The following is a 144,179-nucleotide window of genomic DNA, read 5'->3' on the forward strand; positions in this document are numbered from 1 at the left end:
GAGGAGGAAGGAAGGAGGAAAGGAGGGAGGGACGGAGGGAGGGAAGGAGGGAGAGAGGGAGGGAGAGAGAGATAGAGACAGAGAGAGAGTTCATAGAGAGACAGTGTGAGAGACAGAGAGGGAGAGAAAGTGGTAGCTTGGGGGTGGGGTGGGGGTGGGGGAGGGAAACAGGGGACTGGCGAAGAAATGGGTGTTGAAACATTGTGTGAATGAAATCCAGCCATGAACAGCTTTGTAGCTGTGCCTCTCGCAGTGATTCAATAAAAAATAAAATCAAATCAAAAAAAAGAAAACACTCTGGATGGTAAGATAGAAGTTGAAGTTACGAAACCAAAGCAACAGAACATTATAGCCCTTCCTATGATTGTAACTAGCACGCGACAGGAACAAATGGAGATGTTCGAGCTCTTCGAGTAAATAGAAGATCAGCGGGATGACAAGTGACAAGTGATACAAGTGATGATCATAAGTAATTTCAAAAAGTAATTTCTTAACCAAGACTGGTTGATAGGAAAGGGCTTACTGTGGTCAGGCTTTCTAGTGGACATGGGAAAACCTGGCCATTCACTTACACTGGATCTGGGAATAGAAATGTTTAAAGGAAAAAAGGAATAGAGATTTATGATCTCTTAAGGAACGGACCCATCTGTCCCTGGAAGTGGGTCAGGGTGCCCTGATGCCCAGCAGAGGCATGAGCCCACCCAGCACTTTGGTCTCTTTCTCCCTCGCCCTGTGGGCTGCCTCTGAGCTCCACACCTGTGATCAGTGGGAGCAGCTTTAGGTGAAGAGGTGGGTACTTAGCTCTCAGGCCTGGCATAGTCCCTAGTTTTTCTTAAAAAGAAGCTTTGGGTCCTCAGTGGATTTGCAGGAGTAGATTGATCCATCCTGGGTTGGAGTCTCCTCAATGCTTGGTGTGGGTGAAACTGACTTTATCCCGGAAACATGAACCCAGCTAGAAATGCCATTAAGTTTCACAGCCGCGGGGATGCTCAGGATTGACTTGCCTTTTGTAGAAATCAGATTCTAGTTCTACAGGACAGAGTAAATGCATTTAAAGTGAATGCACAATTTAAAAGGTCTCGTTATGGGTCCCGGTCACGGTCCTCCCGTAGTTCATCAATTTGTTGAGCAGGCCCAGTAACGTCTCCATCATGAGACTTGTTGTTACGGTGTTTGGCATAACGAATATGTCATGGGGAGCTTGCCAGGCTTTGCGGTGTGGACGAGACACTCTCGGTAGCTTGCCGGGCTCTCCGAGAGGGGCAGAGGAATCGAACTCGGGTTGGCCATGTTGGCTGTGTGCAAGGCAAACGCCCTGCTGCTGTGCTATGGCTCCAGCCCCTTGTTATGGGTAATCCCGATAAACCGGGTCTGTTTACCGTAGGTAGCAGCTTGGTCTGTGAAGGCCTCAAGGCTGCCCCGGCTGTCACTGGCTGAGCGGGGCTGTAGCAGAGGGCTGCCGGGGAGAGCGCAGCTGAAGAGGCAGGGCATCTGTTCCTGAGCCTGCTGACCATCTGAGGGGTTCTGAGCAAACCTCGAAACTGGCTCTAAATATCCACTCTCGGTTGTACGTGCACATAGAATCATTTGACGAGAACAAGGGTTTTTAACAGCTAAAATGGTCCAATCAAGCCTGGAACTATTGGAGCAGGCACCCGTGAAAGGGCAGTTACCTGCCATGGGGCGGCCCTTTGAACCACAGACACTTACTGGCTCAAAGTTCAGCAGTAGCCGAGTATGCTGCTAATCTCGGATGAGGGGAGCAGGCATCTTCGGAATCTGGGCATGCTGTTTTCCCCGTCCAAATAAGGAATTACCTCCAAACAAAATCCGGCCTGCTATCTGGGTCTTATTAAAAACCTGGATGTCTGGATCCCCCTTCAGATCACTGCTGCCTGAGCCGATGGACCTTACCAAGTTATCTCTTAAATTTTTTAAATTAAATACTATGGTTCCATAATTAATAGAGTTATTCACAGTCGAACTTCAGAAGTGCAGTGTTCCAACAACACCGATTTCGCATGACGATGATTTCCCTCCACCAGTGTCCCTAGGTTCCCTCCCACCCCCAAGCCGGCCTCCTCCAAAGCGTGTTTTGAAGTTGGTTGTTGTAATTTGGATCTCGTGCTTGCAGTGTTATTGGTTCTGTAGTTTATATGAGTATATACATGTACCACATATGTGCATGTGTAGAGTACACTCCACACCACCGAGGTGCTCAAGGCCCCTGTTCCCTACTACTCTGTCACCTCTCATTTGTCTCCTCACCCCATCCCCCTTTGTTTTCCTTCCCTGGTCTTTTCATTTCTATTACCAGGGGCCAAGGGTAATCTTGGTATCTCCCCATTTGCTACTATGAATTCCCACCTTCTGATATTTTTCCACGTACAAGTAGGGTATGGTCGATAGCACAGCGGGTAGGGCGTTCGCCTTACACGCGGCCAACATGGCCGACCCGAGTTCGATTCCTCCGCCCCTCTCGGAGAGCCCGGCAAGCTACCGAGAGTATTCGATATGCCAGACACAGTAACAACAAAGTCTCCAATGGAGACGTTACTGGGCCCGCTCGAGCAAATCGACGATCAATGGGAGGGCCTTTTCCTTTACCTTTACCTTTACAAGTAAAGATGGTGCTACTTTTGGCTCAATTCAATCAACACGATAATCTCTGGTTCCATCCAGGTTGCAGAGAATTGCAGGATTCCATCCTTCCTTGCAGCTGCGTAGTATTCCATTGTGTGCATGTGTCACACCCTCATTATCCAGTGATCTGTGTTGGACTCCTACGTTGATTCTATAGCTTAGTACTGTGCTGAGTGCTGCATGGATAGTGCTGTGCACAGGTCATTCTGAATGAGTGCTTTCGTGTTGGTTGGACTTCTTTTCAACCCCCATTTTTTAGTCCATTACTCTTTGGATCAAATACTCATGCATTTCTATTCTGGGCCTGGGATCGAATTGGGAAAAGGATAGGGAAGAAGAGAAACTGAGTGAAGAAGCCAGGAGGGAGGTAACAGAGACAGGGATCGGGGTTGTAGAGGTGTGGTGTGTATGTCTGTAGCCACAGAGCCAACAACACTGTAAGCATGGACCCAAAGCACAGCACGCAACTTAAGAACGTGCTGGTTAAGGAGAGAGGGGGGAGTGATGGGACACTTGTGGAGGAAACTGACACTGGTGGTAGGATTGGTGATGGAACAGTGGATGCTTGAGACTCTTATGAACAACTGTGTAAATCATGGTGGCTCGATTAAAAAAATTATGGTGGAAACGTGAGAAATCTCACATGTGGTGAACGGTGACATTCACGAGACACTAGGGTGAGAAAGTTTGACTGTGAGAGTTCTGTTGAGTGCATGTCATTAGAATATTATTTGGTGTTGAAAGTCAGGGTTTCCAGAGATATAATTGGAATTTCCCACATATATAATTGAAATCACTTCCTTCTCTTTATTTACTGGTGTATGGTGGTTGGGAGAGAAAGATCAACTTTGATTCCCCAAGGGACTGAATGGACTGAATGAAGGACATATGTCACACACTGGGAATTCAGGGACAGGATCCTCCATAATTCACGTGTCTACACCCTTTTGTGTGCCTATAACTTTGCGATTCTGAGAATAAGAGGTTGTTTGCCAAAGTAAGAGGGAGCAAACTCAAGGACCCCGACTGCCAGTCCATCGAGGCCACTGTGATTTTCTACACTGAGGCGTCCCATTCACACAGTCTCTCTAGATCCGCCCTGCCCCTCCTCCCGAGACAGGGCAGGGGGTGTCCACACACAGCCTTCAGTGCCGGCCTCTTCTTCCTGCCCAGTGTGAGAAGAGGCAGGAACATCGCCGTGGCCTTGAGGAAAAGTCACAAAAGGCTGTTTGGAGTTGGAGACATTTGCTGCCAATTAAGTTCAGGTTATTGCTTAAACTCCATATGGCCGCGTGGCAGAATCTTTCAGGGGAGCAGCCAGTCAACAGGTGGGACTATGAGTTCAGAAGTGAAATGACCGGGCTGGAGGGGTGGTACAGGGTGGAGCACTTGCCCTGTGTGCGGCTGGCCTGAGTTTGAGTCCCAGCACTGCGAATGGTCCCGAGGGCTGGATCCTGAGTGCAGACCCAGGAGTGAGCACCAAGCTCAGCCAGGAGTGAGGGTAAGCTCCACGCAAAGAATAAAAATAAGCAAAATGGGCTACACATGAGGCCCGGCCCCTGGGCATCCCTGGGCCAGTGGAAAGGAGGTTACAGCCGGGGATAAACGCTCATTGAATAAATTCATCATTGCAAAGTGCTGCACGATTCATTAGCTGAGTCTTCTCAGCAGAGCTATAATATCGGTAGTATGGTGCAGTGAAAAGAATAGAGCATGGACAGTAAAATATAATAAAGACTAATGTAGTATGGCACAGCATAGAAAAACACAATCAAGTAGCAGTACCAAAAGTGTAGAAAGACATGTGATAATATAATGTAGCAAAGTATAATATAGAACAGTTAGTAAAATACATATCCTATTTTATGTATTTTGAGCTATAGGCTGGAGCGATAGCACAGCGGGTAGGGCGTTTGCCTTGCATGTGGCCCACACGGCCGACCCGAGTTTGATTCCTCCGCCCCTCTCGGAGAGCCCGGCAAGCTACCGAGAGTATCTCGCCCGCACGGCAGAGCCTGGCAAGCTACCCGTGATGTATTCGATATGCCAAACACAGAAACAAGTCTCACAATGTTACTGGGCCCACTTGAACAAATCGATGAACAATGGGAGGACAGTGACAGTGATAATAAACTCAAGATCACGATCAGGATCACGATCATCCTGTTGTTCGTCTATTGCCTCAAGCAGGCCCCAGTAACGTCTCCTTCGTCCTAGCCCTGAGATTTTAAAAAGTGCCATATTCAAGGCTCTTTCAGGGCAAGGAGAATGAGACCCATCATTGTTACTGGTATTTGGCATATTGGGTACGCCACGGGGAGTTTGCCAGACTCTGCCGTGTGGGCAGGTTACATTCGGTAGCCTGCCAGGCTGTCCAAAGTAAGAATGAGATAATAAGATGATAATAAACTACAGTACAATATAGTGTTACACAGCCCATCATGTTATAAAATAGATGAGTAAGTATAGTGGTGAAGTTTAATAAGTTATGGTGCTTACAGTATAGAATAGTATATGTAGTTTAATACAGGATAATGCCTCCCTAACAGCATAAATAACACAACACAAATGACCATGGTATGCAATGTATGCCATCTATACATGATCTAGTAAGTACTGTATGGTCTTATAGAGTGCAGTGTACTTCAGTCAGTACAGTAAACACAGCACAGTAAACCTGGTACAGTAACTGGTGTGTAATAAACATGACAACTAAATGAAGAAGTCTCGTGTAAGAGAGGATATGTACTCCAGTGCAGTATTGTGTAGTGTATTATGCCACAGCACATCACTGTGTAGTATGGCATTGTATAGTAAGCTCAACACAGTCGGATAGCATAGCCCAATACAACAAGTATATTGTAGCGTAGCAAGTGTGGTACCGTAAGGTAAAGGTAAAGGTAAAGGCCTTCCCGTTGTTCATCGATTTGCTCGAGTGGGCCCAGTAACGTCCCCATTGGAGACTTTGTTGTTACTGTGTCTGGCATATCGAATACATCACGGGTGGCTTGCCAGGCTCTGCCATGCGGGTGAGATACTCTCGGTAGCTTGCCGGGCTCTCTGAGAGGGGCGGAGGAATCGAACTCGGGTCGGCCATGTTGGCTGCGTGCAAGGCAAATGCCCTACCGCTGTGCTATCGCTCCTCAGTGTAGTATAATAGTGCACGATAACTAAGTATGGCACATGCATACATTACGCAGTAAGTATACTTAGCACAGTATAGTAAGTGCAGTATATGTACATAGCACTTAATCACTTAATCACTTAACTTCCCGTTAGTCGTCGATTTGCTCGAGCGGGCGCCAGTAACGTCTCCATTTGTCCCTGTCGCGTGCTAGTGTAGCCCAATGGCATCTGTTCGCTCCGGGAACATGAAGGGCCTCAAACCGATCGTTCATGATCTTGACGAAGAAGTCTGACCATCTGGTAGGTGGGCGGCCATGCGGTCTTTTGACATCCCGTGGGGTCCAGTCGGTAACAGCTCTAGTCCAGCGGTTGTCTTTAAATCTCATTACGTGACCAGCCCATCTGATTTTCGACACCTTGGCAAATGAGACAGCGTCCCTGATCCTTGATCGTCGACGGATGTCAGAACTCCGGATTCTTTCTCTCATTTGAGTGAAACGTGATATTCCAAGCATAGCTCTTTCTATTCTTCTTTGGGAGACCTGAATGGCGTTCTCATCTTGTTTGCGTAGGGCCCAGGTCTCTGAGGCATATGTTAATGCAGGAAGAACAGTGGAATCAAAGTACCTAGGTCGAGAGGTACATAGCACATATGCATAGAAATACATGTTCATGAATACACAGCAATAAGTCCAGCATTGGTAGTGTAACAAAATGATATAGCATGCTATATATGCAGTAAAGAACAATATAGCATATTTCGTGATTTTTATAGGTCTTCACTATGACATGATTTGGATGTACTGTCATTTATATGTTACATAGACTATAGTTTGCTTTACTATATGCGTTTTACTCTACTGTGCTATCTTATCCTTCACTATACTACTTTGCATAACGCTAGGCTATACTTTATGCATTATTACCGTATTATGTTGTTCTGTGCTATACTTCATGCCATTTTCCCACAGTTAAACTCATAGATTGTTTCTGGCTCTTTGTTTAAATCGGCGATGCTTCCTTGAACATCACTGTGCGTATGTGTCCTTGGCCATGTGTGCGATTAGCCCCCGGTAACTCTTATTCTCTGAGCGAGAATCAGGAGTGAGGACGGAAGGGCCTTGCCGAGATCTCTTCGGGCCTGTCTTGGGATGGCGTGTGGTCAGACGCCTGAAGCCGGGCGTGGCCAGGCAGGACTGGAATCCGAGGAGCCAGGCTTCAGCTGGTCAGTCTCAGACACTTCCTAGCGGCCCGTGGTGAGCCTGGAGCTCTGGCCCTGCCGACGGGCTGGAGGCTGGCCTGACCGCTGCGGGGATGGCCTGGCTTACAGTGCTCCACAGATCTGCAGTATCAGCAACTCTTCATCAATCTGCAGAGACCAAAGCCAACTCTCAAAGCAAACATTTTCCTCATGAACAATGTGTTTGTTATATTTCCCTCATTTGTTTATGATGGCTGTGTCAGCCACACTGATTTACATAAACAGTGCCAATCTTGGGATGTTATATTCTTAACAAAAGTGGCCGAGTACAAACTGCATTCCTCAGTTTTAATTCATATTGTCTAAACAGAGCAGATGTGTTGATACAATGAGCCAATGAGAAAATGCAACAAAGGACCCTATTTCAAGGGGGGATTTTGATGAAAATGCGTTCCAGATTGACAAAAATGTTACTATATTAATGGAACGGATCATTTAAATGTCATATTTGGCTCCTATGTAACCACAACGCAAGGCAGACTCAATTTTTTTTTTGTAGTTTCCAAACTGTAAATGCACAGGATGGCTGTATCTGCATCTATAATTGAGCCGTTTCTTTTGGAATTGCTTATTTTTGAACTAAGTGCTTTGCTGTTGTACTTTGTAGTCTCAATTCTGAACACGCTGGAGACACATAACCCTTCCAGAAGATTCCCATTGTCCTTATGGGTCACGTGGGAATATAGGTTTGCTCCCATGAATCAAATGGTAAACTGAGGGAATCAGATTTTTTTGAAAAAATGGAAGTATTATAATTTACAATTATATTATAGTTGTTGTTTTATAATTTTAGAATATACTTACACTTATACTTCCACCATTATTTCAATGCCCACCTTTAGGGAATCAGGTTTTGTATATATCAAGGGGTATGATTGCAAATAAGGACACAACAGAGGGCAAAGAATTGACCTGTTTCTTACACTTTTTTATTGGCTGCCAGAAAGTAACTTTCCTGGGATATTGACATTCTTGCCATTGAGTCATTAAAATCAGAGAAACCCTTCCACAATAAGGGATGACATTGAGTTTAAATGTGCACATGGAGGCTTTGTTTATGATGTGTCATGGAAAGAAATAAAATGGAGTGTTTTACCTTTGCTTTTAAATAAATGCATATTTAAAGACCCCCTTATCTGCTGAAAGGCATAATAATCTTTCAGTACCTATATTATATCTTTGGGCTGGAGCGATGGCACCGCGGTAGGGCATTTGCCTTGCGTGCAGCCAGCCTGGCGGAGCCGGGTTCGACTCCTCCGCCCCTCTCGGAGAGCCTGGCAAACTACCGAGAGTATCTTGCCCACACGGCAGAGCCTGGCAAGCCACCCGTGATGTATTCGATATGCCAAACACAGTAACAACAAGTCTCACAATGGAGACGTTACTGGGCCGCTTGAGCAAGTTGATGAACAACGGGAGGACGGTGCTACAATGCTACCTGTATTGCAGATTCCTCATGAGGACCATGATGCCTCAAAGGGCAGGGGAGAGAGAGAGAGAGAGAGAGAGAGAGAGAGAGAGAGAGAGAGAGACAGAGACAGAGACAGAGACACAGAGAGAGACGGGGACAGAGAGACAGAGACAGAGAGAGAATCTGCCATAGAGGCAGGCTGGGAGAGGGAGCAGGAGGGAAGATGGGGATATTGGTGTTGGGAAACATGCACTGGTGAAGGGGTGGGTGTTGGAACATTGTATGACCGAAAGTCAATCATGAACAACTTTTTAACTGTGTATCGCACAGGGGTTCAATTAAAAAAATAAAGGCCCCTTAGAGTTAATAGTTGTTATTGGACCCATAGGGACTCTACGCTGGTGAATTTTGATGGGTGGGGCACCTCCCACCCCAGAGATATTTGGTGTGTCCCTGGCTGCCACGGAATCCCAAGGATTTGTCAGTCTGCGAGTTATCTTTGATGGCCTAGACCCTGAGATCAGAGAGCATGCTTAGAGGGAGCTCTACTTGCCTGTGTGAAATCCGAGGGAGGAAAAGTCTCTGCCTCCTGCGGCTGGCATGTTCACGCTCCCTGTGGGGCCTTGACCTCCCAGCCCCAGTAAGAGCCTGCTTGGGGGTTTCATATCATTCTGAAATGGAGATATTAACTGGCACGCTCTGCACTGAATTGCTTTCAAAGGCTGAACTCTGTAAAGCTCTTAGAATGGAGCTTGTCTCGTAGTAAATGTTCTGCACGTTATGGTTGCTGTGCTCGCGTTGTTTCCAGTTCAGCAATTATGCTTCTCAAATGTCACTTACATCAGCTTTGGTCACTTTAGAGGTCAGCACAGGCAGGATACTGGGAACAGCCATTGAAAGTCCTTCCGTTCTGCAGAGGGGGTAGGCCCATAGCAGGGGAGAGATTTAGAAAGCGGCAGATAACGTAACAATCAGGATACGGACACTGGCAGGACCTATCAGCTGCCACAAAGATGCCTCCACTTTTCCTTCTATAGCCACATCAAGAACTTTCTACCCACCCACCTGAAAAATGGTCGCCATTTCTAAACTTGATCATTTCAAGAATGTCATGTCTGGCTATACATGTACTTATATGTGTTATGTGTAGTGCATGACTATTTTTCCCTGATCATTCTCAGAGACTTATATGGGCTCTGGGGTACAGAATAGGTTACTTTTTTCCACAGCTGAGTCATGTCCCCTGATGCGAATGTAGACCATCGTCCCTTAACCATTCTGTCATTCAAGCACAGCTGAGGTATTTTCAGTTTCCGGCTATTGTAAATGAAATTTTGCATTTATACACATTTTTGGTCTTAATGTAAATCCTCATTACTCCAAAATAAATGTGCAGGAGAACCACTGCTAAGTCATCTGAGTCACGTTTTCAGTGTTTATATTGTCATATTTTTCCAGAGTGACCATCATTCTCATTGACAGTGTGTGAGTTATTCAATTTTTTAACAGGCTTGCTTATATTTACTTTTGTTCACTAGTTTCTTAGAATTTATTCTTTTTTTTTCTTTTTGGGTCACACCTGGCGATGCACAGGGTATACTCCTGGCTCTGCACTCAGGAGTTACTCCTGGCGGTGCTCAGGGGACCAACTGGGATGCTGGGAATCGAACCCGGGTTGGCCACGTGCAAGGCAAATGCCCTACCTGCTGTACTATCTCTCCAGCCCCAGAATTTATTCTTTTAATGTACATGTCATGGTAGATATCTTGTAGTTTTGATGTACATTTCCAGACTGATAGATGAAGTGCAAATTTTTTCTTGTGTGATTATTTGCCACTTGCATATATTTTTCAGTGGGTCTTTCCCTACATCCTACTGGCCCTTTTCACGTTCTTATTTGAGGTTTTAAAAATATTCTCTATTTTTTATATCTATTTTTTAAGATATGTGGCTTGAAAATATTTTCTTTTAGACTTCATCTTTTCTTCCTCTTAGCAGTCTCTTGCACAAAGAAAAAGCCTTCAATCAACAAATTCCAATTTATCAGCTATTTTGATTTTGCTTTTGTTAGCTTTTAAGACTTTTTTGCCAAATACAAATCATGATGGCTGGAGTGATAGCACAGTGGTAGGGCGTTTGCCTTGCACGCAGCCAGCCCGGCCAAGCTGGGTTCGATTCCTCTGCCCCTCTTGGAGAGCCCAGCAAGCTACCGAGAGTATCTCGCCCGCACGGCAGAGCCTGGCCTGGCAAGCTCCCCGGGACGTATTCGATATGCCAGACACAGTAACAACAAAGTCTCCAATGGAGATGTTACTGGGCCCGCTCGAGCAAATCGATGAACAACGGGAGGACAGTGACAGTGACAGTGACAAATCATGAATAGTTTCTCTTGATGTACTTCCTAAAAATTTATTGCTTTACATTTAAAAATTCAGTCTGACTTATAAATTAATTTTTGTAAACGATGTGGCTTTAGGTGTATTTATTGCTTATGGATGCTTAATTGCTCTAGCCCCAATGCTTGCTAAGTTATTTTTATGCTGTTAACTTGTTTTTTAAGTTATCACTTGGGCATCTGAGTGATAGTGCAGTGGGTAGGGGTTTGGTTGGCATGCAGCCTTCGTTTTATCCCTGGTATCCTATATGGTCCCCCGAGCACTGCCAGGAGTAATTCCTGAGTGCAGAACCAGGAGCAACCCCTGAGCATCTCCAGCTATGGCCCCAAACAAAAATACCCACCCCCCACCGCTGAAAAAAATAAAAGGACAAAAAATCTCTTGGACAGAAGTCTACTTCTGTATTCCTTTATCTGCAGCTTTTGTTTGTGTGTCTCACTCCTCACTGCCTTGATTGTTTTAGTTACATGCCTTGAATTTGGATAAAGAGCCCTCCTTCATTTTTCTTCCTTTCAAATTATGTGGCTATTATAGATCATTTTCTTGTTCCTGTATACAAAAGTTTTGCCAAAATTATGATGGAATAGTGTTAAAACTATGCATGTATTTCGGACAGAGCTTGCATCTTTAGAAGTTGAGGCTTCCAACCTATCAGACCCTGTGTTTTTCTATTTAAATTATCTTTGATTTCTTTCATAAACATGTTGTAATATGTTATACAACTCCTATACATATTTCATTCCTTTTACAAATAAGTTTTCTATTTTCTTAGTAATTATAAATCACATCAAAACTTTAATTTCAGTGTTTACATTTATTGTTGGTAAATAGAAATATAATGGATTTATCTGTTTATTTTGTGTTAAATGACATTTCTGAATTTACTTGTTTGTTCTAAGAATTTTTTTTCCTTTTCAGGTTGCTTGGAATTCACTACGTAGACCACCACGTCATGTATAAGTAGTGAGTGTTTAATTTTTTCTTTCTAATATCTCTGCCTTTTTTCGTTTTTTTTTTCACTGGCTAGATCCTGTCCCTCTGCCAGTACCTTCATGTGTGCGGAGAGTGGTCTCAGCATGGTGGTGGCTAGTCCTGGAGGTCTTTGGCTGCTGGAGTCCTGGTTGGGGCGGGGAGGAAAGCTCAACCCGCGTGGACAGGATCACGCGGGTTCCGGGGCCGAGAGCTCCAAGCCTACTCGGATTTGGGCCGAGCATCCTCCACCCAGATCCTCCAAATTCCAATAGGTGGGGGTCACACTCACCAACTGGCCCCCTGGCGCCGTGTAATCCCATCAGTGGTCAAGACTCAGAGACTATAAAAACCCGATCCCAGAACCGTGCAGCCGCATTTGCGGCCACGTGACATCTTATTATGATATCTTATTATCTCATTCCTACTTTTGACAAACTGGCAGGTTACCGAATGTAGCCTGCCCACAGGGCAGAGTCTGGCAAACTCCCCTTGGCGTACCCAATATGCCAAATACCAGTAACAATGATGGGTCTCATTCTCCTAAACAGCCTTGAATATAATCTCAGGGCTAGGATGAAGGAGACGTTACTGGGGCCTGCTCGAGGCAATCGATGAATAACAGGATGATTTGTGATTTGTGATTGTGATCACTGGCTAGAACTTCCATTACTGTTTGACTAATGTCAGAGTAAATATTGTTACCTTATTACCAATATTACAAAGAAAACATTTTGTCATTAACTACCAATTTGAGTATCAGCTTATGGGTTTGGATACATTCTTCAGGTAGAAGTTTCTTCCTATTTCCATTTTTCTGAGATTTTTAAAAATCATGAGTGGGTATTGAACTTTATTACCTACTTTTTGTGCATTCATTAATCGCATTAAATCATGTTTTTTTCCTTGTTTTTTTTTTCAGTGTGATATTTCTTTTCTAATTTTGAATTTGGAAGTGTTTCCTGCTTTGATGTTCGCTAAGTGATGATGTGCAATTGGTACTATTCTTTAAATGTGTGCTAGATTCTCCAGTGATTCCAGAGGACCTAGAGATTTCTTTTTATTGAAATTTTTATTTATGAGTTCAATTTACATAATTTTATAAGGATATTCAAATTATCCTTTTAATATTGATTGAGTAGTAATTTGTGTTTTCCAAGAAATTGCTTCCTTTAATCTAAATTGTCAGATGTGAGCAGAGAAGTTCATAGTATTTTATTAATTTTTCCTATAAAATACTAATTTACTATAGAATGCTTATTTATTTATTTTAAGTGAAGTAAGCTTCCACATAGTATTCTTTTAATAAATGTAACATTTTAATTATCTTTTCTATCAAAACTGTTCACTTTATTTAGAATATTTTATGAAATCAGTCCTCAGCAGTGCTCTTTCAGTAAATGTAACGTGCTTCTTATACAAGTGCTTCCTATACAAAGGTAGTGTTTCCCATACAAATATAACAGATTTTTAATGTTGGGAAAAAATGACTTTACTCACAGTGTTATTTTAGTAAATATAACATATATCCTATTTTTCCCCCTATAGAACTCTAACATATATATATTTTTTCAGTGCTGGGTCAAAACTGAGAGCTCAGACATTCAAGCCAGATGGTTTACCTCTGAATTACATCTCTGAGCCTCTAATAGAATATTCCATATTTTCCAAATAACATCAGAAAGTGAGAGCATGGAACCATGCTCAACTCAGGACAAACAGATGAATAGGATGACAACTCATAGACATTAGAGAGCATGTTCAGCAACAGAAAATGTTGGAGGAATGCAGAGGAACACTGTTCTGTAAGAAGCGGAACCAAGGATGGCACAGTCTCTGGCATCTCTCAGTGTGGTACCTAGGACTGGAAAGGTACATGATGGAACACGACCCCAGGAACACGCTCTAAGATTCAGTCAACAGAGCCCCAATGTGACATTTGCGCTGAGATGACAGTCGGCTGCTCGGTTCCTTCATGAGGGTTCTTTTCTCACTGCAGCACTGCCAATGCTGGCCATTTTCCAGACCTTTTGATATGTACCATTCTCACAGGTGTGAGATGATACATCATTGTTATTTTGATTTGTATTTCCCTGATTATGAGTGATGGTGAGCACTTTTCATATGCGTCAAACTCTACATTCTTATGAACATGAAATTGCTTTTCAACATTATGATAGTTTTCTTTCAGAAAATTCAATGATATTTTTAATTTCCCCCAGGATATTATGTTATCACCTCTTTTTGTTTTTATGTTTTGCTTGAAGTTTTCCAACTTTATTGATCTTTCCAAAGTATCAACTTTTTATTTCAATTTTTGATTTAATTAATTAATTTTTGCTTAATTAATTAACTACCTCCACTACCCACCTGCCGCCACACTCCAGGACGCTTTCCGGACCTGCGCGGCAGCTCCGGCCGAGACTCATGCACGACTGAAGACCCACAGAACAAGATAAGTGGAACTCTCTGAGACCTTGGACTCCAGGCTCGGCGGACCCAGGGACAGAGCTTCTCTGCTTGCTCCCACCACCACAGGTGACAAAGGGATTCTAATCAGGAGCCCCACCCTACCCTGCCCTGTCTGCTTCCACCAACCACCCAGGGATCGAATTGCGCACAGAAGACCCACCCTACCCCTACCGGGACCAGATAAATACCCCACTGGCAGACAATACGGACACTACCTCCACTACCCACCTGCCGCCACACTCCAGGACGCTTTCCGGACCCGCACGGCCGGACACATCATAAGACACTAAATACCCATCTTCCAGAATTGTCGTACCATATTTGATAGGGTTCAATTATGGTAACACCTACGAGGGCGATTAGAGGTCGCCCCAAAAGCCTCTATCCCTCTCGGAAAGACTGGCAAGCTACCGAGAGTATTCCACCTGCACGGAAGAGCCTGGCAAGCTATTCGTTGTGTATTCGATATGCCAAAACCAGTAACTACAACTGGTCTCATTCACCTGACCCTGAAGGCTTCACCAATATGGCAGCACTGAGAAGGATGAGAAAGGAGAGGCCAATAAAATCTCAAGGCCGACCTAGGCTGCCACAACGAAGGAAGACAAAAATGATCGTATGTACTTTCAATGCACGTATGCTAGCATCAGATGCATCCATCGAGGACCTGATGGTACAAGCGCGAATGATCAAGTACGACATCATTGGTCTGACCGAGACAAGAAGGCACGAATCTCACCATGCCGTTTTCGACACTGGAGAAGAATTGTTCCTCGGAACATGCGATAAAAGAGGTGTTGGAGGCGTCGGTGTCCTTGTCAACACAAACTTGGCCAAGAGCATTGATTCATTCGAATGCCTAACAACCCGAATCGGACGTTTACATTTGAATAGATGTGGCTCACTGCCAGCAGTTTCTATCTTCGTTGTCTAGGCACCAACATCTCATTATGATGAAAGAGAAATTGAGAAGTTCTACATGGAGCTGGAGAAGTTCTATAAAGAAGACCACACCTTCTACAAGATCATTGTGGGTGATTTTAATGCCAAGATAGGACCGAGAAGATCAGCTGAAGAACTTCATGTCGGGACCCATGGCCTAGAATGGAACAAACAGGGTGAGAGACTGAGTTCATCATGTCGACCAAGACCATCCATGGTAACTCACAGTTCCAGAAGGCAGAATCTAAACGTTGGACATGGGAGTCTCTCGGTGGACGATTCCACAATGAAATAGGTCACATCATATTCAATCGACGGTTTTGCCTGGCCGATGTCGCTGTTGTCCCAAAATTTCGAACGGGATCGGACTACCGTCTCCTTCGTGCAAAATTCTACTTCACAGAGCGGGGAGAAAGGGCTGCAAAGTTTAAAAAGAGAACTCCCAGAACGACCACCAACTGGGAGCTCTTTGGCACTATTGCAGCAACATGGGAAGATGCCATTGTTGACAACATTGATGAGGAATACGATCGACTGGTACAGCACCTCCATGCATGTGCGAGGAACGCCAAGAGAGACATAGCCACAAAAAAATGCCTGTCTTCTAGCCAGAAACTGGAAGAAACCTGAATGCCCAAGAACAGATGACTGGTTAAAGAAACTTTGGTACATCTACACAATGGAGTACTATGTAGCTGTTAGAAAAGATGAAGTCATGAAATTTACATACAAGTGGTACAATATGGAAAGTATCATGCTAAGCGAAATGAGTCAGAAAGAGAGGGATAGACACAGAAAGATTGCATTCATCTGGGGTATATAAAGTAACAAAGTATGAGATTAATACCCAAGAATAGCTGAGATCAGCACCAGGAGGATTACTCCATAACTTAGAGGCCAGCCGGGCATTCTAGAGGAAAGGGCAGCTCAGATAGAGAAGGGAACACCAAATAAAGGGTGTTTGGAGGATCCTCCCAGGAGGGGAGATGCATGTCGAAAGTGGACTATGGACTGAACATGTTTGCCACTCAATGCCTCTTTTGCAGACCACAACACCCAAAAGGAGAGAGAGAACACAGGGGATTGCTCTGCCACAGAGGCAGTGGAGGATGGGGGGATGGGGGTGGGGGGGATATTATCCATGGTGGTGGAAAATGGGCACTGGTGGAGGGATGGGTATCTGATCATTGTATAATCAAACCCAAGCACAAAAAATTGTAAATCTACAACTGTACCTCATGGTGTTTCACAAATAAAAAGAAAAGGCCCTCCCGTTGATCGTCGATTTGCTCGAGCAGGCCCAGTAACGTCTCCATTGGAGACTTTGTTGTTACTGTGTCTGGCATGTCGAATACTCTCGGTAGCTTGCTGGGCTCTCCGAGAGGGGCGGAGGAATCGAACTCGGGTCGGCCATGTTGGCTGCTTGTAAGGCGAATGCCCTACCTGCTGTGCTATCGCTCCAGCCCAAAAAATAAATATGTCCAAAGAAAAAAAAAAACGCCTGTCTTTGAAAACTCTTGAGCTTATTTGCCAGTGTGGTTTGGCGCATGCCTCAGGCAACCGCAAGCTAACGTCCGAGCTCGCAAAGCAGTGCAGAGATGCGATCAAGGAAGACCTCAAAGAGAGAAGAGCAGAAGTACTGGTAGATGCGGCAGAAGCCGGGAAAAGTATTCGCAACGCCCGCCTGTCCTTCGCCAACTATAAGACCAAGATGTCTGCCCTCCGACGTCCTGATGGATCCATCACATCCTCCAGAACGGCAATGGAGAAGATTATCCATGACTTCTACTCAAATCTCTTCGATAGCCATGTCTACTTGCCGACATACCAAATTCCACAGGATGGGTATGTCGTTCCCAACGTTCTCCCTTCCGAAATCCGACACGCCACTTCGTCGGTAAAGAAACAAACAGCACCCGGCCCAGACAAGGTCAGACCTGAACACCTGAAGAACCTGCCGTCAGTACTCATCAATACACTGGCTCAGCTCTTCACTCGCTACCTGTCTGAATGCAAGGTTCCGTCCCAATGGAAAACCAGCAGGACCGTACTACTGTTCAAGAAGTGAGACATCCATGACATTGGCAACTATCGCCCGATCTGCCTATTGTCTGTCATCTACAAGTTGTTCACTCGAGTCATCCTAAATAGGATTGGCAGAACACTAGATGAAGGACAACCATGTGAGCAAGCCGGGTTCCGCAAAGGATTCAGCACCATTGACCATATCCACACGATAACCAAGCTCATTGAGGTTTCTCGGGAGTTCAAGATGCCGCTCTGTTTAACGTTCATTGATTTAAAGAAGGCCTTTGATTCTGTTGGGCTGGTCTTTGATTCAGATGGGCTGGTCACGTAATGAGATTTAAAGACGACCGCTGGAGCAGAGCTGTTACCGACTGGATTCCACGGGATGTCAAAAGACTGCATGACTGCCCACCAACCAGATGGTCAGACTTCTTCATCAAGATCATGAACGATCGGTTTGAGGCTCTTCATGTTCCCAGAGCGAACAGATGTCATTGGGCTACACTAGCATGCGACAGGGACAAGTGGAGACGTTACTGGCGCCCGCTCGAGCAAATTGACGACTAACGGGAAGTTAAGTGATTAAGTGATTAAGTGATTTGCTTTTTGGGTCACACCTGGCAATGCTCAGGGGTTACTTCTGGCTCTGCACTCAAGAATTACTCCTGGCAGTGCTCAGGGGACCATATGGAATGCTGGGAATTGAACCCGAATCAGCCATGTGCAAGGCAAACGCCCTACCCGCTGTGCTATCTTTTCAGCCCCTAATTTCTTATTTTTAGGCTTAGTTTCATGCCTCTGCACCTTTAAGTATTATTCCATTTATTTGGCTTTATTTAAATTTATTTTGTAATTTTTAACTTTGTTATAAACTCTTAATTTTTTTTAATTGAATCACAGTGAGAGCCACAGTTACAAGATTGTTCATGATTGGGTTTCAGTTGTACAATGTGCCAACACCCATCCCTTTACCATGTACATTTCCCACCACCAATGTCCCCAGCTTCTCTCCTACCCACCCCCCACCTGCCTCTGCTACAGGCACATTCTCTCTCTCTCTCTCTCTCTCTCTCTCTCTCTCTCTCTCTCCCTCTTTTTGGACATTATGGTTTGCAATACAGATGATGAAAGGCTATCATGTATATCCATTTACCTGCTTTCAACACTCGGTTCTTGTCCATAGTGATCATTTCTAACTATCTTATTGTCATACTAATCCCTTCTCCTTCCTAACTTCCCTTCGTCCCCCAAATACTGTGGCAAGCTTCCAACAATTGACCAGCCTTCTTGACCCCTGTTTTACCTGGCCTTGGATCTTAGTTTCATACAATTTTTTTTCACAAATGAGTGAAGTCATTCTATATCTGTCCCTCTCCTTCTGACTCATTTCACTCAGCGTGATACTCTCCATGTCCATCCATTGATAAGCAAATTTCGTGACTTCATTTTTCCTAACAGCTGCATAGTATTCCATCGTGTAGATGTACCATAGTCTCTTTATCCAATCTCCTGTTCTCTGGCACTCAGATTATTTTAAGATTCTGGATATTGTGAACAGTGCTTCAATGAACATAGGAGTGCAGATGGTATTTCTGCTGTGTGTTTTTGGCCCCCAGGGTATATTCCCAGAAGTAGTATTTCTGGACAAATGGGAGCTCAGCTTCTAGTTTTTTGAGGGATGTCCATATTGCTTTCCAAGAAGGCTGGACCAGTCAACACACCCACCAGCAATGACAGTTCTTTTCTCTCACATCTGTGCCAGCACTGGTTGTTCTTATTCTTTTGGATGTGTGCCATGTTTCTGTCATGTGAGATGATGTCTCATTGTTTTGATTTACATCTCCTTGATGATTTGAGATGTAGAGCATCTTTTTCATGTGCCTTTTGGTAATTTGAATTTCTTCTTCAAGGATGTTTCTGTTCTTCTCCCCATTTTTCGATAGGGTTAGATTTTTTTCTTGTAAAGTTCCACCAGTGCCTTATATAATCTTTTAATATTAACTCCTTATCAGATGGGTACTGGGTATGCCTTTTTTCCCATTCTGTAGGCTGTCTTTGTATCTTGGTCACTGTTTCTTTTAAAGTGCAGAAGCTTCATAGTTTAATGTATTCCCATTTTTTAAAAATATTTGCTTCCACGTGCTTGGCCAGTGGTGTTTCATCTTTGAAGAGATCTTTAGCTTCAATGTCCTGGATAGTTTTCCCTGCATTTTTCTCCATGTACCTATGGATTTAGGTCTGATGTTTAGGTCTTTGATCTATTTTTTTTTTTTTTGGCTTTTTGGGTCACACTCAGCAATGCTCAAGGGTTATTTCTGACTCTGCACTCAGGAATCACTTCTGGCAGTTCTCAGGGGACCATATGGGATGCCGGGGATTGAACCCGGGTCGATCTCCTACCCACAAACACCCTACCCGCTGTACTATTGCTCTGGCCCCCTTTGATATATTTTGATCTGACTTTTCTGTATGGTGTTAGATAGAGGCCTGAGTTCAATTTTTTCACATGTAGCTGCCCAGTTTTCTCGCACCACTGTTGAAGAGCATTTCCTTGCTCCACTTCATATTTCTTGCTCCTTTATCAACGATCAAATGATCATATATTTGAGAGTCTGTGGCAGAATACTCAACTCTATTCCACTGATCTGTAGGTATGTCTTTATTCCAATACCACGTTGTAAGTTCTTGAAGTAGGAGTTTAAATTATTGTTCTGAAATATTTTTATAGGTTGTGTGTTTAATGGTATAAATTCCCCTTCACTCCAGTATGGCTTTAGATATGCCCTACAGATTTTGATGTACCGTTTTTTTCAATTTCATTTGATTCAATGTATTTTTTTTTATCATTGTAATACTACTTATTTCCTTCACAATAATGCTTATTATTTTTATTTCCATTTGTTTATTATAAATAGTATTACAATGAACACAGATTTGCAAATATCTCCTTTAACTAGTATCAGATGCATGGAATAGATCACTAAGGAGGAAATTGTGGGTTCATTTATTAGTATGCTGGTCTGTTTTTTAACTTATTGAGACATCTACTACTATCCTCATAAGCTAAATAAGTTTCCATTCCTCCCCCACAGCAGTGAATTACAGTTTGCTTTCCTCACACCTCCCACCACCATCTGTTGTTTCTAAGTTGTTGGTATAACCCAACCCATTCTCTGAAATGAAGCGATTTCTCATCGTTGCTTTATGCGTATTTCCATGGTAAGCACGGATAATGGAGTTCTTTTTTTCCATTTGTCTATTTGCTATTTGTCTTCTCTGGAGAAATTTCTGGCTAGTTCTCTCCATTTTTGACATTTTATTGTTTTACATTTTTCTTTCATTGTTATTGAGTTGTATGAATGCCTCTTTGACTTTAGTCACTTGTCCAATGCATGGTGTGCAAATACTTTTTCCCATTGATCTCTTTTTGTTTTACTGATAGTTCCTTCACAGTACACAAAATGTCTTTTTTTCATTTCATTTCATCATCCTGTTAATCGTCGATTGCCTCGAGCAGGCCCCAGTAACGTCTCTTTCATCCTAGCCCTGAGATTATATTCACGGCTCTTTAGGAGAATGAGACCCATCATTGTTACTGGTATTTGGCATATTTGGTACGCCACGGGGAGTTTGCCAGACTCTGCCCTGTGGGCAGGCTACATTCGGATAGCCTGCAAGTTTGTCCAAAGTAGGAATGAGGTAATAAGTAGGAATGAGGTAATAATCCGGGATCTGGATTTTATAGTCTCTGAGTCTTGGCCGCTGATGGGATTACACGGCGCCAGGGGGCCAGGTGGTGGGTGTGACCCCCGCCTACTGGAATTTGGAGGATCTGGGTGGAAGATGCTCGACTCCAATTCGAGTAGGCTTGGAGGTCTCGGCCCCGGAACCCGCGTGGCTTTGTCCCTCTGCCAGTACCTTCAAGTGTGCGGAGAGTGGTCTCAGCATGGTGGTGGCTGGTCCTGGAGGTCTTCGGCTGCCGTAGCCCTGGTCGGGGCGGGGAGGAAAGCTCAACCCGCTCCCCTCCAAGGGACTCCGGGAAGGAACACCCAAGCGCGGGGGCAGAGACTGATGTAATCTATTTGTTTGTTTTCTCTTGTTTTCCTTACTAATGGGATGGAATCACTGAAGACATGTCTGAAGCCACATCATGGGATGTTTCACCTCTGGTTATGTATATGATCAATGTAGCTTGTGGATTTGATTATCACATGTAAGTCTTTAATCTATTTTGAACTATTTTTTGCTATGGCTTATGTAGCGGTTTAATTTCTTTGTCATGAGTCTAGCCAGTTTTCTCAACAATATTTAATATATATATTAATTTGCTCATAGATGCCAAGGATTACAATGTTATTCATGATTGAATCTCAGCCGCACAGTGTTTCGACATCAGTCTCCCCGGCAGTGTCCACCCCCTCCACCAATACCCCAGTGTTCCTCTGTCCTCAGCCTCTGTGAGGCATTTTAAAAATAACTCTTGACACTGATTTACAGTACTGCTGAGAGGGCCTTTAGGCATACCATTCACCACCTTTCAGCATCCCCCTGGTCCTGGTTGGACACTCCCTCCAGCTCTGTAGTAGTGTTCCCTTCTCTCTCCTAGCTCCCTCCCTTCCCCCATCCTCGGTATGGCATGTTCTTACTCAAAACTAGCTCTAATATTTCAACCTTGTGGTCACATGTGTCCTGTGCAGCTATGGTGCCAAGGTCTAGAACTTTGTTCTTTGATTTTTTGGGGACCAAGTCCAGTGATCCTGGCTCTGCACTCAGGCATCACTCCTGCTGGGGCTCGTGGGACCGTGTGGGGTTCCAGGGAGCAAACCTGGGTCAGCAAGGCAAGCACTGTCCCTGCGATTCTGTCTCACTGGGCCCAGGGTGTCCGGGACTCCTACCCAAGGTCCACGATTGCTGCTATGGGTGAGCGAATGTGATGTCAAAATCCAGCTGCCTTGGGCATTGCCGAGAGTCATGGTTCAGCAAGCTGCCCTTCATAGTCACTGGCTCTGCATTTTCCAACACCTGGAATTAATCGCAGGTCCAAGGTTCAGCACACCTGGTGACATTTATGGTGTGAAACAGTGATTGGAAAATCCTGTGGCACCCAGCGTGCCAGGCCTCTCCATTGGGGCATGAACTAATTAACTCGAGGACTGATTTCTTGGCTCTGGCCTGAGAAGCTTGGGTAATGACCCAGGGGTGTTGTCGCAGTCGCTTTTGATAAATTTGTGCCTAGTTTAAACAGATCTATTGGGATTCGTAGGGTAAGATCTAATAACAACTATCAAAACTGGGAAGAGGAAGTCTTCACTTCTGTGAAGAAGACAAATAATCAGAAAGCATATGAAAAAGTGTTTATCATCATTGTTACCAGGGATACCTGAATTAAGACAATAAGATAACATTTCACCAGTGAGAAGGCGTATATCAAAAAGACTAGACGTAACCTGTGTTGCGGGGGTGCAGTGAGAAAGGAACTCTGTGCTTTGCTGGTGCCAATGTGGGCTGGATCAGCTGCTACAGTATGAAGATTCCTCAAAAAAGTAAGAAGAGAGCTCCCATATTTTTCAGTGATTTACTTCTTGGTATCTACTCCTAAGACACAAAGACATTAATTTGAAAAGAAATATACTCACCTGTTTTCTTTTTCTTTTTGGGCAAAGCACAGGGGTTACTCCTGGCTCATACACCCAGGAATTACTCCTCACGGTGCTTAGGGGACAATATGGAATGCTGGGAATCGAACCCCGGTCAGCCTCGTGCAAGGCAAATGCCCTACCCGCTGTGATATCACTCCAGTCCTCACCTGTTTTCATTGTAGCACTTAGTACAATAGCCAGGGAGTGAAAATAACCCATGTGTCCAATTACAGATCAGAGAGAAATAAAGTCATGGTATATATACAATGGAATACTATGCAACCACAGGTATGAGGAATACTATGCAGCCATAAAGAATGATAAAATCATGCAATTCATTTCAGTTTGGATGGTACTGGAAGATAGCATATTCGCCAAAGTAAGAATAAGAAGGACAACAGCAGATATTCACACCAATCTGTGGCATATGGTATAGCACGGGAGGGAATGGAAAGTATCAAATTTGGTCAAATCCCTGGCCTTCTCTAGAAACTTACTGCTGGGTGGGGGGGGGGAGAGGGAGAGATTCAGGAGGAAGCAAGAAACTGTATAGAGGTGACAGTGGGGACAGGAGTCTGTGCTGCAAAGGCGAGATACCCACAACACTAGATTCAAGACTACTGTAAGCACAGGACCAAATTACCATGATTTAACTTAAGCATGTGTCTGTATGAAAGACAAATTAGGGCATGGTGTGAGAGAACCTGGGGTTAGTGAGCAAGGGATGCAGGCTCAGGTGGTGGGGGTTGGAGCCCTGTTGGCCTGAAACTACTGTCATCAATTTTGTAGGCCGCAGTTACTTATAAAAGGTGAATCCTCCAATGTCCCAAACTATGCCATTCCCTTCGTATACTATTTTTGAGATAAAGATATTTTAGAGATGGAGAAAATATTAGTGACTGTAAAAGTCTGTGACTGTGCGGTAGAGGTAGATGGGTCGGAAGGAGGAGGGTTAGTGACTATTAACGAACAACTCGTAGAGAGTATCTTGGGGTGCTGGAATTATTTGGATGGGTCTGACAGACACAAAACTCTGCACGAGGTACAATGTGGAAAATACACAAATAACTGTAAAATAAACATGTAAAAACTGTACTGGACACCAATCAGCATGTATAAAACACCCCTGGAAATGTGTGAATAAGATTTGTGGGTTGTATCTGTGTTGGCATCATGGTTGTGGTGCTACGCTAGAATTTCATAAAATATTGTCTCTAAGGGAAACTGGGTAGTTTACAAAGAATGTCTCTATAATTTCTTACAATGGGCATGAATAGCTACTCAAATATGCGTAAAAATAGTTTACCCAATTCAAAATAACATTTGAATTGTTCAAGTGTTATTGCGATTTGAAAGATACAATTTGATGTTTCAAACTTATAAAGACACTAAAAGAGTCATGTGTAATCTCAAAAGGTGAAATTAAACCTTGACTGTGAGTGTTGAATTTATTCCTCTTTTAGGAACACTGGACATTCCTGGGACATGGGTGCTGTGGGAAGTTCTATTTTTTGGAAGTTCTTGGAAACATTTTTTAAAGCAGTAATTCTCCTTTTTCTCTTTCCTCCGTTTCTGGAACTTCTTTTTTCTCTTTTGAAAATAATTTGTATTGCCTGGTTAAAATATTATAATAGTGTTACACTTATATTACACTTATAATATATACATATTACACTTATAATAATATACTTTTGGTAATAGATTGGGCTGGAGTGATAGCACAGCGGGTAGGGCGTTTGCCTTGTGCGCAGCCAGTCTGGCCGAGCCGGGTTCGATTCCTCTGCCCCTCTTGGAGAGCCCGGCAAGCTACTGAGAGTATCTTGCCTGCACGGCAGAACCTGGCAAGCTCCCCGTGATGTATTCGATATGCCAAACACATTAACAACAAGTCTCACAATGGAGATGCTACTGGGCCTGCTTGAGCAAATCAATGAATAATGGGAGGACCGTGACTGTAATAGACTAATTTTTGTAATAAAATAAGAAATTCCTGCGCCTTCTTCACCACCAAAGTAATCAATCCCTTCTCTGCCCTCCTTAAGAACAATTTTAGTTTCCTACTGTCTCCCCACCCACAAGCTCCCCTTATGTACTTCATAATTTCAGTTTGTGTAAAGGTTTGTCATTCATCGATATTGTTCATTACCTTGTTTTGTTTCTCTACATATCACAGGGGAGTGAGTTTGTCTTGTGCTTCTCTCTGATTTATTCCACTAAAATGATACCCTGCAAAGGCACTGCGAAGAACACAGATGTGCATACATCTTTCAAACGAATGTCTCCCTGCTCCTGGGATCAATGCCAAGGGGTGGAACACAGGGCCATGGGGAAGCTCTGGTGTTAGTCACTGTCACTTTCCTCCCGTTGTTCATCGATTTGCTCGAGCGGGCCCAGTAATGTCTCCATTGTGAGACTGGTTGTTGCTGTGTTTGGCATATCAAATACATCACGGGTAGCTTGCCAGGCTTTGCTGTGCGGGCGAGATACTCTCGGTAGCTTGCTGGGCTCCCAAGAGGGGCGGAGGAACCGAACCCGGCTCGGCTGGGCTGGCTGCATGTAAGGCAAATCCCCTACTGCTGTGCTATCGCTCCAGCCCTGGTGTTAGTATTTAAAGAAATCTTGGTGCTTGGACCAGAGAGAGGGCCTGTGGCCAACCTTGGCGTGATTTCCATCACACATTGGCCTCCTGAGCACAGCGGGGCTGAGCCCTGAACACAGATCCAGGAGCAAACTCTGAGTACCCATAGATGTACCGCAAACAAAGGAAAAAATGAAGTACCCATGCTGTTGCATCGAGGTTGGACTTTCTGACCACAAGTGAACGAGTTCCCTTTTCACTACAACCCAACTACCAGCCAGCAATGATTATTTCCATACTTCTGGGTATATGCCATTACCAGTGGTGTGATACAATAACTCATTTCAGTTTGATTTTATTTCCCTGATAAACATAATCATGGATACTTTTCCATAGGCATAAGGCCATCTATATGTCCTCTTCGGGGAAATATCTATTTATGTCTTCCCAGTTTTTGATGAAGTTATTGATTTGTTTGTTGTCAAGCTTTGGGAGCGTTTTATACATCTTGGATAGTAGCCTTTTATATATTTGATATATATAAAAATATTCTTCAGTTTAGTAGGGTGTCTTTTTTAATTTAGCAGAGATTCTTTTGCCAGGTAGAATATTTTCAGTTTGAAGTTGTTCCATTTGTTTGTTTTTGTTGTTTTCTCTACTAGTGGAAGACACCTCTGAGGCCTGTATCTTGGAAGGATTTTTTTTTTTTAGTGTAGCTTATGGATTCTGGGCTAATCTTGTTTATTTCAATACTACAAGAGTCTTTATTTTTTTATCATTTTATTGCATCAGTGCTCATTAGATATATAGGTTTGTAATTGGCTTAAATTAATGTCTGTCTGATTTTGGTATTAGGGTGATGTTGGTTCCATAGAAATTGTTAGGAAGGATTCTTGTTCAGTATTTTGGAAAAGCTGGAGAAATATCGGTAGTAAATCTTCTTTGAAGATTTGATGGATCACTCACATTAGTATACCCTTCTGGACCTGGTCTTTTGGGAGTTATTTTTTGTACCTAGAACTTATTCCTGGTTCTGCACTCAGGTATTAGTCTGGGGCTTAGGTGATAATATGGACGTTGAGATTGAACCTAAATTATTTTATGTGCAAGGCAAGTGCCCTACCAACTGTACTTTCTCTCAAGCTCCCTTTTTTGCTTGGAAGGGGTGGGGGAGGGGAGGTTTAGAGAGGTTTTACTTGCTGTTTTAGTAACTTGTCTCAAAATTGGTATGTTTAGGTTTTCTGCTTATTCCTTATTAAGTCTTGGGGATTTGTGTGTTTCTAATAATCCACCTGTTTCCTCTAGGATCTCCAGCTTAGTGGTATAAAGTTCTTCACAGCAGTCTCTTAAGATATTTTGTATTTCTAAGGAATTAGCTGCAATTTCCCACTTTTCATCATCTTTAATAAGATTTATTTGAAATTTTCTCCTTTTATTCATGAATCTAAGGTTTGTCGATCTTGTTCATTCTTTTGAAAAATCAAATTCTGGTTTGATTTAACCTTTGAATCATTTTTTGATTTCCATGGTCATTGATTTTTGCTCTAATTTCTATTATTTATTGAATTATACTTACTTTGATATTTTATTATTCTTTTTCTAGTTTGAAGCTTTGAGAAAGGTTTTCAGTTAAATATTTTTCTTTCTTTTATGTGAACTGGTTTTACTATAAACTTCCTCTTAGTGCTACTTTTGTGGTGTCCCATAGATTCTTAAACTTTTCATTTATTTTATTGTTTTTTCTCGAGGAATTTTTCCCTCTGTTTTATGGCCACACCTGGTGGTTTCAGGGTCTTCCCTTGGCTCTGTGCTTCAGAGGGGCTTCTGGTAGTTCTGAGAGTGCTCAGTGTGCATCACAGTGGGGTGAGCCACACTCGACCTGCACGCAAAACATGTGCTTAGCCTACTCAGCTAGGTTCTTAAGTGTCTTTAAGAATGCGTTAGCTTCTTTTAGTTTATTTCTGACTCCTTTTTACGTTTTTTTTTTTTCTTTTTGGGTCACACCCGGTGATGCAGAGGTTATTCCTGGCTCTGCACTCAGAATTACTCCTGACAGTGCTCGGGGGACCGTATGGAATGCTGAGGATTGAATTCAGGTCAGCTGCAAGCAAGGCAAATGCCCTTCCCACTGTTCTATTGCTCCAGCTCCTTGATTCCTTTCTTAAAAGAACACTTTGCCCACATCCAAAGGAACAAAAGCAACCGGTGTTGGCATGGATGTGGGGAGAAAGGAACTCTCCTTCACCGCTGGTGGGAATGCTGACTGGTTCTGCCCTTTTGGAAAACAGTATGGACACTTCTCAAAAAAACTAGATTTGAGCTCCCATTTGACCCAGCAATACCACTTCGGGGAATATATCCTGGAGATGCAAAAAAGTATAGTAGAAATAACATCTGCACACATATGTTCATTTCTGCACTGTTTACAATAGCCAGAATCTGGAAAAAACCCAAGTGCCTGAGAACAGATGACTAACTAAAAAAACTCTGGTACTTCTACACAACGAAATACTATGCAGCTGTTAGAAAAGATGAAGTCATGAAATTTGCATATAGGTGGATCAACATGGAAAGCATCATGTTAAGTGAAATGAGTCAGAAAAAGAGGAACAGACATAGAAAGATTGCACTCATTTGTGGAATATAAAGTAAAAGAATGGGAGACTAACACCCAAGGATAGAAGAGATAAGTACCAGGAGGATTGCTCCACGGCTTGGAAGCCGGCCTCACACGCTGGGGGAGAAGAGCAAACATTCAACTTTTTCCGGGGTGGTGGTGGGGGTGTATGTCACACATACCTTTTTTTTTAAAAAACTCTTTTTAAAAAAATTTTATTTGTTTATTTATTTTTTATTAGTGAAACACCATGAAAATTCCTTTTAATTCCAGTTTCTTCAGTTCTTTGTTTAAGGCTCTTGTTGATCCTCTGGTTGGTCTGTATGAAGTGTGACAAAGTGTGAAGTTTGTGTCTATCCTATTATGTTGTTGCTATCATTGTATCTCCTCAGATACAATGTTTCTTTATAGTTTTTTTTATAAACTTTGCTCTGCCAGTTCATATAAATTAAATTAAAATCCTATAAATTTGCATGATTTAAGTCCCCTTGATATATTGGTACTTAACTGTCTTTAATGACTCTCCCTGTCTCTTACTACTTTCTTTAGCTTGAATTCTCTCTGGCCTGATGTAAGTATGGCTGTCAATGCTTTTTATCGGCTATCATTAGCCTGCTTATTTGATCAATCCTTTACTTGGATCTTCTGTTTTTGGTGAGAGTTTAAATGTGTCCTGAAAGCAGAGGAACGTTGGATCATGGTTCCTGATTCATCCAGCTATTCTGAGCATAGGAAAGTTCAGTCTATTTCACTTAGAGAGATTATTTAATCGAAAGAATTTGTCACCATTTTTCTCTGAGGGTTTTGGTCATTTTTGCCATTCTACATTTTTTTGATAGGTATTCAGTATTCCTTGTAGAGCTGGCTTTAATGTAACATGTCTTCAACTGTATTTCCTCAAAAAAAATTTTTTTTCTTTTAGTACAAAAGGTAGAGCTTTTGCCTTGCATGCGGCCGACATGGCCAACCAGAGTTTGATTCCTCCGCCCTCTCGGAGAGCCCGGCAAGCTACTGAGAGTATCTTGCCCGCATGGCAGAGCCTGGCAAGCTACCTGTGATGTATTTGATATGCCAAACACAGTAACAAGTCTCACAATGTTACTGGGTCCGCTTGAGCAAATGGATGAACACTGGGAGGACAGTGACAGTGACAGTGACAGCTTTCTCAAATTTTGATAAGTGTGCAGGGCAGTAGGTTCTTGGCTGGTGGTTCTTTTCATTCAAAACCTTGAATATTTAATTTCATTCACTTTCCACTTGTAGAGTTTCATTTGAGAAATCTTATTTGAAGATTATGTTTTTCCTCTTGTGTATGAGGCCTTGATTCTTTCTTGTTACTTTAAGGAGCTTACGTCTGTCCTTGTCCTTGCCATTTTCATTACAATGTGTTTGGGGCTGTTCTATTTGAGTTTATTTTGCTTGGCATTTCTTATGCCTCATAAATCAGTGTACCAGTCTCTCTCTTCGGTTTGGGAAAGTTCTCACCTTTATTTCTCCAGTCTGACATTTCCCTCCTTTCACTGTTTCCTCTCCCAGAATTCCTATGAATCTGAGATTATTCCTCCTGGTCACTGTCACTGTCACTGTCCTCCTGTTGTTCATCGATTTGCTGGAGCGGGCTCAGTAACATTGCGAGACTTGTTACTGTGTTTGGCATTATCAAATACATCACGGGTAGCTTGCCAGGCTTTGCTGTGCGGGCAAGATACTCTCAGTAGCTGGCTGGGCTCTCCGAGAGGGGCGGAGGAATTGAACTCTGGTTGGCCTGGCCGGCCACATGCAAGGCAAATGCCCTAGCCACTGTGCTATCACTCCAGCCTGGTATCATGAAAAATATCTCTTAAGTTTTCATCATTTTTCTTAATGTTTCTTATATTACCTCTGTATCGTTTGTGTCGTGGCCCATATGTTCAAAGTCTCGGATTTGAATTTCAGCAATATCATTCTGTTTTGGAGAATTGTTAATGTATTCTTTAGCTTTTTTATTTCTACCTGAATGAATGCACTCATTCCTTTACATCAGAGTTTTCAAGTTTATTAATTTTCCCCAGATTATTAAGCAATGAAATCACGATCACGACCATCCTGTTATTCGTCGATTGCCTCGAGCAGGCCCCAGTAACGTTTCCTTTGTCCTAGCCCTGAGATTTTTTTTTTTAAAAAGTGCCATATTCAAGGCTCTTTCAGAGTTAGGAGAATGAGACCCATCATTGTTACTGGTATTTGGCATATTGGGTACGCCTCGGGGAGTTTGCCAGACTCTGCCGTGTGGGCAGGTTACATTCGGTAGCAATGAAATAATTATTCTAAAATCTTCAGATAGTTAAAAAGATCTGATATCGGGGGCCAAATAGATAGTATGGCAGAGGGCACTTTCCTTGTAGGTGGCTGAACCCAGGTTTGATCCCTGGCACCCCACGTGTCCCCCAAGTCTACCAGGAGTGACCCCTGAGTGCAGAGCCGGGAGTAAGCCCTGAGTAGTGCTGGGTGTGGCCCCAAACACCTGCCCCCCTGCAAAACACCCCAAACCAGACCAAAAAGATCGGATGTAGTTGAGGATCTTTCCACTTTTTCTTTCTTTCTTTTTTTTCTTTTTTGCCTTCTGTTGATTGATGCGGCCGAATTAATCCATTTTTTTCTCTTTCACATTCTGATTTATTTCACTTAGCACAAACTCCAATTCTATCGTGTTGCCACACATTTTGCAAGATTTTACCTTTTTAAGTGGCAGGGTCTTCCATTGTGTAAGCGGTATTTGTTGTTGTTCCTGCTGCCGCCCCATCTGTGGGACCTTGGGCTCTGAGGTGTTTCGCTCTTGGTTGGTGAGGCTCTGTTCTCTCTCGTCTTGGGGCGGGGTGGGACGTACCCTTTGGGATCTACTTGCACTCTGAAAAGGTGTGGTCTTCTTGTTGGTTTCTCTTGATGCTACCTCATAAATCTCTTAAGTCTATTCCTTACTGAGATTATTTTTTCCCTTAACCTATTCTTTTTTTGATCACTTGATCACTTGACTTCCCATTACTCAACAATTTGCTCGAGCGGGCGCCAGTAACATCTCCATGCGTCCCTGTCACGTGCTAGTGTAGCCCAATGGCGTCTGTTTGTTCTAGGAACATGAAGAGCCTCAAACCAATCGTTCAGGGTCTTGACAAAGAAATCTGACCATCCCATAGGTGGGCAGCCACGTGATCTTTTGACATCCTATGGAGTCCAGTCAGAAAGGGTTCTAGTCCAGTGGTCATCTCCAAATTTCATTACGTGTCCCAGTCCATCTGATTTTCTATGCCTTGGCAAATGAGTCCCTGATGCTTGATCATCGACGGAGGTCAGAACTCCAGATTCTTTCTTTCATTTGAGTGAAACGTGATACTCCAAGCATAGCTCTTTTCGATTCCTCTTTGGGAGACCTGAATAGTGTTCTCATCCTGTTTGCGTAGGGCCTAGGTCTCTGAGGCATATGTTGATGCAGAAAGAACAGTAGAATTGAAGAGATGTGCCCAGAGCCAGAGGTTCTTCGTCCTCTTAGCTATTTCTTCGACGCTCTTGAAAGTGTTCCAAGCCATTCTCTTCCTCCTGCGCAACTCAGGTGCCAGGTCATTCATCATGTTGACTTCTCGACCTAGGTACACATAACTGTTGCATTTGGAGATGGTTGTTCTGTTGAGAGTGAATGGAGCATCAGGAACGAGCCTGTTTCTCATAAACATTGTTCTTTGTGAGATTCAGCTGTAGTCTGACTGTTCCACACTCATGGTCGAAGTCGGCCAGCATTTGTGCCGCTTGGCTATTTGGTGTTATGAGAACGATGTCATCAGCAAAGTGGAGGTGGTGTAGTTGCTGACCGTCTATCTTCACTCCCATTCCTTCCAATTTCAGTCATCGCATGATGTTCTCGAGGGTGGCACTGAAGAGTTTCAGTGAAATAGTATCACCCTGCCGAACCCCTCTCTTGACATTGATGATCACTTCTTTGTAGAATGGTGATATCCTGGTAGTGAATCCGTAATAAAGCTCATGGAGGATTCTGATGTATTGTGTTTGAATGCCCTGATTGGCTAGGACTTTGATGATCGCTTCCGTCTCAACAGAATCAAAGGCCTTCTTTAATTCAATGAACGTTAGACAAAGTGGCATCTTGAACTCCTGAGAAACCTCAATGAGCTTGGTTATCTTGTGGATATGGTCAATGGTGCTGAATCCTTTGCGGAACCCGGCTTGCTCGCATGGTTGTCCTTCATCTAGTGTTCTGCCAATTCTATTCAGGATAACTTGAGTGAATAGCTTATAGATGACAGACAATAGGCAGATCAGGCGATAGTTGCCAATGTAGTGGATGTCTCCCTTCTTGTACAGTAGTACAGTCCTGCTGGTTTTCCACTGGAACGGAACCTTGCATTCAGACAGGTAGTGTGTGAAGAGCCAAGCCAGTGTATTGATGAGTACTAATGTCAGGTTCTTTAGGTGTTCGGGTCTGACCTTGTCTGGGCCAGGTGCTGTTCGCTTCTTTACCGACAAAATGGCGTGTCAGATTTCAGAAGGGAGAACGTTGGGAACAACATATCCAATCCTGAGGAATTTGGTATGTGGGCAGGTGGATGTGGCTATCAAAGAGATCTGAGTAGAAGTCATGGATAATCTTCTCCATTGCCCTTCTGGAAGATGTGATAGTTCCATCAGGATGTCGGAGGGCAGTCATCTTCATCTTGTAGTTGGCTAAGGACAGGTGGGTATTGCAAATGCTTTTCTCAGCTTCTGCCACATCTACCAGCACTGCTGCTCTTCTCTCTTTGAGGTCTTCCTTAATCGCATCTCTGCACTGCTTTGTGAGCTTGGACGTTTGCTTGTGGTTGCCTGAGGCATGCACCAAACCACGTTGGCGAATAAGCTCAAGAGTTTTCAAAGACAGGCATTTTTTTTGGTGGCTATCTCTCTCTTGGAGTTCCTCGCACAATCATGGAGGTGCTGAACCAGTCAATCGTATTCCTCATCAATGTTGTTAATGACGGCATCTTCCCATGTTCCCATATTTTTTTATGGTTGCTTTTATCTTGTCCTTGAGCTCACTCAATTATTAGCTTCTGATATTATGACCTTGAGCCTCTCTATTTTTTTTTAAATTCAATATTGTGTTATGATTTTCACAGTTCTCTTAGTGGTCTTTTAATTATATTTTCGCTGTCCTTGTTTAACTTCTCTTTCTGTCATTTCCTCAATTCAGTAACCATTTTAATTTTGAAGTTTTTAGCAGGTAGTTTAGAAAGATGTTATGTGCTTCAGATCTTTCCTGGGCTATTGACTTCCTAGCCTGGGGTTATGTGAGGACTGAAATGAAGATTTGAGTCTACTCAGGCCTGGATGGAAATTGAGAGCCGCGCTTTTCAACTCCGGATCCAGACTGTGGCTCTGAGTGTGTGTTTAATGGGATGATTGCTGGGAAGCTGCAGTCATGAATGCCCACCGGCATCTCTGGCCTCCAGGGCTGGCAGACCCAGGACGTGACCCAGGTATGATGGTTGGTGTCTGGCAGCAGTTGTGATGCTTAGGTCCAGCGTTGGCAGGGACTGGGGGACTGAAGGTCCTGTGAGCCCAGTAAGTGCTGTGGCACGGAGCACACCTGGACAGTGATCAGGGCACTTATGTTTCCCAGAGCCTGGTGGCCGCTGTTTTGCCAAGCAAAGCCAACGTGTGAAGTTTCCTGCCCAGTGCTCAGAGGTCCAACATTTAGCAAGGCCTGTGGCACTGCCAGAAATGTTCCTAGTTGCAACAAGATGTTCAACATGAGGGGTGAGCCAGGGTGGCGCCAGTCCTGGGAGCCCCCAGATGCTCTCCAGCTTGGTGAAAGGTCACCCGAAGTGGCCCAGAAACCTTCTTGTGTACAAGGTGTCAGGCTCAAGAACAAGCTGGGGTCTCTATCACTAGAGCCTGTCCCTGGTGCTGAGCAGGGGGATAGTGGTGGAGGGTGACTTATGGCTTTGCCACTCCAGGCAATGACGCCCCTTTGGCAGCGGAAAGGGAGGGAGGGTGGTGTGGTGGTGGGGGGGATGGGGGTGAACTAGTCAGAAGAGGAAGGATAAATTCAGGATGATGTCACTTACATGTGTTGCTTAGGGTAACAGGCTGGGGGAATGCAGTGTTTTATTTTATTTTTTTAATTTATTTTTTTATGTAGGAGTATTCCTATTTATTCAGCCACTGATTAGCTGATTGAATTGTGCATGAACTCCACCTTACTTTTTTTTTCCCATTTTTTATAATTTTATTTCTTGAATCACCGTGAGAGCAGTTACAAAGCTTTTGGGTTTAAGTCTCGGTCATACAATGAAACACCCGTACCTTCACCAGTGCCCATTCTCCACCACCAAAAATCCCAGTATACCCCTATCCCACACCCTCACCCTGCCTGTGGGGCAGATGATTTCTACATTACTCTCTCTCTACTTTGATCACATTCACTATTTTGACACCAGACCTACCATTATTATTTGGGATTTTACCCCAACACTCAGATCTGCCGAAAAGGCAACACTAGACAATTTGTTTTCTATTGCTGGTTATGAGTAACATATGATGTTGCGTGTCTGCAGTAGTGGCAGCACAATTTTGAAATTCCAAAATTTTAACAATTAAATCTGGAGGGATTTCTGCCAAAACCTGCTGGGTTCCGAGATTTGTTCCTGAGTCTCTGGGATCATGGCCGTTAAGCAGCTTGATCAGGAGCCAGAGAGGCTGTTGGTGGGTGGTGACTCAGGGTTTCGTTGGGATGGGGAGGAAAGGGCCAGCTCCATCCCCATTCCATGAGGTCCTGTGTTTCTTCACTGGAAATGCAGTGTTTCAAAGGGGGGGGGGCGCCAAGATCAACCTTGTCCCAGGTGGAGGGAGGAGAAGGAAAGAAAGACTGGAGGGGAGAGAGAGAGGAAGGAGAGAGGGCCAGGTCAGGGGCCAGGTACCAAGGTGGGGTTAAGGAATGAGAGACTCAGGCACTCAAACCTCAGAGTCAACAGCACTGAGGTCAAGAGACCCAAACGTTGACAACTGAACTCAGAAAGGGGCCTGTCCAGAGGGCAGTTGGAGGGGAGTGACGGGAGGGACCTGGGGACGCTGGTGCTGAGAAGTGTGACCTGGAGGAGTGGCGGGTGTTGGAACACGGGAAGGCTGAAACCTGATCATAAACAGCTTTGTAAGGGTCTATTTTACAGTGATTCAATACAAATGTTAAACAAAAGAGATAATATGACATACTCCTTGTAACCAAGGCATGTACAGGGTCATAGGCATCCAGAGTTCATATTTAAATACCGCATAAGGGGACATATTTTAAAGTAGTATTAAGTCTTCTTGATACTAGTATGTTGTCCATCTCTGTCTCATTACTGTTTGCACTTTGATCTCTTTAGTTTTATGTAAGTATTACTCTTCCAAAACTTTTTAAGGCTATGATTTGTTCTTATTGTTCTCCAGTGTTTACTCAGAGTCTGTGTTTATCATAACAGTTTATATGTGTCTCTTGTGAGCAGGAGATGGGGTTTAGTTTTCTGACTTCATTTTTAGGGGAAAGCACTTTGTGCTTTTATTGGCCTGTTCATGTTTTCCTATTTAGATTTTATTTAACATTAAAAATACTTTAATGTAGACAAAAGGCACAACTCTTTATACAATTCTGGTGTTGAAATTGGTTAGATAATAAAGCTCCAATATTAAAGCAAATAGGTATGAAATTTTTTTTATGTGAAAGTTGTTATATCTGATCATGGGGGTGTTTAGTCCTTGTGTAAGAACTTATGAAGCTGCTTGTTGAGCCTTCTGTGTTTTTGTGTGTTGAGTTTAGTTGGCTTCTGTTACCTTCCCATCTAATTTGATGCGCTCATACTGGATTTTCAGTATTGAGGAATTAGGAGTGCCTGCATACATTTCTCACCACTTGCAAGTAGAGGTGTTATTACTTTTTTTTCTGCAAGAACATTTGGGTCATATAGATCAGGCTTAGGGATCATGAATTTCTTTAGCTTTCTTTTTGTCCATAACGCTTTGCCACTCATTTAAATATAAGTCATAGCAACCAACCACACTTTCACATGACGCTGGCAGCACCCTCTGTTCCCCGAGCTCATGCCTGTTGGGTTTCATTCGGTAGGTCTGCTGCATTACAGGGCTTCCCTAATATGTAAAATTACACCTTGCTTTGTGGTTCTTAAGTGTCGCTACACTTGGCTCTTGCTATTTAAACTGCAATTTTGTTCAGTTTGGGTTTATTTTGCTTAGAACTTGAGCTTCTGGGATCTGGGTATCTGGGATCTGGGTCTATGAATTGATCTTTGTGCTGGAGATTTCCTGACTGCATTCTTTACATAGTAACTCTTCCTCGTTTTCCTTTCCTCTGCTTCCAAAATGTCTGTATGTGAACGTATTTTTTCTCTTTATCTTATACTATCTATATCATATGTTTTAATTTTATTTGACTTTTGCAACCCCCCCCTTCTGTTCCTTTTCGGTTTATGTACTTTATTTGGGCTGGAGCGATAGCACAGTGGGTAGAGGGTTTGCCTTGCATGCATCAGCCCGGCTGAGCCGGGTTCTATTCCTCCGCCCCTCTCGGAGAGCCTGGCAAGCTACCGAGAGTATCTCGCCCGCACGGCAAAGCCTGGCAAGCTACCCGTGACGTATTCGATATGCCAAGCACAGTAACAACAAAGTCCCCAATGGAGACGTTACTGGGCCTGCTCGAGCAAATCGATGGACGGGAGGACAGTGACAGTGACAGTGCTTTATTTTCAAGCACAGAGATTCATTCCTTGACATCTGTTATTCTGAAGTTAAGCCATTCTATTACAATTTTCGTTCACTTACTATGCTTTTTAGATCATGTACCTTTTCTTATACTTTCCCTTTTCTTGCCGGAGAATTCTTCTATTGCTTTCCTCAGTTCGGTGACCATTTTCTCATTGCCTCTCTGAAGTGTTCTTCAGAGACTTTAGGGACCTCTTGTGTATTTGGTGAAACACAAGAGGTGCGTGTTTTCCCCGTTCATTCCTTTCTTCCTCGTGCTTGTGTGTTGTGAGTGCTAGCACTGAGGTATGGCTCTGTGCAAGCCCGGGTGAGCCTTCGCTTCTGACTTGCACATTCCACCCAAAGACTGGTCCTGAGTTTGTTTTGTTTGGAATCACCGCTGGGAATTTGCAGTCACAAGCTGATTACTGCATCAGCTGTATTTATACAGACTAGATACACCAGTGTCCGGTGTTTGATCCAGAGTTCACAGGTGCCTTGCTGTGGCTGCGTTGTTGATGTCCTACAAGTTTGGCTGCAACGAGGGCTGTGGTAAGAGTTCCCGTAGCACCCCACTTCCTCTGTCTCCACAGAAAGTCGCCCTCTGACTCTCAGTGAACTCCTTCACTCACTCAGACACGACTGGGAGCTAGTGTATTGTTTTTATTTTGCCTGGGCCAGGCAAATACTAGTCACCAGTTGCTGCTCTGCCCTTCCTTAGCTTGGAGCAGTGGGATTTTACACAGGCCAGCGCAATGCCTGAGTTGCAGGGGGTTGCAAATGTTTGCCCACTGGCCCTAAAATCCTAGTTCTTGCTTCCAGATCAGATTTTTGTGAGGGTAGTTTTAAAGACTTGTGGGCAGGTGTCTAACGCACCCCTCCTTTGCCCCCTGCAAAGTTTTGTTCCTTAGTAGTCTCTGCCCCACCCCTCCCTACACCCAGGGCTCTTATATCTGCTCCTCCCCCCTCCCCCACCGCACTGCAAGTTCCCTAGCAATGGTCACTCAGTTCTCCTGTTAAGTTACTCTGCTGGGACACACGCAGGATTCTGCTTTTGATTCAGTGGGGTTTGTTGTTGTTGTTGTAATTTTTGTTTTGCTGATCTGGGGTGGCCTGTTCTCAAATTGCTCCCCTTTTCTCTGTCTTCCCCCTTACACAACTTTATTTTAGGTTATTGAGGTCAGATTAGGTTTGTTTTACCATTTAAAAAAGTAAAATTCTGGGATGTAGTTAAGAAATTTCTCCCATATTAACATCAAACCACTAAAAGAAACTTGAAAAAGTGTAAGGTAAATTGTGCATGGCTCATTTGGATCACAAAGGTCTCTGATGATATCATTTCTATTCAAACACCGTAGTTAGAAATTACATCAAATGTTTCTGAGCATGGTTATACTCTAAGAAGCAGAAGAAGCCTTTAAATCCCCAAGCTTCCTTGATGTGTCCGTGGTTTGACCTAACGATATGCTGTTGGTTTGTCCTACATATTGATGCTGTGATAAGAGAAGCCCTTGGACACAATAGGATTCATAAATTTAATTCTTGGTTTCAGGAAGACCAAAGCCCCGAGGACAGAACATTCCTTTGAATAACTATGTGAGAGCCTAGCTACAAAAATGACCGGGGAAGCCACCATCTTCAGGGCCATCGCCTGTCCTTAGAAGGTCATCAAACCCTGGCACCTGATACAAAGACAAATACGAATACATGAATCTGTTGGTAGCTCTAGAGAAAGTGAGAAAAAGATGCCTTTATAGTAATTGCAAGGCCAAAACACACAAGACAGTAATACATTGCAGAAGGAAAGGAAATGCCTTCGGAATCCCAGCGGGCCACTGGGTTTGAGGGAGTGAAGAGCTTCCCGCTTTCCTCCACCTGCTCGTAGATGTAGAACCACAGAGTCAGGACAGATAATGCCATTTGGAAATGGATCAGGGGAGAGTGATGAGACCTTGGTAGGACTCGTGAACCTTATTGGCTCTGATGTTGAGTGAGAGAAAGGCAGCTGTAGGCACAAGTGCCCCCAGAGCATGAGTTCCTGCTGAGAGAGAGCGTCCTACAAAGAACAGGTGGTTATCTTTCCAGGAAGATGACTAGGAAAGTGCAAAATCTTTGAGTATGAATCTGTGTCATGGCAACATTGAGAACCTTTCCTGGTCAGTGACAAGATGATAGTGGTAATGATGGCAGACTTCCCACATTCAGGAGGTGGAAAAACACTAAAATTTCAGGTCTGTTTCCTAGAAAGGATAGTGGAAATGCTAAAGAAAGTGCAGCGACATGGAAACGGGATCATTGGTGATGGGTGTGGTACAGCATATGTACTTGTTGAGGTGTGAACTGCATTCCTGTTATGCAGAGTACTGTAAATAAAGGAAAATATATAAATTAATATAAAGTAAGTCAATAAAAACAAGTACAGTCTTATAAAGTGAACACATTGAGATGTTCATAAACTGGGACAAATGTTGGATCACATTGGGTTGTCCTTGCTCCTCCTGCAGGGAGCTTAGGTTCATTGAGTTACTCCCACAACAGTGCCCTTGAGGCACACCCAATTCAGTCAGGCACTAATAATCCTATTTTGCTTTTCTCCTTCCTTTATGTCACTTGCATAGTTAAGCAATGGCCTTTTGGTATAGACACAGGAAGACAGTTGATGTTAAGCTTCTTTAACATGGGAGTTAATTGACTCCGAATAATTTACTCCTGGGCACCCATAATCACTTGACATCTCGTTACTCATCGATTTGTTCGAGTGGGCACCAGAAACGTCTCCATTTGTTCCTGTGCATGCTAGTGTAGACCAATGGCGTCTGCTTGTTCCAGGAACATGAAGAGCCTCAAATCGATCGTTCTGGGTCTTGACCAAGAAGTCTGACCAACTCGTAGATGGGCGACCATGCAATCTTTTGACGTCCTGTGGAACCCAGATGGTAATGGCTCTAGTTTCCAAATCTCATTACGTGTCCAGCCCATCTGATATATACCCATAATATTTACTTGATTTAAGCCTCAGTTGTCTTTACTTCCTAACACCCCCAAAAGGAGGGTCCTGGTGAAGGGATTGGATGGACCTGGGACAAGCTGTGAGCTACCCTGGCATCGGAAGGGATCAAGCTAAGACTCATAAAGTATTATAAGTTAAGAGCATGGTCATGGAACAAACTCTGTTATAACCTAAAGAGGAGTAACTGAATAAGGACCCTGCTGGGGTTAGGAAAGTCTAACCTGGCCTGAACACTGTGGTCTGGGATATATAGCGAGATGTCCCCAGGAAGAGCCGACCTTTAAGCTTAATATATCTCTTACTGTGCTCATACAACATGACTAGAAACACTATAAGAAGTAAATTCACTATGATTGTTTAAATGAATTACTAGCTGAGGAAAGGGGAAAGCAAGACACCTTGAGTGGAATCCTGCCCTGGAGCAGATCTCCTGATAATCGGGAGTGCTGAGCCCTCAGATGAGATTTTGTCCTTGAGTTAATCTCCTAGAACTTCCCCTGAAGGAGTGGCTTTCCCTCTGTTTGTAATTATGACAATGTTCAACCCCACCTATGTGTAAACCCCCTTCACGATTTCTATATAACTGTGCTGTAAGGGGAAAGAAGAGACTATGAGACTAGGATGAGCCGAGGAGAGGAACGAAGGAGAGGACTTTGAGGTCCACTCGGAGACTAGGATGATGGAACTATGATGACGGCAACTATGACCAAAACTACGAGTACGATTTGCTACAAGGGACAGATTGGACCACACTGGGAGGAGAGAGAAATAAACCTACTGCCGACCAGCCTGGGGCTCTGTTTTTCCGTTCCCCTCATCCTCCATCTGTCCATTGCCATGGGCCAGTCAGGGGAACGGTTCTCGGTCATTGTACGTTGGAGTCCCTCGCACCCCGCGCTTTCCTTTTGAAACTCTCAGACAAAGATGCCTCTATGCTTTGCGCCCCCACCACGATCTGCCTCACCCAGACATGGCTTTGGAGAGACTCTCACACTCCTTCAAATTCAAATAAAAACAGTCGAGTGTTTGGAAAAGCCAGGAGGTTGAGAGTTGTACAGGGGCAGCCAATGACCCAGAAAGGCAGCGATTGACTGATGGTTGGATTTGTGGATAAGACACATTCACAGAACGTGGAGGGAACATAAAGCTTTAGTCAAGTCAGGTTATCTGACATCAGGTCAGGATCCTGCAGGAAAAAGTTTTGGATACGTGAGCTATGAGAAGGTCATGGGAATAGAATCATTTCAGAACGGTAGGGAGCACGTCTCACTTCTTTCATCAAAGGCTGGAGTTATCACTGGGGAGCATTTAGCTCAGTGCTGTCTCTCTTCCAAAGGAATATGTATCTGCAAGGACAAAACAGTCTCCAATTCACTATGTTTGAATTTTTTTTGAAAAATTCTTTGAAAAATTGGTACCAGAAGTGTTGATGTTACTCGGTCTTCATCTTACCAACCTGAAATTCTCCAGTGTTCAGACTCGCAGAAGAGAACAAGTGAAACTCCAGAGAAGCAGCCCCCCCACCCCCCGCCCCCAACCTGGGTTCCAGTGTCCTGAGTGTGCTGGGCCAATGTAACAGCAGAGACAGCAGTGCTGGGACATTAAACCTCAGTTCATCCCATCAAGGTGAAACGAGAAGGTTAAAACAAAGGTTCTCCATGTCAGGGAACTCAGTTGTCATGAACTTGATTTCAGAAACATGACAGTGGATCATACATGCTTGATCAGTGATTTGAGTCCTCTACATAAACCTGAAACAGTTTTCTGATAAGAGGAAAGCTTGTTGCAACATGAATTTGGACTATTGTGCTAAACAGGCTAAATCAATTCATTAACGATGGAATTTTTCAGAATATTCCTTTTTCTAATGCGCATGAAATGTATGGTATAAGATGCTCTCCACATTCATATTTTCTCTAGATCCCCGACTTCTTTTTCTCACAGGTAGTGGTTCCATGTCATGAGTTAGTATTTGAGCTCTGATATTAATTTGCCTGCTTAAATGTAAGCATCTAGTTGTAGCATCAGACAGGTTATTTTTTTATTTATTGTAATGTAGACAAAAAGCACAATTGTTAACACAATTCTAGCGTTGAAATTGACTGGATAGCCAAGCTCCAAAATTAAAATCAATAAGTATAAAAGAATCATTTTTTTAAAATGTGAAGGTTGTTATCTCTGATCGTGGGGTTGTTAAGTCCTTGTCTAAGGATTTATTAAGCCATTCGTTGCTAGGTGAGCCTTCTGCATTATTGGTTTTGTGGAGTTGAGTTAGCGTCTGTGTTACTTTCCCATCTAATTTGGTTTGCTCCTACTGGAATTTCAGTATTGCGGTACTTGGAGGTGTCTGCATATGTGAACGAGTGGTCTGGACACTTCAGGGTCCATGATTTGGGCCAATGAGTTGATATGGCAGCAGATAGGGGGACTCGGCATAGCTGTCGGGCTTCTGGCTGTCCACCCAGACACAAGAAACACCAGACTCCTAGCTTGGGCACTGGGTGCCTGCAAGTATTTGAGTTTGGCATCTCTGTAGAGACGATTAGTGAAGCTGTGGGGTGTGGGTGTAGCTGCTGGACTTCTGCGGGTCAGGACTCAGCCCGCCCACCTCCAGAGGGTGCCCCAGAGTTTTCAGCTGTGGGGACTGGTTTTCCATGAATTTTAGCTGCATGGCTTGTATCTCCTAGGAGATTTAGTTGAGAATTGGTAGGGAAGAAAATTTATTTAATCTTTCTAAGCCCCAGTACCCTTAGTCGTATATAGGACTGTAATTACAGCAGGGGAGATATGGGAAATAAATTAGATACGTCATTCCTACTTTGGACAAACTTGCAGGCTGTCGAATGTAGCCTGCCCACAGGGCAGAGTCTGGCAAACTCCCCGTGGCCTACCAAATATGCCAAATACCAGTAACAATGATGGGTCTCATTCTCCTAAAGAGCCCTGAATATAATCTCAGGGCTAGGATGAAAGAGACGTTACTGGGGCCTGCTCGAGGCAATCGACGATTAACAGGATGATGAAATGAAATGAAAAACGTCATATAAGCCATTGCATTTATTTCATGGTTTCAGAGAGTGAGAGTTGTGAGAGTTTAGCTGTCAGTGCACAGCGTTCTGAAGACCGAGTGCTGCATGGTCTCTGCTTTCCGGAAAAGCAGCCTAGTAGATAAGGGTGCACACTCTTGCTTAGTTAGCAGCAGGACAGCCCCTGCACAAAATGATTGCTTTGTTTCTAAGGAAAGAATTATCCTTAGTGACTAGGCGGGACACAGTCTCCTTCTGATTCTGAGTGCTTCTTATGTGGGGAGGGGACGAGACTCCAGTGGTCACTTTATTACAGAGGGAGGACGAGCCTGAGGAGGAAGCAGACCCCCAAGCAGATGAGAAGACCCCGATGGTGCCCTCATCAGCCCTCCCTGGCACTCACACTTCCCTGGACTTCTCAGTCAGGAGAGCCTATAAATTCCTCGTGGCTGAGGTAATTCTGAGTCAGGTTTTCTGTGACTGGCCATGTTAGCCTGAGAGTCCTGAGTTAGGACGGCTCCACGGCAGCGTGGTGGGCTGTGAACAGCTCCAGGGCACGGAGAGCCCCCTTCCCAAATACACCGCCTGTCACTTGATCTCTGTGTCCACCGTAGTTTCTTCAATGACAAAAGGGAGAAATGGACATATTTTGAACCTAAGTTTTATGTTAAGTGACGTGCAAAAGGAAGAAAATGTGTAAGACCACTTTGGAGAGAGTCAGGTGTTCTATAAATACGGCACAAAAATATTTATAGCAATAGCGGGAACTTGACCACTTCTTGATTTAAAGCCATTATACTGTGGCCGTGTAAGATTCTATTTTTGCTATTTCTAAAATAAAAACATAAAATTCAGCTGTCAAAATATTGTAATTGACTTTTTTTGCCTAACCCTAAGTCTTTAATTTCTGTGATGTAAGTTTGGAACTTACTTATCTATGGACTTTTGATATTCTATATAATTTATTCCACTAAAATTCTAGATCCCTGACTCTTTCCAAAGGGGTTCTGGAACACATTCAACGTAAATGAGGAGACTCACCTTTGGTTATTTTATTTTCATTTTTCAATTTCCAAACTTTGCAAAATGTACTTCATTTATAATTCAACTAAATGAACCAAGTAGTCGTCAATAAAATATAAATAAAGGTTTTGCTTCTACTTCTAAATTTTTGGTAAAAAAATTAAAAATTATCTACAAAAGCTAGAAAGTCCTGTAAGACTTTACAAAATAAAATTATTAGCAATAATAATCATTGGTCTTTGTTGGGGAAGCCCGTTCTCTGCGGACTACTACCTATCTACAAGTCCTGCTAGGTAACAAGGGTCCAAATCCCTGGCACACTAAGATCCCAAACCCTGACTTTCCTGTACCAGGTCATTTCTTAGGCTGTGCACATGCTGAGTGACCTGGAGAGACAGGGCAAGTTTCCAAGGTTCTGCTTTGCTTCTCAAGCTTCGGTGCATGCTAGCTGAGTTTCTAGGGCATCACACGACAACCAACACAAGCGAAGCATTCTTGGAGACGCTCCGTGTCAGCCCCACGGGACTCCAAGGCAAGGGGAAGTGACTTTCCATCATACATGGCATTGTGTTATTTGCGGTGTCCTTTGTTTTAGGTGTACTGCCAGCATCCATGAATCAGAAACAAGTGAATTTATGAGCTAATAAAGAAAGTTAAAGTAGGGCCAAGGCTCTTAACTGCTTCCGACAGTCTGGGGCGTGTGTTTGTTTCATCTTCATAAAAAATGTCTTTTTAAAGATTTACTTTCGTAAGGATTTGATTTTGTGATATGCTTTGTGGACTCCTGCCATTATGACTAACCAGCAGAGGGAGCCCATGCTAATTAATCAGCTTCAGGTTAGTTTTCACCGTGGTACACACAACACAGTGTCTCCTACATAAGAAACACTTCAAGGTTATCCTCGACTGACAACAGTAGATGAAAATGTAGAACACGCAACAGTAGAACTTACTTCAACTCTAGAACATTAGCGGTAAGTATCTTAAATTCTCCAAAATGATCTCTCAGGAGGAATAATGTAAGATATGTACATTAATAGCCAAGATGCAGTTGAAAGTAATATTTTTCTCCATAAAGGGTTTTTCTGAAGTTAAAAAGCACTGTATCTTGCGAAAGAGAGGTTCTGAACATAAGAAAATATTTATGTTTAAAAATCTATAGTTTTGGGGGCTGGAACGGTAGCACAGCGGGGAGGGCGTTTGCCTTGCATGCAGCTGGCCCAGTTTAGATTCCCAGCATCCCATATGGCCCCCCAAGAATCACCGGGAATAATTCCTGAGTGCAGAGCCAGGAGGAAGTCCTGAGCATTGCTGGGTATGACCCCAAAAGTAAAAAAACAAAAACAACTATAGCTTTCTCTTTTCCTTTTCCCATAAATATTACTGTAGCACTGTCCTCCTGTTGTTCATCGATTTGCTCAAGTGGGCACCAATAACCTCTCCATTGTTAGGCTTGCTTTTACTGTTTTGGCATATCAAATATGCCACGGGTAGCTTGCCAGGCTTTGCCGTGTGGGTGGGATACTCTTGGCAGCTTGCTGGGCTCTCCGAGAGGGATGGAGGAATAGAACCAGGGTCGGCCGCATGCAAGGCAAATGCCCTACCCACTGAGCTATCGCTCCAGCCCAAATATTGCTAAGACGTATAATATTATGTCCTACGTTGGATGGTTGTGGTTATGTTGGACTATTGACAGGTGAAGCAGGTTGGTTGATAGATGAAGAAGAACAATAAAAAGAAATAAAGTCTATTGTGAAATTTTTAAATACCATGCTTTTTAGAAATGGGGTCTGAAACTTGGAAATTATTAGAGATTTAATTTGCTTAAAGCCTTCTCATGAGTAAAGTTCATAAATAAATACTCATGTAGACCTGGCATACTTTGATTTTTCACTTTTGTGTTTGTACTTTCACTCGTCAAAATTTCAGCTGTAAATGGGCAAGTGTAGAACTGACAATCTGCCCAGAAAAAAACTGATTCCTTTGGAGCAGTTTTCAGCATTGTACTTGACAACCTCAGAATCTTCTGTTTGCTTGTAAAATAAACTATTCTGGGTAGGATAAATAGAAACAGGTTAATTAAAATAAAGTAGAAAAAGTTAGCAATAATTCTGAATTGCATTGAATAAATTGAACAAGCAGGGGAACCAAATCGAATAGAATATTATACATGATAAAGATGGTGACAGCGGAAAAGATTTAAATAGTGTCTATTGTCACTTGAGTTTTGTTTTAAAACTTGTGAGTTATATGGACTTCACAATAATACAGTAGCATTGTTAGACCTCCAATCTCTTTTTTTTCTTCCTTCTCACAGTGACATGGCTTGGAGGTGTGACAAAGTAGTCTTTTTTTATCTTTTTTTTTTTTTATTTAGAATACCCATCCCTCCACCAGTGCCCATTTTCCACCACCATGGGTCCCAGTATCCCTCCCACCCCCAATCCCCCCCACCCCACCCTGCCTCTGTGGCAGGGTATTCCCCTCTGTTCTCTCTCTCCTTTTGAGTGTTGTGGTTTGCAAAAGAGTTAAGCCTGATTTTCAGGGAGAAACGTTGGATGATTTACTTTCCACTGATCAACAAAGTAGTCTTTATCTATGCATTTTCATTAGATCGTTGGTCATGATTTAAAATTTTTTTCCGCTTATGTATCATGACCACTGTTTTGTTTAGAAATTGCAATGAGAACAAAACAGAAAGAGGCTAAAACAGGGAGGGAAAAAATTGCTGCTTTTAAAATATAGTCAAGCAAACTATGCTCTGGGAATATTTGCAAGAGGAAGTGATTTAAATTAGGTAGTGATTTTCCATTCATATGGAGCTGTGAATAAAGGGATATTTTCCTAAATAAGAAGCTTTGTCAACAATTTAAAGTAATATTTTAAGTACTCGGTATTTTGAATAATTAAGATACAGATATAATATAGAGTTCTCTGAGGCTCATTCAAGTTAAGAAGGGAAATTTGCAAGCTGGTCACATATTGTTTACTATTTTGTTGGGCAGGAACACTGTCCTCCCATTGTTCATTGATTTGCTCGAGCGGGCCCAGTAACGTCTCCATTGTGAGGCTTTTTGTTACTGTGTTTGGCATATCGAATACTCTCGGTAGCTTGCCAGGCTCTCCGAGAGGGGCAGAGGAATCGAACCCGGCTCGGCCGGGCTGGCTGTGCGCAAGGCAAATGTCCTACCACTGTGCTATCACAAAGTCGGGAGAAATCTCACAAACCATGGGATGAAGTTGTGCCCAACTGAAGGGTGGGCAACCGGTCACTAAGAAGAGAAATGATACTCCATAATCTCTGGACTGTTCCATAGTGGGCAGTTAGGAATGAAGGAGATGCTAGAAAGCTAATGGGTGTGTGTGTGTGAGGGGAGAGACACACACACACAGAGGGAGAGAGAGAGAAAGAGAGAGATACAGAGAGAGGGAGAGAGACAGAAAGGGAGAGGGAGGGAGAGAGGAAGAGAGACAGAGAGGGAGAGAGACAGAGGAAGAGAGAGAGGAGAGAGAGACAGTGAGAGAGGGAGAGAGAGACATAGAGGGGGAGAGGGAGAGAGAGACCAAGAGAAAGAGAAAAGGAGGAATTGAAAGGAATGAAAACGTGGATGTGGAAGACCGAGGAGGCACAAATCACTGTACTTGGTTGAGAATCCTCTTGCAAACTCTGACTGGGATTATGGGGAGGAGAATTGTCAGGTGCACACATTAGGTAACTGCGCGATTGCAGGGATGCTCAGGCATCTTCATTGAAATCACAGAGGAGTGTAGCTGCCTCCCAGACTTTCAGCGAGGGACAGTGTTTACTGTGACCCTGACCTCTTCCTCTTGGCTCCTGGTGCGCAAATATATTATTTGAGATTATACTCTTTTGTTTTAAATCCAGATCCTGACCCAATGATTTTTATGATCCCCAAAATACATTTTCATGAGAATACAAACTTTGCTTCTGATACTTGGCGTTTTATCTGTTTCCGGGGAACACACACACAGACACAAAAACGTGACATTCAGAAAAATGAAAAGATGAGAGCGAAACCCCATCCTTCTAAGTCACAGGTCACAGAGAGAGGGGGAACGTTTCTCCTAGACTGGTCATAAAGACTAGCTCTGGGGAGAGTTGCATAACTTCCCGAGCAAGTCTGAATTCTAGATTTGGCACTTTGGAGTTTGGGTTGGGTCAGCTCACAGGTGGGATGGCCAACTGGCTATCAGAAGTCTCCCCCTCCAGCGCGGCCAGCTCACTCCCCACAGAGTGCTATTCATGGGCCGTGTTTTTGGAAGAGAGGTCCAGAGACTCGAGGAGCGAGAAGTGAGACAGTGACATCATAACGGCATTTATTATTTCAGGTTAGGCTGGCACCTACTAAATCACCAGGGCCACAGGTAGGGTTTTCCACCCGCGGAAGCCTCCTTGTTCCCTCCAAAGCTGGATGACTGCGGCTGGAAGCACGCACGCCCCTCAGGAGTGCCAGCCCGGGCGAGGAAAGGCCCAAAGACTCGGGTTTCATTTTCCTTTAACACGTTCTTCTCCCTGGAAGCGGACGGGCGTTTGTTTTTATAGGGAACAGAGCGAGCTGGCCCGGGGCCCTCCTAGCTGTTGCCCCTCAGCCCAGCACGGAGTGAGGAGGAGGCACCCCCCACCCCCTTTCAGGCCGTACATTGCCGCTTAACTTAGACCCTGTAGATCCAGCGTGCAAGGACCTGACACACACATTATCAATTGATTGGAGAGATGTGACAAAATCACTGATTTTAGTATAGGTTGATTCATCACACTGGCCTGCTCTGGAAAGGCCTGAGAGAATGTGTCTGGCTAGTGTCCGCGAGGAGGAGGACAGTGCGGCTCTGCCTTCGGATTTCAGATGTGCCCGCTGTGCTGAGTGCTGGAGGGGTGTGTGTGTGTGTGTGTGTGTGTGTGTGTGTGTGTGTGTGTGCATATGTGCATGTATTTGTGTATTTGTGTGTGTGTGCATGTGTGTGTGTGTGCTTGTGTGTGTTTAGTGTCAACTGGAAGTCTTGCCAGGTTACAGAGTAGTTGGGATATATGAGGGCTTGAGAAATTCAGAAAATATAGGTATGTATGTAAATACTTGTGTGTGTGTGCGTGTATGTGTGTGTGCATGTGTGTGCATGTGTGTGCTTCTGTATGTGTGTGTTATGTGTGTGCATGCGTATGTGTGTGCGTGTGTGCGTGTGTGCATGCGTATGTGTGTGCATGTGTGTACATGTGTGTGCTTGTGTATGTGTGTGTTATGTGTGTGCGTGCGTATGTTGTGCGTGTGTGCATGCGTATGTGTGTGCATGTGTGTGCATGTGCATGTGTGTGCGTGTCTGTGCATGTTTGCATGCATATGTGTGTGTGTGTTTGTGTGTGTTTAGTGTCAGCTGGAAGTCTTGCCAGGTTACAGAGTGGTTGTGATGTATAATGAGGGCTTGAGAAATTTAGAAAATATAGGTATGTATGTAAATACTTGTTTTGTGTGTGTGCGTTTTGGGACACACCCAGCCATGCTCAGGGTTTACTCCTGGCTCTGCACTCAGGAGGCTGGGGAGCTGGGGTTGCTTGCGTGCGGCCCAAGGGCTCTAGTCTCTGTCCCAGGGCTCCAACCAGCCCTCTAGACTTGGCTTTTAAATGAAATCCAGAAAATAAGATGGTCATTAAGAAAATTTTCCGAGTGGTCACCTAATCACTCAGGTTGCATTTCAGATACGGAAAACTTCCCAGGGCTTTTGGACACTGAAAACCACTTGCTTGTTCCCTGTCAGTGCCGGCCAGTCTGGCCCTGGGAGCACAATTTTCCTGGCTCTCTGCTGTTAACTTCCCAGGAGCTGCCGCTTCTCTGCCCAGGATCCTGTCTCCAATGGCCGCAGCACCAGGGGCCTGCAGAGAACGAGCCTCTGTTGAGATGAACGACAGTGCACCTACGTTTACGTCTTGGACAAGGGCGTCAGGCCCCTGAGCACTGTGTGCCCTGCGGAGATGCCCAGAGGCTGCCTGTGTCCGTTGCCCAGGGCTGTGGGTGGAGCGGTAAGACAGAGAGGTCGTGGCTCTGGAAGCCACAGCACAGGGCCTGAGAGCAACGGCAAAGCTCCACACACCTTTCTCTTAAGCTTTTGCACCACTCCGTCCCTGCAATCCGGGAAAAGTGTTGGAGCCTAGATGTGCAGGTAGCCACCATCAGAGGACACGCAGCCTGTGGGTGGCAGAGTCCAGCCCCCATGAGCCGCCGTCCAGGGCTGAGAGGGGGAGTGGGTCGGGGCCTCCGGTGTCATCCTTCGTGCCCGTGTCGTAGGCACATGGCCGTCTCCTCCTCACCCCCGGCCTTCCCGGCTTCTGGAAGCTGCTTTCTGAGTTGGTGTTTGTTCGTCCCTAGAGCTCACCTCATGTAATCAGGGTCTTTGGCTAAACGTCGGCTTTTCAGGCACTGGCTTGTGTATAAGCAATGAACCAACGTCATCCCTGCCTGGGTCTATCTGAACTTGTGTCCATACTTGCTTACATGTTGTTCATTGTCTCCTCAGCTAGAAATCTGCACCGCACAAATTCGAGGGCCAGGTCTTTTTTTTTTTGTTTGTATGTTTTTGGGTCACACCCGGCAATGCTCAGGGGTTACTCCTGGCTCATACACTCAGGAATTACTCCTGGCGGTGCTCAGGGGACCTTATGGGATGCTGGGAATTGAACCCGGGTCAGCTGCGTGCAAGGCGAATGCCCTACCCACTGTGCTATTGCTCCAACCCCCAGGTCTTTCTTTTTTTGCTGAGTGGTTTAAGTTCCTGGAGTAAGATCTGAGGCCTGGGGAATAACTTGAGAGTAGAGAGTGAGCACCAGCTCAGCTGCTGCCTCAAGGAGTCCAGTCTATCAACTCATGTAGGAGTGATGTTTTCTTGCATTGAAGTTTTCTTTCTTTCTTTGTGCTTTTTTTTGGGGGGGGCAAAGGTTACTCCTGGCTCATGCACTCAGGAATTACTCCTGGTGGTGCTTGGGAGACCATATGGGATGCTGGGAGTCGAACCTGGGTTAGCTGCATGCAAGGCAAATGTCCTCCCCACTGTGCTATAGCTCCAGCCCCCACATTGAAGTTTTCTTAAAGTAGTTTCTGCTTAGTGTTGGGTTTTTTGCTTTTCTTTGTTAATCATACAAAGAACTATTATTGGTGAGGTACTCATTTCAGTTGAGGTGTGTTTTTGTATTGTTTTGTTTTACTCTATCCCACTGTTATCTTGGGGCCCACAGGGTCCTGTTTGATAAATTGCTGTAAATCTTAATGATGCTCCTTTGTATGTGATATCTTTTATTGATCTTGTTGCTGTCAATATTCTTTATCTGTGGCTTTTGTCATTCTGGTTAGGGTGTGTCTTGGAGTACTTTATTTCGGTGTCTCTCTTTTTAAAAAATTTTTATTAGTGAAACACCATGAGGTACTGTTGTAGACTTACAAATTTTTGTGCTTGGGTTTCAGTTATACAATGATCGAGTACCCATCCCTCCACCAGTGCCCCTCCTCCACCACCACGGATCCCAGTAACCCTCCCACCCCTCCCATACCCCCATCCCATCCTGCCTCTGTGGCAGGGCATTCCCTTTTGCTCTCTCTCTCCTTTTGGGTGTTGTGGTCTGCAAAAGAGGCAGTGGGTGGCAATCATGTTCAGTCCATAGTCTACTTCCAGCATGCATCTCCCCTCCTGGGAGGATCCTCCAAATATGTTTGGGTGTCTCTTAGCTGCTACCTTTTGGAGCTCTTGAGTTTGGGTGCTTGTGCTCTTCAGCTCTCAGTGATGGTCTACCCGACTGACGCTTCTCCATAGGACCTGCCTTCCTGTCCTCTGGGCCTTGGGGGGATTCGTATGCTGTGCTCTTGAACTTACCTCAGAGTTCTCCGACTGCTGTTCATGAATTCTGGCCTTCTGCTGTGCCTGAAGCTTTTCTGCATCTTGTCCTGTGGCTCCCTGAATCTGCCCTCAGCTGCTGTTCTCTGGGGCTGAGGCCTGCAGAGAGCTTTTCATTTCACCTACAAAATCCTTTCGTTCTTTCATTTCTGCTTGTAGCTTTTTCATTTCTTCTCTCATATCTTCTTGTATTTTGTTGAGCGGATTTTCCATGGCATTATTTCTTTGAGCTCATTAAACATCCTCCACATTTCCATTAGAAAATTCTTCTGTCTGATGGGGGGAAAGGCAGCTCAGATAGAGAAGGGACCACCAAGTAAAGGGTGGTAGGAGGGCCTCCTTGGGATGGGAGATGCGGGCCGAAAGTAGACTACAGACCAAACATGATGGCCACCTAATACCTCTGTTGCAAACCACAACACCCAAAAGAGAGAGAGAACAAAAGGGAGTGCTGGCGGGGTAGGGTGGAGGGCATGGTGTGGGGGGGTGGGAAGCATGCTGGGACCGTTGGTGGTGGAGAATGGGCACTGGTGGAGGGATGGGTACTGGCCATTGTATGACTGAAATGCAAGCATGAAAGTTTGTAAGCCTGTAACTGTACCTCACGGTGATTCACTAATATAACTAAAAAAAAAAAAAAAAAAAAGGAAAGAAAATCCTTCTGTCTGAGAGGTTAGATAGAGGCTGGAGCTGGTTGGGTCTTCAGAACTACTGTCTTCGCTCAATAGTACATGGGGTTCTGGTTTACTTCCCTATTGGACATTTTGCAAACTGGGAGTGAGTCTTTCTAGCTCACTGTTTGGACCTTCCAACTCTCTCTCTCTCTCTCTCTCTCTCCTCTCTCTCTCTCTCTCTCTCTCTCTCTCTGGGTGGACAGCTGGTTGGTGCTGTCTTCGTCCCCTGTGAAGCTATGCAGCCCATGTTGTTATTACTCCTTTTAATCTGGTACCAGGAGACGGTGTGCCCCCGTGGATGAGTGGAGAGTCCTTTGCACAGCTCTTGTGTGCAGTACCTGGGCACAGACAGCTCTCGCTCCTGCAGGCTGCAGTCTGGCATGATGCAACGGTGTCAGGTTCTGTTAACCTGGTCTGCAGGGCTGGGGGGCTCCACCCGCCTCTCTCGGCAGCGGGGCTGGTGGTGCCCCGCTCTCGGCATGCAGTTGCTAGTGCCTGAACTTGTCTGTGAAGTAAAGTACCCATGTACGATAAAATCACAATGGACGTTGAAGAAGTTTATGGGGAGACGTGTGGAGAAGGCTTCTCTCGGTTTCAAAATAATGACAGGATCACGTGCCCACGATCCCTGGGAATCTTGCTTGGCTATTGGAATGGGGTCCGGGCCACTCGGTCCCAGCTGGGGGAGGCTTGGCGGTTGCAGGAGGGGCTGCTGCAATGTGCACCCCTCTGGGTGCTGTGGGTGTGCCTGCTGCTGCCATGGGGCAGTGATTGGACTCCATCCACTGCAACAACAGGATTCCATAAACGTTTCTCTCTGTGTGTGTGTGTGCACACGTGTATGTGTGTGCATGTGCATGTGTGTGCGTGTGCATGTTTGCATGCGTGTGTGTGTGTTTGTGTGTGTATAGTGTCAGCTGAAAGTCTTGCCAGATTACAGAGTGGTTGGGATGTATCATGAGGGCTTGAGAAATTTAGAAAACATAGGCATGTATGTAAATACTTGTTTTGTGTGTGTGTGTGTGTGTGTGTGTGTGTGTGTGTGTCTTTCTAATGCTAGGAAGATCAATGTATTCTTTTCCTATTTATTGGGGAGGAGACTTTGCCAGGCCAGGCGAGGCTAGAACAGCTCAATTTCCTGTCTTTTCATTACAAAGATATAGTGAGTTAATTGAGTTGATATACTAACACCCAGATTCTACGCTCCTTCAAATGAAGTCAAGACTATCCAGAACAGAGTCTGTCCCACCTTAGGGACTCCAGTCACCTCTGGAGGACAGACCTGACACACAGAAGACGCAGTGCAACTCTGCTGTCAGAGGAGGAAAGGGGCCGTGGGGAGGAGCCTCATGGGTGTAGGGTGCAGCGCTGGGAGCAGCACTCCAGGGTTAGGAGAGATCTGGGACCCGGAATCAACAGCACATGGGGGTGGGGCAGGCAGGGAGTAGGTGCTGATGGGCTCCAGGCTCTGGGATATGACCTCACCAGCTAAGCAGGACCGGGCCTGGCCAGGGTTTATGAGACCTCCCAGGAGCACCAGGACACTGCACAGATTGATGCTGCTGATTCATTCGGTGATAAATCTTTGTTCTGAGTCATTCCTGAATCAGTGTTCCAGGACACTGTCTCTATCTCCTTCTCTCTCTCTCCTCTCTCACTCCCTCCCTACTCTCTGTCCCTCTCCCCCCCCCCCCCCCCGCCTCTCTCCTCTCTCTCTCTCTGTGCATGACTATTCCTGAGAGTATGTGTGCGGAAAGGAGTACTATTTTCTTCTGGACAAGTAGAACTCATTCTTCACATCCTCAGGGATCAGCGTCCTACTGGGCTGTGAGCTGTGGGGTTCCTCTTCCACTTACCTTCTTCCTCTGATGAAGTTACTTGTCTTGCCTTCTCTCCTTGAAAGATCTCTTGGACTCCGGTGCTCTGTGGCGGTGATGATGTCCTTATTTCAAGAGGAACGCCATGGAGCTGTTCTTTCCTCTAGAGCGGTGTTTCTCAACGCGACTCATGGCCCCTGTGAGTGTTCAGTGTGTCCCAAGGGGGGCCCACAGGAAGGATAAAAGGTCAGAGGGCAGCATGATCAGAAAAAGACTGAGAAATGTTGCTTTCAGAGATGTAAGAGAGGTAGATCAAGTGCAATGAAATGTTTCTGTACGGAAAAGATTCCCGAACAAAGCGAGGGCGTCCAACTGTCCCCAAGGGTTGCATCAGCCCAGGGATGCAGCTTTGCGTGATAGGCTTGTCCTTGAGGAGGTGACCTGTAGGAATGGTCGTGGGCAGTGTCCTGCTGGTCACTGTATGCATGCGGACACTTTGTAAACGCTTGTACTAAATGGACACTTTGTATCTATTGCACCTCTGTGCCAAATCTATTCTTGGAGGAGGGGATGTGGGCCACACCCAGGGGTGCTCAGGGCCTCTTCCTGGCTCTGTGGACAGGACTGACCCCTGGTGCTGCTCTGGGAACCACGTGTAGTGCTGGAGACCTGAACCAGCATTGCTCCTGACATGTGACGCAGGGTAAGTGCCTTACCTCCTGATCTGTCTCTCTGATCTCCTATAAATGCAGAATTTCTCAACTACTTTAGTCAAAGTGATATGGATTTTATTACAAACATTCATTATCCCCCTCTTTATCAAATCCTTCCTTCCTTTTTTTTCTTTTGGCTTTTGGGGTCACACCCGGCAATGCACAGGGGTTACCCCTGGCTCTGCACTCAGTAATTACCCCGGTGGTTCTTGAGGAACCCTATGGGATGCTGGGGATCGAACCTGGGTCAGCCACATGCATGGTAAATGCCCTCCCCGCTGTGCTATCGCTCCAGCCCCCCCTTTTTCCTTTAGCCTAGGCATCAAAGTCCTGATTTTGTTTGAGATGAGCCAAGAGAATGTGAATGCTTGGAACCCCTTGCCTGCTTGTCACTGGTATGCCAGAGCGCGGACACCTGTTCCCTGTGGATGATTAGCTGACCTTGTTATCCTTAGCACGGTGTGTGTGTGTGTGTGTGTGTGTGTGTGTGTGTGTGTGTGCAGGAGTAGGGAGAGATGTAAGAAAATATTTATAGAAACAATGGGTAGACGTTCTCCTTTTACTCAACCATAACCTTAGAAGAGGGATCTAGGTGGAAGGTTTCTTTTTCTTTTGGATCACATCCAGCAGTGCTTGGGGCTTGCCCCTGGCTCTGTGTTCAGGGTCACTCTTGATGGGGCGTGGGGGACAATACTGGGTTCTGGGAATCAAACCTGATTTGGTTGTGCACAAAGCAAGTGCCCTACCAGCTGTACTATCGCTCTGCCCCCTAGGGTGAAGTTTTCATTTGGACCTGTGTTCTGCCAGCCAGTACTCCTGAATTATTTTTGAGATAAGGATGTGTATATGCACGTTTATAGCAGTCAATGTTAATGGCTTCACTTTTGTTATACAGTCACTGCACCACCACCACCGTCTCCAGAGTCCCGAGACCCTCCCCTCTGTGCTCAGGTCCTATCTGGTCTATTCTCTCCCTCCTCTTCCTCCACCTCCACCCCAGCTCGGTGGCTTCAGATCTGTTGTGAGACTGCAAGGGTGTGTCTATCATTGGTGATTCAACATTCCTTTGTCTCTTTTCTTTATATACCACATATGAATGAAATCATTGGGTATTTATTTTTCTCATATGACTTTACTTAACATGACATCCTCTGTTTCCATCCAAGTCGTACTAAGAGGCAGAATTTAATCCCCCTCCACCCCTGGCTAAGTATTCCATAGTGTGTCTATACCAGTTTCCTTATCCCCTAATCTGTTGTTGGCTATCCAGTTGTCTCCAGATCTTGGCTATTGTGAAGAACGCTGCAGTAATATCGGCGTGCATATATATTTTTGGAAAGGATGCCAGGGAGAGCATGGGAAGATGCCCAGCCGATGGCTTTTGTCATGGTTGTATTTTCAGTGTTTTCAGAAGAGAACAGTGCAGAGTCTCCTGCCCCGCACCTGGCTGTCCTCGCCGGGGCCCCTTGGAGGGGAGCGGGTTGAGTTTTTCCTCCCCGCCCCGACCAGGGCTCCGGCAGCCAAAGACCTCCAGGACCAGCCATCACCATGCTGAGACCACTCTCCGCACACATGAAGGTACCGGCAGAGGGACAAAGCCACGTGGGTTCCGGGGCCGAGATCTCCAAGCCTACTCGGATTGGGGCTGAGCATCCTCCACCCAGATGCTCCAAATTCCAGTAGGCAGGGGTCACACCTGGCCCCCTGGCGCTGTGTAATCCCATCAGCAGCCAAGATTCGGAGACTATAAAACCCAGCTCCCAGAAGTGACATCTTATCATCTCATTTCTACTTTAGACAAACTGGCAGTCTACTGAATGTAACCTGCCCACACGGCAGAGTCTGGCAACCTCCCCGTGGCGTACCCAATATGCCAAATACCAGTAACAATGAAGGGTCTCATTCTCCTAACTCTGAAAGAGCCTTGAATATGGCACTTTTTAAAAAAAATCTCAGGGCTAGGACGAAGAGACGTTACTGGGGCCTGCTCGAGGCAATCAACGAATAACAGGATGGTTGTGATTGTGATTGTGGGAAGTCTCTATATTGTTTCCATAGAGGCTGAGTCATTTCTCAGCCTTCGTGAAGGTTTCCTTTTCTCCACAACCTCACCAGCACCGGCTATTTCCAGACTTTTTGGTATAGACCATTCTCTCTGGTATGAGGTGTTATATCATTTTTATTTGCATTTTCTCCTGATAAGTGGTAATCAAGACAGTGTGGTATTGGAATAAAAACAGGCTCTCTGATGCTAGAGAGACAGTACTCAGGTTAGGGAGCATGCAAATCCTGCAGCATATGGCCAACCCCAGTCGATCCCCTGCACCACACGACCCACGCTGCAATTGCGGGCTGTAACTCTGGGGGCCCTTGAGCACGGCCAGGGTCTCCTGGGTGACCTGCTGCTCTGTGGCGCTAAGCAGACCCCACTCTGTTGAAAGCTCTTGCATTAAACTGTCCCATCTGTTGCCTGAGAACCAACTCAGGAGACCCTGAGAGCTATTTGGGAGTTAACACCCCTAAAAGCCCTCTCTCCCTGCACCCCCCCCCCCCAAACCAAACCAAACCAAACCAAACCAAACCAAACCAGTATGGAGAGCTAGCTTAGCACAAAGTGGGAGACACAACAAGGGGAAGAAGGAAGGTCTCATCGATGAATAGTGCTTGGAAAACTGGCCAGTCACATGGAGAAAGATTGAATCCCTATCTCACACCATACATAAGTGTAAGTTTAAAGTGATAAAAGACATTATTATGAGGCCTGAATACGTAAAATACAGAGAAGAAAACATAGAATGACCTCTACACTATATTACTTTAGAGGTATCTTCTGTGATTTGATGCTATTGGCAAAGAACAAAATCAAAATATAGAAATGGAATTACATCAAACCAAAATGACTTCCTGGGAAGAGATATGAAAAGACTATAGCTAAAATAGCCAATGGAGTAGAAGAAAATATTATCACACCATAAATCTAACAAAATATAAATCACTCACGAAAGCTCAACAGCCCCCCCAACAAACTCATCAGAAAATGAGGAAGAGAACTGAATAGACATTTCCTCAAAGAAGATGTTCAGGTGGCCAGCAGGTATATGAAAAAGATGGTGTTCTTGATATTATAGTACCAAATAGTTTGCTTTGATCTTTGTTAACTTGTAAGTGAAGACTAACATTCAATAGTAATCTTCTGAATGATTTACATGATAAGGTAGGTAGGGAAAACTACAGGTCTCATGAGTGTATGCTGACAGTGGCAAACTACCCGCAGTGTTTTGTTACCTTCTTTAGGATCAACATCCTTCTATTTTTTTTTTTTTGGTCACACCCAGCAATGCTCAGGGGTTACTTCTGGTTTGCACTCAGAAATTACCCTGGCGGTGCTTGGGGGAGAGAGAGACAGAGAGAGAGAGACAGAGAGAGACAGAGAGACAGAGACAGAGATAGGGACAGAGATAGAGATAGAGAGACAGAGAAGAAAAGTACCTGCTCTAGAGGCAGGCAAGGGGTAGGGGTGATGGGAGGGAACCTGGGGACACTGGTGCTGGGAAATGTACTCTGGTGGAGGGATGGGTGTTGGACTCCTGTACGACTGAAATTCAATCATGAATGGCTTTCTAATGATCGAAAAAAACCCAAACAAACACAAATTATTAAAAAAAATCTGAAAATAATTCTAAAAAAAAAAAAGATCAACATCCCTCAAAACTGAGACCAAGAAAACTTGACTTCAGAACATAATTTTTAAACTATAAATAGCATTATAGATAGACACAAATATATGTATACCATACCATGAGACATTATTTAACTGTATATGAATGTAGGAATTTTTATCTTTATCTTAATAAGCCACACAGAAGCCAAATTAGTGACTTGGTGGGTAAAATGAGTTTTCTACATTCTTGACGTTTGCCTATTAGAATTTTAAACCATGTGACGCATATTCTCACTGAAAGGGAGAACTTCCCCATGGGATAACCAGGCATATCATAGTCAAACCTTTGGCACACTCAAGTAATACTCCTCTCTGGAAGCTCAAGCTGCATGGTGCTAGTAGTTAACCTTGCAACTCTATTTGTCTGCATTTTTAGTCCCTATTGTGACTTTTTTCTGGTGGAAGATTCACCCTCGTTGTTTCTGGCAGATTCCTGGCATCTGGGCTTAGAAGGATCAGCGCTGGGGTGAGTCCCCTTCGCTCCAAGGACAAGGGCGGCCCTTGTCGTGTGAGAGGTGGGGAACCACCTTCCCTCCCCTCCTGAGTGTTTGCCTCCAACATGCTGATTCCTGCGGGCTGACGCTCCCCTTTGGGACCTGCTCCTGAGTTACACCCACCACCTGCCTTCTAGAAGGCTCTGCCCCTGGCAAAACTATTTTGGCAGGCAAGCAGCTGGTGAGAAATGGCCAACAAAACCAGGTTTCCTAGCATAAAAATGAAGCATAGATAAAGCGTATCAGAAATAGACACATGTTATTAGTAGTCACGGGAAACCTAGTTTGCTGAGATGACAGGTAAAGTGTTTTCTGCATTACTTTCCCTACCATAAACTAAAAAACAAACAAACAAACAAACAAACACTGTCCTCCTGTTGTTTATCGATTTGCTCGAGCGGGCCCAGTAACGACTCCATTTTTTTGAGACTTGCTGTTACTGTGTTTGGTGTATTGAATACTTCATGGGTAAGCTTGCCAGGCTTTGTCGTTTCCCCACCATAATCTATAGTTTTTTTTTTTTTTTTTTTTTTTTAATGAAATCAGATACCAGCAAGAGCCACTAGATGTCAATCTGGTCCCTTCTTGCCCAGAGCTGCGCTGTGAGCCTGAGCGGTTCAGCTTGAGAAATGTCCCCCAGAGGGCTTGAGGAGGGCCCCAGGCATGTGGGGCCCTTCAGTGACCCTGAGCCAGGCGCTGAGATGCAGGAGAGCAGAGGCGGGAGAGGCCTGAGCACTGCGCCCGCCCGGCCGCAAGCTGCAGCCACCAGCCAACAGCCGGCACAGAGACCTGCAGGCCCTGCCTGCTGCTGTCCTTGGGAAAGCGAGAGCAGGAGGAGGCTCGGCACAGAGGAGGCACCCCACTCCACATGAACCAGACCGGGCCGCACGCACGCACTCGGGGTTCACAGCCAGCCCCATGGCGGAGGCATGATCCCAAGAGCACACTGGGAACCACAAAGCACTGGGAGTCTCAGGTTGCCCTGGGCTGAGGAGACACCTGGGGGCAATGCCGTGTCCCAGGGTCACTGCAAGGGACCTGGGCCAAGGCTTGACTTCATTTTTTTCTGGTAATCTTCTTACATGTCTTGACTAAGTCGTTAATTTTATTTTTACAATGTCACACGATTTTAGCGTTTGTTCCCGTTGTCTGTATGCAAAATGCATCTGATGTTCATCTGATTAAAAGTGACTTTTAGGGGCTGGAGCGATAGCACAGCGGGTAGGGGTAGGGCGTTTGCCTTGCAGGCAGCCAACATGGCCAACACAGGTTCGATTCCTAGCATCCCATATGGTCCCCCGAGCACCACCAGGAGCAATTCCTGAGTGCATGAGCCAGGAGTAACCCCTGAGCATCACCGGGTGTGACCCAAAAAGCAAATATATATATATATATAAATAAAAAATAAACAACAACAACAAAAGTGACCTTTAGTGTGAAATTTGTCCACTATTCATAGAAGGACTGCACTCATTTGTGGAATATAAAACAACATAACAGGAGACTGACACCCAAGGACAGTAGATACAAGGGCCAGGAATATGCCCCATAGTGGCAGGCTGCCTCCTGAGTGGGGGAGAAGGCAGCTGGGATAGAGAGGGGATCACTAAGTCAATGATGGGTGGGGGGATTGTTCAGGATAGGAGATGTGTGCTGTAAGTAGAGAAAGGAACCAAACGTGATGGCCTCTCAGTGTCTGTACTGCAAACCCTAATGCCCAAAAGTAGAGAGAGATTATGGGGGGAATTGCCTGCCGTGGAGGCAGGGGGAGGGGAGTATCCTGGGGACATTGGTGGTGGGGAATGTGCACTGGTGGAGGGCTGGGTGTTTAATCATTATATGAGTGAAACTCAAACATGAAAGCTTGTAACTGTATCTCATGGTGATTCAATAATAAAAAAAGAAAGAAAAACAAAACAAACAAACAAAAGAAATTTGTCCACTATTAAAGGGCAGACTCAAAGTGCTTAGAACACTCCAATCTCTCTGGAAGAATGCAGGTACCACTAACAGGGCAGATCCTACATCTTCACTCTTCTGGGTGAATTCAGGAATATTTGTTCCGGGGTAGCCTCTCCTGTGTTTGGGACCCGAGAGCATCCGCATCTGATTCCTGAGTCCCAGGAGGTAAGAAAATCCTCACCTTCCAGGGTCAGCATCTCACAGGGTCAGTGTGGCTCTTGGCTCACAGGAAGACGATGCTAAGGGCAGGATCTTCGTGCCAGCCTCCTTGGAAAGAGGTCTGGGCACCACAGAGGGTTCCTTCTCCTGTGGACACATCTGAGCAGATCCTGTTTTTCCCCACCTGAAGGAGTTGGATGACAGGCTCCAAAGGTCGAGTGGCCAGCGCAGAGCTTTGTCACCCTGGGAAAGCAGATACGAGCGGGGCGTCACCCGGAGCAAGGTCGGGGTCACTCGTAAAGGAGGGAAGAGATGAGAGAGGAGCAAACGGAACCCTGACCAGGTACTAGAACCAAATCTGAGTGCATTTGTCTAGTGAATCGGGGACCCAAACCGTGTTCCAGGTGTCGTGTTAAGTGAAGGCGCAACCCTGGGCGGAACAGACACAAGTGACATGTACCTCTGTGCAGTGACTTTAGTGGGAAGAGTCAGAGGACAGACGGAAGTCAGCAACTGCACATTGTGTGAGCGTGAGGAGGAGTGTCAACGGGAAGATGGAGCTGGGAAGGGCCTGGGAAGTGCAGGGCTTGGTGGTCCGGAGGAGGCGACATTCTGGTAAGAGTGCGAGGAGTCAGTCACAGAACCAGCCCTGTCCAGACCCTGGGGCGGTCACACAGGAGGAAGCACGGTGGCCCGACAGTGTTGCTGCTGCCGCCAGGGAAGTCTGCGGTTAAGGCACAGCCAGGAGCTGGACTGCCCAGACCTGGCCCCAGAGTGGGCAGGCGAGAGCGGGCAGGTGGACAGAGCTCGCTGGAGCTGGCGTGATGGTGCCTTCACGCCACGGGACCTGTCATGCCGCCTGGCAGGTGTCGCCTCTCTCTCTCTTCATGCTCCTGGTTTCCCAGCACGCTGCAGGACCCTAGGGAGAGTCTGCTGGGACCACGGTTGCAGTTCCTGGGGCACGGACACGGGAAGGCAGGGGCAGCAGGTGCTTTGAGGTCTGTCCCCAGGTATCAAGGGGGCCTCCCCAGGACTCAGGCACGTGTCTCAACAAAGGAAGTGTGCATGGAAACAGCACATGGCCACACACTTCAGGAACAAATTCTCTGACCCGGGAATGGCCCAGGAGAACAAGGCCTGGCATCTCTGGGCTTCTGCCCTCTCTATCCTCAACGAAACTCCGTAGAATGGACTTTTCTGTGAGCTGTTCTGAGCAGAGAACTTGCCCTGGGAAACTTCATTCCCTGACACATCTCAAACTTCATCCCAGGCTACTTCTACATGGAGGTCACCAACATTTTTTTTTTTTTATGTAGTAGTACTGCTATTTATTCAGCCACTGATTAGCTGATTGAATTGGGCATGAACTTCACCTCACTTTTTTTTTTCATTTTTTATAATTTTATTTATTAAATAACTGTGAGAGTAGTTACAAAGCTTTCGGGTCTAAGTCTCGGTTATGCAATGAAACACCCTTACCTTCACCAGTGCCCATTCTCCACCCCCAACAACCCCAGTTGATCAGGAGCCAGAGAGGCCGTTCATGGGCGATGACTTGGGGTCTTGTTGGGATGGGGAGGAAAGGACCGGCTCCACCCCCATCCCATGAGGCCCAACATGTCTCATCACTGCGGGCCCAAACCTGACTGTCCAATGGCCCTTGGAGGATGGCGGCCACTGAGCCACCAAGGGGGAGCTGGCGGAGGGACAGCACTCTTTCCCCCCTGGGGTGGCCTGGCGACAGTAACCTACTGCAGAGTCCGGATGTATTTCTGCCAAAAGACACTGGGTTTCGAGATTTGTTTCTGAGTCTCTGGGATCATGGCCATTAAGCAGCTTGATCAGGAGCCAGAGAGGCCATTCGTGGGCGATGACTTGGGGTCTCGTTGGGGTGGGGAGGACAGGACCAGCTCCACCCCCATCTTGTGAGGCCCAAAATGTCTTGTCACTGTGGGCCCAAACCTGACTGTCCAGTGGACTCTGGAGGATGGCAGCCACCGGGCCGCCAGGGGGAACAGGCCAAGGCACGAAACCTATTCCCACCTGGCTTGGCCCAGCACTGGTAGCCTACTGCAGGGACCAGACGCATTTCTACCTAAAGCCGCAGGGTTCCAAGATTCGTTTCTGAGTTTCTGGGATCATGGCCATTAAGCAGTTTGATCAGGAACCAGAGAGGCCATGCCTCCAATTATATAGCTGAGCCGGAGGTGATTTGTGGGTGTGTTTCCCACATACCTAACTTTTGGCCATTTACTTTCTTGGTAAACTTTGCGCCAAGTTTTTGGGCTCTGGCCAAAGGCACAGCAGCAATTTGGGGGTGTCTGGAAATCTGAAGGCGCCATCATGTTGCTGATGCACTCGCCTCACAGGTACAGATTGACCTGCTGGCGGCACCATACCCCCGGGTCACCAACATTTTGAAAACTATATGCTTATGTCTCAATGTTCAGTAGAAATGATTTGGACATTGCCTATGATTTTAAAGGCTTCGATGTATTTGACTGGGTTGATTTACCCTCTTTGTAATCAGGAACACCTGAAATTAAATAAATACTTTTTTTTTTGGTCTTTGTGTAACACCCAGCCAGGCTCAGAGCTTATCCCTGGCTCAGGGACCACTCCGGGTGGGATCTGGGGGGATATGGTGCGTGGGGATCAAACCCAGGTCGACCATGTGCAAGGCAAGAACTCTACCTGCTGTACTATTGCTCTAGCCCCACGAAATAATTAAAGAAAATAATTTATTTATATTTTCTCTTTTGGGCCGTACCTATCAGTATTCAAGGACTGACTACTGGCTCTGACTGGCACGTGGACCATAGAGGACGCCAAAGACAGGACCTGGGCCACTTGCAAGGCCAACACCCTACCCACTGGACTATGGCTCTGGCCCCAGGTTTTTGTTTTTTTTTTTTAAATTGTATTCTGGGGCCAGAGCAATAGCACAGCGAGTAGGGCATTTGCCTTGCACGTGGCTGACCTGGGTTGAATCCCCAGCATCCCGGGGTGTAATTTCTGAGTGCAGAGCCAGGAGTGACCCCTGAGCAATGAAGGGTGTGATCCCAAAAAAACAAAACAAAGCAAAACAAATTTTAATTCCGACCCAGGTTATATGTGATGGTTTCTCTTTAGTGTCCAGAGAAAAGTCCCAGGCCCTTTAGAACAGGCAGAGCTAGAACACTTCAGCACTTCAGAGCACACAGACCGCCCTTTTGGGGTTAACAAGAACATGCTGGAAACTTCACAAGATCTGATTCTGTGTGCTTGTGAGGTTTCCAGAACTTTCACCTACTCCATGGTCTGGCACGGCAGCCCCGTCCGTCAGCCTGGGCTGCACCAGCGAGATCTCGAGTGCCGCCACAGTGAGGCCGCGGGCCAGGTCTGGAGCCGTGAAGTCCAGGCCCTGGCCCGTCTGGCCTGACTCATCCTGGACGGGGAGGCTGCCGTGGATGCAGGCCCCAAGAGCCCACGGGACTGCCCTGTGCCGTGTTGCCCGGGGGGCAACGGCCCCTCTATCCTCTTCAGGGACACTCGGGCACCGTGGGTCCCCCGGTTCCCTGTCCTGGGGGTGCTGCCTGCCATGGGTGAGCAGGAGGAGGCGTCCGCTCAGACGCCAGCACGGCACACGTACAGGTTCTGCTGCTGCCACTGGAGCTCAGGGCAGACCCATGGGGAGCAGGGCCAGGAAGCGGCTGGTGGTCTCTGACGTGGCTGCAGTCCAGGGTAGGTGGGAAGAGAGATGGAGCCTCGCAGGGCGGCCAGCCATGGGTGACAGGGACCGAGTTTCAACCAGTTCTCTTTGGGCTGAGTCGTCCTAGCCACAGTGCTTAGTCTCTGGGCCTGTGTTGCCTCTGCATAGCCCTGAGGTCATCACAGACCCCAGTCAGGCCTCTGAGTGCAGACAGACAGATGGACAAGAGGCCTCGTTTGTTGCTGCTGTTACTTCTTTTGTTTTGGGGCCACACGTGGGAGAGGTCAGGTTTACCCTGGCTCTCTCCTGATGAGCCCAGGGTTCGTTACTGGGTGCCGGTGATGGAACTCATGGGGCCACCGGCAAGGCAGAGCTACCCCTCTGCCCCTCAACAGCCCCCTGGTGGGACGAGGCCACCTGTTTCTGGAGGAGGTGGTTCTGCGTCTCTAGAGGAAGCACATTCCCTGGAGAGGAGTTTCTGCGGTAGGGTGCCCCAAAGCCGGTGTCTACAATGGCTTTGCAAGGATTCCTGTCTCCCCCTTTTAAAAAAATGTATTTATTTTTTTAATTGAATCACCGTGAGATACAGTTGCAAAACTTTCATGTTTGAGTTTCAGTCATACAATGATTGAACACCCATCCCTCCACCAGTGCACATTCTCCACCACCAATGTCCCCAGTATATGCCCCCTTCCAAACCTCCCCCTATCTCCACGGCAGACAATTTTCCCCATATTCTCTCTCTACTTTGGGGCATTATGGTTTGCAGTACAGACACTGAGAGGCAATCACGTTTGGTCCTTTATCTACTCTCAGCACCTATCTCCCATCCCGAGCGATCCCTCCAACCATCATGGACTTGGTGATCCCTCCTCCAACCCAGCTGCCTTCTCCCCCAGCTAATTAGGCAGGTTGCCAACTATGGGGGAATATTCCTGGCCCTGTATCTACTGTCCGTGGATGTCAGTCTCATATTATGTTATTTTATATCCCACAAATGAGTGCAGTCCTTCTCTGTCTGTCCCTCTCTTTCTGACTCACTTTACTTAGCATGATACTCTCCATGTCCATCCACTTATGAACAAACTTCATGACTTAATCTTTCTTAACAGCTGCATAGTATTTCATTGTGTAGATGTACCAGAGTTTCTTTAACCAGTCATCTCTTCTTGGGCACTCGAATTCCCATCTCTTGTAATGAACTCCGGACCCTGTCAAGAGATGCTGGTGGCCTTGGGTGCCCGGGGCCTGCCATGACTTTGGATTACTCTGGTTGTGTGTGGAGATGTTGTGCAATCCGGCTTCTGTCAAAGGCTGACCACCGAGTAAGAAAGAATTCTCCTGCCTGGTGGTCTTCAAACTGGAAAACCAGCATTTCCTGGCTTTATACAAGTTTATGGCCTTTGAGCTTGAACTTGGATTGAAATGTTGGCCACCAGTGGGAGTTCCCTTGCCCAGGGAGGACTAGCCCATTCGCAAATCTAGTGTGAGTGTAGTCAGGGTACATGTGAATACAAACAAACAGCTGAGGAGAGTTGGAACACGGGGGTCCCTGTGAAACAACATGTAGAGCCCAGGCTTCCCTGAAAGGTGACTTGCCGTGCCTGGGTGCAGGGGTTGAGACAGGCTCTTCCTCTGTCCCTGCACAGAGCCGAAGGAGGTAGCAGGCGTCTCTGTGCTCTGGGAAGGGCTCCCGACGGGACTAGCAGGCAGGGGCAGAGGCCTGGCCACCGCCTGCCAGGGCTCGGGGACACAGCGGTTCTGCAGGGACAGTTTCCTCTCATTGTCACTTGACAGTCTTTAACAGGAAGAACGCTTCCAATGGCTCAAGTCCTCATACTCCTTTCAGCAATTTCTAATTATTATTAGGAGCGATAGCACGATAGCACAGCGGGTAGGGCGTTCGCCTTACAAGCGGCCAACCTGGCCGACCCGAGTTCGATTCCTCTGCCCCTCTCGGAGAGCCCGGCAAGCTACTGAGAGTATTCGATATGCCAGACACAGTAACAACAAAGTCTCCAATGGAGACGTTACTGGGCCCGCTCGAGCAAATCGATGATCAACGGGAGGGCCTTTACTTACTTTACTTATTATTATTATTATTATTATTGGTTCTGGCCTCCTCAGGGCTTGGAGTGTAATTGATGTCTTTGAGAGACTTATTTAGTGTACGATCTCAAGCAAATCATCATGATCTATCAAATTACCTTGTAAAATGGGGCAATTATGTCAGCTAATTGCTTAGAGATGTTTTATTTAAAAATATTGTCATTCTCAATGTTTAGAATTAGGATAAAATGTATGTGCTATGAGTTGAGGTGATAAAATTCATTAGTAATCAAAATGACACGTAAATAGTTGACTCTGGATCCTTTCCAAATATCAATAATTAATGAAGGAAAGGAACGGAGATTGAAACGAGGACTGGGAGATAGCTTTAAGGGGTGTGTGGCCTCTCAGACTCTGCTGGGGATGTGTGTCCCCACATCTCGGGATCCGAGCAGTGCTAGGTCTGGGCTTGTGATCCCTCAGTCCTGTTCTGCGTACCTCAGTGTCACGGGCTGGGCTTGGGAAGTGCTGTGGAGAGTCCCTTAAATGAACTCAGAAGAAGGACGAGAATCCGTCACAGTGTCAGAAACAGGCACTGATCCGCAGGAACTTGTCTTCAGGTTACTGCTCCACTTCAGGGCGACCTTGGGGTCCACTTGCCTTCTCTGTCCCTCTGTTTGAGTCTGAAGCAGTTGCAAAGTGACTCGCACACTTAAGCACACGACTTTCATCACCGAATGTTTTTATAAGAAGCTGCATTGTGGTTAGCAGCAGTTTGAAATGATTCTTCCCTTAATTCAAAGTAAACGCTGAATCTGGCTGAGAGAGAGGAAGGAAGCGTGGAAGGAAGCTTTGGTATTAGTTCTAGCATGACTGAAGCCACAGGAAGTGGCACCTGCGTTTTGTGGCTGTCATCCTAGGGTACTGATTAAATTAAAAAAAAATTAATGTCTAGCACAACACTGAGAAACTACTACAGTTTTTTGGACTCTGAAATTTGCATTGATTTCCAAAAAGGCACTCATTTGAAAAATAATATTGTGTATTTTCGTGATTTTAATCATTATATAATATATGTGTGTGTGTGTGTGTGTGTGTGTGTGTGTTTTGGGTCACACCCAGCGATGCACAGGGATTACTCCTGGCTCTGCACTCAGGAGTTACTCCTGGCGGTGCTCAGGGGACCATATGGGATGCTGTGAATCGAATCCGGGCGGGTCGGCTGCATGCAAGGCAAACGCCCTACCTGCTGTGTATCTCTCCACCCCCCTAATCATCACTTGATCACTTGACTTCCCATTAATCGTCGATTTGCTTGAGCGGGTGCCAGTAACGTCTCCATTTGTCCCTGTTGCGTGCTAGTGTAGCCCAATGGCGTCTGTTCGTTCTAGGAACACGAAGAACCTCAAACCGATCATTCATGATCTTGATGAAGAAGTCTGACCATCTGTAATCATTATATATTTTAAAAAATGTTTAAATTACATTCTGGAGGGGGTAGGACAAAGACAGCAATCTAGAAAAGAACATGTTGGGGCTGAAGCAATAGCACAGCGGGTGGGGCATTTCCCTTGCATGTGACCAACCTGGGTTGGTCCCTGAACACTTCCAGGGGTAATTCCTGAGTGTAGAGCTAGGAGTAACCCCTGTGCATTTGCCGGGTGTGACCCAAAACCAAAAAACCAAAAAAAAAAAAAACCAAAAAAGAACATTGTCAGCATCATCCCATGAAAAGGCAAATTTCTCCACCCAGATTTGGGATTCATCCCAGAATACAGCCTGAAGCCCTTTCAGACAGGACATGGGGACTCGGTCAGAGAGCTCAGGAGAAAACCCTACTTTGGGCTAACAAGCTGCAGTTCGGAAGAGAACTCTAAAGTTTGAGGAAAGGCATCTCAAACAAAAATCCTTAAATACCTAAATGGGAGGTAAGATATGAGAGAGTAGAAGATCAGGGATCAGAATCAGTGACAGATATATCTGAGTGGTCAACTGCAATTTTGCTGAGGTAATATTTCCAGTCTCTCTCCTTAGATACAAATCCTGACGTGAGCTTTACTTAACTCGATCTAAGGCAGACAGCTCTGGGGATTGAGGGGTAGGACTTAAGTCTTGTCCAATGAACCCTGCTCTTCCCAGGCCATAATCCATTGACTGCTTGCAAGCCACGGGGCTGCAGGTAGAAACCTCCTTGTGGGCCTCTGAGGCACAGCCGTGAGCAAGAGGACTCCAGATAGTCAAAACTAAGGGTGCCCATTGTGGCTCTGGATTATTTGAAGCATGCCTGGAATGTGGCCACAAATGCTGTGTTTCTGGATTCAAGGATCTAGGCATTTGTGAGGCTGAGTTCAGTCAGTACCTGGTATTGAAAAAAAAAATCAAAAGATGATATAAGCTTATAGCTAGGCATAAACTTCATGGTACTCTCCAGATTAAAAAAAAATGAAACCAAAAGTGACAAATGAAGCTTTATAAGTATACAACAGAGGTATCAAATACAAGGATATCCACTTGTACTAAAAGAAGACCAGAGAGACAAAGGCAGACTTTACAAACAGTCACGATCATGACCATCCTGTTGTTTGTCGATTGCCTCGAGCAGGCACCAGTAACGTCTCCTTCGTCCTAGCCCTGAGATTTTTAAAAAGTGCCACATTCAAGGCTCTTTCAGGGTTAGGAGAATGAGACCCATCATTGTTACTGGTATTTGGCATATTGGGTACGCCGCGGGGAGTTTGCCAGACTCTGCCATGTGGGCAGGTTACATTCGGTAGCCTGCCAGTTTGTCCAAAGTAGGAATGAGATAATAAAAGATGTCATGCAGCCGCAAATGCGGCCGCGCACTTCCGGGAGCTGGGTTTTATAGTCTGAGTCTTGGCCGTTGATGGGATTACACGGTGCCAGGGGGCCAGTTGGTGGGTGTGACCCCTGCCTACTGGAATTTGGAGGATCTGGGTGGAGGATGCTCAGCCCTGATCTGAGCAGGCTTGGAGATCTCAGCCCCGGGACCTGCATGCTTTTGTTCCTCTGCCAGTACCTTCATGCGTGTGGAGAGTGGTCTCAGCATGGTGGTGGCTGATCCTGGAGGTCTTCGGCTGCCGGATCCCTGGTCGGGGCGGGGAGGGAAACTCAACCCGCTCCCCTCCAAGGGGCCCCAGTGAGGACAGCCAGGAGCGGGGGCAGGAGACTCTGCCACAAACAGTCAATTCATATAAAAATAGATCAACTGTTTATATCAATAGTTTTAGCTATGTTCAGTTTCTGAAACTCAGTAATGAAATGCAAAGTGTGGCTGGATTGATTAAGGAACAAAACTAGACACATGGTGATTCAATTAAAATCAATAAATAATTTAAAAAGGGAACAAAATTAGACCATCTGCCTCTGATAGGAAACGCAGGTGAACTTCGGTGATAAATATAAAGCTCAAGGTAAAAGGTTGGGAGCAATATAAGCAAATTTTTACAAAAATAGGAATAGAAAGACTTAGACAAATAGATTTCAAACACAAAAGATAATAAGAGAGTTGTGGACTTTATGATAATTAAGGGATTGATAAATCTAAAGGACTTCATACTCATTAACATGTACAGAAATGAAGGAGCAGCAAAACGTAAAACTCAGCTGTAGACAGATCTGAACAGACATTGACAATAACCAAGGGCAGAAGATTTTAACACAACGATGGGTAAACCAACCAGACAGAAGTTCAGTAAGGAGACAACAGCCTTCATGAAGAGTTGGAGTGTCTTAATAGACATGGGTAGGGCTCATTGCCCCACAGAAGTTGAAAACATATTAGTAGAAATAAAAGCAGACATAAAAAATGGAAAAATATCCATGTTCATGGATTGGAAGAACTGAGTTATTAAATTACCATCCAACCAAACCATTATGAGATCCAACGTAATCTCTATAAAAATTCCCACAGAATTATTCAAGAACAAAGAAGAAATGCTACTTAATTTTGTAGGGAACCATAATCTTCATGCCCTAAAGTAATCAAATAAATTCTGAGAATAAAGATAAAAGGAATTGCACCACCTTTATATAATATTCAAACTATTATATAAAGCTTTGGTAATCAAAACTGGTGCTGAAATGAAAATAAGGCACAGTCCAGGCACTCAGACCTATGGAATAGATTGAGAACGCAGAGAGAATGTCTCAGGTACACAAGCAGTTTATGCAAAGAAACCAAGAATGCAGAGCACAGAAAGGAAGATCTTTTATAGGAAGTATGTGGAAAACTGGCTAGCCACACGGAGAAAGAACTAAGTTAGACCATTATATTGCACCACGCTCAACACTTAGCACCCAGTGGAATAAGGTCTTCCTTGCTTTGGCAGGAAGAATCAAACCCTAGGGCTCACGTGGCCAGGCAAGTGCTTAATATTGAGACACATTCCCAGGCCTGGAACAAAGTCTTGGATGTTAGACTTGAGTCTGTAAAATTCACCCAAGTGAAGAGACAAACACTAGATGATACTGACTTCTCAGTGTCTTAGGTGATTTAGCTGTCTTAACAAGAAAAAGAAATTAAAAAGTAACAAACTGGATTGCAGCAAACTACAAAACATTTGTGTTGCAAAATAGAATATTCTCAAATCTGACAAAGTGCTACTAACCAAGTTTACATAAAGCACTCATAAAACTCAATCGTAATAGCAGCAAAAATGATTCTATCAAAAGGTGGACAGAGGGGCAATGGGCAGGGCATTGGCCTTTTAGGCAGCCAACCCAGGTTCAATCCCCGCCAGGAATCAATAATTCCTGAGCTCAGAGCCAGAAGTAACCCCTGAGAGTTGTTAGTGTGGCCAAAAAGAGAACCAACCCCTCCCCCCAACTCTCTTCCCCCCCCCCCCCCAAACAAAACAATGGACAGGAGAGGTGAACAGAGATTTTTCAGAAAAAGACACACAAATGTCCATCAGGTCTTATAAACAGATAGACGACAAGCAAATGTTCAGCAACCCAAATTATCAGGGAAATGCATGTCGGGATGACACTGAGATGCCACCTCGTATTAATGAGCACGTCTTATATCAAAAAAAGATCAGAAACAGCAAGTTTCTGGCAGGGTTACAGGGGAAAAAAATCTCATTCACTGGAGGCGGGAATATTAACTGGTTCAGTCTCTATGGAAAGCACTAGAGAGATTTTCAAAAAATAAATAGTGGGGCTCGAACAATAGTAATGGGAAAGTGCTTGCCTTGCACATGAGTGACACCTCCCGGCATCCTCTATGGTCCCCTGGATACTGCCAGGAGTTATTCCTGAGTTCAGAGCCTGGAGGAATCCTTGAACATTGCTAGGTGTGGCCCCCAAACAAACAAACAAACAAAAAAACCCACTCAACCAACCAAACAAAAGAACTACCATAAATCCCAACCATTTAATTCCTATTGACAAAACACCCCAAAACACACCTATATTTATCTAAGTGCTATTACAAAAATACACCAGTGATCTTTACGACGGTGAAAATGTAAAAGTAATCCAAACTCCCAACAAAAACAAGTGGAAGACAAAGCTGTGATATATATCCTCGATGAAATATTACTCAGCTCTAAGAAAAGATGGAATCTTGCCTTTGTTACAACATGGGTGTAACTGAAGGGTGTCATAGTAAGGAGAGCATGTCATAAGGAGAAAACAAATTCCGGATGATCTCACTAACATCTGGCATGAGAATAAATAGATCAGTAGAACAGACAATACAGTGAAAAACTGACATAGGAACCTAAGTGGGGGATCCAAGGCAAGGAGCGTCTCAGTGCAGGGGGCGGTTCTCGTACTTGGCTGGCGATGTGGTACGGCATCACTGAAACGCTAAACATATTAAAACTAAGATTAATTCTTTTCATATCCCAGATGAGTGAGTTTCCCCTCCCATCACCCCTGCGAGTCCACAGAGACCCTTGTGGGAGTGTTGGCAACGGTCACTCCACACACTCTGACCTGCGGCCATCCAGGTGGAGTCACTTCTCGGTTTCCAGAGCCCACAGCTGTTGGGCCTTCCCTGGGAACCCTCACATGCAGTCTTAGCCCAGCTCACTGATCCTCAGAACAGAATCCACAGGGCTGTGCTGTGAAGACATCGCGACCCTTCATCACAGCCAGAGCAGAGGAACAGCCAACGACTCTGGAGGTCTCCCTGAGATCCGTACCCGGAATTCAGAACTGGAAAGCAGGCCCGGCAGAAGGTCACTGACCAGGCCCCGCGGGGAAGTAAGAGGCTGCAGCCAGTTTTACACGCCGCAGAGAGCCCCGAGGGTGGGAGGACGGAGGGTGACCTGCAAAGGTTCACTTGCAGACAGCAAGACGAGATGGAGAAGTCGCATAGACCCCCCTCACTTGCTGAGGGGAGATGGCTGTCCAGCAGGTCTGCCCATCCCAACCAGCTCTGTGCCCTTTCGGAGAGTGACTCGAGAGACACTGTGATGAGGTTGTTTAGTGAGCTCAAAGAAACACTGTTACAGGCAGTCATAAAACACCAGACAGCATGAGAACAGAAGAGAGAAAATTGCGTGATAGAGTGGTAGTGCAGTGGGTAGGGTGTTTCCTTGCACACGGCCGACCCGGGTCCGATCCTCGGCATCCCATATGGTTCCCTAAGCACCGCCAGGAGTAATTCCTGAGTGCAGAGCCAGGAGTGACCCCTGTGCATCTCCGGGTGTGCTCCCATTTGACCCAGCAATGCCACTTCTGGGAATAGACCCTGGGGATGCAAAACCACAGTAGAAACACCACCTGCACTTCTTTGTTTATTGCTGCATTATTCACAACAGCTAGAATCTGGAAAGAACACGAGTGTCTGAGAACAGATGACTGGACAAAGAAACTATGATACATTTACACAATGGAATATTACTCAGCTGTTGGGAAAAAAATGAGGCAATGGAATTTGCCTATAAATGGATGTACTTGGGGAGTATCATGCTGAGTGAAATGAGTCAGAAGGAGAGGGACTGATAAAGAATGACTGCATTCACTTGTGGGACATTAAAAAAAAAGCACTACAAAACTAATATTTAAGGTCAGAGAAAATGGGTCAGGAGGACTGGTCAATGGTTGGAAATTACCACAAGGGTGTGAGGGGTGGAGGGTAGTTATGATAGGGGAGGATCATCATGGCAACATTAGTTGGATATGATCACGCTGGACAAGAATTGAGTGTTGAGAGTAGGTAAAGGGATATGTAGGATCTGTATTGCAAACCATGATGCCATGATGCACAAAATGTGTGTGTGTGTGTGTGTGTGTGAGAGAGAGAGAGAGAGAGTGGGAAAGAGAGAAAAGAGAGAGAGGGAGAGAAAGAGAGATGGAGGGAGAGAGAGAAGAGAGAACAGAGAAAGAGAGGGAGAGAGAAGGAGGGAGAGAGAGGGAAAGAGAAGAGAGAAAGAAGAGAGAGGGAGAGAGAGAGAAAGAGAGAGAGAGCGAGAGGTGAGAGGTGCCTGCCATGGTGGCAGGTGGGGGTGGGGAGTGGTTTGGGGGGTGGGAGGGAACTGGGGACACTGGTACTGGGAAATTACACTGGTGGAGGGATGGGTGTTGGAACATCGTTGGACTGAATTTCAATCGTGAACAGCTTTGTAATGCCCTATCTCATCGTGATTCAATAAAATGAAAAATAAAAGAAAGAAAGAAAGAAGAAAGAAATCTACTCTGGGCTGGAGAGATAGCAAAGCATTTGCCTTGCACGCGGCTGACCTGGGTTCAATTCCCAGCATCCCATATGGTCCCCTGAGCACTGCCAGGTGTAACTCTTGAGTTCAGAGCCAGGAGTAACCCCTGAGCATCACCGGGTGCAACCCAAAAAGCAAAGCAAAAAAAATAAAAAAGAAAGAAAGAAATCTACTCACCGAGGGACAGAACTGAAGTGTGGTAGTTAGAAGAAATAAAAGCTGGACTGGAGCAATCGTAAAGTCCTCCTGTTCATGGATTTGCTTGAGCGGGCACCAGTAACGTCTCACAACAAACTGTGAGACTTGTTGTTACTGTTTTTGGCATATCTAATACGCCACGGGGAGCTTGCCAGGCTTTGCCATGCAGGTGGGATACTCTCAGTAGCTTGCCAGGCTCTCCGAGAGGGATGGAGGAATTAAACCCGTGCAAGGCAAATGCCCTACCCGCTGTACTATCGCTCCAGCCCAAAAGTAAAGTATGTCAGGCATTTGCCGTGCATGCAGTCAACCTGTGTTGACTTCCTGGCAACCCATATTGTCCCCTGAGCACCGCCAGGCGTAATTAGTGAGCACAGAGCTGGGAGCAATCTCTGAGCAACAGTGCCTGTGGTCCAAAAATCAAAACTAAAAACAAACAAAAAAACAAATCTCAGTGGAAGGCCTGAGCAGCAGAGTAAGAGCAGCTGAAAATATTTTTTTTTAACCTTTTTTTTTTTTTTTTAAATTTATTGAATCACTGTGGGAAAGGTTACAAAGCTTTCAGGTTTAGGTCTCAGTCATGCAAATATCAAACACATTTCCCTTTACCAACACTTATTTTTTACCATGAAGAACCCCAATAAAACCCGACCCCCGGCCCCTCCCCGTCCCTGTGAGGCAGATGAATTCTAGTTAACACTCTATCGAGCAGCTGAAAATATTAACCAGGGAGTTCCAAGCTGAGAGGCAAGAAGTCTCTAGGAAAAAAAAAAATAAAGTAGAAAAAAGTCTCAAAATCGATGAACCAGAGTTCTATGGGCTGAGTTGTATCAGATATTCATGGAACTAACAGTACAGATGAGTGGGCAAAGAAACGATGGCACACACAAGGAAGCTGCTTCTCTGAAAGAAAAGAGAAAGTCATGCTGTTGGCTGCTGCCTGCATGGTCTGGAGAGAGTTCTGCTGTGTCACGTAAACACAGTAACACAGGAGGGCGCAGATACGGAAGGGCCCTTCTCATACGTGTGATGTAAGGAAGCACAGTGAGTGAGTCACAAACAGGGCTTGGGGGATGGCCTACACCACTGACCCTGACTGCTGGTTGCGTAGACTGTGGGGGGTACACTAGTGGAGGGGGTGGGCTGGGAAAATTGTGTGCATGCATGAAACCCTAGTATTATTTAATTTTTATTATTATTATTTTATAAAGTAGCACTGCACTGTAGCACTGTCCTCCCATTGTTCATCGATTTGCTCGAGCGGCCCAGTAACGTCTCCATTGTGAGACTTGTTGTTACTGTGTTTGGCATATCAAATACACCACATGTAGCTAGCCAGGCTTTGCCGTGCAGGCTAGATACTCCCCGTACCTTGCCGGGCTCTCCAAGAGGGGTGGAGGAATCAAATGGGGTTGGCCGAGTGCGAGGCAAATGCCCTACCCACTGTGCTATCGCTCCAGCCCATTTCCGCTCCAGCCCATTTTAAAAAGTGGTTCACAATATTTGATCACATTTAATATTTGAACCCCAATCCCACCACCGTTACACCTTCCCACCACCATATTTCGGATGTTTCCATCCCCAACTCCAATCCCTGTCCCAAAGCAAAACCAAAATAATTTATTGAGTTTTGTTTGTTATAAAAATTTGCTGAAAATGCTCCAAAAGTTTCCTTAGAGGAAAGAGTGTGAAGATTGATGTATTTCACTCAGGGGCCATTAAGTCCTTCTATGAGATCACTAGCATGTTGTTAAAGGTTGAGCCTTGTGTGCTTTTATATATCTGTGAAAAAAAAAAACTCCCTCTAAGGTTGGTTGTCTCCTACGTTGAACCCCATCAAGTGTGGTGCAGCACTCTTGGAGTATGGGTAGGGTGTGTCCTGTGAAGTGTTGCGGCCACAAGGTCCAGGAATAGATTCACACATGGGTGAGGCAGGGCTGAGCGTGTGGGGAGCAGCCATGAGCGTGGCAGCAGCTGGATTCTGGAGGTTTCTGGCTTCCGGGGTTGGGTCCTCAGGGGCGGGGCGGGCTCTCACCCACCTCATCTGAGGCGCCCTGAGTGAAACAGCCTGGTGCGGGGTCCGTTGGCATGGTTATGGTGTGTGTTGTGTCATGCTCCCTTCCGGAAGTGGACTTGACTCTCAAAACCCCATTATTAACAGCATTGAAACTCACAAAGCCTACAGACAAAAGAGATTAAGGTTAAGATTTTTTTCACGTGTTGATGATTAAGATCTTGGTGTGTATTTACATTTAGTGCATTTTTAAAAACTAATGTTAGCTCAATAAAAAATATTGAAAACAAAAAAACAAATGATTTATTATTTAAAGTGATCTCAGCTGGCTTCTTGGTCTTAAATGTATCTTGTCTGAATGCAACGTGAAAATAGAATATATAAAATCTTTTATACATTTTTGGTTACTCTACTGTCTAGGAAGTAGTTGTGGAAAGTGCCATGATTTACCATTTTTTGTTTGTTTGCTTGCTTGTTTGCATGGAGACTGTCCTCAGGGTTGACTCTTGAATCTTTGCCTGGAGATGCATTTAGGGTTCTGGCGCTTGGGCTGCTGTTGACTGCATGCGTAGCAAGTGCACTAGGAGCTGTCCCAGCTCTCTGGCACTGACTTCCCGCTCTGCACAACTCCGTGAGCTGCCTGGTCCTCCCTGAGGGTTGATGTTTGCATCTGCTGCTGGGAAGACACATAGGTGGAAGGCCAGGGGAGTGGCTTCTCCGAGAACTTAAGAGTGTCTGGGAGGTGCAAACGAAAAAAGGGCAGGCCAGCATGAGCCACACCTCTGGGCCCCAAAGTGTTGCATTTTTAGGGGGTATGGTGCACCAGCAGGTCAATCTGTACCTGTGAGGCGAGTGCATCAGCAGCCTGATGGTGCCTTCATACTTCCAGATACCCACAAATTGCTGCTGTGCCTTTGGCCAGACCCCAAAAACTTGGGGCGAAGTTTACCAAGAAAGTAAACGGCCAAAAGTTAGGTATGTGGGAGACACACCCACAAACCACCTCTGGCTCAGCTATATAATTGGGAGGCAAGGCCTCTTTTGTTCCTGATTGAACTGCTTAATGGTCATGATCCCAGAGACACAGAAATGAATCTCAGAACCCAGTGGCTTTTGGCAGAAACGCTTCCTGTTCCTGCAGTAGGTTACTGGGGCTGGGCCACTCCAGGTAGGAATAGGTTTCGTGCCTTGGCCTGTACCTCCTGGTGGCCCAGTGACCGCCATCCTCCAGAGGCCATTGGACAGTCAGGTTTGGACCTTCAGTGACGAGACACACAGGGCCTCATGGGATGGGGGTGGAGCCAGCCCTTTCTTCCCCACCCCAATGAGACCCCCAAGTCGCCGCCCATGAGTGTCTCTCTGGCTCCTGATCAAGCTGCTTAATGGCCATGATACCAGAGACTCAGAAACAAATCTAGGAATACAGCAGCTTTTGGCAGAAATGCATCTGGACCCTGCAGTACGTTTTTGTTGCCGGGCCACCCCAGAGGGGAAAGTGTGTTGTCCCTCCACCTGCTCCCCCTAGGCGGCTCGGTGGCCGCCCATCCTCCAGAGGCCATTGGGCAGTCAGGTTTGTGCCTTCAGTGACGAGACATGCAGGGCAAACAGGATGGGGATGGAGCTGGCCCTTTCCTCCCCATCCCAATGAGATCCCGAGTCACCACCCGCGAATGGCCTTTCTGGCTCCTGATCAAGCTGCTTAACGGCCATGATTCCAGAGACTCAGGAACAAATCTCAGAACCTAGCAGGTTTTGGCAGAAATCTTCCAGATTTAATCGTTAAAATTTCAGAATTTCAAAATTGTGCTGCCACTACTGCAGCCACGTGACATCATGTTATTCATAACCAGCAATAGAACACAAATTGTCTACTGTTGCCTTTTCAGCAGATCTGAGTGTTGGGGTAAAATCCCAAATAATAGTGGTGGGTCTGGTGTCAAAATTTTGAATGTGATCAAAGTAGAGAGAGAGAGTAATGTGGAAATCATCTGCCCCACAGGCAGGGGGAGGGTGTGGGATGGGGGTATACTAGGGGTTTTGGTGATGGAGAATGGGCACTAGTGAAGGGATGGGTGTTTCATTGTATGATTGAGACTTAAATCCGAAAGCTTTGTAACTGCTCTCATGGTGATTTAATAAATAAAATTCACGATCACAATCATGATCATCCTGTTGTTCGTCGATTGCCTCCAGCAGGCACCAGTAACCTCTCCTTTGTCCTAGCCCTGAGATTTTTAAAGTGCCATATTCAAACTCTTTGAATATGGGTTAGGAGAATGAGACCCATCATTGTTACTGGTATTTGGCATATTGGGTACGCTACGGGGAGTTTGCCAGACTCTGCCATGTGGACAGGTTACATTTGGTAGCCTGCCAGGTTGTCCAACGTAAGAATGAGATAATAAGATGTCGCTTCTGGGAGCTGGGTTTTGTAGTCTCTGGGTGTTGGCCGTTGATGGGATTACATGGCGCCAGGGGGTCTGTTGGTGGGTGTGACTCCTGCCTACTGGAACATGGAGGATCTGGGTGGAGGATGCTCAGCCCCGATCCGAGCAGGCTTGGAGATCTCAGCTCCGGCACCCGCATGCCTTTGTTCCTCTGCTGGTACCTTTGTGCATATGGAGAGTAATCTCAGCATGGTTGTGGCTGATTCTGGAGGTCTTCGGCTGCTGGAGCCGAATTTATAAATAAAATTATAAAAAAATGAAAAAAAAGTGCTGCATTTTTAAGCTTTTTTAATCCCCCGACATTTTCCCCAGGTGTCTCCATCGCCCTAAGTGCACAGAAAGGGATGTCCCAGGAGCCAACTGGGCAGGAAAGATGGGAGGCCGGCAGCTCCCTGGGGACTCCAAGCTAGCCCTCCTGTGCGGCTGTCTCTCCCGAATCCAGGGCTGTGGGAGAAACCCTGCCCAGCCCTGCCGCCCTGACACTGCCCGTGCTCTATTGTTGGTCACTACCCACTCTTAGATGTGGACCAACAGCGACAGTGCCCGCTGCAGCTCTGGGCTGGCCGCCAGGCTCCGAGCAGGACAGAGCTGTGACCTGCGTGTTGGCATGGGGCTTCCTTGCAGGAGGCTGCCAGAGGGGCCGGGGTGTGGAGGCCTCTCACAGGCCCAGGGCTCTGCTCGTTTGAAGGTTTTATTGTATCTTGTTTAGTTAATTTGATTTTATTTTGCTTCTTAGCAATTATTTTACCCCACTTAATTTATCTTAGGGAAAATGCATAAAAACATTTTATCATAGTATGCAGGGCCAGAGGAGAAACTACTTCTCAAGACCAGATGGCCAAACATTTGCAGGATTTGCTACTGGAATCAAAAGAAACACAGTTAATCTGACACGTATTTTATGAGTCATTATTGTGTGGTGTGATCTAATTAGGTAGAAATTATCAGGAGTGAACCAAAAAACAGCTATAATAAGCGTGACTTTTAAACAGACAAGTTATCTTCCAAATACGTTCCTTAGAACTTGGTTAAACTCTCACTCTAGGTTAGCTGATATGACCCTTGACTGACACTTTACTCCTAATTTAATGTTCCACAGTGGCATCCCTAATAGATATCCCCATATTCACCAAGTACCTGAATTTCCCCCTTGTCCTACTAAGATGCCTCCCCCCTTTTTTTTTAAGTTGTGTTGTTGGTTTTTTCTTTTTTTTTTTTTACTTTTTGGGTCATACCCGGTGATGCTCAGGGGTTCCTCCTGACTCTGCACTCACTCCTGGCGGTGCTTGGGGAACCATATGGGATGCCGGGGATGGAACCTGGGTCAGCCTCATGCAAGGCAAACGCACTACCTGCTGGGCTATCGCTCTAGTCAGTCTCCCTATCTTTATAGAGATCAGATCTGGGGAGTAGCCCAGGATTACCAGGGGATTCTGGGTTCCAGGTTCCTGATGGGAAGGAAGGGATAGTCTCTCTTGTCATAGGAGATTCTCGCGTCAGGGATAGAGAGAGGGAGGGAGGGAGGTGAGGATGGGAAGGGAACAGGGGAAGACCAGGCCTAATGCCTATAATTAGACGTATAGACACAAGGAACTCTTCTTTGTGGGGAGGCACACTCAGAGATGCTCTGGGGTCGCTCCTTGCTCTGCACTCAGGAGTTACTCCTGGTGGGACTTGAAAGACCCATATAGGATGATGGGGATTGAACCTGGGTTGGCTACATGCAAGACCAATGCTCTACCCACTGTACTATCTTTCCAGCTCAACATAGGAAACCCTTCATATGCGTTTAGGTAGAGAATTTATCTAAAAGTTCTCCCCTCAAGCCAGTCATTCAAAAGAAGACACACAAATTCCAGTGATAAAAATCTGAAAATGCAAATGCTTGGAGTATTACTAGACTGGATTTGAACTTCAGGCTAAATATGTTCCTTTAACTTAGAAAAGATTTAGTGGTGGTGGAGAATAGGCACTGGTGGAGGAATGGGTCCTTGATTATTGTATAACTGAAACCCAAGCACAAAAATTTGTAAGTCTACAACTGTACCTCATGGTGTTTCACTAATAAAAATTAAAAAAAAGAAAAGAAAAAAATCTAAAACTACCACAGCTGAAAAGATAAACATTGTCAGACAAAAAAAAAAAAAAAAGAAAAGATTTAGAAAGCCAACAGAGACTGGAGAGGGCAAGAGGGAAGGAGGATCCATGCACGTTCAGAGATAAGCAACCCGGTTCTGCCTCAAATCTCTGCTGCTCTAGATCTGCTCCAGGCCATTGGGACCTCTGGGACTTAGATTATGTGATGTGTTTCCTCCACGAATATGGGGTGTCTTGGGCCACCTCTAAGAGACAGGGAATGTATCGGTTTGACCTTTGTCCTCTGAGAAAGCTCTGTGAGAAGTGATTCTTTATAGGGAAAGATGCTATGCCACCATTCTCTAGAAGTCAGCGACAAGCTCCAGGTACAGTGGCGGTGATGGCAAACGCCAGGCCTCATGGGACAGGGGAGGAGTCGGCCCTTCTTCTTCTCCCTGCCCCGATGGGACTCTGAGATGATGCCACATCCGGCCACCATCTACTTACGCTCTCACATGGCACAATCCAGAGACACACAAATGAACCTCGGACCGGAGCAACTTGCTGTAGTGATCTCTTCAGACCCCAATTATTAAAATTTTAGAATTCCTAGAGTGCGAGGCCACACTTGTGGCCACGTGACATTATATTGTGTCCTTAACAAGCAATACAAAACACATTGTCTAGCATTGCCTTTTCGTCAGGAATGAGTTGTGGTGGGACTGGTCTCGAAATATCGAAGGCAACTAAAGTAGAGAAAGAGAGTATTGTGCAAATTCCTGCCACACAGGCAGGGAGAGGTCTGAAATGGGCAGTGGTGGGGAGAATACTGGGGATTTTGGTGGTGGAAAACGTGCACTGGTGAAGGGGTGGGAATGATCGAAGCTCAAACATGAAAGTCTTGTTACTGTACCTCACAGTGAATCAATTAAAAAAAAGATGCTATGCCGTCAGAGAGTGAGTTAGAGGGCAGGAAGGCCACCTACCAGGTCGCCTACCACCTGCCACCTGCAGGACAGTTCCTGGGTGCTGTGGGTGGAGTGAGCATAAAGCCAAAGGCTGAGGGTTGGATGGCTTTAAACCACTCCAGTAGAACAATTCTCGTGAAAAATAGATGAATTGGAGCGTTGTAGTTGGTTGGCACCCTCAGTGACTGGCTGGGAGGGACAAGGGGCCTTACCCGGGAGAGGGAGATGCTTGTGATGGTGCTGTTCAGCGCCGCAGGGGGAGCGAAGACGGTGGAGGAGTCCAGTGTGAGGACACACCTGTTTTCTGTGCAAGGCCATACAATACAGTATGCTGGGTGGGGGACTGGGAAAGAAATCTGCACCCCAGCCCGGGCTGCCCCTGAGAGCCCTTGGTAAGTGCCGTGGGTGTGGCAAGGATGAGGGCCAACAAAGCAGAGGGAGGTTATGGGGAATCATGTCTGCCATGGAGGCAGGGGGAGGGTGGGAAAGGGGGGTTATACTAGGGATATTGGTGGTGGGGACTGCGCACTGGTGGAGGGGTGGGTCTTTGATCATTGTGTGACTGTAACCCAGACATGAAAGCTTGTAACTATCTCACGGTGATTCAATAAATTTTTTTTAAAAAAGGGGATGAGGGCCAAGTGCTGATTTCTTGTTAGCACCCTACCCTAACCAGCCCAGCCAACTCGCAACCTCACATGATACGTTTCTTCCTTTTTAAATTTTTAAAAATTGAATCACCATGAACTTAAAATTCACGATGGAGCTTCAGATATAGAGTCAACACCAATTCCTTCACCAGTTCCCACTTCCTGCCGCCCCCAGCCTGCCTCTCTGAGAGACACTTTCTTTCTTTTCATTTGTTCCTCCCCTTGCTCTTAGGCACTGTGGTTTACGACTCAGTTACTGATGGGGTATCATGCATATCCCTTGACCTGCATTCAACACCTTGTTCCGGTCCGTTCTTCCCTCTGTCACTGCCATACTGGTCCCCTCCCGTCCTGCCTGTCCCTGCCCCCGCTAATGGCCAGCTGAGGACGAGTTCTCCTGTTCTTCACTTCCCTTGTCCACGGCCGTTTGTCCTTGCCCTACCTCACACGGATCATTGAGATCATTCTGTGACTGTCCCCATCTCGAGGCCAGGGAAGCAGACATGAAAGGAACCTTGCTTTCCTGGATCAGGAAGGGCCGGATCAGTTCAGCAGAATCACTGATCTCAACATTATACTGATTACTGAGGGTGGCAACACACCCCAGAGAAATTAAAGACAGATGCTTCGCTCTGAATCATATATTTTTCTCATGCAATATTTAATTTCAAAGAAAGTAGAGAAAAAGAATTAGGACCCAGATTAGTTTTATCTAGCACATTCTCTAGTCATGATTGCTTTGGTTTCCTGGATTCCACATGGGAGATTTTTCTTATTTGGGATGGTCACTAAATACCACCGTTTATGACACATTTCACAATAAAGGGCTGTCCTTGATTGCAAAGGAAAAAGCTGGTGTTTCAGAAAGACTAAATTTCTCAGAGTTCTTTGATCCAATTTCTCCCAAAGTGTATACTGTGCTTTTAATGATGTTTTATATATTTATCGAATATAAATCAAATACACAAATATATTTATTAATTATTTACCAAATATGATTATCAAATGAATAAATATGTATGTTTATGTTCGATTAATACATAATGGTTTACTTTCTCTCTGGTGCAGAGAGTTTATCAAAGAGAGGGTGGAGGGCGTGCAGACACCAGGATCCTGGTCTGGGGTTGAAAATTTCATACTCTACCTAGAGTAGATGTTAGGCTTTGTCCCCGCTTTTTCCTGCTTCACCTCAGTAGTCTGAGATAAGAAGTCTGCATTAGCCTGCATCGACCCTGAACGTCGTCCCTCCTTCTTGCTTGCTGTCCTTGAGGAGTTAGGGAATGTATAGGCCCTGAAGGGAATTTTGGCATATTCTCCAGGAAACCCACATCCCTACACCATAGATCCATGTGCCTTTTCCCTACTCGCAGAGGTAGGCCTTCTGGTAAAAAAAGTTGCTTAAAATGAGTTGTGATTTGATTTAACGACAAAAGTTGTTAAATGGTTACCGTTGCCTATTCTGAATCCATATATAATTATATTTCCTCTCATCTTTGTGCATCACTTAATGAATTCTAACCAAGAATTTTCCTTTCCAGATGAAATGCACTCCTTTTTCACTGGTTTCCAGGCTATTTTTCCTGGTGGTGTCTTTTCCGATGACTCCCGGTATGATGCGTTTTCTTAGGAACAGGAATCATTTTCTACAGAATCTAACTTATAAATCAGAGCAAAACCGTCCTTGATTCACATGGAACACTCGCAACGTGCCACTCAGTGTTCTCAATTTAACAATGTTAGCTTAAAAAATGTTGGCCACGTGCACACACGACAGGTCTACGATGATGCAGCTCCCCTCTGCAGGCAAGAGAAGAGACCCCCGACCCATGGGTCTGTGACTACAGCCCACATTGCTCATCTGAGTGCAGGAGCAACGTGCTGTCCTTGGCGTGCAGCCTGTCCCTCCCCGCCAGGGTGTCAGGCTGACCTTCTCTCGGGGGCAGGACTGGCCCACGAGAGCTGGGGTCCTCGATAAAGAAACCGTTCTTGGGTTTCTGCTCCAGGTCTGCAACTTAGCAGGTCAGGCCCTGAGCATGAAAGGGGCCCAGGGCTGTACTTCCTGCAGCATGAGCCTATGCACACAGTAGGTGTTTTAATGGGGACCATGATCACTCAGAGGTCTCAGAGCTGTGTAAGTTCGTAGGTGAAATGAGAAGACACAGATAGGGCAGCACTGTCATCATTTTTTTTCAGACACGGACAGTTTAGCCATGTAGAGTGACTGGTTTTAGAAAAATTGATTGCAATTAGAAACAAAACTTTCTAACAACTCGGAGACAGCTCTCTTCCCCAGCGTGTTGTTTCAGTTCTGTCGTTCGTGGTGGGGTTTCCGAGCCCCACGGAAGGCCAGGATACTGCTCGCCGTGCTGGGGGGTGACGCCGGCGAACACAAGGGCTGTGGAGAAGCAGCCCATATCCCATTGCACTGCTGTGTGTCAAAGTGACAGTGTGTTATTCTTTCTCTCTAAGTGCAGCACTTTGCTCTCAGTGCAATGCTCAGAGATGTCCTGAAAGTTCCCCCGAAATGGATCGTTTTCCCGGGGGGCTGTGGAAGCACCGTGCATGCTCTCTTACCTTCATAGGCTCTGCCAGAGCTGAAGAAAGGCGGTCGAATATAAATCCCTTCTCCCTCTGCCAGTTTCCTAAGTTCAGATCTTTCTTTCTTACTAAAGAAAAAAAAATTCAGGAAAAAAAAACCCAAAAAACCCAGGACAGCGCCTCTCTGGATTTCATTTTCCCTCTTTGAGCCCTCTCTCCTTGGGGAAGGGTTAAGTGTGGAAGGAAGCACTGCGAGACTTTCTGTCTGTGCTGGGTGGGAACTATTAAATTACTGCGGGATGTTTCTGATTATGCCACACATCAGTGCCTCTGCGCCAGGCCTGCTAGCCACATCGGCCCTGCTGCCCCGAGCCCCACGCTTGCTCCCGGGCCCCTCAGTGGCACTGAAGCAGCAAGGATGGGAGCCTGTGCTGGCAAGGGGCACGGGGAAGGCAATAAAACCGGGAGTTGAGCGGCTTACTGGAGCCAGGACGCTGAGATCTGCTTAATTGCTCTGAAATGAAAAAGTTTCAGGGGTTTTCACGAAATCCCATAGGTGCACTTGCCAAGCCTCAAATATTAGATTGAATTACAGTTTCTAATTCCTCTCCGCTCCCCACAGCCATGTGTCTTATTTCTTCTGGAAGTTTGTCCATGGCTTTGGGGACGGGGAGGAGAAAGGTTAACATGAGTCACGACAAGCCCCCGGGGGCTAAACAGCCACCCAGGGACACACTCTGGGGGATGCCCCCTCCCCCGTCTCCATTGCTGGATTCATCTGTGCCCAGAATTCCAGAGGCGGTCTGAACAAAGGTGCCTCATCTGATGCGTAGGGATGGTTGTTTCTACAGTGAAATCGTTCAGCTGTTTCTCGAGGCAACACCCAATAAGAGAGAGAGAACAAAAGGGAATACCCTGCCATAGAGGCAGGGTGGGATGGGAGGGATGGGGGTGGGAGGGATACTGGGATCCGTGGTGGTGGGAAATGGGCACTGGTGGAGGGATGGGTACTGGATCATTGTATAATTGAAACCCAAGCACAAAAATTTGTAAGTCTACAACTCTATCTCATGGTGTCTCACTAATAAAAATTAAAAAAAAAAAAGAATCAAGTCTCTTATGAAAGACTCTCGGTGTGTGTGTGTGTGTGTGTGTGTGTGTGTGTGTGTGTGTGTCTTCATGCATAGCAGAGGAAATAGAATGATGATAACACAATTAGGGATTTTCCTGGGGCAGAGGATAATTTAGAGGAATGACTGAAAGAAGAATAGACAAAGTGAAAACACTGCTGGAAGCCAGAGGCGGTAGAACAGAGGCGTTCAAAGGTAGTGGGAAGGGAACCAGCCTGGCCTGGTGGGCCTGTCGCCCTGAGTAATTAGCCGGAGGAGCACGCCCGGATGAGTCAGTCACGTGAGCTCCGGCCTATGAGAAGTGAAGAGTCACTGAAGAGAGAAGCAGAGGCAGAGAGAGACGTAGGCCAGGGCTGAAGGAAGGGTGGGCTGAGCCGGCCATGCAAGGTGCTCACCTTGCTGCCTTATTCTTCATCTTCTAGTTCGTGGGACAGTGGCTTAGGGGAGGCTGAGTTGCTTGCACTCATAACGATGAGACGCTGACTGTCTCCTGTGGTGGGTGCTGTTGTGGGCTTCGGTCGGCCCTTGGGGGTCTGAGCCAGGTACGTCATTGCTGCCTTATCTCCACTGTCCCTTCCGAGCTCAAAAGGAAATGTGAGAGTTATTATTATTTTTTTTCAGTTTCCCAAGTCATTGGAGAGGTGAGCTGTCCAGATAATCTTCTTCTGAGGGAGTGTCCTCACACCGGGCCCTGCACTGTCCCCCAGGGGAACCAAGCTGGTATTATCGCAGGTTATAACTATTTCCAGAGACCACTTCATATGACTTTTACTATATGTGATATTCTTTTTTTTTTTTTTTGCTTTTTGGTTCACACCTGGCGGTTGCATAGGGGTTCCTCCTGGCTCTGCACTCAGGAATTACTCCTGGTGTCGCTCAAGGGACCATATGGGATGCTGGGAATCGAACCCGGGTCGGCCGCGTGCGAGGCAAACACCCTACCCACTGTGCTATCGCTCCAGCCCCATATGTGATATCCTTATACTTGTTCTATTATTAGTTACTGTAGTCGATGTCCATGATGCATAATCTATAGATGAAATTTTATTATAAGTGTACCTCTATCAGAAAATACAGTGTATGTCAGGTTCCGTATATTTGTGATTTTCAGTCACCCACTGGGGGGTCTTAGAACACAGGGTTCCTGTGTATAGGGATGGTGGGCTACAGCATTTTTTCCCCATGATGAACCGAAGTCAAGAAGTGTATTAGTAAATGTTTGACAAATCTCCAAATGGAAATCCTTAAATAGGTGATTATTCTCAGGAGGAACTGTCTGCTTTTATTATTGTTTGGGTTTGGGCCACACCTAACAATGCTCAGGGCTTACTCCTGGCTCAACGCTCAGGGATCACTCCTGGTGGGCTCGGGGGACCATATGGGATGCCAGAGATTGAACTCAGGTCAGCTGTGTGTAGGCAAGAGCCCTGCCTGCTGTGCTATTGCTTCGGCCTGGGAGCTGTGTTCAGTGGTCTCGTGTAGACACGTGCTCCCTCTGCCTTTGGTACTGACATGGTCAACTCTTCTACTATACTTTGGATTCTAAAGTGAGATTGATTGAAAAATTGTTGAGAATATCAGTTTAGAATTGGCATGAATCCTAGCAATACTCTAAGCTCTGTATTTCATTGTTTTAAAATAAGATTGATGTATTTACCAAAATCTCAAATTATGGTCACTGTCCTCCCACTGTTCATCGATTTTTTCGAGCGGACCCAGTAAGGTCTCCATCTTGAGACTTTGTTGTTACTGTGTTTGGCATATCGAATACGTCACGGGTAGCTTGCCAGGCTTTGCCATGCAGGCGAGATACTCTCTGTAACTTGCTGGGCTCTCCGAGAGGGGCGGAGGAGTCAAACCTGGGTCGGCCATGTTGGCTGCTTGCAAGGTCCAAATTATGAAATAAAAAAAAATCACATTACATTTTGGGTTCTGTGAATGCTAGCTAATAAAAATGTGCTGATTGGACCAGAATTAATTTCAATGAGTTATAGAAGCACAGTGCAGATTAATTTTATCTCCTCTTCATAGACATTAAGAATGAGGATTCAAAGCTTTCTTTGACACTCTAGATGTAAAAATTTGGAAAATTTGGGAAAAGTCATGTAAATGGTCACAGGTAGCAATGTTTGCAAAGGAAACAACAGTAAAAATGAAGGTGCTCTTTATTATTATTTAAAAATTACTTAATAATAAAACTATCGTTATTATTTTCTGTGCTCAACATATCTACCAGAATGTGCTCCGCCGTGCTCATCGCCGAGTGCCTGTGTCTCTCAGCTATTATCCCAAGAGACCCGGCCACTCCCACAACCCTACACCGCCTCAGATCACACTTCTGTTGACCTATCAGGAGTGTTTCCGCTGGGAATGGTCTAATCCTGTGTTTTATTTCCTTTTGCTCTGCAAATTAGTGAGGTCATCTGGGGCTTGTCCTTTCCTTTCTGTCTCATGTCACTATAACTCCCTGAAATTCTAACGTACGTTTTGTCTTTTCCCACAGCTCATGGTATTCCATTGTGTGGACATATATTACAGTTTCCTTGTCCCCTCATCTCGTTGAGTAATTGGCTTCAGATCTCGGTTATTGTAATGAAGGCTGCAATGAATATAGGTGGGCACCTGCCCTTCAGAAGAATTTTTGGTGTGGATACCCAGTGTAGGCTTGCAGGGCGAAAGGGAAGCTCTATTCTGGATACTTTACAATGCCCCAAACCATTTGCCAGGAAAGCTGAAACAAGCAATAGCCCCAGTAGTGAATTAGAGATTCATTTTTGGGCTGCATTCCTCCCAGCCTTCTTTCTTTCTTTTTGACATGGATCATTCTCACTGTGTGAGGTGACACAGTATTTTGAATATTTTTATTAACTCTCAATTGCCTGAGCTTTATTCATATAGGGCACAGAGTGGCTGAATGGATCAGAACACCGAATCCAACCTTCCACTAGCTTGTGAGGAACTAGTTCTAACTGCCAGGATCAACACAGACTCAAAGTTAAAGCCTAAAAAAAAAAACAAAAAACAAAAAAACAAAACCCAACTGTACACGCAGACACTGGGCTAAAATAAGAAGGGATGGCCATAATTATATCAGATAAAAGAGTCCTCAATATTAATAAATCAACTAAAGATAGAGATGGACATTATGTCAAAGGATCTATACACAAAGAAGACTTAACAATCATTAAAATATATGCACCAAAAGAAGGTTCTTCAAAATACATAACTACTCATAGGTGCGAGAGAAAATACCAACAGAGACACAACTGTACTAGGAGATTTCAGTTCCACAGTCACTATTGGATAGAGCAACTAATCAGAGATTCAATAAGCAAATAGCATCTCTCTCTCTCTCTCTCTCTCTCTCTCTCTCTCTCTCTCTCTCTCTCCCTCTCTTCTTCCCTCCCTCCCTTTCTATCTATCTCCCTCTCTCCCTCTCAGTTGATCTTTGTTTTGGATTACACCTGGCAGGACTCATGTCTTACTCCTGGTTCTGCACTCAAGGATCACTCCTGGCAGGGCTTGGGGACCCGATGGAATTGTGGGGACTGACTCAAGAGCAGGTTAGATGCATGCGAATCAAATGCCCAACTTGCCTCTTCTAGAGAGAAAAGTGGCAGAAATGAACAAATTGTTTGTAAAAACAAAAGAGGAGAAAGATAAATCAGGATGGTTTTGGTAAAAAGAAAAATGCCTGTAAGAAGGAGATGACAGGTTAAATTTCATCTCTAATTCTCTTCTACGTAGAACTGCAGAACAAAAATCAGTTCACTCCTTAGGAGAGTAAGACCCGGGCTTGCTGTCCCCACGGCATAAACTCTGCTTCTCTCATTAGCTGGGCTTCCATATGTGGTGTGGGATGACATAAATTGCAAAAGGCCTGGAGGCTGACCAGAACAAAGGTCAGATTGCAATCTCCATGCATCAAATCTATTTTTTGTCTGCATTCTTAACATCCACTTCCTTCCACCCAATAAAAAATAGAAGGAAGAAAAACAGCACAAACATTCAACAATAAGGCGTGACATGCAATAAAGCCCTGGAAATGTTCATCTGCTGTTCCCCATGCTTATAAGATTAAAACCCCCACACAAATCTCTGTTTGCCTTGGAGTCCGGAGGCCAATCCCAGGGACGCTTCCACAGAGGGCCTGGGGCAATGCATGATGTGCTAAGAAGATTGTCACCAAAATGGAATGTCTGTTTATTTTATTTGTACATTAAAAAATCTTGGCTCCCATACGGGTTTTCAAGTAAGATATAATTTCTAAGAGAGCAAAAAAACCCCATTGATTCTGATTCTTTGCTCTTGTTTGCGGTTGTCAAATCAACAAAAGGGCAAAATTTAATTTTGCTGAAACTGTTCTTTGTTGAAACATTTTTCTTGTTGGAACTTTTTTATTTGCCCACCATTTTGTTGTTGTGAAGTCTTTTGGATAATGCGATCTTTAGGAAATCCCCTTATGTTTTCCTTTAAGTCGGGCAGCAGAGGCGAGAGTTGGCTGCCTGTTCTGGAACCCGGGGTAAGGAGTGTTGTGCAAGCCTTACATTTGAAACGTTTGGAGCAAAGTGGGAATAAATTATGTTGATTTCAAGTAAATTAGTTTCATGATTTTTTTTTGGAGTCCTGAAGGATTTTAGTAGTTGAATGTGCTCAGGCATCAACAAAAGCAAAAAACTTAAAAGCTCGGGGGCAGATTGGAGAAGTCTCAAGTACAACACAATAAAAAATGCCTCTTTGTAAAGAGTATTGGCCTGAAATATCAAAGCAACTTTATTGTATTTAATGTTTAGATTACTTTCTTGGTTAAGGGAAACTACTTTGCAGACAATAAAGCCAGAGTTAAATATATATATATATATATATATATATATGTATATAATAAAATGCAGATATATGTGCATATTTTTTCTCAAGTGTAAAAATTTGGTCACCGACTTTTACTTTATAAAATGCTACTCCGTTTTTCTAAACTATTTTTGTTTGTTATATTATTTTGGCTTGGTCTTCTTCATTGTAAATGTGCACTGCTTTTGGTTTCTTTGGAGAATAAAATCATAAACTCAGAGTTTATGGATAGAAAAAAGGGGCTGTCGGCTGAGGTGCTGTTTGAGCCCTGGCATGGCCTCAGCTTGGGGCCCAGACTCCCTGCCAGGGTCCGGCCAGCTCTGTCCCCTCTCCAGCCCGCACTCTGCTTTCTCACCCAGTGCCCCCTCCCCACAGTCCTCTTACATTATTCCAGTTTTAGAGGATGCTCTGTCAGTGAGGTCATCCCGTCTGGGAAGTTACACTGAGATAAAAGTTGGGTATTCAGGGCTGAAGTGACAGCACAGTGGGGAGGGTGTTTGCCTTGCTGGGTTCGATTCCCAGTATCCTATAGGGTTCCCTGAGCACCAACAGGAGTAATTCCTGAGTTCAGAGCCAGGAGTAACCCCTGAGCATCTCCGGGTGTGACCCCCCCCCCCAAAAGTTGGATATTCTGGGGAAGACTTTGGATACATTCCAAATTTTGACAACAAAATTGAGTTGCATCTAGACATCATTCTATTGGCCAAGCAAGGGCCGTTGGGATGCTTCCTAACTCACATTGTTGCAGATTTGGAATCAGCAAATAATAAAACAGAATCTCCTGGTGTACATATATCTAGAGACCAACACTTCATGTTTATATAAAAACCTTCCAAAATAAGATTCTTCTGATATTTTCCAATATTTTCCCAATATTTTCTCCAATGCGTTTCCAATATTTTCTCTAATAATATAAGCAAGTAAGGTGTTGACAATGTTACTAGCAGTGAGGCAATGTTTGCCCTGAGAACTTGAAGGCTTCCGTGCTCTGCCTCCTTCTCTTCTGAAAGGACACCCATGATGACCTCCTGGGCACGTTCTGAAAGAAAAAATCCTTTTGAGCTAAATTCCATTAGTTTTTGAACCTGTGGAATTTCACAAGAGGTGTCAGATTTAGCTGACCCCAAACTTTTCACTTGAGCAGGAAGAGAAGCCTGGAGGGGAAATCCCTGCTGTGTAGGCTCTGACCCCGAAAAGCACCACGGTAGAATATTTGGGATGATCTTGCTCAGAGCTCTGCGTCTGGCTCTTCAGTGCTGTTTCGCCGTTCAGGGGTGAGGTCTAGAGAAATACGGATTTGTTGTTGGTGCCTTGTTTAAAAGAATAATGATAATAAATAATAGTAATAACGGGAAGAAGTTTGTTAGTTGCTAGCTGCATGTTTTAAGCTGTCTTGCCTTTTTTCTCCGCCTCTTCTGTCATGTCACCCTCGCTAATTCCACCCCCGATGGGGCCATCTCACGTGTCTGGGGAGGATTAAGAGGTCAGTGAGACGCAGGAATTTGTTAATGCTGTCATCTTGAATTCAATGACAATTTAAAACAAATTTTAAGATCTATTCCATCCCTTACGTTTGAATCCCAATGAGACAAGTCAATGTTATTTATATGCTACGTCTTGGTTTGGTCTCCGGGTGCGAATCGGTATGTGTTGGCAAGCACAGGCTGCTTCTTTGGCTTCTGATTTTCCTGCTCGTGCTCTCTCTGGTCCTTAGCATTTTCTCGAGGCGGTTTCTATTTCTAGTCCGGGCCTGGCACCTCCTGGAGACGCCGGAGGCCAGCTAGACCCGCAGCCGACTGGAGACTGGACGTGGGAGCTCACAGAGCATGAGCGCTGGCCTGAGGGTCGTCTCGTCCTTGCAGACCCGTCAGCTTCACCGAGCCCCGTGTCTCCGAGTCGTGCCAGCTCTGTGGAGATAGCAGGGGAGGTGTCCATGCGGACTTGGCATGGGCAGGCAGGGTGAGGTCAGCCACGGGAGGGTCTGTGGGAGGGTGGCAGGGAACATGGGCAGAGCACTCCTCTTAACAGCCCTGTGTTGCATTTCTTCACCAAGCAGAGATTCAGTGGGTCATGGATGGCCCTGGCTCCTCACGGCACAGTGCAGAAGCCCGGCAGCCTGAAGACCCTCGACCCTGCTCAGAGCTTTTAGGGGGACTCCGGGCAGAGCACTGCGGCTGGCGGGTGGCAGGGCAGACTCACCCAGCTCTCACTGGGCACTGCAGAGACCTGGGCACCAGGGCCAGGCTGGAAAAGGCAGGGCGGGCTGAGAGCCCACCTGATTTCTTTCCTTGCAACTCTTTGGGGTTATTTCAACGGCTCCTTCCTATCGCCCAGAAGGTAAATCAGAACCAACCGGAGAGCAAAGCAGTGCGTCTTAGAGGAGGGTTACACCTTCTGTGATGCGAGTTGGTTTCGACCCTGGCTCCTGGACCCTGGCTTCCGAGGCTCGGGTGCCGGGTAAGCTGGCCCCACTGGCGGCGTCCAGGAATGTGCCTCGGTTTCCCGAACAAGGGTACAATTATGGACGGCTGGGTCCTATTCCAATTTAATTCAGATGCTCATTAGGAGTTTTTTCAGGCCAGACAAAGCGAGCTCAAATATCATTTTATTTACTTGACCTAGTTAAAGTGTTTCTCCTTTTTTCCCCACAAGGAGCTGGATTCAAAGCATTTTCCCCAAGAGCCGCAGGGAGACTTTGGTTCTAAACCACTTTCCTTTGAAGGGCAGCCGCGTGCCCAGGAGCCAGGGACACGGGGGTTTGGGGACGGGCAGACCGGGGTTCTGGGTCTCAGGTGTTCCTGGGGGAGGTGGGAAGCTTTTGCCGTCTTGCTTTCTGGAAAGTGAAGGGCAGCATGTAGTGGCTGCTGTGCGAGCGTCTGCAGAGAGGCTGCGTGAAGCGAGCACTGGTTACCTGCACTCGCGTGCAGTACCTCCATCAGGAGCAGGGAAGGGCACACCTGAGCACAGCAGCGGGGGCTGCTCCCCCAACTCCCCGCCCGAGGCCAGGGGGTGGAGTGGGTCCTGAAAAGTGGCCTGTATTTATACTCATACCTTACAGCACCCTCTCCATGCGGCAACGAGAGGGGACCAAGCCGCCAGCTGTCCTCTTTTCTCTATGTTACATCCTGGGATGCGAGAAAGAACAAGCAAAAGGAGAAGCTTAAAGTACTCAAGGCTGGAGAAGAGTGTGAGCCCAGGCTTCACCCTGACCACGCAGGGCCAGAGGGCTCGGGGGCTCAGTCTTCTCATCTGTAAAATGGGCATGACACAGAGTGTTAGTTGGGGGTAGAGGTGCTTCCTGTAGTGCCTGGCACCCGGGCTCTGCTCTCTGTGCAGGAAGTGATGGTGTTTCTGTTCCTGGGAAAGAGCTGTTTGCACCCCCCTCTCCCATCCTTACCGACCTGGGTAGCTGCACACTCGATACTGCACACAGAGGGGATCACATTCTCAGGGATTTCTGGGCAGCCGCTGAGAGCCTTGAAGACTGGACTTTGGGGCCAAAGCCATGTCTTGGTGGCCCTTTGTCCAGCCCTCAGTGATGGGGTGGCCCTTGTGACCACACCATCTCCCAGCGACTCTGATGGTCCGCAGGAAGGAGCGAAAGTGTCATTTTCGCAAGGTCATTTCCTAAAACGTGTTCAGGGAGTTTCAGCACGGCGGTAAAGGTAAAGGTAAAGGCCCTCCCGTTGATCGTCGATTTGCTCGAGCGGGCCCAGTAACGTCTCCATTGGAGACTTTGTTGTTACTGTGTCTGGCATATCGAATACTCTCGGTAGCTTGCCGGGCTCTCCGAGAGGGGCGGAGGAATCGAACTCGGGTCGGCCATGTGGCGAACGCCCTACCGCTGTGCTATCGCTCCAGCTCCACGGAGTTTTCTGAATTGCTGTTTTAGTTTTAGCATCCTGCTGAAAGAGGAAGCTGTTTACCGACTGTGTCTGCAGCAGCACAAATCCGAGCTGGGCAGTAAGGCACAGGTTTTGTCGGTCTGGTTTGGGGCCACACCCGGCGGTGCCCAGGGCCTGCTCCTGGCTCTGAGGACCATCGGAGTGCGGGGGGGGGGGGGCAACCTGCCGCAGGGCTAATGCCTGCCCTGCTGTGCCATTGCTCTGGCCCCAGCGACGCACTGTTGAAGCTAAAGCTAGCTTCCAAAAATTTAAGGATGGCCTGATCTGACGGTTCAGATTCCCTGTCGTGCCCGCATTCTGGGCCTTTGGCTTAGACAAATAGCGAGAGAGAAAAAAGTGGCATGAAAAAAGCAATCCCATCGCAACTGTGCCCCAGAAAATCAAGTACCTAGGAATCAGCTTAACGAAGGAAGGAAAAGACCTGTACAAAGAAAACTACAAAATGCTACTTCAGGAAATAAAAGAGGACACGAGGAAAGGGAAAAACATCCCCTGCTCGTGGATCGGGAGAATTAACATTGTCAAAATGGCAATACTTCCCAAAGCACTGTACAAATTCAATGCGATGCCTATTACGATGCCCATGACATTCTTCAAAGAAATGGAGCAAACACTCCCGAAATTCATCTGGAACAACAAGCCCCCAGGAATAGCAAAAGCAATTCTTGGGAAAAAGAAAATGGGAGGAATCAACCTCCCGAACTTCAAACTGTACTACAAAGCAGTAATAATTAAAGCAGCATGGTACTGGAACAAAGGCAGATCTGCAGACCAATGGAACAGGGTTGAATACACTGACATCTCCCCCCACCTCACTCTCCCTGCCCCTCCCTGCCTCACCCCTCCCTGCTCTTTCTCACCTCACTCCTTCTCGCACCCTCTCTCACACCCCTCCCTTACCCTTTCCTTCTCCTCTCCCCACTCCGCCTCTCCCTGCCTCACCCCTCCCCACCCCGTCCTGACCCCTTGCTCGCCTCCTCTCTCTCCGCCCCATCCCCCCCACCTACACCTGCTGCCTCAGGCTCTGGGCTTGCACGTTGGTTCTTTGTGTTAACAGCGTATCACACACGGCGCTTTATGGACCAGTTTTGGGGACGTCCACTGTCCACGCGAGCCAGTGGCCTCCAGGAGGCCTGTCCACAGGGAGCCGCCTCACCAAAGCCGAGAGGGGCCTCTGGGGTGCCCCAACCCAGCCTGCCTGCCCTTTTCCATTCCTGGGCTTTGGTTTGGGGCCACCCCTAGGTGCGGTGCTCTGGGCCCTCCTCTTTCTCTCTAAAGAACTGCTTTTCCCTTGTAAGATTTAATGCAGGTGAAGTTCCAGGACACATCTACTTGCAGCACCGACTCTGGTCAGGATGCTGGAATCACGTGCAAGTTCCTTGAACTGCACACAGCTGGGAGTCGGAGGCTGCATTAGGATTTGCGGATGGATCACTGATGTGTTCAGGCAGGGGCTTCAGTGTGGCATCCCCCGGCCTCAGGGACCCCAGGCCATGTGGCCAGGCTTGCTGCAACCTGAGAGTTCCTGTGCGCTTTCCCGTCAGCCCGAGTAGCTTGAGGGGATGCCTTGGATGGCAACCAAGTTCCTGCCCATCTTTAACCTCCCTTTGTCCTTAGATGGCTCCTTGGTAGACAGGGAGGTGGAAAGTCTTTGTGTTTGCCTTGGGTGATGTAACCGAGGCAGGTGAGTGCGTTTAACCTGATGTCTGGCCTTCTGCCCTCTCTGACCTCATACCATTCAAATGGAGGCTTCCAGCTTGTGGACGCCAACTGCCACTTGGCAAAACCCTCAATTCTCCTCAGAGTGAGTGGGTTTGGGATTAACTCCAGCCCTTGAAGAGAGATCACAGATGTCTGTTTCCTATCTGGAAAGGTAAAATGTGCACCTCAGACCTTTGACTTTTGATCTCTGAGTAGGGATAATGAAATGTTTTTGCCTTCGTACTCAAAATTCTGGGCTGGAGCGATAGCACAGCGGGTAGGGCATTTGCCTTGCACGCAGCCAACATGGCTGACACAAGATCGATTCCTCAGCTCCTCTTAGAGAGCCTGGCAAGCTACCGAGAGTATTTCGCCTGCACGACAAAGCCCGGCAAGTTTCCCGTGACGTATTCGATATGCCAAAAACAGTAACAACAAAGTCTCACGATGGAGACGTTACTGGGCCCGCTCGAGCAAATCGATGAACAATGGGAGGACAGTGGCAGTGACTCAAAATTCTAAAACTACATTTGTGTAGCTCAAGCACCTGCAATTGCTCCGTCCATCTCTTGCAATCAAACGCTTGGAGTCAGTTTAATTTTCCAGCTGACCCAGGTTCGATTCCTCCGCCCCTCTCAGAGAGCCCAGCAAGCTACTGAGAGTATCTTGATATGCCAAACACAGTAACAACAAGTCTCACAATGGAGAGGTTGCTGGACCTGCTCAATCAAATCAATAAACAATGCGAGGACAGGACAGTTTATTTCTTACATCTGATCAGAGTCTATTGGTTCTTCCTTCAACATTTCTTTCAAATCCCCTCTTTTTAATTCACCATCATTCACCATGGCTCTGAATTCTTAACTATTTCCAATTTTTTTCTAGAACTGGAGCCATCCTCCCCCTACTGCTAGATTACATTTCACAGAGTGCAGATTTGATCCATTTCTCATTTAATAGAAGTACATCGAGGATCCCTTATATGCCAGACACAGGAATACAGGCTGAGGTGATAGAGCAGGGAAAGAGGGAATCCAGAGCTTTGTGGATTCCTCAGTACACTTGGTGAAAAGTCAGTCTAAGAGCTAAGATGAAATAGTGGGGCATCTATTAAGATCTGAATCTGACCCCCTGTCATCTCCCAGATGGTCAGTTTTTCAGCCGACCCTCGCCATCGGGGTCGACTTGGCTTCCTCTAACCTGCTTCCTGCGCTCAGGGCCAGGCTGTGCGGCAAGCCTCTTCCGCCTGAGTCCCGCCTTTCCGCCCATTCTTCTCCTTGCCTCTGCCTCTTCTCTTTGTCTGGAACATCCCTTCACCATCACACTTAGCTCAAGCCTCTCTGTTCTCTAACGCCAGCTGAAACGCCTCGTTTTCCCGGGCCGCTTCTATTGAGAGTTCCCCAACTTGTACCTCTCTTTCCCAAACTTTTGAAGCATCTCTTTGGATTTCTCGAGCGACATCGTCAAATTTGATAGATGCGAAGTTCCCCTCAGAACAGAAAGTTTTTGTTCTGTACTTGCACTTTAAAGTGATGACAGACAATATCAGTTTGGAAAGAGAAACAGGAATATTTTGCAGTGAAGGGCTGATGGGTATGTGTGTGTGTGGGGGTGGGGGGTTGGGGAGGTAACGTTCTCAGGAACTTTGGGAAATGACTCTTGATGTGATGTGAGGCACAAAGGATCATTTCTGAGAAGACAGAGGTATAAAGTTCTAAGACATGGTGGTGAGATCACAGAGAAAACAGTGACACTGTTGCGAGACCAGGGTTCGAGGGATTGATATGTTGAGCAGAGTTAAAAAAAATATTCTCAGCAAGAATCCAAATCCGAATATGATTGTGTTTGTGGCATTGCAGAGGAGAAAGACCTTACGTTAAGTCACCTAGAAAGAGGAACTCAACTCTGGTCTCAGAGTGAAATCAGAGTTGAAACTGTAGTCTAGAAGAATACAAACCCTCAACAAAGAGGAAGTAACAGCTGGATTCTTGATCACAAGGTCACTGAATGGTGCAATGTGATTCTCTCTACATGATCGTGCCTTGACTTTCCCCTGCGTTTGGAGAGAGACGGAGGTGGAGAAGGGCCAGGCCCCGAGTCTCCCTCTTTCTATTCAGGGGCCACAGAGATTGACAGCTGACACGGAGGGCAAAGGTCAGGAAGAATGGTCGAAGCACAGCGCTGACCTCCTGCGGGAGGGGGCCAGGTCCCTGTCACTCATAGTGGTGACCGAGTGCTGACTTTTGTCCTTTGGCTCCATTCTCTCCGCAGTCACTCTCCACAGGTGGACCCTTCAGGAGGCTTTGGTGGCAAGTAATTGAAAATCCGCTTCAAAGTGACTTATAAGGCAAAAAAAGGTATTTCTAACATCTGTGAGAACTCAGAGGAAGGCAAGCCCGGGAAAGGACCCTATTCCTTTTGTTTTCTTTTTATTTATTTTATGATGGGCTGGAGTGATAGCACAGTGGTAGGGCGTTCGCCTTACAAGCGGCCAACATGGCCGCCCCGAGTTCGATTCCTCTGCCCCTCTCGGAGAGCCCGGCAAGCTACCGAGAGTATTCGATATGCCAGACACAGTAACAACAAAGTCTCCAATGGAGACGTTACTGGGCCCGCTCGAGCAAATCGACGATCAACGGGAGGGCCTTTTTATTTATTTTATGATATATAACTTTATTTAATTTTTTTTATTAAAGCCCCATGATTTGCAAAGTCATTCATTGTTTGGTTTTAGGTGTCCTGGGGTCCAGCCTCGGGTCTGCCACAGTGTCCTCTTCCCACGAGGTTCCCACCATCCCCAAGCAGTTAGTTCTCTGGAAAGAAGTTAAGGGGGAAGATGAGATAACCGGGAAGCAAAGGGGAGCAGCCGTCAAGGGGACTTGAGTACATTGGTGGTTTCATTTTGTTTTCAAAACAAAGTTTAGACGCTAGAGAGACAGTTCAGTGAGTAGGGCGTTGCCTTGTATGTGGCCGACTCGGGTTCAATCCCCCGCATCCCATATGGTCCCCCAAGCTTGCCAGGAGTATTTCCTGAGCACTGAGCTGGAGGAAACCCTGAGCACTACCAGATATGGCCCCCAAACAAACAAACACCCAAACTGCACTTGGGGTCTCTCGCTATAGCACTCCCTCTCATCTATGACCCCGGGGCCCCATAGCTTCCCTTTCTCTGGGGACTCTGCTTCTTCATGCTTGGCCCGGACTGGTCAAAGCACCAGAACTAGTTTCTGGTATCTTCCGTCTGTTCTAGAATTCTTATCAACAAAGGGTGTCAATGAGAGCTTCCCCTCACAGACTCTGTGCTTCATGTTGATGCTGCGTCTAGGGTCCGGTTCAGAGAGAACCCCCTCCCACCCAGCCTGCGTCCCCAGGGTGCTGCAAAGGGATGCAGGGGCTGTTCCCCAGAGACCCGGGATATTGCGCTGGGAAGTCCCGCCATGGAGGCAGGCCACTGAGCTTTAAGCACTGTGGGGGCAGATGAGCTGGAGTGATAGCACAGCAGGTAGGGCGTTTGCCTTGCACGTGGCTGACCCCGCCGATGCAAGTTTGATTCCTTCGTCCCTCTAGGGGAGTCCAGCAAGCTACTGAGAGTATCTCGCCTGCATGGCAAAGCCTGGCAAGCTCCCTGTGCCGTAGTCGATATGCCAAACACAGTAACAACAAGTCTCACAACGGAGACGTTACTGGGTCCTCTCGAGCAACTCAATGAACAACGGGAGGACAGTGCTATACAGTGCTACAGTGGGGAGAGATGTTCTCTCTCGGAAGCCCCCCACTGTCTGCGCTCTTGGATGCTCAGAGGCCTGAGCCTCTGTGGGCTGCAGCATCCTCTCCTCACGCCCCCTCCCCCCTTCCCTGCACAGCCCTCACCTGGCGTACCTGCGCACACCTGCGTATTCTCTCTCAGGATGCTTTCGCTCCCTTTATCATTCTTTCTCAGCAGTGTCTTATCTTATCACAATTAAAATGAAATGCTTTAATTCTGAGTTTAAAAAATGAGGAGGTGACTTAAAACTTTCTGTGTTCAGGGGATTGTCCTGCCACAGAGGCAGGGGGGGATGGGGGGATGGGGATGGGAGGGATATTATCCACGGTGGTGAAAAACGGGCACTGGTGGAGGGATGGGTATCTGATCATTGTATAATTGAAACCCAAGCACAAAAAAAATTGTAAATCTACAACTGTAAAAAAATAAATAAATAAAAAAAATTTCTGTGTTCTTTTTTTCCCCCCAGCATCTGCTCTGCCTTATTAGAACATACATTTAGGCTGTGCGGTGCACCCCCGTCTCATCCAAGTCCGGCACTGCTCTCTGAAGAGACTGCTAAGTTCCTAGCGTCAGGTAAGCTCTCAGAGCACCAACTTCAAGCCTCATTGCATGTTTCCTTTACATTACCCTCCCAAGTCCCTCACTAAGCGAGTTTCCTATTGCATAGTTTCCATCGCCATGCTGAGACCACTCTCCACATGCATGAAGGTACCGGCAGAGGAATGGGGGCATGCGGGTCCCGGGGCTGAGATCTTCAGGCCTGCTCGGATCAGGGCTGAGCATCCTCCACCCAGATCCTTCATCTTCTGGTAGGCGGGGGTCACACCCACTAGCTGGCCCCCTGGCGCCGTGTGGTCCCATCAACAGCCAAGATCCAGAGACTATAAAAGCCAGCTCCTGGACATCTTATTATCTCATTCTTACTTTGGCCAAACTGGCAGGCTACCGAATGTAACGTGCCCACAGGGCAGAGTCTGGCAAACTCCCCGTGGCGTACCCAATATGCCAAATACCAATAACAATGATGGGTCTCATTCTCCTAACCCTGAAAGAGCCTTGAATATGGCACTTTTTAAAATCTCAGGGCTAGGACGAAGAAGACGTTATTGGGGACTGCTCAAGGCAATCGACGAACAACAGGATGATTGTGATCGTGATCGAGTTTCCATCATCAGCTATATTACCATGTAAAGAGGGTCTGTATATGGAACTACCCAAATATTCCTTGGCATTTTCTAACTACTCATCTTTTACATTCAAAGTGTTAGGTTCTGGAAGCAGACTTTCAGTAGCATTTGCCACATTGCTGCAGATTTGGCTAGATCAGAGATCAATCAAGTTCTGAACAATTTTTACTTATTTGTTATAAATGTCTTATAAAGTTATACAGAGTCTATCTGCATTCACATTACAGAGTCTAGTTTCTTCAGCATGCTGCTTTGGGGGCTGGACCCCGCCACTGTGTGGGGGTGCACTTAGGGCTAAACAGCAAAGCAGGGAGAAGACATGGGCAGAGGCTCCACCTCTCCAGGTTGTTCTGTGATTTAATCCAGGCCCACATCCGCATGGTCTGTGCTGAGAAGAAGAGAAGGACAGGCCCGCAGGTGTAAGGAACATCTGGCCTCTGGGAACTTGTCATGATGAAGGGCCCCAGGGAAAACTTAACTCTCTTACTGGCTTGCGCTATAAATCGCAACCTGGTCTCATTAATTCAGAGACATTGACCTCTGTTCACATATCTCACCTAATGTCCGGGCAACTCCCCGTCTTTGTGGCCAAGTCCTTTTAAGTTGAGCAAGCAGGTTTCTGTTGTTTGCAACCCAAGAGGACTAATAGAAATCAGAATGGAATGATAGGATCTACTAGTAGAGTCTATCCAATTATAGGTTCTAACTTTTTTTTTTATTAAAAAAATCTTTTAATAGTGAGACATCATGAGGTACAGTTGCAGACTTACACATTTTTGTGCTTGGGTTTCAGTTAGACAATGATCGAATACCCATCCCTCCACCGGTGCCCATTTCCCACCACCACGGATCCCAGTATCCCTCCCACCCCCATCCCCCCATCCCACCCTGCCTCTGTGGCAGGGCATTCCCTTTTGTTCTCTCTCTCTTATTGGGTGTTGTGGTTTGCAAAAGAGGCAATGGGTGACAATTATGCCTAACTTTTAAGAAAAGATGAGCGGAGTTCATGCACAATTCAATCAGCCTAATCAGTGGCTGAATAAATAGCAGTACTCCTACATAAAAAAAAGAAAAAAAAAAGAAAAGATGAAATCTTGTAGTCACTGCAAAGTGGATACAAGTGGAAGATACCAGGTTAAATGCAATAAATCCTGGAGAGAAGAGCAAGTACTGGGTGAGCTCACACACCTTCGGTATATATAGAGATGAAACAAGGGAATAGACAGTATCGAACAGTGACAAACCATTGGTAGTGGATTATAAGACCCACACTGCCAAGCACCAGGGAGAGCAGGGAATGAACAGGCACCCAGAGGGAAGAGGAACAGTCGTGAATGGTCTTGAGAACTTCTGTAGTGGTGAGGTCCAGTAACATTGTACACTAAGATTAGAAACAACACTATTGTAAGCATGTTCCTTAAACTATAATTTATTTTTAGAGCATAGACATAGGATGGGCCGAGGTGATAGTATAGTGGATAGGGAACTTGTCTTACCTGTGACCAACAAGGGTTCAATTTCCGGCATCCCATATGGTCCCCTAAACACTGCCAGGAGTTATTCCTGAGTGCAGAGCCACGAGTAAACCCTGAGCATCACCAGGTGTGGCCCCAAATAAAAACAAACAAAAAAGTATAGTATTAGGATTCACTGCCCCCGTGCCAGGCTGTCTTCACCAGGGGCCCCCTTGGAGGGGGGCAGGTTGAGTCTCCCTCCCCGCCCCAAGCAGAGCCCCAGCAGCTAAAGACCTCTGGAACCCAGTCACAGCCATGATCAAGGCCACTCTCCACATGCTCGGGTGAGCCTCAAGCATGGGGGAACTGGTAGAGGAACCCAGGTGTGCGGGACCCAGGGCTGAGATCTCCAAGCTTGCTCGGATCAGGACGGGGCCTCCTCCATCCCGACCCCCAGTTTTCCAGTAGCATGGCAGCCACACCCACAAACCGCCCCTGGCACTATGCAATCTCATCAACGGCCAAGATTCAGAGACTATAAAGCAAAGCTCCCAGAAGAGAGCGATGTAATATTGCCTAGCGCTCCGTCCCTCTCGGAGAGCCCAGCAAGCTACTGAGAGTATCCTGCCTGCATGGCAGAGCTTGGCAAACTCACCGTGGCGTACTCGATATGCCAAAAACAGTAACAATAACAGGTCTCATTCCCCTTACCCTGAAAGAGCCCCCAATACGCCACTGGGCTACACTGTCACACAACTGCGACAAATGGAGACATTACTGGCACCTGCTCGAGTAAATCGATGAACAACAGGACGACGAGTGACAAGTGACAAGTGATTAGGATTCACTACTTGTTGTACTAAATAATTTTTGCTAATTTGGCATCTTACCTGGTGTCTACGAAGAACTCATTTTGGGGGATTTGGTCAGCAAGACTGTTTGGGAATAAATTGCTTAAATCATTCCCTTGAGAGGAAGGACTAGTGGGAAGGATCTGTAACATAATATATCACTATTCTATTAGACAACTCTCTGATTCCCTCCAGAATTTCCAGATCCAGGACTTCCACTTAGATCTAGGAAAATACTTATTTGCCTGCCATAAACTAACTCTTGTATATATCTGAGTGAGGTTATACAGGCAGAAGAGAAAAACAAGAATAGAAGAAACAGATTCTGAGTGAAGGAATTGAAAAAATATATATTTGTGTCCAAAAAGGCTATCTCTAGGTATTTTAATTCTTCGACCTTCCTTAACTAACCAGTTCTGCATATTAGACAACCAGAGGCTGAGGCTTAGAGTTTCGTCCCCAACTGCAGGAGAAGGCTTCGTAGGCATGGTGGCTATGCCGTAGAGCAGAATACCCAGACATGGAGGCTGGCAGGGATCTCAGGCATTGCATAGCCTCTCTACCCCTGATTCATCGAAGAGACGCTGAGGTCTAGAGGCAGGCCAGCATCCACACCGGTCACCTCTTCCGGGGCTCTGATGAGCACATTTTACACGTTAGTCTCAGCAGGTGCAACTCAGGGCGTTTATGCAGAGTCTCTGAGTCGGGCAGACACAGCTCACTCTGAAATAAGCAAAGTTGAGGAAAGGCCGTTAGTCAAAAAAAGATGCACTTACCGAGACTCGTCTCCATTAGCTCTCTGATGGCATACAGCACCGTCCCAGACGCCATGCTCTGCCTGGCAATAGACAACTGCCCCAAGCTTTGGTCAGTGGAAGGTACATCATTACAGCTTAGATCATCACAAACAAACAAGGGCATTATGGAGAAGGGATTATAACATGCTCTACACATCGACCTGGATTTATAGGCTAAGATGTAGAATCTTGGGGATTACTGTTGATGGAGTATTTCAGCGAGTCTTTCCCTCATGTATTTAAAAGATTTTTCATTGCTGGTACCATTTAGAATCTTTTTGGTTTGAATGAAATTGTTCTAATTTCCTCCAAATTTAAATGCCAGAGTTGGGTTTCTGGTGAGAAAAATGACAGTGGAAGTTGTCGCTCGCTAAAGTGTTGTCAGAAAGGAAAATGAAATGCATAACCACATAAGCCTGCATATATATTGACAGTCTTGAAAAACTGTCCTCCCATTGTTTATCGATTTGCTCTAGCGGACCCAGTAACATCTCCATTTTGAGACTTGTTGTTACTTGAAAAACTCACTCTGAAATAAGCAAAGTTGAGGACAAAAAAAAAGGGGGGGGGGAAGACTATTCAGTCACTTGGAAATCACCACAGATCATTTGCCGAATCCCAAATTCTTTGTGGAGATGTGTCCAGTTTTGCTGCAGTTCCCAGAACTCATCTCCCTGAGTTTGCTGGGGCTCCATATCTTATGCTCAGACAAATTTCCTGTGGATTACATGTTGCTCTAAAGAATTGCAATTGTAAGGGTGCACCCAGAATTTCTTCATTCTTCTATCTGTTGTTACTTTTCCTGCGAAATGATCATGTTTAGATAGTTTCTTCTAGATTGACATCAACAACTACTAGAATCCCAGTGCATGAGAAGTTATCTGGCCTGGTTGTAATATATAAGGAATCAGTATTTTCCTGTTCAGAAATAAAATCAATGCCTAGACAATATGCTGAGTATTACAGAGAAGGGATTTCTCATAGCGATGTGCATGGGATGTTCTGTTCTCATCAGGAGATTTAAGATGCTTTGGTTTTAAGAAAAAAATATTAGGTTTGTTTATTCCCTCAGTGAAAGAACTCTCTAATTCTTCCTGTTCCACTCAAGAACAGTTATGCAGAATTTTGAGGTTTATAAAGGCTTTGATGCTTAAAAAATAGGCAGCTTTGATCTCAAAAGTGCTGTGTAGCGTGGAATGAAAATGCTGACAATGCCCTCTGTATCATGGCCAGCAAACTTACTGTTTAGCGAAGGGGACATGATGTCACCTTCGGTCAAGGACAAAAAATGGTACCCATCCTAGGATGCATGGTGTGTGCCTGGCATCCAACTCCTTGACTGGGAGTCAGGTTCTTCAAGAAGAATCAGCCTTAACATCACATTGAAACATCAACATGATTGAATATTTTTTTTACCGGGTTGTATAATTTGCTTATAGTGAAAATGCTATTGTTTCTAGTTAGTTGAATCTTCATAAGAACAAATGTATTTTTTCCCAGGAGGTCTCATCGCGAAAATGTAGAGGATAGACCATGTGTGGGCAGGGAAGGCATTTGGGGTCACAGGTCCACCATGCTTGCTTTATAGATGGATCCCTGCTGGGAATCAGAACCTGGACCTCTCCCTCCCTCAGACGGCCACATCGGCTGAGAGTGAGTCACATGACAAGCCCCGAGGGTGCCTGGTGTTCTCTGTGTGAATGAACAGTCCTGCTTCACTTGAGTGAAGGCGTCCTCACCTGCCCTCTGGAATGCTTCTGACTTCTACGGGTTCGACAGTCAGGAGACGCATCCAATCTGCATCAGAGGACACGCTTAGATTCCGGTCCACGTCTGTGAAGGTGCCTCTTGCATCTTGAACGTTGCATTGCTAGCTTCTATTTCACGCCACAATACTTGTGCAAGGGCAGCTTGTGTTTCTATTGCGAATAAAGTGGCTCACGAGCCGGATGAGCATCTCATAGTTAGACACAGCAACATCATGGTGCGAACGTGGACCTACATCCCTGGGGGTGGTGCTCTTCCTGCCTGAAAGCGTGCTGCCTCCCGTATATGGTGTGAGGGGAGGCAGAACTTGGACGAAAATGACTCTTTATCTTAAGGCAGTGTCGAATTCCATTGCGCAGATGTACCATAGTTTCTTTACACAGTCATCTGTTCTTGGTATTTTTTCTTGGGTTTTTTTTTCTTAATTCCATATTTTGCAGTGAACATAGGATCTAATAGGGGAATATCGAACGCCCAATGGCAAGAGAAATGAAGAGCAGGAGAACTGGTCTTCAGTAAGAAGATTGGCTGGGGCAGGGGTGAGGGGGGTGAGCTGGGGAAAGAAACACTAGAACTCCGGGGGGTAGGGGGGAATGCCCACCACGGAGCCAGATTGGGAGTGGGAGAGAAACCGGGGCCATTGCTGGGGGCAGTGAGCACTGGCAAAGGGGTGGGTGGGTGTTGAAACACTGCACGCCTGGAACTCAATTGTAAATACCTTTGTAACTTTGAAATTCATGGTGGTTTAATAAAAAAAGCTTAACAAACGACGGCGTCTACTGCTGGATGAGGACTCACTATTTGCCCCCTCCAGGCCCTCCCTGTGTGTCTGTGGAGTGGCCGTGGTGATGTCCAGGCCGTCCCTGTGTGTCCGTGGAGTGGCTGTGGTGATGTCCAGGCCGTCCCTGTGTGTCCGTGGAGTGGCCGTGGTGATGTCCAGGCCGTCCCTGTGTGTCTGTGGAGTGGCCGTGGTGATGTCCAGGCCGTTCCTGTGTGTCCATGGAGTGGCCGTGGTGATGTTCAGGCCATCCCTGTGTGTCCGTGGAGTGGCCGTGGTGATGTCCAGGCCGTCCCTGTGTGTCCGTGGAGTGGCCGTGGTGATGTCCAGGCTGTCCCTGTGTGTCCATGGAGTGGCCGTGGTGATGTCAAGGTTCTGAACGGTGAATAATGCAAAACCAGGGGAGCAGGAAATAAGGTGACTAACGTGAGAACTCCAGTGGCGTCTGGACACACAATGACTCACTGTCTCCCACAGGACCGCAGCTAGTGTGTGTGGTAGCGGCGCACACCAGACCTCCCCCAGGCGGCCCGCCCAGCTGGCCCCCCAGCTCCCCGGCAGGTAGCCCGCAGGCAGTAACTGTCCCCTTGGGAAACAGCTGGAACAAGCCGAGAATTTCACGACAAGGGCCCACTGTTCGCTATGTGCCTGGGTGACGCCCACTCCCTGGCTTAGGGACAAGGCTTTGCTGGGCCAAGGACACCTCCAGATGTTTCATTCTCCCAGCTGTTGGAAACCCTGCTGCAGCCCTAGAAATATGACTCACGCAAGGAGCTGGAACCTGGAGTGCATTTGCCCCAGAGCTAACTCTTTCTGATGTTTTCCTTTGGACCAAGTAGCACTCACACGCTCTTTGTCAAAACGTGACCGGGACCTTCTCCGTTAGGGGATTCTCTTACGTTCCCATTCATGAGGATATTCTCTAGAAGAGAAAAACAGTTTCTGTGAGAGAGCTTACAACATGCTTTAAATTTGAAAAAAAGAAAACTTACAGAATGTTTTGTTTTAGGAAGGAGAAATGACAGCATCTTGCACCTCCACTCTTTTCCTACACACACACACACGCACACACGCGCACACAGCTCTAAGCTCTTGTGGGGACCACTCCCTGCTGTAAGCAAAGATGCTGAGAAAGCAGACGCCAGCCACGGTGGTGAAGTCATGCAAATGCTATGCCCCCAAAGGCCACAGGAATTGTGGAAAGACTTGTGTAAATATCTCATGCATTCTTGTGATCTAAGACTTATGGAAATAAAAAAACCACAATTGAAAAGCCAATGCCACATTTATTCCTCCTTCCTTTTCTTCTTCACTCTAAATTCACAGAACATTTTGTAGAGCAGCCGAGAAAATGAATTATTTTAATTTTATTACCAGGAAGACATGAACCAAAATGCACAGTCAGGGCTGACCCGGTTTCAAAAGATTCATTTGGGCAGACCTGAGTGAGCATTTCTGGGCAGCCCTGGGCGTCCCAGGGAGGGGTTCCGGGGGACCAAGGCAGGAGTGGCTGCCTCGTTCCCCCTTCTCCAGATGGTGCGATGAAGGCACCATCAGTGTTGAGTCTTGCCCGGCTCCATTCCTCACCTGGCCTTTCTCTGTCCTGTGGTCCAGCTGGAGCTGGAATGTCTTGCAGATGCAGAGAGCGGCTCAAGGCTTCAGCCTGCCGGAGTGTCCCTGGCAGGGAGCTGAAGGAGTCATGAGAGAGCGTGTTTTCCCATGCATGGCCCTCTGTGTTCCACCTCCCGCAGAGCCCAGCGGCAAGGCTCGGGGCCAGTCTCTGCCGGCCACTTCCTGGGCAGAGAGCCGGCTGCTGCAGAGGAGAGGGGTGCAGAGGTACAAGCTCACACCCCCACTCCATACTGCATGCCACGGCAGGGTAGGCCCCGTCAGGACGTGCTCTGATTGTGGTTCGTTCCCTCCTTGGTGTGTGAACAGAACGCTGGCCTGTAACTTTCAGGGGTTGCACTAGAGCGTGACATTGCTGGACACTCCGTGTGATGAACAGCGTTGAGTCTGACGCCTTCAGATGCTGTGTGGTCAATGCCTGAAGTCCAGCGTTCGCTTATCACCGTGTAATTTTCCCAGTCACACCTGCGTCCACCTGCTCAGTCAACCACTCAGCGCTCTTCACCTTTGCTCGTCTCCAATCTCTCTCTTTTTTTTTTTTCTTTTTGGGTCACACCCGGCGATGCTCAGGGGTTACTCCTGGCTCATGTACTCAGGAATTGCTCCTGGTGGTGCTCAGGGGACCATATGGGGTGCTGGGAATCGAACCTGTGTCGGTCATGTTGGCTGCGTGCAAGGCAAACACCCTACCTGCTGTGCTATCACTCCAGCCACATCCAATCTCTTTTCTGTATTGAACATCTATTACATTTTACATTACTTAATCGATATTATACATAATTTATTCATATGTATATATTTGGGGGCTTCCCCAATGGTGCTGGGGGCCATTAAAGATACACTTAGTGTTCCTGGGAGGCATAAGTAGCACTGGTCATTTTAGGGTCCTCTCTATGACAGACATGCTGCAGCGTTCTCAGCTACCTCAAGGCTCTTTTTTATTTTATAACCAACGAAGAAGTGAAATTATATTGTACTTTCTTTTCTTCAGTCTTATTTCACTTCGTACAATAATCTCAAGGTCCATCATGTTATTGTAAATAGAAAAACTTTACCTTTTTTATCACTGAATGATATTCCATTTTAAACGAAATCATCTTTATCCATTAGTACAAGTACATCTATGTCGTTTACAGGTTCTGGCTATTCTGAATAATTTTACAATGAACATAGAGGTGAATATATGTTTTTAAATTCGTGTTTTCATTTTCATTCAATAAATTTCTGGAATTGTTTGTCACATGATAGTTCTGTTCTATATTCTCTCAGGCATCTACATACTGCTTCCCATAACTATATTAGCGCCAGCAGTGAACACATGTTCCTTCTCTCCACTTTCTCTCTAATACTAGTTTCTTGTCTTTCTGGAGTAGCCATCCTTCACAGGAATGGGAATCTCATTGTGGTTTGGATTCTATCTCACTAATAATGAAAGATAATGAGCATTTTTTCACGTGCCTGTGGGACATTTCTGTGTCTTTTCTGAAGTAATTTCTATGCAGACCCTCTCACCATCTTAAAATTGGGTTGCTTGACCACAACACCCAAAAGGAGAGAGAAAACAAAAGAGAATGCCCTGCCACAGAGGCAGGGTGGGTAGGGAGGGAATGGGTGTGGGAGAGATACTGGGATCGGTGTTGGTGGTGGGAAATGGGCACTGGTGGAGGGATGGGTATTTGATCACTGTATAACTGAAACCCAAGCACAAAAGTTTGTAAGTCTACAACTGTACCTCATGGTGTTTCACTAATAAAAATATAAAAAAATATTGGGTTGCTTAAGTTTATTTTAGCTGTTGAGTTGTATTAACTCTTTTTTGTTTCTTTATTTTGTGGCTATAGGCATCCACTGATGAGTAGCTTAGAGGCTACTCCAGGCTTTGTGCTCAGGGTTCACTCCTGGCAATGCTGAGGGGAACCAGTGATATTAGGGATTAAAAACTGGGCCTCCTGCAAGCAAATCATGCCCTCAGCCTATTGGGCTATTTCTCTGGCGCTGTAGCTCTTTGACTTCTGGGGTACTAACCCCTTGTCAAATGTATGACTCTCCAATCGAGTAGGCCATCCATTCTTTCTGATTATAGTCTGTGGCTTTTGCTGAGCACACCATGCTATTTAGTGTGATAAGGTCTCATTTGTTTACTCATAGTTTAGTCCCTGTCCCTTTGATGTTGTTGGATTCACAAAGTACCCTGACAACCAGTGTCCAAACACTTAACTACCTATGTTTTCTTCTGTTTATATTTGTTTCTGCTTTCACAATCTAGTGGTTCTAGTTTTTTTCTTTCGAACATGGATTACCCATTTTCCTTAACATGATATATTGAAGAAATTTCTTTCTCCATTATATAATCTATCCATTTTCAACCATGAACTTTTGGCCTGAATTAAATGGAAGCTTCAACATTCATCTACTTGCAAGCCCCTTTCTCTACACCCATCCTGATCCCTTCTGTTCTCTCGTATCTTTTGGATTTGGCTTTGCCAAGGTGAACGACTCTCTATCTGAGTTAGGCCTGGGGAAGGAGAAAAGTTGAAAAGTTTGTAGCAAGAAGGTCAGATTTATCTGCTTTATTATTATCTGATATTAGTGCCTTTTACATTGCCCAGATGATTGCTTTAAGTTTTATATGATCTAGTGAACTCTGGAAAATATTTATTTTCAATGTGGGATGCAAACATTGTGCTGTTTTCTGACACACTTGCATGATCTAGCTGACCACTAGAAATTTTTCTACTCCAGTAAGACACTTCAGAATATTTACTCTGGGTTGTCTCTGTCTTCCTCCCTTTCAGGTAAGGGTCTCTTCAAGAGAAGTTCCTCTGCACTGTGGAACCCACATCATGGAGACATGGGCTGTTCTGTGTGTTTCAGGAATTTATTAATTTTTTAAAAAATTTTCTCACTTGTCTGGGATTACCTGATAACACAGAGTGTTTTCTTGTTGTAACTTAAAAATGACTCAGGCTGAAGACTATCAATGAGCGTTGCATTTTGTTTTATTCTTTTCTCATTTTGATTTCTGGGTCACACTCTACCAGGGTTACTCCTGACCCTAGCTCAGAGAATCAATCACTCACGCAGGACTTAGGGAACCATATGCAGTGCTGCGGGTCTAACCTGTGTCTAGGACGTGGAAGGCAAGGACCTGCCCACTGTGCTGTCTCTGTGGCCCCCATGAGTCTGAATATTTACTAAAGACACCTTAGGCAGAGAAAGTTCCACAGTCTCTTGGGGAAAGATCGCAAAGACACAGATAGCAGAACACCTAAATACTGGGAGAGAAAGATGGAGAGAGTATTGTTGTGAAAGAAGAGCATTCAAAACATATACCTCCAGGATATATTCCCAGAAGTTATATTGCTGGGTCAAATGGGAGCTCAATTTCTAGTTTTTTGAGGAAAGTCCATATTGTTTTCCCAAAAGGCTGGACCATTCAGCATTCCGACCAACAGTGAATGAGGGTCCCTTTCTCTCCGCATCCACACCAGCACTGGTTGTTCCTGTTCATTTGGATGAGTGCCAGTCTCTGTGGTGTGAGATGATATCTCATTGTTGTTTTTATCTGCATCTTCCTGATTATTAGTGATGGAGAGCATTTTTTCATGTGCCTTTTGGCCGATTCGAATTTCTTCTTTGAGGAAGTTTTGGTTTATTTCTTCTCCCTATTTTTTTTATGGTGTTGAATTATTTTTTCTCTTGTAAAGTTCTACCAGTGCCTTATAGATCTTTGACATTAACTCCCTATAAAATGGCATTGGGTGAATAGTATTTCCTATTTCATGAGCTGTCTCTGAATCTTGGTCACCGTCTCTTTTGAAGTGCAGAAGCTTCTTAGTTTAACTCAGTCCCATTTATTAATCTTTGCTTCCACTTGCTCGGTCAGTGGTGCTTCATGCGCAAAAGTTGGATCAAAATGCATCAAAGACCTCAACATCAGACCTGAATCCATAAGGTACATGGACGGACACGTAGGCAAACCCTCCACGACACTGAGGAACAGGATAGTTCTTGACTCTTAGCTCTTCACTTTGTTCCTGAGAGAAAAGACTGGAGACCTTCAGAAGCCTCCAGCAACTCTGACTTGGCTTAAATAACCATCTCCTGCCAGAGGGAGAACAGTATCTATATTTTATTTTATTTTAAAAAATTAAAAAAGTTTATTTTGGAACTGTAGTCTACAAACTGTGATTAGTAGAATTTCATACATGAACTATTCCAGCACACACCTTCCACCCAGCCCTCCACCCCTCCCTCACCCCGAGCCCCGGTTGCCTGGGGAGTTTATTACTCCCCTCCTCTGTTTCCTCATATCCCACACATGAGAGGGAGCGTTCTGCATCGCCCCTCTTCTGATTCGCTTCCCTCAGCATGATACTGTCCAAATCCATTCATGTGGCAGAACATTTTACGATTTTATTTGCATTTTTAATTTCTTTATTACAGCATCATGATTTGCAAAGTTTTTTTTTAAATTTTAAATAATACAATTGTTTTGGGCATTCACTGTTGCAACACAAATCCCACCACCAGTGTGACCTCACCACAGTCCCAGATCCCCACCCAACCCTCAGCCGGCCCCTTTTGCAGGCACAAGCAAATTTACTTCATATTGTTTGCTACCACAAAATGGAAATGGAATCACAAAAAAACAGATTGATAAAAGTCAATTTGTGACGATTGCTGCATCTCACAATAGTGTTGCTAGAGTACCTGAGGGTTTATCGAGTTGGCTGGTTCTAGAAGAACCGTCTGTGTTATTATTCTGATCAGTGAGCTCGAAAAAAGCTAACGTTATGTAACTTTACCATCAAATTTGCTGTGATCCTACTGGGCTGACAGTGCTGTGAAATTTGTAGGTGTTGTGCGACTGTGTACCCGAGGATCTGTGGAGCTGGGGTGATTTGGGGGCTGGATGACGTTCAGCTGTGGAGCTGGGTTATTTCTATGCCAGAGGATGTCGGGTGTGGGTGGGGACTTCGGAGCCTCTGGCTGGGAGGGAAACTGTCCACCCCCATTCTGAGTTCTTAGCCCAGAGACTGGTCCACCTGGGATGATTCAGTGGTCTGACGTTCTTTTTCTATTTCATTCCCCCCTGCTCACGACTGAGTAGTATTCCACTGTGTATATGTGCCTAAGGTTTTTTTTTTTTTATCTAGTCATCTGATCTTAGATACGTGGATTGTTCCCAGATGTTGGCTCTTGTGATAGTGCTGTGATGAAGAGAGTAGTGCAAATGTCTTTTCTGAGTAGTGTTTTTGAGCCCTTGGCATAGATACCAAAGGGTGAATGGCTGGGTCATATGGAAGCTAAGTTCTTACGTTTTTTTAGACACGTGTCCATATTGTTTCCCAAAAAGTTTGAACTAGTTGGCACTCCCACCAACAGTGGGTGAGGGTCATCTTTCTCCCGCCTTTTGATGTTTTAGAGGGATGATCAGTAGGATACCTGAGAAAATTAGTTCAGAAATCCCCATGACTTTGATCTAGTGTCTTAAAAAAATAGGTGTTCTCCCTTACCCTCCACCCTCACGATCTTACTTAGAAAAAAAATATTCCTTATAACTTCCATTTCCCCTATGAAGCAGTTCAGATGTCCCAAGCTGGTCCTTAACCCTCCCCAGAGCACAGTACCAGAGCTCATTTGCTGCTGATATTCCTGCATTTTCAGCACCTCCCTCTGATTAATTGTTGGGTGTGGCAATCTGATGAGGCTTCCAATAACCCCGTCTTTCGTGAGCTTTCTCTACATCTTTGCAAATTGGTTTATTTGTTAATGAAGATTACATGGCAGTTATCATGGTTGCCACATCCCTGCCCACCCTTCTACACAATAACTCGCCTTAGGCGTATGATGATATTTCTCCCCTGTGGGTATCCAAGAGGTATATATATATGTTGAATAGAGCTATGCAAGATGAAACACTGTCCTCCTGTTGTTCATCGATTTTGCTCGAGTGGGCCCAGCAACGTCTCCATTTTTCAGACTTCTTGTTACTGTGTTTGGCATATTGAATATGTCACGGGTAGCTTGCCAGGCTTTGCCGTGCAGGTGAGATACTCTCGGTAGCTTGCTGGGCTCTCTGAGAGGGGCGAGGAATTGAACCTGGCTTGGCCGGGCTGGCTGTGTGCAAGGCAAACGCCCTACCACTGTGCTATCGCTCCAGCCCATGCAAGATAAAAATAGAAAATATTTTAATTTCATGCAGTGAGCTTTCCTTAAATACCTTGCCAGGTATGGGATAACTTAGAGCGATGAAAAGCTTGTCACTAAGCGGGGAACAGAGTGTATCTCCTGTAAATGGTGGTTTCAGTGATGGACTTTATCAATAGAGGAAGTGAGCGCAGCTTCTCACTGGGATGCTGCTAAACTGATTCCCGTTTATGAAGTGTAATTATAGTGTGTAAACAACTCAGTGGGAGTGAGATTTATTTCATTTCTTTTAGTAGCAGCCTTACCAGTGATGATCAGGGACCTGGCAGTATTCAGTGTGACAGCGTGTCTGTGATGCTCAGGCTGCCTGGGCCCTTCTGTCCGGGAGTCAGTAGGACTGGTCCTGAAGTGTCCAATGCCAGGGACAAAACTCAGGGCCTTACACATGCAATGCATGCAGTCTGTCTTTTAATTATCATCTCTGCTCAGTGGGGTATATTCTCATGTTTTGATAATTGCGCACATGTAAGTAAGCCATTCTTTAAGATACAAAAATCAATGGAGTGTACTATCTCCCTCATTTCTGTCTTGAGTCAACTCTTTATCTCAGATAATGGAATTACTTTTCTCTAAAGATCCGTGACGTATTCGATATGCCAAACATAGTAACAACAAGTTACTGGCCTGCTCGAGAAAATCAATGCGCAATGGGAGGACAGTGCTAAAGATATTTTAAATCATTTTTTTTGAGAATGGAATAATGAGGGATAAATGAGCTGCCAGTGCGGACCAGAGACTAGCTTCTGATCTACAGCACCGATTCCTTCATCTGTAGGAGCCAATGATAGGAATGCAGTATGCATTGAGGAGAGTTTTTACTGAAGGCTTTTACTGCACTTACCATTGTGATAAATGGCAAATATGATTAAAATTACATGTTCCTCTGGTCTTGGCAGAGCATATCTAGGTATTTTGTGTGGTAAAGGTTAACAAGGGATAGTATATATTGAAAATGTTGAACAGTTTTCTTTCTGTCAGAGTCTCCAAGAGGGCTAATGAGTATGCCTGGTTTTCCAATAACATTTGCACAGGACTCTCTCTTCCCTTATAAAATATCTTCACAACATTTTTGAGAAATGTTTGGGATGTGTTAGTGTGTTGAAAGAAGAGATCTTTTCAGCCAAAAATACATGAGTGAACATCTTTGAACGAGTTCACCCTCCAGACAGATTCTCTGGGCTGGAAAGTGAAGGTGAATTTAGACCCTGTAGACTGAATGACGTGTGGGATGTGAGGTGAGGCCTGGGCTGCTCAGTTCCTAGGGTGCATGGGATACTTTACTTCCACTTGGAGTCATCCCTCTATTATACTGCTTGTTCTGATGCTCTCTCTCTCTCTCTTTAGAAAAAGGGGGGTCATCAGTGAGTCACAGTTCTTACAGAGAATGGAGAAAAGCAGGCATTATCAAAGAGGCAAGAAAAGCAGAAAATGGAAAAAAATTATTATTGCAACTTCCAGTTTCATGGCATTAAAAATATGGAAAGTATGGGGCCAGGATGTGTACCAGGTAGGGCATTTACCTTTCCTGCAGCCAAGCACACGAGAGGGTCCTCCGAGCCCTGCTGGGATGGGTTCCCCAGAGCAGAGCCAGGAATCAGCGTAAGGACTGTTGGGTGTGGCCCCAACAACCACCACAAAAAAGAAAAACAAAATACCCCAATACAAAAAGGGTGACAGGAGAGCTAATCTTATTATTCATTTGGTCAATCAATACTAATGCTCATAAAAGCCATTAATATTGACTAGTGGTACTTAATGAGCATTGGGTGCATAATGGAGTCTGAAGATGTCGGAGGGAAGAAAACCTGCCTCGCTCTGCATCCTTCTCAGCTCACATCTCAGACAGAGATAGAACCATTCATAAGAAGGACCAAGAGCCAGTGCTTCTTCTGTAGAGGCCAGAGGATGGGCAATAGGCCCTGCAGGCTGTGTCCAAGTCCACAGGGCACAGAGGCACACTGGCATGTGGTCATGTCCATGAAAGCTGCATTCATAAAGGTGAGTGGTGGGTGGATTAGGCTATTGGCTGTAGTTTGTTGACCATAATCAAAATAATAATTATATGATTGACTTGCAAGAAGTTCTGTTAAGGAAATACATGACTCGTCGGGGCAATAAAGGGAAATTCGGGACAGGAAGAGGCGGCGGGTTCAGTTTTAACTTTATCCTAAGAGTGATGGAAAGCATCTGAACTCAGGAGTCGCAGGCACTGTTAAGTCTGGTATGTGTTGCAGCGTTTTGGGAGAAAGGGGGATGGTTGGCTTACGGGAAGCTGGAGAAGTGGTCGTGATGTAGGTGAGACAGAGCAGGCGAGAGCAAAACCATTCGAGGTGGAAGGAGTGAAAAACTCAAGAAATTTGTAGGGAGTAAAATCAGCACAACTTCCTACGTGATTTAGATATGGTATCATGGTAGGAGAGGTTATCAGAAGGATTCCTGGTCTGACCAAATGGTGTGTTGTATTGGAGACAGCAACGGAGCAGCGGTACATAGAGAAAGAGGTCATGAGCTCTCTGGCGATGTTTAGAGCATTTTATTCATCCAAGGATACCAAAACAGGGATCTCGAAGTCAGGGAAGGAAATTGGGTGAAAAACATAAATTTGAGTAGTTGGTGCTTTGAAGCTGGATCTATTCACTCAGGAGAACACAGTGCAGCGTTATCGAATGCTGGCACACAGGCCAACGCCAGCCCCTGTCTGTCTCTACAAAGAGCTTTATCGAAATACAATCACGCTTATGTGTTTATATATTTTTTGAGGTTACTTTTGTCTCGTTGTCAGAGTTGAGCTGTTGTTTTAAAGGCCTTCTGGCCCTGAAGCTTACTATATATATTTTAAAGATTTTATTATTGAATCAATGTGAGATAGATCTTTACAAGGCTGTTCATAATTAGGTTTCAGCCATGCAGTGTTGAAGCGTACAATATTAACCGCCTGTCTTTTAATAGAAAATGTTGACTGACTCCTGAGAGGGAGGGAGAACGTGGGCTGCCGCAGGTCTTTATGGAATTCCCAATTTATTATGCGTGTAGAAGAACGTGAGTTTCAAAGAGGCCGTGGCGGGGGTGACAGAAAGGAAAAGGGGCACATAAGCCCAGAAAGGACAAAATTCGAATTAGAAAGTAAGGCCATCAGCGTGGAAGCTTTCTGAAGGTCAGTTAGAGACTCTGATTGAAGAGGCACCCCTGGACCCTGGTGCTGGTGCATGGGGAGCCCAAGAGCTCGTGTTCCATTCTGTGATGGAGAGGTGTTCGGTCCTGGGGCTGAAGAGCAGAGAGGAGAGAGCTGGTTCACAAAAGGACCACAGCAACCTGGATCAGTGGAGGAGGAATATGGCATCCAGGAATGGTCAAGAGGGACTCCCCAAGCTTTGCACCGGTTCCCATAAGTCTTCACCAAAATATTCCATCACTGGTCTCTCTCTCTCTCTCTGCAATCAAAGAGTGTGGGGGTCTACATTTAGCTGTTGTAACATGTGTAGAACAAACATTTGAAGTGGGCAGGAAATAGCTGGAAGGGGTGACCCTGAATAATAAGCTTCCAGAAAATATGTTTGCAGGATGTTTGGGGATCAGTGCATTTTTTAACCTCCGAGGCTTAGCATAGGGAACATAACTTATTTTAGCTCTTTAGGAGCTGCGAGTCTCCACTTTACCTGTGGCTTGGGGGAAAACAAGGATGCATTTATGACATTATTTGTTTTTTATTGCTGCCTCTCTCCACTAGGGTGTAACCTTGTCTGACTTACTCATTGTTGAAGCTCCTCACACCTCCAGCCGTGCCTGGCAGCAGGAAGGAGGGAGAGAACCCCGAGAACTGGGAGAATAAGAAACAGTCGTCATTGTTCTCTACGTATAGAAACAGGCGTAGAGGCCTCGAGTGAAAATGGAGAATTTGAGTAGTTTCTAGTTCATAGCTGATTTATCTGGTGCCCCGGTCTGGATGTCTCCCTGAACTCCTGCCGCCCCTTCTGGGTGTTCCTCATGTGTGACCTCCTGCTGCAGGGGCCCCAAGGCTGACCTGGCAGACACGCCCCTTCTAGAACACTCTCTTTCCCTCTTTCTCTCTTCATTCCTCCATCCTGTGACTGAAATTCCTCATCCCTGCCTCTATGTGATTTGTTATTAGGTTTTTATACCATTTAAAAAATTTTATTGAATCACCGTGAGATAGTTATAAGCTTTCATGTTGGGGTTACAATCACACAATGATCAAACACCCATCCCTCCACCAGTGCACATTCCCCACCACCAATATCCCCGGTATATCCCCCCTTTCCCACCCTCCCCCTGCCTCCATGGCAGGCATGATTCCCCATAATCTCTCTCTACCTTTGGGCATTATGGTTTGCAGTGCAGACCCTGAGGGGTTATCATGTTTGGTCCTTTAACTGCTTTCAACAGACATTCCCCCATCCCAACCGGTTCCTCCCAAGCCATCATTTTCTTAGTGATCCCTTCTCTATTCCAGCTGCCTTCTCTCCTTTGCTCATGAGGCAGGCTTCAGCTATGGAGCAATCTATCTGTCCATCCTTAGGTGTCAGCCTCATGCTATGTTGGTTTATACTCCACAAATGAGTGCAGTCCTTCTATGTCTGTCACTCTCTTTCTGACTCATTTCACTTAGCATGATACTCTCCATGTCTATCCATTTATAAGCAAAGTTCATGACTTCATCTCTCCTGACAGCCACATAGTATTCCACTGTGTAGATGTACCAAAGTTTCTTTAACCCGTCATCTGTTCCAGGGCACTTGGGTTGTTTCCAGATTTTGGCTATTGTGAACAGTGCTGCAATGAACATGTAGGTGCAGATATCATTTCTACTGTGCTTTTTTTGTATTCTCGGGATATATTCCCAGAAGTGGTATTGCAGGGTCGTATGGGAGCTCAATTTCTAGTTTTTGAAGGACTGTCCATATTGTCTTCCAGAAAGGCTGGACTAGTGGGCTTTCCCACCAACAGTGAAAGAGCGTCCCTTTTCCCCCACAGCCACGCCAGCACTGGTTGCTTTTGTTCTTTTGAATGTGTGCCAGTCTCTGTGGTGTGAGATGATATTTCACTGTTGTTTTGATTTGCATCTCCCTGATGGCTAGTGATGTGGAGCATTTTTTCATGTGCCTTTTGGCCATTTGTATTTCTTTTTTGAGAAAACTTCTGTTCATTTCTTCTCCCCATTTTTTTGATGGGGTTAGAGTTTTTTTTTCTTGTACAATTCTACTAGTGTCTTGCATATCCTGGATATTAAACCCTTATCAGATGGATATTGGGTAAATATTCTTTCCCATTCAGTGGGCTCTTTCTGTATTTTGGTCACTGCTTCTTTTGAAGTGCAGAAGCTTCTTAGTTTGATATAGTCCCACTTATTTATGTTTGCTTCCACTTGCATGGTCAGTGCTGTTTTTTCTTTAAAGATGTTTTTAGCTTCAATGATATGGAGAGTTCTGCCTACATTTTCCTCTATGTACCTTTTGGATTCATGTCTGATATTGAGGTCTTTAATCCACTTTGATCTGACTTTTGTGCCTGGCTTTAGACAGAGGTCAGGGTGTGCTCAGGTCTGTTTCTGACTCTGCAAAGGAGCGCCCCCTGGTGGTGTTCAGGGTTTGTACATGGTGCTGGGATTTGAACCATGCTCTGGTGAAAGCTGCCTCATGCTAGATAAGTGTCCGATTCCTGTAATATCTCTCTACCCTGTGGCATAGCTTCTAACCACAGCCTTTTCTCCTGGGACACTTCACTGCTTAAGGTGGGTGTGCAACCAGAGCCGTGCTGAACTGAACCCTGACCATTGGAGCTAAATCACCGGAACCATCTGAAACAGGTGAAGGCTATCAGGTAATTCTTGCACCAATCCCTGAAATGAAGGTGTGAGGAATTTCATTAAGGTGTGTATGTGGAGGCAAGAAGGCATAAGTAGTCTGGCGTAGATGGGAACCAGTAACACAGAATACAGAGAATTTGTGGTGAACTCCAATTGCGAGTAGGAACACTGATGGTCTGAAAAACACAGTTCTTAGTTAGAATATACTACTTGGTTAAAAAAAAAGGCCTGTTCAGGGATGATAGTGATAGCACAGGGGGCTAAGGAGCAGGTCTTGTATGTGGCTGACTCAGGGCCAAGCATCTTATGGTCAGGAGTGACCCAAACAACCCTCCCCGAAATCAACTAAATATGAATACTTAAACAATAATGAGATGAATCACACCATCCACAACTGTAAGTTATGTGTGCATAAAATCAAAAAGACAAACTGTGCAAGGACGCATTTCAGAAAAAAAAGAAATGCATTTGGAAGACACTGCCTTTGAAGGGGAAGGAAATAAAACTTGACTATAAAATACTAGGAAATTGAATAATTATAGAGTCAAGGGGCTTGCCACGAAAAAGTGCCAAGAAATGAGAACAAGATGAATCAACCCTTCGCATTAGACTTTAATACAATGCTACAAGTCTTTTCTCCTGAGAAATCTAATACTTTTAGCAGGTGGAGAGATTGGAATCTTTGTGCACAGTTGATCAGAAAGTAAAATGATGTAGCTGCTATGGAAAGTAGTATGCGGATTCTTTAAAAAGTGAAAAATGAAATTGCCATATGATCCAGTAATCCAATCTCTGGGGTATGCACCCAAAAGAATGGAAAGCAGAATCTAGAAGTGATTTTTTAAAAGGATTTTATTTATAGTAGTTTAGGCACTAGAATAGTGTTAAAGTTGTTAGAATTAGTGCACACAAAATTACTGTACCTCATTCCCGCCAAAGTGCCCAGGAGCCCCAACCCCTTGGGTTCAGTCTTCTCTGTCCCACTCCCCACCCCTGCCTGCTTAGTACTTGGTTTCCTATCCCAATACTAAGGGTGTTTCTCTGCTTGGTGCTGTTCATTCTCTGACTTTGTCTCTATCGTCCACAGACGAGAGCGATAATCTGGTCTTTGTCCTCCCTCTCACTTTGCTTAACTTGTTGCCTCCAGTTCCACCATGTTCAGGTGAATCACATGATTTTACCTTTCACTAGGATGCACCATCTTCAATTGTGTTTATGCATCACAACTTGCTTATCCATAAATCTGTTGTTGCACACGTGGGTTGCTTCCATATCCATCTATCGTACTGAATGAACGACAATGAGCATAGGTATCCATATAGATTTTTGAGTTAATGTTTTTGTTGTATAGATGACAAGAAGTGAAATCAATGGGTCGTATTGGAGTTCTGTTCTTTTATGCGAGATCTCCATACCACTTTCCACAGAGACGGAGCCAGAAACATTCCCGTCAACAGTGAGTCGCATCCCTGTCCACACTGATTGCTTCCGGTGTTTTTTTATATATGGCATTCTCAGTAGAGTGAGATGATATCTCATTGTTTGGATTTTCATTTCCCTGATAAGTGACAATAAGCACTTTTCCATGTGTCTACTAGCCATTCACATGTCTTCTTTGGAGAATTGTCCCTTCAGCTTTCTTCACCCTCTTTCCCCCTTTTTTTCCCTACAGGGTTTTTTTTTTTTTTTGGAAAGTGTTGAGCTGAGAGTTTTATATATAGTGAATACCATTGGCCCTTTATCTGATGTAGTGTGTTTAAATATTTTCTCCCATTCAGAAAAGAATCTTTTTTTTTTCCTGAGTTTCTTTTTTTTTTTTTGAGGTTATAATGTTTTTTTTTCTTTTTTTATTAGTGAAAAACCATGAGGTACAGTTATAGGCTTACAAATTTTGTGCTTGGGTTTCAGTTATACAATGATCAAGTGCCCATCCCTCCACCAGTGCCCGTCATCCATCCCCACGGGTCCCAGCATCCCCCCCCCATTCCCCCCCCCCCCCCCCCCCCCCGCCGTCCCATCCTGCCTCTGTGGCAGGGCATTCCCCCTTGTTCTCTCTCTCTTCTTTTGGGTACTGTGTTTTGCAAGAGAGGCTTTGAGTGGCAATCATGTTTGGTCTACCGACTACTTTTAGCATGCTTCTCCCACCCTGGGAGGGCCCTCACAACACCCTTCATTTGGTACTCTCTTCTCTATCTGAGCTTCCTTTTCACCTAGAGCCTGTGGCTGGCCTTCCATTCATGGAGCAAAATTCCTGGTACTAATCTCAGCCATTCCTGGGTGTTACTCTCCCTTTTTGTTGCTTTATGTTCCCCAGATGAATGCAATCTTTCTGTGTCTATCCCGCTCTTTCTGACTCATTTCGCTTAACATGATACTTTCCATGTAGTACCACTTGTATGTAAATTTCATAACTTCATCTTTTCTAACAGCTACATAGTACTCCATTGTGTAAATGTACCAAAGTTTCTTTAACCAGTCATCTGTTCTTGGGCACTCAGGTTTTTTCCAGATTCTGGCTATTGTAAAGAGTGCTGCAATGAACAAACAATTGCAGATGTCACTTCGACTATACCTTTTTGCCTCTCTGGGATATATTCCCAGGAGTGCTATAGCTGGGTCAAATGGCAGATCAAATTATAATTTTTTGAGAGTCGTCCATACTGTTTTCCAAAAGGGTTGGACCAGCCGGCATTCCCACCAGCAGTGAAGGAGGGTCCCTTTTTCGCCACATCCGCGCCAGCACCGGTTGCTTTTGTTCTTGTGGATGTGGGCCAGTCTCTGTGGTGTGAAATGATATCTCATTGTGGTTTTGATCTGCATCTCTCTGATGATTAGTGAAATGGAGCAGGGAAAGCCTCTTCAACAAACTGTGCTGGCAAAATTGGACGGCTACATGCAAAAAAGTGGGCTCAGATCTCTGCCTAACACCATGCACAAAAGTAAGATCAAAATGGATTTATGACCTCAACATCAGACCAGAATCCATAATGTTTATTGAAGACAAAGTCGGCAAAACTCTCCATGATATTGAAGCTAATGGTATCTTCAAAGATGTCACGCCACTGGCCGAGCAAGTGAAAACAGAGATAGACAAATGGGACTATCTTAAACTAAGAAGCTTCTGCACCTCAAAAGAAACATTGACCAAAATACAAAGACAGCCTACAGAATGGGAAAGGATATTCACCAAGTACACATCCGACAAGGGGTTGATATCAAGGATATACAAGGTACTGGTTAAACTCCACAAGAAGAAATCACCCAACCCTATCAAAAAATGGGGTGAGGAAATGAACAGAAACTTTCGCAAAGAAGAAATTCGAATGGCAAAAAGGCACATGAGAAAATGCTCTACATTCTGAGTTTCTTTTACCATAGAAACCTTTAAAAAATTACGCTGTCTCAGGGGTATGGTGCCACCAGCAGGTCAATCTGTACCTGTGATGCAAGTGCATCAGCAGCCTGATGGCGCCTTCAGACTTCCAGATACCCAAAAATTGCTGCTGTGCCTTTGGCCAGACCCCAAAAACTTGGGGCAAAGTTTACCAAGAAAGTAAAGGGTCAAAAGTTAGGTATGTGAGAGACACACCCACAAACCAACTCCGGCTCAGCTATATAATTGGAGGCAAGGCCTCTCTGGTTCGTGATCGAACTGCTTAATGGCCATGATCCCAGGGACTCAGAGACAAATCTCGAAACCCAGCGGCTTTTGGCAGAGATGCGTCCGATCCCCTCAATGGGTTACTGGCGCCAGACTACCCAGGGGGGAAAGGGTGTTGTCCCTCTGCCTGTTTCCCCTTGGTGGCTCGGTGACCGCCATCCTCCAGAGGCCACTGGACAGTAAGGTTTGGGCCCGCAGTGATGAGACACGCAGTGCCTCACGGGATTGGGGTGGAGTCGGTCCTGTCCTCCCTACCCCAACAAGACACCAAGTCATTGCCCACGAACGGCCTCTCTGGCTCCTGATCAAGCTGCTCAATGTCCATGATCCCAGAGACTCAGGAGCAATCTCAAAACCCAGTGGCTTTTGGCAGAATTCCCTCCATATTTAAGTGTTAAAATTTCAGAATTTCAAACTTGCACGGCCATTACTGCAGCCACTCGACATCATATGTTATGCATAACCAGCAATAGAACACAAATTCTCTACTGTTGCCTCTTCAGCAGATCTGAGTGTTGGGGTAAAATCTCAAATAATAATGGTGGGTCTGGTGTCAAAATATTGAATGTGATCAAGTAGAGAGAGAGTAATGTGAAAATCATCTGCCCCAAAGGTAGGGGGAGGGTGTGGGATGGGGGTATACTGGGGTTGTTGGTGGTGGAGAATGGGCACTGGTGAAGGTGTGGGTGTTTCTTTGTATGACCGAGACTTAGACCAAAAGCTTTGTAACTACTCTCATGGTGATTCAATAAATAAAATTATAAAAAAATTATGCAGTCTCATTTTTTAATTTTTGGCATGATTTTCTTGCTTATTATTGTGGTCTTTACTTCTGGAGTCAAATTTCTGAAGACACCTCTGAGGTTCGGACCCTATAGTGTTTTTTCTACATTTTCCTTAGTTTATTTTACGGATTCTAGTCTAATCACAGGTCTTTAATATACTTGTTTACAGGGATGCTGCAGCATATTTGAATATTACTTTTGTAACCTGGTACCTTATTGTTTTGCTTTATTATTTTTAAGAGTGTTTTGTGGAGTCTTTAGGGTTTTCAATATATAGTATGTTATCTGTAAATAGTGATAGTCTGACTTGTTTCCAGTTTGGATCTCTTTGATAATTTTTCTTTTTTTTCCCCTTTGATAATTTTTCTTGTTTGATTGCTGTGGTGAGGACTTTCAAAGCTAGGCTGTATAAGATGGTGAGAGCGTACATCCTTGCCTTGTCCCAGGAAGAAGACTGTGAGTGTTTGGCTGTGGGTCTGTTGTTGACAGCTATTACTATATTGAGGTATATTACTTCTATTCCTAATTTTGGAGGGTGAGTCCAAAACTCATGAATGGGAGTTGGATCTTGTCAAAAGACCTCCCTGTGTCAATTGATATGATCATATGATTTTTATCTTTCTTTTTATTCATAAGGTATATTTCATTAATTTTTGTAGATTGAATCCATATTTTTATCCCGGGATGAACCTCATGCAATCATGGTATATAATCCTTTTTATATATTTCTGGATTTTGTTCATTAGGATTTTTGTTGAGGATATTTGCATTGATGTTAATTAGACATATTGTTCTATAATTACCCTTTTAGTAGAGTTTTCTGTTTTGGTATAAGTGTAGTATTGGCTTCACAGGAGATACTAGGCAGGATTCTTATTTCATCAATATTTAGGAACAGCTTGAAGAGTATGGGCACTAAGGCCTCTGTGAAGTTTTGATAGAATTTACTAGTGAATCTAACTGGACCTCTGTGCTTGTTTTATTTTAATAAAACCGGGCCAACCCGGGTTCAATTCCTCCGCCCCTCTTGGAGAGCCCGGCAAGCTACCGAGAGTATCTCACCCACACGGCAAAGCCTGGCAAGCTCCCCATGACGTATTCGATATGCCAAACACAGTAACAACACGTCCCACAATGGAGCGTTACTGGACCCGCTTGAGCAAATCAATGAACAACAGTGCTACAGTGCTTGATGTCTGAGATCTTATAATTTCTTTCATGTCATCTCTAGAGCGAGCCCAGTAACATCTCCATCGGACGTCCTAGCGTTTGCCTTGCACGCAGCCAACATGGCCAACCTGAGTTCGATTCCTCTGCCCCTCTCAGAGAGTCCAGCAAGCTACTGAGAGTATCTTGCCTGCACGGCAGAGCCTGGCAAGCTCCCATGTCATCTCTAATCCTAAATAATAGAGATTCTCTATTATTATTTCTCTCTTTTTGGGGTGAGTCTAGCTAAGGGTTTGCCAATCTAGTTTGCTCTTTCAAAGAACCAACTTAGTTTCATTGACCCTTGTATTGTTTTATTTTTTTATATCACTGGTTTCTTCTCTTACTTTTATTATTGCCTATCTTCTACTTGTTTTGGGATTCAGTCACTGTGTTTTTGTAGGTTTTTCTAGTGATAGATTAGATTGTGGAATGAGCCCCTTTTTCTTACTCCTGGGCTCTTGAACATTTATTATTTATTATTTATTATTATTTATTATTTATTATTTATCACCTCCCCTTCCCTTACTGCTTTGGCTGTGCCTATAAGTTCTGGTGCTTTGCTCATTCTCTTTCGTTTTGAGGGTTGAGGGTTTGGCCACCTGGCTTTGGCAGGACCAGACTTGAGTTGGCCCTGTCCTGCGGGCACCCTAGAGGTTTTGGCCAGAAGAGTGGCATACCCATTAATTGTTGTGGCTTGGCTTGAAGCTCCTCAGATTTAGTCGTGAATCTGAAGGGCGGTGATGGAGTCTAAAAGGCAATGGCTGGGGGAAGTCTGCGTCATTTCTCCAGTTGGTCATTCTTCTCTTCTTTCCACGTTTCCAGGAACGTCTATGCTTCTGAAATTGTCTCTCTTGACTGTCAATTATTTCCCTTACATTATCTTCATATTTTCTTGTTATTTTTATATTTATCTTCTTTCTTGATGGATCTTTCTTACTGAATTCTTACTTTCTTACTCTATCTTCTTGAACATAGAGTTTTGCTTTTATCTATATTCTTCTAAGGCTCACTACTGCATTCTTAAGTTTTGTTACTACTATTTGAATTATTTATTTTATTGCTTCCATCAACAGTTCTTCAAATTTATTGATTTTTTTCTTGAATGCCATTTATTGATTTTTTTCATCATGCCACTGAGCTCTGGTATGATTATTGCCCTAAAGGCTTCTTCAGGTGTAACTCAGAGATTTGATTTCACTGGTGTCTTTGTTGACTTCCATCGACATCTCTGTGTTCTTTTGTTTTCCCATTGTCTTAGATGTTAGATTAACCATAGACAGAGGTTAGTTTGGATTGTTGCTATTCTATGTTCAGATGAAATTCTTGGTGCTGGGAGTGAGTAGGTATATGGAAGAGCCTGAAGATCCTGGGATTTCTTTGCTCCCATGACAGGGTGCTGAGGTTCCTTTTTTGGTTTTTTATTTTGTTTTGGGGACACACCTAAGAGTGTGTAGGGAAAATTCCCGATGAAGCTCAGGGAGCTATCTGGGGTGCAGGAGATTGAATCCATGTTGGCCACATGCAAGCACCCAACTTAATATACTTTTTCTATAGTCCTAGGTCTCAAGTTTCAGTGATGTTATTGGAGCATAGTCACTTGACTGTGTGACCATATGCTTTGAGGTCTGGTGGTAACTGTCCCCCACACAACCTCTGGGAGCTGCACCGGAGCTCAGGAAACTCCATCTGAAAGGCACAGTCTGGGGGGCCTTTCAGGTTAGGTTCTTTCAGTGTCTTTTCTGCTTATTCAGGTTTCCTACTTCCTCTTGATTCAATTCAATTCAAAGAGAGTATGGGATTCTAAGAATTCATCCAATTCATCTGTTTCTTTTAGGTTCCTTGGATTTGAGGTCCCCGGTGACCTCTTAAGATATTTTACAACTCTTTTTGTCACTGTCACTGTCCTCCCGTTGTTCATCGATTTGCTCGAGCGGGCCCAGTAACGTCTCCATTGGAGACTTTGTTGTTACTGTGTTTGGCATATCGAATACATCACGGGTAGGCTCTGCCGTGCGGGTGAGATACTCTCGGCAGCTTGCCGGGCTCTCTGAGAGGGGCGGAGGAATCGAACTCGGTTCGGCCATGTTGGCTGCATGCAAGGCAAATGCCCTGCTGCTGTGCTATCGCTCCAGCCCTCTTTTTGGGGGAGTTATAATTTATTTTGGAGGGTGGGCCACATCAGCTGTGCTCAGACCTTCCTCCTGACTATGCACTCAGGAATCCCTCCTGGTGGTACTCAAGGAACAATATGAGGTGCTGGGGACAGAACAGTGGCTGGCCGTGTGCAAGGCAAGTGCTCTGCCCACTGTAATAGCTTTCTGGCTCTTTTATATTTTGCATGTCTGAATTCTCATAATATCTCATCTTTCATCATCTATCTGGGCTGGAGCGATATGGGCTGGAGCGATAGCACAGCGGGTAAGGCATTTGCCTTGCTTGTGGCTGACATGGCTGACCTGGGTTCGATTCCTCTGCCCCTCTCAGAGAGCCCAGCAAGCTACTGAGAGTATCTCACCCGCAAGGCAAAGTGTGGCAAGCTCCCTGTGACGTATTCAATATGCCAAAAACAGTAAAAAGAAGTCTCACAATTTGTTGTGAGACGTTACTGGGCCCGCTTGAGCAAATCAATGAACAATGGGAGGACAGTGCTACAGTGCACCACCTATCTGATTTATTTGGCTATTCTCTTCTCTCTCTCTCTCTCTCTCTCTCTCTCTCTCTCTCTCTCTCTCTTTCTCATCTTGATAGGTGTTTGTCCATCTTGTTTATTATTTTTTAAAAGTTCCTGGTTTTATTGACCCTAGAATTTATTTTCTTGACTTCTATGTTATTCAGTTATTCTCTGATTCTTATTATCTATTTCTTTCTTACATTTAGATTAATTGATTTTTACTTTTATTCTAGTTCCTCAAGGTGAATTCTTAGGTAATTGATATGAGGACTCTTTAACCCCCCATATGCAACCCAGCATTGCTATAACTTCTCCTCGGTACTGCTTTTTCTGTGTCCCATAGCTTCTGACAGTTTGTGTTTTCATATAATTTATTTCAAGAAATATTCTAATTTCTTCTTTGATTTCCTCTTTTATGCAATGGTTAACCAATAGAATATTATGTTTCCAAATGTTGGCACTTTCACACCTTTCATTTTATAATTTATTTCTACCTTTATGGCTTTGTGGTCTTAAAAGATACTTGATATGATTTCTTTTCTCATGATTTTGTGCTTGTTTGTATATCTTGTCCTAGCGTCATGTGCACTAGGAGGAATGTGTATTTGGCTTTTAGGGTGGAGAGTCGTGGGTGTGTCTTTTATACTTATTTTTCCCGATTCCTCCTTTAGGGTCTTTGTTTCTTATTGGCTTTCTGTACGTCTGATCTGCCTACTAGAAGAATGAGCTGATAAAACCTCCCAATACTATTGTGTTGTTGTTGCCGTATCTCCTCAGGTCTATTAGCAGTTACCGTATACATTTTTGTGACCCTTCATTTAGTGAATATATATTATGAGAATTAAGTCTTCCTGATTTATTTGTCCCTTCACTAGTATTTATGCCCATCCCTATCTCTTAATATTTTCATTATCTTGACTGCTATTTGATCAGGAAGAAATATGAATTCCCCTACTTTTTTAATCTGATATTGTCCTGTATGATCTTTTGTAAGCTTTCACTTTGAATCTGTGCTTATTGAGAAGTTTATGTGTCTGTTGTAGGCAACAGAAGGTTGAATTTTTTTCTCCTACTCAACAACCACTCAATACTTTCAATTGTGTGAAAGTTATTGGAGTTCACTGATATTTAGAGAATTATTTATATGAAGAAATTTCTTTATGTAGCTATGAGGAAATTTGTTTATGTGGCTTGATATTTTATATATATGTGAGCCCACTTAATATTCCTGCCAGAGTTTATTTAGATGTTATACATGTTCTTACCTTCTCTTTATCCGAGAATGCTTTATTTATCCTTCAGTTCTGTTGATATCCTCGTTGGCAAGAAGATTCTCACGTGGAAACTCTTTTGCTTCAATACTTTGTATATGTCACTCCATTATTTTATTGCTTATAGAACGTCACTAGAGAAATTACTGTATAATTTCTGTATTATTTTGATTCTAATATGTTTTGGTGTTGTTCTATTTGGGTTTACTTTGATTGGCACACTTTGAGCTCTTGGATTAATGCTCCTATATCCCTCTTCAGATTGGGGAAATTATTGTCTTTATTTCTTTAATTAAACTTAATCCCCCCACCCTTTCTCGTCCTTCTTTTATTCCTATGATTTTGAAGATTGTTCTCTAAGTATTGTCATTACTATCTCATATTATTTTATTTTTTTCTCATTATCTGTTCTATTGTCTCTTCTTTTCTGGTAGATCTGTGTACCATAGCTTCAAAATCACTAATCTGAATTTCAGCTTTATCCATTCTGCTTCAAAAATGTTCTACTATATTCTTTAGCTTCTTTATTTCTATTTCAATGAGTTCTTTCTTCTTTCCCATCAGGTTCTTTTAAAGTTTGTTGATTATTTGTTTAAATGTCTTTTTCAAATCAGTAAGCATTGGTAGCACTATTGTTCTAGAGTCTTCAAACATCTTTTTATTTTTTAATTAAAAAATTTTAATTAAATCACCATGAGATATGGTTACAAGCTTTCATATTTGAGTTTCAGTTATATAATGATCAAACATCCATTCCTCTGCCAGTGCACATTCTCCCCCACTCCACCCCTCCCCCTGCCTCTATGGCAGACAGTTTCCCCCGTACTCTCTCTTTACTTTTGAGTCTTAAAGCATCTTAGAAAGGCCTGATATAGTTGGGTATCTTCCTGGACTTTTTACACCTCTGTTGACAAGACTGAGTCCCTTCATTTTTCATTGTTCCCTGTGCTATTTTACCTACGTGCTATTTCAGGGCTGGATACGGTTCAATTTCTCTGCAGGAATCCTCCATGACATTGAAGCTAAAAGCATCTTGAAGGATGTAACACCACTGACCAAGCAAGTGGAAACAAACACAAACAAATGGGACTGCATTAAACTAAGAAGCGTCTGTACTTTAAAAGAAACAGTGACCAAAATACAGAGAGAGCTCATGGAATGGTAAAGAATATTTACCCAATACCCACCTGATAAGGGATTAATATCCAGGATATACAAGACACTAGTAGAATTGTACAGAAAAAAAATCTCCAACCCCATCAAAAATTGAACAGAAGCTTCCTCAGAAAAGCTTCCTCGGAAAAGAAATACAAATGGCCAAAAGGCACATAAAAATGTTCTGCATCACTAATTATCAGGGAGATGCAAATCAAAACAACAATGAGATATCATCTCACACCGCAGAGACTGGCACACATCCAAAAGAACAAGAACAACCAGTGCTGGTGCGGATGTGGGGAGAAAAGGTCTCTCTTTAATTGTTGGTGGGAATGCTGACTGGCCGAGCCTTTCTGGAAAACAACATGGACAATCCTTCAAAAACTAGAAATTGAGCTTCCATATAACCCCACAATATCACTTCTGGGAATATATCTCAAGGGTTCAAAAGAGAACAGTAGAAATGACATCTGCACCTGTATGTTCTTCACAACAGCCAGAATCTGGAAACAACCCGAGTGCCTGAGAACAGATGATTGGTTAAAGAAACTTTGGTACATCTACACAATGGAATACTATGCAGCTGTTAGGAAGGATGAAGTCTGCAATTTCCCTATAAGTTGATGGTCATGGGGATTATGATGATAAGTGAAATGAGTCAGAAAGAGAGGGACATACATAGAAGGACTGCACTCATTTGTGTAACATAAAAATAACAATATGAGACTGATACCCAAGGACAGTAGACACAAGGACCAGGAATATTGTTCCTAGTTGGAAGCCCGCCTCATGAGCTGGGGGATAAGGCAGCTGGGATAGAGAAGGAATCACTAAGTCAATGATGGTTGGAGGAATTGTTCAGGATGGGAGATGTGTATTGAAAGTAGATAAAGAACCAAACAAGATGGCTTCTCAGTATCTGTATTACAAACCATAATGCCCCAAAGTGGAGAGAGAGTAAGAGGGAAATTGTCCGCCATAGAGTCAGGGGGAGAGGTGGGGTGGAGGAATACTGGGGACACTGGTGGTGGAGAATGTGCACTGGTAAAGGGATGGGTGTTCGATCATTGTATGACTGAAACTCAAATGAGAAAACTTTGTAACTATCTCACAGTGAGTCAATAAAAGAAGTGGGATGGGGTGGGATGGGGAGAAATCTCTCTGCTAGGGCTCCCTCTGGGATGTTTGCATGTAGGGACTGGCTGGTCCTGAAACTCATTTTGTGACTGGGTCTGGGTGAGCCAATTGTCTGGAGATGCTGGGGGATTCCTCCATGGTAGGTGTGTACTCACCTCTGTCTGGACATGAGAAATATCTCTGTAATGGGTGTTTTTCAGGGTGGGCATCTGGTGGCACTGAGAACTGTGCTCTGAAGAGACTTTTGTACATCATGTCACAGTATGTGAGAATAACGGAAACATCAAATAACAGTAATTAAAATATTAAGGAGATTCAAATGTCCATCTATACGTGAATGCATAAAAATATTTAACCTACTTTAAGGTTAAGTTTAAGATAGAAAAAAATTATGGTGTATGCATGAACCTGCATGAATCTTGTAGACACACTGAATAGGATAAGGCAGATACACAGAAATGAGGACTGACTGTAAGATTCCCTTACCAAGAATACCTAGCGTGGTCCAAATCAGAGAGCAAACTAGAACGCTGTGGTTGCCATGGATTTGGGGAAAGGGAGTGAGAAGCCAATGTTTGGTGGGTTTAGACTTTCAATTCTACAAGATGAAAAGAGGTTAGATAATTTTTTTATCCATTTTTTCCCTCTATCTTCCAGTAGGCAGGGGTCACACCCACCAACTGCCCCCCAGCGCCGTGTAATCCCATCAACAGTCCAGACCCAGAGACTGCAAAATCCAGCTCCCAGAAGAGAACAGCACAGAATCTCCTGCCCCCGCGCCTGGCTGTCCTCACCAGGGCCCCTTGGGGGGTGGAGGGTTGAGTTTCCCTCCCCGCCCCGAGTAGAGCTTCGGCATCCGAAGACCTCCAGAACCAGCCACAACCATGCTGAGACCACTCTTTACACGCACGAAGGTACCGGCAGAGGAACAAAGGCATGCGGATCCCAGGGCTGAGATCTCCAAGCCTGCTCAGATTGGGGCTGAGCATCCTCCACCCAGATCCTCCACTTTCTAGTAGGCAGGGGTCACACCCACCAACTGACCCCCAGTGCCGTGTAATCCCATTAACGGCCAAGACCCAGAGACTATAAAACCCAGCTCCCAGAAGACATCTTATTATCTCATTCTTACTTTGGACAACCTGGCAGGCTACTGACTGTAACCTGCCCATATGGCAGAGTCTGGCAAACTCCCCGTGGCGTACCCATATGCCAACTACCAGTAACAATGATGGGTCTCATTCTCCTAGCCCTGAAAGAGCCTTGAATATGGCACTTTTTAAAATCTCAGGGCTAGGACGAAGGAAACGTAACTGGGGCCTGCTCGAGGCAATCGATGAACAACAGGATGATTGTGATCGTGAGAAGAGGTTTGGAAATGGACGGTGGTGAGGGCAGAGAAACGATGTGATTGTACTGAACACCACTACACTCTGCACTTGACATGATAGACTTTGAGATCTGTGTGTTTAACCTTTAGTTATTTTTTGGTTTTTAGGCCGCACTTGGCAGTCCTCAGGGCTTACTCTTGGCTCTGTGCTCAAGAATCACTTCTGGTGAGGCTGGGGAGGTGGTGGTTATTTGGGTTTCTGGAGATCAAACCTGGGGTGGCCACAAGTAGGGTGAATGCCTTACATGCTGTCCTATCTTTCCAGCCCCTAGTCTTTCAAAAATGAGAAAAAAAGAAGGCTGAAATGATTGGGTTAATTGTGTCCCTTGCTTGTTTATGAAGATAGGACAAAATCAACAAAATCCTTCCATTCTTCACCTGTTTACAGCCCCAGAACATGACTGTTGGTTGTTTCTATTACAGGTAGAGAGGTAAGGGGGTCCTGGTAAGTTGGGGAAATGAACGGAAGACCAAATGTCTGAAAACTAAACCAGCCTAAATTCATGAAGGCCTTTGAAACAGAAGACCTGGAAAATCATTGCAATGCAAAATTCCAGGCCCAGAACATGGCTGGTGCAGAGAGCCCAGACTGCAAGGACAAAGGCTGCATTAAGAACCAGAGAATGGGCCACCACATGTTCAGTGTTTTCCCACGAACAGTCCAAATAACTCCAACTGTGGAAAGAATTCCAAACCAAGAAAATCATGGTAGAGATCCATCCACATCTAGCACCCTCCCCAAAGTCACCCTAGGTGCTCCTCTCTTTGGAGAAGCCTGTGTTCTCTCTCTCTCAAGCGTAAAATTCTCTTCTCTTCCCAACAAACTCACCTTACTTCATCTTTCCTCTGCCTCCAGAAATTCTTTTCTGCAAGGAGAGCAATGTTTCTGGAAAGCCTATGTCGAATTTCAGAGTGACTTTCCTTTCCAGCGAAGAGAAATTCCTGGTTCCAGCCTAATCTACAGTACCCCTTGAGAGATCAGGCGGCAGGGATGATATCCCACATAGGTAGATGGAGATGAGTCAGGTGCAATTCGACAGCTGCCTCTCGGGGCTGGAGAGACCAGGTTTGTACCCTGCAGTGTTCAGAGAAGACTTCCATCCACCTTAATTTTCCCGGCACTTCCCGGGGTCATGGAAGTGAGTCGAGAGAAAGTGGGGACTTCCTCTTGAGGCTGTCACCTCGCTTTTCCTACAAGTCACCCATAACACCTCCTTTTGCCTCAAACCCTGCTCCTGGGGTACTCCTTCAGATTTCTTTTCGATTCTGTAGTAAACATCAGCTCCTCAGCGTAAGTGGATTGCTCCCCACAGCTGTTCCAATCCCTTCATCTCCCATGGGTGCGCCACCTTCCTCCCTGTTCTCTCCTTTCCCCGGGGGAACGTGAGCAGAACTCGGAGTGGAGCACTGCGGCTATAAAGAGGTGAGGAATGGAAGGATTTTGTTGATTTTTGTCGTATCTTCCGAAACAAGCTAGGGACATAACACAATTGACCCAATCACTTAAGCTGCCAGTGATGGAGATCCGAGCAGAGCCAGGAGGGTGCTTGAGAGAGGAACGTTTTATTTTCTGAGGAAACCAAAACCTCAGCTACTTTGGATATAATAATCTTTTCCAAATTGGGTAAATTCTCCTGGGAAAATAATTTGGTGAATTTTATTTTCAACTTGGATTTTTTTTTTTTAAATTAGCCTCTTTAGTTGCCTTCCTTCTCCGTGTTTGTCCACATGCTTATGTGTGGGTGAGAATCCTACTTTCTGCCATGCTTTGTGCTGTTTTCTACTGGGGTGAGGTGATTTAAAATTAATAGCCCATGGCCCTTGGGGGAACACCTCCAGGGAAGTCTCCATGGAAGAAAAGCTATTGTCCACGCATATCATGGGCACCTAACATCACCAATTCCCCGGCACTGCATGCTATAGTAGCCCATTCATCAACATCACACCTGGTTCGATCCCCAACACAGCCTCTCTTTGGAAGGAAGACACAGAACATTAAAAAGGACAAGATGTAGGGGCTGGCAAGACAGCTCAGTGGGTAAGGTGAACCCGTTGCCTTGCACGCGGCCAACCCAGGTTTGATCCCCGGCATCCCATATGGTCCCTGAGAACCGCCAGGAGTGGTTCCTGAGTACAGAGCCAGGAGTAACCCCTGAGCACCTCTGGGTGTTGGCCTCTCTCTCTCTCTCTCTCTCTCTCACACACACGCACACACACACACACACACACACACACGCATACACACAGACAGACACACAAAGGAAACAGAATCAAGGAGGATAAGATCTAAGTTAAGCGAGTGCCCTCTCCTATCTGGGAGCACTTATTTTGGGTGCTGGTTATGCTCTTGCATGTGCAGGGGGGTGGGAGACGGGTATGGTGTGATCGAGGGCTTCGGATTTAGGTAGCCTTGCTACGACCTTGTGTAGCCAGGCTGAGCACTGGCAGAGTTTCTCCAGGAACGTTCGTTCCAGATTCCACTGGTGAATCCCCAGAAACACACGGCTCGTCCGAGGAACTCTCTCCCTCTCTCTCCCTTTTCTTCTCTCTCTCTCTCTGTGCCTGTGGCCAGAGGGTATTAGGGAAGCCTGCTGGCTTTGGGGGTGCCGTGGTCTGGGGGTGAGGCCACTGGGCTGGGCTCTGCTCTGGTCACAGCCACCTGCAGTGGCCTGGGAGGGCGGGGACCCGGCCCTCAGCTGTTGGTTCGCAGTTGGGATCTGATCCGCAGAGTGAGCGGCGGGGCCTGTCCCCGCACCCAGAGCCCAGCGTGGCGGTGGGGCGCCCTGTCCACCTAGGGAAGGGCTGGCCCAGCCACCGAGCCCTTTTCTGGACACAGGAGCCGGGGACCCAGGCCTGGCAGCCTCTGAAAGAGAACTTTCTTTCCGCGTTGGCAACAGGACTCTTAAAAGACACCCTGTTCTTTTTATTGGATGGCAGATCATTTCACAAATAACACATTTACTTTAGCAATAAAACCCCACCTTGTCCTCCGGCCTCCCGCCCGCCCGCCTGGCCAGTGGGGTTTCACTCTTATCGGCCGCTCCCCCTGGCCTCTGGTGCTAATCGTCCTGAGGTCAGAGTGTGAACTCTCGGCCCGCAGCGTTGTGAGGCCGGGAGTGAAGATCAGAAACAAATTGCAACAAAGTAAATACAGCGGGACCGCAGCCGCGAGTGGCCATCTGCGCGCCGGCGGCTGGCGCCTGAGTGGCCGGGCCTGGTGCTGTCTGACTGGGCCTCTGTTTTCCTTGGGGAGAGGCGGGCGGGGCAGGGGTGACCAGGGAGGGAGGCGGGCGGGACGGAGGGAGTTAAATGGCCCTTGGCCGCATGATTTATATTTGGGCCGAGTGGGCCTGTTCCGCTCCGCTCTGGCTGGAATGTGTCTCGGACATGTTGTTTCAATCCGAGACTATCAGCTGGGCCCTCTCTGGAATGTCCCCGGAGACTGGGAACGACCTCCCCACAGGGTCATTTGTTCAGCAGAATCCGAAGTTGCATTCTCCAACATCTGCCTTCTATTAATACCTTCAGAATATTTCCATCAGCTTTGGGAAAGCAGAAGATGCTGGGAGACATTCGGCACCACTCCTGGGGGAGTTTTCCTGGTCTGCTTTGTGATTCTTTTGTTCCTGGGAATCCCGCCTCCCTGCTCCTCGCCTCTCCTTTAATGTCGCAAGTCACACTCACCTGGTAAAACCCCGGGGTGAGGCAACGTCTTTGCATCCCTCTGTGCTGCCTGCAGTGGCGGGTAAAGGAGTAAGCAGGGGGAGAGGCAGTGCAGAGACTCTGCATCTGCTGGGAGCACGCAGAGAGAGGCTGTGGCTGGGAGCAGCCCGGAGCAGGACTGGCTTCCAAGGCTACACGGAGGCCTCACGGGACCGCTGGACACGAGCTGTCCACTAAGGGCTTCATAGATTGGAGGGAGGAAGGAAAGAAAAGGTTTGAAGGTGGGAGTACTGAGAAATAATAGAACAACAGGGCATTTAAAAAATTTTTAATGTCAATTTGATTTTTTTCCCCAATTTGGGGCCACATTCTGCTGTGCTCAGGGCTGACTCCTGGCTCTGTACTCAGGGATCATTTGGGCAGTGCTCCGGGGTCCAGATAGGGGACCAGTGACCAGACCCAAGGGGACACAGCAAGGCAAGAGCCCCACCTGCTACTGTGCAATTGCTCTGACCCCTACAGGATATTAATTAAAAAGAAGTGTTAAACAGACTAATCTCTCGATGAATACAACTTTGTAAATGAATGATAAAAGTCAATGAATGATAACAATCGCGAAAGCACTCGGGAGAGAGGGGGTTCCAAGGCAGGACCCGAACCCGGCACACACCTCCATGCGGAGGCAGAAGGGGCTCCCTGCAGAGAAGACGCAGGAAGGAAAGCCGCGGGAGGAAGTGGGAAAGGTGCCACGGAGGACCTGGGCCGTGAGGGTGCAGTGCAGGGGACCCAGCTGCCTGCCCCAGCACATGCAGGCTTCCACATGGAGCCAGAGACGCCAAGGCAGCGCCGGGAGGGGGTTGGCAGGAAAGTCAGTTTCCACGCATCAGAGACAGAACCCAGGGGTGTGGGGAGAGCTTGCTGGCCTCAGCCCCGTCCCCCTCCTGGAGACGAGCGCCTGGGAGGGAGTGTGGGAGCCCCTGCACCCCAGCTGGGGGTGCCGCAGGGACCCAGACAGTTCTGGAAAGCCCCCTGGGTAAGTCTCTTGAAAGTGTTAAGAGCTAAGTCTCTGGCTCTAAAAAAGTCCTAAAAGCGTAATTTAGCCCAACATGTACTTTATGACTTCAAATTCTAATACGCGGGATTAGATAGGAGAGAGATAAGTCTCGGTAAAAATTATAGAGCAGCTTTCTTGGAAATGCAGAGGAATGCCAGGCTCCGATAAGGCCTCTGATAGTGATAAATTGCTTCCTGACTATGCGACTCTAGAAAACTCCCTTTCAGTGGCCCCAGTGGGCCGTAGAGCAGCACCAGCTCCCGGACTGGGGTTGGGGTGGGGGGAACACTGGCCCCAGGGCCGCCCTCTTCAGTTCCAGTGCCTCTCTCCCTTCTCCTTTGTCTTGGGAGGGGCCTGAACCCCCCTCTCCCCCATCCCCCCCTGCACTTTGTTGGCCCAAGGGACACGTTATAAATGACGGACTGTGACCTTTTGGGCCAGTATCACATGAGTGCATTCTGGGCAAACGCTTCCAGAGCTCAGTCTTCCATGTTTTGCATTTCTACCTTCGTTCCCTGGGTCAAAATTATGCAAAATGGCTTGGAAAACAAACAGATACAGCAAATAACTGGAGTCAGATTTCTGGCTCAGGAAATTCTTGAGCTCACGCGTTTGCTCAGCAAAGATTCCCACAGCCTGGCCGTTATTTTTTTATCTCTCCTCACAGGATGTCCTCCCACACTTTCTCTCCTGGGGTCCCCGGCTTCCTGTCTGAATTCCCACAGCTGCCCCGGTGACAGCTCTCGTTTGTTCTCGGGGGTTTCAGAGCAGAGGGTCCTTGCCGTCTGCCGGGGCTGGTGGCACCGGACAGAAGAACTGTGGCAGATGTTCAGCATCAGGAATCAGAAGGCAGCTCTCGCACCACCGGCACATTCCGCCTCCCAGCCTGTTCATTTCCTCTCCACAGGATGTGGGACATTCCCCTCCTCATCTGTTGCTCGCTCAGTGGGGTTGGGACTTTGTGAATTTTACAAGGACACTGAGATTTCTCCCAAATCTCCTCCAAGAGAGAAAAAGAAAAAGCAACGAGTGGGTTGAGCCCCAGGCTCTGTTTCTGGTTGGGTTTCTGGGTTTGCCACACGTCACAGCAACCGAGATGCAGACCAGGGGGCCTGAGCACCTCTGGGGGTCCTGAGTGTCTGCGTCCAAAGCACTCGCTTTCCAGCTTGCCTGGTCCCCCTGAATCCTGAACAAGTCATGACGAATTCATGCGATTAAAGGAAACCGCGAAGGGCAATTTGTGTTCATTTGCAAACTTAACAGATTCTGAGCAGAAAGGCCACAGGAAACCGGCCAGCGGGAGACAGAAGTGAGGCCCCTTTTCTCACAAATGCGCTCCACATGTGGTCAGTGTCCAGTGACACTGTTTGGAAAATAGACCCTTGCAAGGGTTTCCTTCTGCGCGTCCAGGCTGTGTGAGCTGCGTTGGCTTCAGCGTCTGCTTTTCTCTTTCTTAGCAGCCAGGGAGGCGGATTTACATCGGAAGCAACCAGGGGGCTTGATCCAATGGGTCCGTCCATCAGATTCTCACGCTTTGTGGTGTAAATAGTGTTATAAACCTTTGACCAATGGGGAAAATAAGGCACAAAACAAGTAATAGGTATGGCCAGCTTTCCAAATAAGACTGCTACTATGATAAAGTTGTACTCTTTTTAAAAAATTAATTTTTATTTTTTAAATGATAAAGTTGTTCACAGTATTGGATTACATTTAATATTCGAACACCAATCTCCTCACCATTATACTTTCCCACCATCATATTTCCATCCTGAACCCCAAACCCTGCTCCCAAAGCAGAACGAAAGTAATTTATTTTGTATTGCTTGTGACGAACAATCATCTAAAAACGAGACATAAAAAGTTTCTTAGAGGAAAGTGCATGAAGATTGTTGTATTTCACCCAGAGTCATGAAGCCCTTCTATAAGAGATTACTAGCATTTTAAAGGTTGAGAGCCTTGTGTGCTTATATCTATATCTGTATGAATTTATTTCCCCTAAGATTGGTTGCCTTCTGCTTTAAACCCCATCAAATGGGTGTGCGACTCCTGAAATATCGGTGGTGTAAAGTATGAGAAGTCCAGGAATAGATTCGGTTATGGGCGAGGCTCGTCTGGGCGTGTGGAGAGCGGCCGTGAGCGTGGGGGCAGTTGAGTTCTGGAGCTTTCCAGCTGCCAGGGTCCGTTGGGGTGGGGTGGACCTCATCCTCCTCCCTCCAGGCTGCCCCAGTGAAACATAAAGCTGTATTCTTTTTACTGAACTGCACTGATTTCATTGGGTAGCTATAGTTGTCAATGAGTGCTAAGAAAAAAATGCACACAGTGCAAATTCATATTTTTCCCATTTGAAAAAATAACAAGCTATTTTAAACTACCCATTCTTGATGTTTAAAAACTACTTTTCCCTATCTCAGATAAACCATAGTAAATGGATTTCTTTATCTTGACTACATCCCTAAGTGCTTGGTTTTTATTTGAGCTCAAATACACACTTGTGACAACTCTCTTGACCAGAGATTAGGAAATGAAAAGTTATTATTGATACATTTTCTTATTCCTAATGCGAGTCTAGGAAATGATTTTTTTCCCTGACCAGTTTAGAGAGAAACTCAAGTTCTGTTTCTGCAGTTCTGTGAATGCTACCTCGGAGCTGATTTTGACACAGTGTCGGTCCTGTAGAAGCCAGGGAAGTCTCCACTTCCAGAATGTGCCCTGTGAAGTTCAGTCTCCATTTCAGCAGCTCTCGGTTACGCACAATTCTGGGAAAAGCTCTTTTTATATGCCTTCCTGCCAGAGAATTGTTTGACCCGTTTACCCCAGCAAAGGAGAAAAGTAAAGGAACCTTTGCATATGGAGTGGCTGTTTCATCCAGTCCATGAACTGTGAGTACCCAAATCTTCGACGGAGGAGTTTGCCTCCGTACTCAGAGAACGATTGTGACGAGTTCCAGGGAGGAGAGTAAACTGCTGAGTGAGCAAAGCTGGGGTTTCCCAACCCTGAGGTCACCCTGACTCCCCCCACCCCCCCCACACGGCCAGCCCGGCACACATTTCGTTGGCTTCATCTTCAAAATACACCCAGAAATCAGCTGCCTCTCACTGCTTCCCGCTCTGGTTGTGGAAACCACCCTCTTCTCTCCTCAGACCCTCAGCGAAGTCCTGCCTTGTTCCCACAGTCCATATTCCCTGTGGATTGAAATGATATTCTTGAAGAAGAAGTCAGATGAAGTCATGCCTTAGCTCAGCAGTTCCCAGTGGCTTTGCTGTCTCAAGCTGAGCAGAGGCTGAGAGCTCCAAGTGACCTGGAATAGTTGCACGACTGCCCCCTTGGACTTCATTTATCACAGTCTTTGCTCCTTTCCTGTGTCGGGTCACGCTGTTCTTACAGGGTCTTTCAGACTCTTATTCCCTCCATCTGAAACTGAATTATTTCTGATCTCTGTTCATACATGTCCATACTAGATTAGACTTCCTAAATAAGGGGCTGGAGTGATAGCACAGCAGGCAGGGCATTTGCTTTGAATGTGGCCGATCCAGATTCTATTCCCAGCATCTGATATGGTCCCCTGAGCTCTCCACATGTTCGGATGAGCCTCATGCATGAAGGAACCGGCAGAGAAACCCAGGTGTGCAGGACCCGGGGCAGAGATCTCCAAGACCAACAGGAGTAATTCCTGAGTGCAGAGGCAGGAGTAACCCCTGAGCATCACGGGGTGTGACTCAAAAAGCAAAAAAAGAAAAAAAAAAGACTTCCTAAACAAAATTATTTGGCCTGTTAGAGAAGCCTCCCGTCTCCCTAAGTACAAATCCTCAGTCCTGGCAATCCCTGTGCCACTTCTGCTTCTCCTTCCCACTTTGCTCTGACGGTCGTCTGACATGCCATCTGCTCATTCACCGCTGTGTCTTACCTCTAGGAGCTGAGCACCGGGATAGGCTCTGGTTGACTGGATCCTAGGACATAGCAGTGCCTGATAGAGTAAGTGCTCACTCACCAAATACTTGAACATGTCACTGATCAAAGGTGACACGAGATACTCAGACTTCCTTGCAATAAGAATCGACAGAAATCTGACGGAAGGGAAGGAGAACGGAGTGAGGGGGGAATGTAATTGACTTACACGCTGCAATTCCTCAGAAACAGGATTCTCCAAGAGATTTATGCTATTAACTCGCAAGTGATATAATTCTACGCCCCTCATCTGGTTAAGTCTTTGTTGTTTTGATGGGAAATAATTAAAGGAAAGGGGTGAGTTCCACAGTGAGCTGATCGGTGAATATCTGAAGCCCATTAAAGCCAGAGATAAAAAGAATTTGAGCAACCATACTTTGGGAGTCTTTGAAATCTTTTGAAGGTCAGAAGCAAGCATGAAGCTGTATGCAGATCAATCATAAATATATTTTATGTTTTTGTATGCTTTCAATTACCCCAATTGATTTTACTAGAGAAGACACAAATGACTCCCAGTCTAACAGAAGGACAGGAGGACTGCATGGCATGTGCTGTCTAGAATGTTTTTTTTTTTGTTGTTGTTGCAGGTGTGTCTGAGAAGACTTGTTTCTTACCAGCACCACTACCTTCTAAGCCACCAGACATGAAATTATAGGAAATCCAAAGAATAATTTTTAGCTCCTTTTCTATCTGGGGGTCCCAGATGCTGGAGCTATGTCTGTCTCT

Source organism: Sorex fumeus, unplaced genomic scaffold (assembly GCF_029834395.1).
Source record: "Sorex fumeus unplaced genomic scaffold, SorFum_2.1 ptg000002l, whole genome shotgun sequence".
NCBI classification, from domain to species: Eukaryota; Metazoa; Chordata; class Mammalia; order Eulipotyphla; family Soricidae; genus Sorex; species Sorex fumeus.